Genomic DNA, 142,462 nt, shown 5'->3' with positions numbered 1-142,462 from the left:
AAGGGGCCTCAAGTTCACTTACTGTATCAAGTGTAGCGGGGAGGTCACGGCGGAGCGCCAAGACTTTCTCTGCAAAGTAGCTCGCAAAAGCCTCACAGCCGATGTCCAATTCCCTCACATTTTGCCTGCCCTGTGGCAGAGTTGTCAATGACCGAATCGTACTAAATAATTGCGCCGGGCGTGAGCTAGCAGATGCAATCCTGGCCGCAAAGAACTCCCTCTTTGCGGCCTTGACTGCCATCTCATAGGCCTTCATAAACATCCTATAAAATGCTCTTGACGCCTCGTCGTGAGCGCGACGCCACCGTCTCTCTAGTCGTCTCAGTTCTCGCTTCAGCTGGCACAACTCCTGGGTATACCAGGGCGCCCACCTCTCACGAGTCCTGAGAGGACGCCTGGGAGCAATCTCGTCAATGGCTGCGGAGAGCCGGTCATGCCAGTCCTCCACGAGCTCATCCAACGAGCTGCCAGGGGGCTTCGGTTCCCGCAACGCCATCTGAAGCCGCACAGGGTCCATTTGGCCTTGCGGGCGAGCAAAAATCCGCTCGCCGCCTAAGCGGGGTCAGGGTGGAACATTCAGATGAGCCTTCAGGGCCTGGTGGTCCGACCATGGTACCACCATCGCAGTAATCCGGTCCACCATTACTCCCGCAGCGAAGATCAGATCGAGCGTATGACCGGCCTGATGCGTGGGGTCCATGATAACCTGAGAGAGTCCCATTGCCACCTGGGACGACACCAGGTCTGCAGCCCGGCTGGAGGCCGCGTCCTCGGCATGGACGTTGAAATCACCCACGACCAGCAGCCACGGGTGCTCCAACGCGCAGCCTGATACGGCCTCCAGCAGGGACAACAGGCTATTGGCCAGTGCGCTACGCAGTCGGTACACCACCCAAATTGCCAAACTCTCCTCGGTCTCCAGCATCGCCCCGACACACTCAATGCCCGCAATCTCCACGGCCGGGAGCGCCCTGAAGGAGAAAGCCTCCCGAATGAAAATAGCCACTCCTCCCCCCCGCCCCTTCATCCGTGATTGGTGAAGGACCGAGAAACCAGGTGGAGCAAGCTGGGCCAGGGCTACGGTTTCCCCCTCCCTGACCCAGGTCTCGGTCACACATGCCAGGTCAGCTTGTTGATCCATCACAAATTCCCGAAGGACCGCAGCTTTGTTGTTAATCGACCTGGCATTGCACAACACCAATGACGGAGAGGGGTTCTCCATCGCAGCCCCACTGCCAGTCACCCTTGGGATGGGTCTCAGGCTGGAAGGGTGCCGAGCCATTCTATTTCTCCGCAACCTTCCCTTCAAATACTGCCTAGACCCACCGCTATACTTACCCTGCCCCAAGAGCACCGGAATCACATGACCAGGTATTTCCAACACTGGGCGATCTCCGCAATGCTTCAGATCGCCCATGGCTTACAACTGGGCAGATAAACCAGGCTAAAATACACTTCCACTACTTCAGCAATAACTAACCCCTAACTACTCCTCTGCTAGCAGATACTACAGTTGTCATTCCAGGAGTTCTTCATCCACCACCAGGAGGCTGGCAACTATAAAGCTATTGCTTGTATCTGGTAGATGGTTGCTTTGCTTTATAAATGCTTTAAAAGCAGGCACAGCAGACTATTCTTATAATACAAAATAGGCCAAAAAATCATGTTGATATGATATACGTCCAATATCTGACCTCCTTTTCTGCTTGACGGTTCCTGGGTAGTTAGATGTTGAACTGCACAATCTGTTTCCTTGAAACCTGTCGCAAACTGGGAACCTTTTCCTAATTTGTCCTGCTCTTTAGATTGGAGATGGGGTTCATCTCTCCTTCAGCCAGCAAGTTGAAGCTGTTATTTACTAGCCAGCAAGTTGTAGCTATGCATTATTTCTACAACATGCACACTTCCTATGTCTAATGTCTATATCACCCAGACTACAGTGGTATCATAAGTAAGTGCTGGAATAAGCCACTTTTATGGAATCAAGGAATTGGTTTAGTGGTTGAATTTTGCTAATGGGGTAGCCTGCTTCTGATGACTGGAGTCTTGCTTTGGCAAAAGAAGCATGTTTCCACCAGGGTCTCGTGCCAGAAGCAGGGAATTGTGGATCCAACACTAGGATCTAAAGATAAATTCTACCCCTGTGTTTGTGTTTCTCATCCCAATCTTCTAGGGGAGAGATAAAAGCATGATTAGGTCTAGGAGCCAGCGCCAGTCAAGAAAGAGAATGGAGGATGATGATGGTTAAAAAGATCATGGTGTTTCTCACACCAGCTATATACATTCTACATTCTTCATGAAAGATGCCTACTTTCTCTTCCTGAGTTTGCTAATCTAGAGTATTCCTTGCAATAGCCAATATTCAATATAATGTAGATTGTAAGTAACAATTTATAATTCTGGCTGCCAGTGTTTAGAAATGGTGTCCACGAGCTTTGGTTTTGAAGTGTTTTCTTCTTCTTCTTCTTCGTCTTCCATAGTTATAAGGTTCCTTTCCTACTGCTTAAAGATTAGCATTCAAACATCACAGTGCTAATTCGCAACAGAGCACATGGCATCTTTGAAATATTGTGTTGCCAGGCAATACAGAGGGTATGAACAGACCCAAATGGGCTGAAATAGCCCATTATAATGTGCAGCCTTTCCCGCCATTTGCAGTGTTGATGTAAAACCACCATTAGCTAGCATACATTTGAATTGAAAATGTTTCCATATCACATTAACCAAAATCACAAAAATGTTTACAGATTGCTTAAGAGAGGCTCAAAGTTCTTTTCAATATCACCCTCAGACATCAGAGAACCCCAAGACTGAGCACAGATCATGTTTTCACTTAAGTAAACTAATAGGGGATGGATCTGGAAAGAAATGATGCTCCATTCTTAATTTCTTTGAAACAGTGGGCTTTTTTTTGTTCTAAGAACTTACAATGAATGTGTTAAGTGAGAAGAGCAGGATCAGGGCAGCAAGCTGTGCCTTGACCTATGTGCATTCATTGCAGTTTATGCATAGAATTGATACATGCCCAGCTTTGTCCATGGGATTTGGATCACTGACTTTTCAGGATTTGCAGTCACGTGGTGAGAACCCCACGTGTGTGCACTTGTGCACACATAGATTCTGTGCATGTGTTCTAATGAACTTGTATAGATCTAATATGAAATTTGCAGTAATAGCTGTGGTCCCACCCACATGCATTCATTATGCACACTTTGCTGTATAGTAGACTACAGAGAAAGAAGAAGAGTAAGAAATCATTTCTGACTCAAGACTGGCAGCTAAGAAGAGAAGTTTTATAAATAAGTTATATTGGCTTTTCCAACATGTTTCATGCTGTCCTCACAGTTAGATGCCATGTCGGTAGTTAATTTCACCCACAGCTGTGACTTGTTTCATCTGGACGCAACATTTTTAGACACCTATGAAGCCTATGTAATGTTATGGTTACTCCTGAATTTATAACCATGCTTACTCAGAAATAACTCCTCTTGATTTCAATGAGATCTACTTCCAAGTGAGTATTATTAGGACATGTGCCTAAGTTCCACATTTCTGATTCCTGGACTGTCGTTTTGTAAAGCATTGTATCTCTGAAGAGACTTAAAAGCACCAAAGTGTGCTCTCATTACAGCTGTCTTGAAATTATTATTTTTAAAATACATAGAGAGAGGCTTTAATCCACATGTAATTTCCATGGAAGGAAAGGATTTATGTGTAGCCTGACCTCCTCACCTGAATCTTTCTCCTGCAGCCCAAAAATACCCTGAATTTAAGGCTGCTTTTGGGGAACAGAACACCCAGGAAGAGAGGGGGAGGATCATAGGTCTGCACTGCAGAGAATCAGCAAAAATCCTTTCCATCCATGGAAATCCTCTATTGAACCTAAGCCAAAGTGCTACCAATATGACATGAATCACATCACCGGGAATAATAACATCAATACATATATTTGGTCACATACTGTAACCACACACATACAGACTAATAATTGAGGCCTTAGTTGGTTACAGTGCCACATGAATGCACAGTTTCCATTCCATGCAGACAGATTTCTGCGGAGAGAGTTGGCTTAAATACAGATGCTGGAATCTACACCATGCCCTGTCATTGCAGAGCAAATGCAAATATAATGTGTTTATGATGTGGAATAAAGATTGATGGAATACAAAAAACCCTGCTTAGCAAAATAAGAATAGCATTGGCCACCTTTTTTTGCATATTTGTCTTTCAGGAGTTGGCCAGTTGCAACAGAGGACAGACCAAGTAATTCTGGAAGGTACAGATTGTCATGAAGGGATACAAAGGTGCACAGTAACATTTTTACTTCAGCACAATTATAGATAAAGAGGCTAGGTCCTCCTTTGAATTTGCTTATCAGTGCTCTGTTCTTCATTCTCATCTCTAAAAACAATCAAATCTCTCAAAATCATGCTGGTGACATTGGCAGGGCTCATTGGAGGCAGGGACAGCACCTTATTGGTCCCAGATTACCAGTTGTTGAAGAACAATACTGCAGCTCTGTTAAGATAAGACTGAGACGCTCTTAGTCAATGATGCAGTGATTTAGGGATTAGGGATTGAACATAATTGGATGAGATTGCGCTCCCCCCCCCCAAAAAAAAATACTGGCTGCGGTCACACAGAGCATTAGGCATGCTAGAGAGACGGAAGATAGGCGGATTTTCCGGGCGTGATCTCACCGCCACATCTGGGAAGCGTAGAGCTCCCGTGGCTCACCCGAGGCTTCACTCCAAAGATGTGCTGTAAAAAACTAGTACCTCCGAGATACTAGTTTCCGGAAACTGCGGGGCATGGACGGGCATCTGATCGTGTTTCCGGTGGTAGTTCCGGCGCCCGCCCATGTCCCCTCGCAAAAAGGTTTTTTTCCCCCAAGTCTCCACAGATGCGCACAAGCACCCAGCGGAGCATGCGCACACTTTAGTTTTTTAAAAACCCACAACCCCGTTTGCCCCATGGCCCCGCTTCTTTGCAGCGCCACAGGATTGTCCTGTGATCGGCACCTCCCCCCTAACCATGGGACCTCCACGGGATGTCTGCTTGCACAACCGCGTGTTATTTTGCCCCGGGGCAAACAGCCACACTCCCCCCCCCGCATTTTCCGGCTCATATGACCGGGGCCAATGTAGCTTGGAAGCTTCGGTGAGTGAGGATGCCAGTCAGCCCGACTACGGCCCCAGGGTGGAAGGTTTGGAATACAGGGCAGAAATGTGCAGGTATAAACTATCCCCAGCCAATGAGCAGAAAACCCCAAGGACACCAGTGGGAAAGGTGTAGCTGGGAAGCAGTGCCATGGGGAGAGGTTGGCTGGCCATCATAGTTGCCATTGGAAAGGATGGAATTCCCCTGGGGCTATGTGGGTTGTGGGAATGGCAGGGATGCATCCAGAAGTTGGGCACAGCCTTGAAAGAGCTAGGCAGGAGGAGCTTGTAATGGATGAAATGTGGAGGGAACCAGCAAACTGACTGAGAGCCAGGCAAGTAGGAACTTCCCCCAAAGCATGTGATCAGAGCTCCTGAATAAAAATTAAAGCTTACACAATCCCTGCCTGGGAGGTTTTGTTTGGGAGGGAGGGACAACTGACCAAGTCCGAGCCTGCTGCACATACCCCTGTTCCGGGGCCCTTGGGTTCCCATCATCCCACTTAAAAGTAGGTTCACAGTTGAGGGTGCTGTTGGATCCCTGCATGCCTTTGGGAAGGGCCCAGGTCTCCTTTGTGAATGCAGCACATTTAGTATACCAGTTCCAGCCCTTTCTTGAGGAGGGTGCTTTGGTCATGCATGGGCAAACAATATGGCCCTGGGGGATTCTGCCCTCCTGTAAATGAGGTTGTTTTCTTCTTAGCTGGGCAAAAGCAGTCACAAGCTGTGATTACCAGATGGCTACTGCAGAGGTACAAAGCTCCTCAGCATGATTATGTGCTTGAGAAGAATTTTGCCAAAGAACACCAAGGCAATAAGTAATTGAATGAGTTAACAGAAAATGTGTACACCTGGTATGTTTGCGGCAAAGTTCTTAGTATGGTTACTTCTGAATGCATGTTGAAAGACAAGTGGTTTATGTGTTTCACCATCTTTTAAAGCTGAATAGCTCATTTAAAAAAATGTTCATCCTTCCCCTCCCCATTTCTTTATCATGCTTGAAGAACTAGCATGGTGTAAAACATAAAACCTTTATAGCTGGGATATAATGTTAAGTTTTATGTTTGCTTATACTCATCATTTTTAGTCAACAATAAATTGCTATGTATGATGTACCAATTTAAAAAAAACCTGCCTTTTTCTCCCTAGATATCCTCAGTTAGTAGTACCACAATTTAACATTTATATAGGATAGGCACTATGCTGAAGATATAATGTGCTGGCTAGGATAGAGTACATCTTATGTTAGCTGTTTCAATATGCATTATGTGGAAGAGTGAATCCAAAGTAAACAAAAGAATGTGAGAAAATCAAAACTGCAGGAAAAAAACAAGAAGTCAATAGGATTGATCAATTATGCTGTGGTACATTTCCCAGTGCTTGAATAAATCTCTTGCCATGATAAATGACAGCAAATTGTTCCCTCAGTGTATTTCTTTTCTTCCAAGGGTGGTATTAGGTCTCTCTAAAGCACAATTATTGGGAAAGGTTGGTAGTAACTCAGCAGACCTGAAATTGGAGCCAGGGTTTAGATCCAGAATCTCTTTTCAATGCCATGGCTTTGACTCAGAATCTGTGAAGTGAAAGATGAATGCTTTTACATTGGTTGCACATGCTAAAGAAAAACAGATTCGAGTTGAATCTTTCCCAGATACCATCATTTCAGTTCTAGAAGGGGATACTGGAATGTACATCAGTGTTGGGGTCTTGGGATGAGCTGATTCACCCAGCTCCATCTAGATCATAAATCATTCTTGTTTACTCAGCTTTTCGTGCCCGCAATCTTCTATCAAATGTTGTGGAACTTTGAGGAACACAACTCAGGAAATAAAGAGAAAATGCTCCTTTCTATAGAAGCTTTAAAGAAACACAAGTCCAAATTTCCCTTAGATGCATGGAAATAGTTTCTAGTTTTTTGGGATCCAGGGGTTGAATTGTATGCAGTTAAGAATGTTTAATTCTCAGTGAGTTCACAAAGCATCTGGCACAAACAGGGCTTTTTGTGCCTTAAGCAGCTCATTCTTTGGTACCCCCCCCCTCCAGCCATTACCTGGGCACACATGGAACTTGGCAGGTAAGAAGCCACCACCTTTGCTGGTAGCCAGATGGTATGAAACCAGTAGTTGCTTGCTTTTCCTTCCTCCCTCCCTTGGTGGTGGGGCCAGGAATGGGGTGGGTTGGGAGTGGTGGAAGACAGGCTGGGCAAATAGGCCCTGGCCCCCAGCACTGCTGCTGACCAGATGGCACATTTGGTGGCAACACTGGGGATGGTAGTACTGTCTGGGTATCACCATCTGTCCCTTGCTCCAGCTTCTCTGGACCCATCCAGGACCTGCCCTGTGGCTCTTTTAGCATCTCCATCCTAGCACCCTAGGTAATTCCTTAGGCCCACCTAGTGGATGGTCCTGCCCTGGGCACAAATGACCGCAAAGTAGGGTTGCCAAGTCCGGACTTACCTGCTGGCGGGGGACTTTGGCTTTGCTCCCGGCACGTGCGCGCGCCGCATGCACATCACAGGGAAGTGATGTCATGACACCGGGCACGCTGGGGGCTGTGCCCCGCCCCCAGCGTGCCCGGCGTCATGACGTCACTTCCCTGTGACGTGCACGCGGGGGTGGGGTTTCCCCCGGGGCCCAATTCCACGGGGGTGGAAATCGGGCCTCCAAAGCGGGGGGAAATCCGCCCCCCAGGGGGATTTGGCAGCCCTACCGCAAAGGCAATTGGAACTGGGTAACAATGTGTGTGAAATTGTGTTGCTACAAAAGCTGCTCTAAGTCATAAATCCACTGGGTAGGAATTGTGTCGCTTTCTTGTTGAATATAATCCTTGTTGTACCTTTAACATTTTTAAAAGATTGGCAACAGTAGAAGCAATACCATTACAGCATTTGCATTTCACTTTGGGGAATAGCAATTACTTTAGCATCAGACATGTTGTTGATGCATTGTAGATTATGTAGACAAAACTCAAAGATGCTTAGTACATTGAACCACACCTTTAGCTGCTACATGTACTACTGGGATGGTTTATCCTAGCTTTAAAGGTGAGATTTTGGGGTAAGATGAATAGTCTCTTTTAAGATTTTTCTGTGCCTTTCATCATTTGTGGACTCTGATGTTAGCATCGTGATTTTACAAAATGTAGAAAAATGGTATAATAATAAATATCCATCAAGGGGCTTTATTGTTGCTGTATTGGTGCTGTTTCCATCAGCATAATGGAACTTCCCTGCTTCATCCTCCCATTGCAGCCCACTGATCTCCATAAAATGATGTTCTGGGAGATAGGGGACTCTGAGGAGGGAAATAGGTAGTTATTGCCAATCTAGGGGCAAACAATGTGTTACGGTGCCCACAGGTCCAACCTGTGGACACTGAAGCCATTTTAGAGATTTATTCAGCCATTTAAAAATGCCACGAGGTCAGATCCTGATCAAGCCCATGGTGCAGTTTCCCTCCCCATGCACCTTTTCAAATGCTGAAACATGATCACCTAATCCTGCTGTGGGCCCAGGCCCTTACGGCATTCTTAAATGGCCAAATCCATCTGTAAAATGGTGTCAGAATCCATGGGTCAGACCCATGAATGCCGTAACATCTCGTTTGTCCCTAAGTCTGTATCCAGCCCATGAACTGTAACTATGAAATGTCTGCAGAAGATGTCTTTCATGACCAGTTTTATAACTCAGTCATATTTTGGGGCTACGGTATATGAAAATGGAGAGTAAAATAGCAGGTTCAGTTAGGCAGGCATTGTTTTCTCTCAGCAAGAAGCTGCCTTAGCTTTGGGAATACAGCAGACTTGGGAGCTTTATCACAGATATGGATGTTGGTTTTCTGGGCTGTGCGTAGCTTAAACTGCTTGCAGTTTCTTCTTCCAGTTTCTTCCTCCTAGTGGCATAGGGAACATGGTACCGACTGGCTGGTGTTCAAGGCTCCTGGTTTGAGCTTTATGGTGCTTGACACTTCATAATACATGAATCTTCTAGAAAGTAATTTGAAGACATCAGTAGAATTTAAAAGGAGGCAAAATCCTAGACTGTGTTTGCACATGAAGCTAAGGTAACTCTTGTGCTTCTTTTGTGTCATATTGTATGGATGTGTAAATGTAGGGTGATCGTTTTGAAACTGAATATGCATATTGTATTTCAATTAGAAATGCACAAAACACACAAACATGGTTAAAGGGCATGTGTGAAAACAACCCTACTGTACATCTGTGCTACAAATGGAAAAGTAAATTATGTAGGTGTTGCCAGTATGCTGAAGGCACTAAGGTTCTTTGACTTGTGTGGCTAGCCAATAAACCACGCAGTGAAAACAATCATCCAGACAGTAAAGGGTAATAAAAATAGTATGTATTCGAATAAGGAACATCCTACAGCTTAATTCAGCCTGGGTGTTCAACGAGCAAATGCAGTAAGCAAACTTATATACTCTTCTTGCTCCTCACTTTACATCATCACTGACATCATATAGACATGCTCAGTTCAGTTTTCTTTGTCTGGTCAGTCATCAGTCACATATTTGGCACACAGGATGGTAGCTGGCTGAATTTCCCACTCCTACAAACACAGGTACAGGTCATTATTTCTAATTTATAGCTTTGTTTACTCCTTTGGCACTCCTCCCAGACTCCTGTTACCTCTGACTGAACTTCTCAGACTGGATTCATTCTTAGTACTACATTCTGTCAGTTCAGTTACAAAATCTGATTTTATACAGACATTTATATATGCATACATGTTATAAAAACACCTTTGCTGGCATTTTGTGACTTTTCTCTATTTCTATTGAAAGATACATGGATACATTGAATTTCTAGAAAAATGCAGTATTACAGCATTGTTTCTTCAATTAAACTCATATATATGTATATGTAGTGTGTGTGTGTGTGTGTGTATATGTATGTATGTATATGTATGTATGTATATGTATTTATACATTATTATTCATTTTGGTTTTTCAGAATAGTTTCTGGTCATTTATGAAGCTGCTTGTGTTAATATCAAAGCTTATAATTTGTAAAACACATAGTTCAGTTCAGCCTGTAGGAGACACTGTCCTTCAATACAAATTCTGTACCTCTAATTGATTTCTCTAATTGGTGCCAAGAGTCATGATAGAATACCCACCTGCACCTTTTAATTGGCAGATGTGCATGATTTAATTACTTTTGGTTCTTGGCTGAACTCAATAGCTGGTTCCTCCCTGAAACTTCAAAAGACACACTTCAGAACACTTCTTCTCATTAGCCTTTTCAACTTAGTTTCTTTCTATTTTATCGTGATTTATGTTTTTATGTCCACATACACCTGGCACATGTCTTGACCATTTTCAAACTCTTTTTCATTAGCTCTTTAACTTTGGCTTTAAGCACAATTCTTAAAACATTTCTCTTCAGGCAAGCATCCCTATTTGTTTTAAACTAACAGAACTTAGAATTGTTGAAGCTTTTTACAAACATCTTATACATTAACTTGTCTTAAACATAACATGAAGTCTTAAAAACCAAACAGTTATATTAAGAGAAAGGATTTCTCTCTGTTACAATACATAATAACTGTTCAAAATGTTTTCCTTCTTTAAAATAATATCATATATAGATATTCCTTCTATAAAATCTTTTCCTTTTTAAAATAATATCATATATAGATATTCAATCCAAGCATCTAATACACTGAATATGTTCTGTGTCTTTCATTTAACCATAAGCTCTCATTCAGAGCTGCTTTCCACAAAACAAAAACTGCTACCAGGTCAATTTGACTGAAATTGGTAGAGATTTCAACAAGGGAGGATCACACCTCCCTATTCCTTTTGAAGTTCTAAACTTTTTATAACTACAAATCTAGGACTCTCGACAGGTCTTCAAAGTTGGCTAAATTAATGGGCAAAAACACCTGCATTAATTCCCATCAAAAGGTTACATCACAAACACTCCTTTTCTTCCATTAAAAAAAAAGCTAAAAACATGTCAGTTAAAAATGATTGAAATCATTTGGTGTTATACAACACTGGTTAGTGTTCTAAAACAGGATGTTAATTCTCCAGGAGAAACCCAAAGAATTTTATCCCAAAGGTTTATATAAGACAGCAATAATCAATTAAAAAAACATTTGAGCCTGGGCATACTCTACATAGGAATGGAGGCAGAAGTAGGAAGGATAAAAAGGCAGAAAAAATTGTGATGAAAGCAGGGGGAGCAGGTAGCCTTGGAGAACAAGGGAGGTGATGTGATTGGACCCTTTGGAGGAGGAAGAAATGGTGATGGTAGTGACAACAAAGCCTTCAGGAAGCACAAAGCAGTGGTGGGGAGACTGTTGGGAAAGAGAAACAGAAATCGGGTAATATTATGGTTCCTAGCCATATAACAGTTTTGGTATGTAGCTCTTAGGGAACTTGGCTACCACTGACTGTCAGTCTGATACTACATATATGTCTACTTGCTCTTTGTGGGAGTACATTTCCAAGATTCCATAGAATTCAGTGGAAGTTGAGCAGAACATGGTAAACATAATAAAGAAAATTTAATAGCTGTCAGAATTGTAAGGATCACCAGTGATCTGTAAGGATAGTTGTAAGGATTACCAGTGATCTGTAAGGATCACTGGTGATCATAGTTTAGTATGTTCATTTTGTCTGGTACTAGTTATATTTTTACACTGATTGGTTTAATCACATTACCCCAAAACTTCTTCTTTGATCCACAAGTGTTTAACCCATTGAAAACAGAGTTGGTCAACTACAGTCAAATACTGGTCAAGAGTCTGTAAAATCTTATTTTTATTAGACCAACAACAGAACGGTTCATTAGTCACTGACAGGTTTAATACTTGTCCAATAAAAAAAATTAGTCAATCGTTATGAAGCAATGAAATTGTTTTTCTTAAAAGTATAATCAATTATAACGTTTAACTGCAAAGTTTTCTGCAAAGGTAATTTACTTGATGGATAATTAGTACCTTTGTATTTTGTTCTGAGTACCAGAGTCAGCCTAAAATTACAACTTTAAAATGCAATAAAACAGAAAAGGGAAGGAAAGCAGCTATTAAAACCAAAAGCTGGCTTTTTAAAGCATTTGTGCTAAGTAGGCATCCAGCCAACTCAGCTGGCTGATGCCTGGTGTTAGAGCAGGGTGCTGTTAGGAGATGTCTGCTGTGCTGCTGGATCAGCCACTGACGGTTGCAAGACAAGAATACAAATAGCCCACACTCTGCTGTTTCTGTCAGTGACACCATAATGAATGACCTGCTGGGTGGCATCTTTTCTAATGAACATTGGGCAATATTTAACTGCAGTGGCAGCCCTACACTGGGACTTGCTAAACAGCAGTGACCTAAAGTTTCTGATTGCTTTTAAATTGTCTGGGAATTGATACATCCCTGAACACGTGCCCCTTGGTTTATCAAGCTCAGTGTTGTCTATTCTGACAGGGAGCAGCTCTCCAGAGTCACAGGAGGTCTTTCACATCACCTGCTAACTTGGAACCTTCTATGTGCAAAGGAGATGCCCTACCACTGAGCTATGGCCTCTCCCTTAAATTCCCAGAGTAACAAGAGGAACATACATTAAATTGGGCTGAATCCTTACTGTGGCTATGTGTTTCCACTGACCATTTGTACAAACCTTTTTTTCAATATAGACTTGTGAAGCTGTCTCATACCTACCAGACCCCAGATTTATTTAATGCATTATTTCATACTCTCTAAGTTCTCAAGCCAAAAAAGATCTTGAGGTCCTTTGAATGGAGATGCCAGGGGTTGAACCTAAGACCTTTTGATTGCCACCTCTGGGCCACTTACCTTCCCTGAACACACAAGGAAGTATACAACATCCTCTGTTTTCCTAGTTAAACACACGCGTGACTTTGTGCTTTGATTTCAGCACAACTTTTGAGGGGAAATCCTGGGTTTGAAACCTGTAACACTATTTCCCTTGTGCTTCTCTTCAGTGGAGGCTTTTCTCTGCTTCAGCTTTCAGTTCTTCAGCCACTAGCACTTCCGTGTATGTAAAGGCTCCCTGAAAAATAATGATCTTGCATACCCAAAGGTACTAGCAGCAAAGGAAGTGAGGTATGCAGTGGTGGAAAGCCTCCACACTGGCTGGCGGCAGCATAAAGGGAATTATGTCATAGGATCCAAGCATGGGTTCTCACCTGCCCAAGTAACACAGAGGAAAACTAAACCAAGAAAAGGCATAGCTTTAATATCTTGTATTTCTAGATAATTTTCAAATGTGGTTTCTAATTTTGTTTCTGTGCAGCTGTGTTTATAGAATCTTTTGACCCTAAGTGAAAATTTCAGGCTTCTGCCCCGTCATTTAGTGGAGCTGAAAGAAAGAAACCCATCTGGAGCAATGCATTGTAGACTTAGTTGTGAGCCCCTGTGTTGTCCCAGAATGAAGACACATTTATTCTAGGAGATTTGATCAAATGTGACAGCAGTAATTCCCAATTCCAATTAAGACAAAACCATCACACACTCCACTGCATGTTTTTTACTACTCCAAACAGAACCCACTCCATTAATTTCTGAATTATAAAAGCAGAAAATACTCTCTAAGTTCTTAACTGTTCAATTAAGAGTTTATATGTGAAACATTGACGGCAAGGATCTTGTTTTGGAAATGTGCTGTAAGTTATATATCAGGAAACACTCTAAATTATTAAAATTGTTAAACAAAATAAACATTGAAAGGTTGTTTTTGTTCCTTGATATGAGAATATCAGTTTTAATTTGAAACCATGTTCTGCTTTTGAAGCAAGCCCTTTGATACTGGTCTCCAATACTTTGAGAGTAATCACTAAAATAATTATTTCTACATAAATGTGGTTAGGACTGAGGGATATAGAATCTTGAGATACACTCAGATTTTAGCAAGCTACAGCAGCAGAGTTCCATCTCGGTTCAGTTTGTCTTCCTCTCCTTGCCAGGTACATAACGCCCGGGTGGAGCTGGAGGCACAAGCCCCCTTGGGTGTGAGTTAAAGGGCTTTTGATCTTTGGACTGCAGTGTGAGACCTGTTTTAGGCAGCCTTATCAAAGAGGATGAGCCCATGATCTTTTTTTCTTCCCTCCCTCCTTTACTGTATTGTGTTTCAGTATTCAAGTTTCAAGTTCAAGTTTATTTAGGTTTAATAGCCCATTGGCCATACACCATAAATATTTTAAGAGTTTAAAAAGAAAATTGTCACATCTACAATGCAGTTTTGGCAGAGGCTGCTCAAAAGTAGTCTTAATCTTGAAGAATCGAAAATAGTTGAATACAGCAGCCATTTTCTGAGGAATCTCTCTCGCTGTTGTATGTTTTGGGCAACAGAAGATGATGTGAGATGATGAATTAAGTTCTGTCAAGGGGCAGTCATAATAGCACTGGTTCTTGGTATTCTGAGAAGACGACCCTTCATATGAGCTGTGGGAAACACATTACAGACTGCCTTAGTTTCAGAACTGACAGTATGTTAAAGTAAAGAAGCGGGTCGAATTTGGTAGAATATTTTATTCCCAGATGAAGTGGGGAGCATTTTCATCTGGCATCCTTTTGAAGAGTGTCCCAGTCATGCTTGATCAGTTTCTCTGTAAGTGATGCTTGCCTTCTTTCAGTTAGATTCTTTGGCTTCCATAAGCCCAACTGGTTTATTTTCATGTCCACAGCTTCATTCCATTTTGACCAACAGTGCTCATGCACTGCCAATATGGTGAAGACTGGAAGATCTTCAGAGTTTTGCAGTTGATATTTGAAGCTGACTATAACCTTCCAAATCAGCGTTGAAATTTTTGGAAGACCCAGTTCAAGTTGTACAACTGCAGAGGTGATGCATGGTGGTAGAGTCAATATTTTATGAAAAGGTTTGCTGGAGTTTGTCGTCGTTCTATTGGAGCATATAGTATGCGTAGTATCACTAAAGTCTTGTATGTTTTCAAGAGTACTGGCACATATTGAGCTCCTTGAACATAAAAGAACTTCTTTAGGCTAGTAGGGCTAAGTTGACTTTCTGTGTGAGATACTGAATGTGCTTGGACCATAATAAATTTGACAGGAATACAATTCTGAGATATCTAAATTCGTCGACTTGCTGCAATTTGTATGCACCAATTTTCCACTTTCTGTTTGTTTGCTGTGTTGACTTTGTGTTTCAGTGTTTTTGCGAGCTGCATATCAGTACCATAAATAAGAAACAAACCATAATTTATTAAAGTACCCAAATACTGCTGTAGTGATCACATTAAATCAAACTGTATAAGAGGACTGCTGTTGCTCAACCCCAGCAAAGTAGCAAGTTGTTCTTCTGGAGTGACCAGCCATGGAAAAAAGTGAACGTGCCATTACAAGCTTATATTCAGCCCCTTCTGGGCAGTGTGGTTGTCAGTGTAGCAAATCACTTCAGCTGACCCATGTTGAGGTAATTGCCATGATGCTTGTTTCAGACACCACTGAGGGGGCTGTTTTTGTGTTATTGCTTTCAGGATCTGACTTCTCCTAAAATGAGTTGTGAAGCTTATTTACTAGCATGAAATGTGCTGGAGAGCCCATAAGAGATTCCCTAGAACAAATCAATTTTATTACCTTGAACCAGGGGTCATTTCGTAGAAAAAGAGCTAGGGGAATTCATTAGCATAACTCATTAGCATATGCCACACCCCCTGACATCAGTGCCCGGCGGTGGACCTGCAATGCGAGGAAGCCCCGCCAAGGCCCTCCCTGGCCCCAGGCAGGCAGGGGTGGGGAGAGGCGGGGAGGAAGCAACTTATCCTCCCTCTTCTACTGCCTCCTCCTGGCTGAATGAGGGCTGGAAGCGGGGCGGCCAGAAGCAGGGGGCGGGGCTTCATTGTGTGCCCCACCCCCCTGCACCTCACCCGGGGGAACTGTGTTCCCCCGCGTTCCCCCCCGAAATGACCTCTGCCTTGAACTGATTTGAGGGTCACATGGCCACTTGGGAGTTTCATTTTCAGTCTGGATGTTAAAAAAAATGCTCTTTTAAATGGAAGAACTACCATATTAACTTTATTGGAGAGAAGCTAGTGGTAGCCAGAGATGTCGTATGCTGGGAAGTTTACTCAGCCATTGCTACTAATTAGCATCTGAGGGGGAAGAGACTGAACATACTGGATACTGTTTTCCAGTCAGCAACTATGTGCCTGACACTGCTGACCTAGTAGTTAGGCCCCATGCCTCTGCTGCCTTTCATAATTAGATACAAGAGTCATTTCTGCTATTCAAATAATTAATTGGGTCACTAGTTATGAGTGATGTCTATGACTGCTTTTTTAAAAAAGATTACTTTTACCAAGAGTTTTAAATTGGCTTCCATGATTTGTTGTTTTTTCTTCTCATGTGTGTATTCTTGTACTGCTACTTAGGAATTCTGGTGATAGGAGAACATGCGGTGCTTCTTTCCTTACGCATGTACATTGTATGTCACTACAATGGCCTATTCCATGCTCTACATTTACCAACATGGATTCCCTTATGGAAGACTAGGAGGAAGCTGCAGCAGCTCTAATGGCTTTACAATTACACTAACAGAAATTTCAAATCATTTTTAGCAATCAAGACAGTTTCATTGATGTAAGGGGCTAAATAATCAGATGCTGAGGATGTGATAGCAGTGGCCCCTGGCATCTACTGTCTAGTATGATTAATGCCAAGGACACAGATGCCAATCTAGCACATAAATTCCAAATACATCTCAGTTCAAACTGTAAATGGCTCAGTAATTTTGAGGCACTGGAGAATGACTGACAGCAGAGTATAAGACAGCTTCGGGGGGGGGCGTGCACAATTACATGTCTTCTTCACACTCAGTTGTCCTTCAGTGCTGGCCATACGATATTTTCCATCAGGTTGCCCCAGTGGCTCCCTTTGACTGTGTTCTGCTGCCGCCTTTGCAGTAGCAAACAAGAGATTAAACGAACAGGAGCTCTGCATGTGCAGAGTTATGTCTGTGTGCCTCTAAGTGAGATTATCTTTTATTGTTCATTGGCTATCTATTTAATGTTACAGAAATATATAAGAATTTCAGAAGCAGTATCCAGGGGTGCATGAAGTAGAAAATTTAAGCATTTATAAGTCCCATTGATTTCTATTAGAACACATTATATATTTGGCTATTGAAATCAGTGAGACTTCAAAAGTGTTTAACTTGTGGCTGGGCTGTGTCCTAAAACTGCACATAAAAAGAGTTGCACTAATACTGAACTATTGTTGTAAGCTGACAGCATCCTTAAGGGTATAATAACTAAATATTAACTTATAAAATTAAGTATGTGGAACATACTGTAGGAGACATAAAAATACATTACTAGCCTGTTTCATTGCCCCAGTAATCTTAAATAGCATATCATGCAGAATGTGAGCAAGAAAATACCACCATACCTGGACAGCTTATTTATCAATGGGATAAAAAGAATTACTTGGTTTAAATTTGATTTAGACCTGTTGAAGTCATTGAGGCTATGTGCTCTGAGGGCATAGACAGAGTCCTCTCAGTTTGAGTGGAAGTGACTAAGGCCCCTATGACGAACCCCTGTATCTCCCCAACTGTGTGACAGATTTTTCCCGCTAGATCTTCAGTTCCCCAGAGCCTAAGTTGCCCTACAGTATTGTGTATATATTCTTTGTCATAAAAGACTTGACTGTCCCACCCTGTTTGAGATTTTTAGTTTATGCTTTTCCTCAGCTCAGAAACTCTACTGAAAATACAGGAGCTGTCCAGTTTTTGTAAACCCTTCAGAAATGGCACTTGAGGCAAATTAACTTTCAGAAACTCAGGTCCCTGCCACACGGGACGGCTGGAACGCGGCTGAGCAGAGCCGCACCAAACTTGACACTCCGCGGCGGGATCCCACGGATCAGATGCCGGGGAGGGATCCCACGGATCAGATGCCGGGGAGAATGCGACGGTGTGAAGGGGAGCCTGGCAAACTGCGCATGCGCACACATGCACAGTTCGGCCAGGAGCCGGGGATGCGCCGGCGCAATGACGCGCCGGCGATCCCACGGCCGCACTTGCCGCGGCCCATCCGAAAGAACCACCTAGGGAGGTGGTTCTTTTTTGCTGCGCTGTATGGGCGGGATGGGACGGATCGGAGACGGAAGCACGATGTTCCCCAGATGTTGCTGTGGGATCGCGCCCATTTGCTCCGGCCCTGATCCGTCCTTCTCCCGGCCCAAACGGCTCGTATGAACAGGACCAGAATAAAGGTTTTATTAAACAAGCAGGGAATATATGTATAAATGAACTAGTCAAGGTTTTGAGATTGCTGAGGTAAAAACTTTCTAATATTTACAGAGTTAAGTTCATAGGACATTCAAGACAGTGTATTTGTAGTTTTGTTTCAAGGGTTTCTATTTCTTTCTTTGAGAGGTACTTTGTTTAGCATATTTTAGCACAATGCAGTTCTTATTGATGTTTCTAGATTTCTCCATTCAGATGTTACAGGTTTTCCTTTAGATAATACAGCTTTTCATTAACTCCTGAGGTGTCTAAGCAACTCTTCTTCATGACAGACCAGAGTTCTCTTCCCAACCCATTTTATGTATTTATTTATTTATTTGATTTATACCCTGCCCTTCCCAAATGGGCTCAGGGCGGCTATTTTATTGGCAGGACGTTATTATCCTTGACCCTAAGAAGCCAGGCATTTTTCCAACTTTGCCAGGTTAGGCAGCTGGCCCCTTACCTGTCTCGCCCTGCTTTAGCCATGGTAATCCATTCAATGGTCACCTCCATGCTGGATTAATGTAATTCGCTCTATATGGGCCTGCCCTTGTGCCTGACTTGGAAGCTCCAACTGATCCAAAATGCAGCCACACAGGTCCTTACTGGGACCCCTTGGACAGCACACATTCAATTAGTGCTGCGCGAGCTGCGCTGGCTTCCATTGGAGCACTAGATCAGGTTCAAGGTTCTGGTATTGTCCTTTAAGGCCCTTAGCGGTCAGGGACCTACATATCTTTGAGACCACCTCTCCCAGTATGCCCATGGAAGAGCGCTACTCTCAGGAAATAAAAAACTTTCTGGTGGAAGTTTGTCAGTCCTGGCCCCTGCTTGGTGAAATGCTCTACTGGAAGACATCCGTGCCCTGCGGCACCAGGCCTTCTGTTGAGGACAGCGACAGGGCTTCTTTGGCACCTTTATTTAATTTCTCCATCTTTCGAAACCCTCCCCCCAGGCAGGCAGGGGGAGTGAGATTTCTTTTCCGGCATCTTATATACTGTATGTAATGTGTTTTTATTTACTGGAAATTGCCAGATTATTTTAATTTAGTTTTAAATTGAGATTTGTGTATTATTCTGTTGTAAGCCACCCTGAGCCCATTCCAGGGAAGGGCAGCCTAGTAAGTCTAATTCAGGGGTGGCCAAACTGCAGCTCAGGAACCACATGCGGCTCTTTCACACAGTCTAATTTAATGTTTGTAAAAAGCAAATTTGCATATTTTTTCAATAAAAACATGTGTGTAATATTTGTTCATGTCTTGCGGCTCTCAAACATCTGATGTTTATTCTGTGTGGCTGTTACATTAAGCAAGTTTGGCCACCTCTAGTCTAATAAATAAATAACTCCTTTTACTGTTTGGCCTGTCTGGGAATTTTTTCTACCTTCCCAGACCTTCTGCCAAATCCTTCTCCAGTATCCTTGTCTGTATAAGGTTCTGTAGCTTTGCTTACTGAGAATCTAAGTTCTCCCTCAGAGCAGTGTTAATATATTTAGACATTGGAGTTTTTCTTCTTCTTAATGTAGAAGTACTTTTCTGACAATTGCCAAATATCTCTTCCCTCAGAAGCGCTATGATCATTTCAAACTGTGCTGCTTCCCCACCAGCACCCTTTTTTCCATCCTCAGCTGACACCCTTCTGAGTCCACTAAAGTCAACTTTGTTTAGAAAAGCACTATAAGGTTGCCACCTAATATTAAAAATTAGTCCAAATGAAAGCTACAGGGTGAACTCTACCATTAGGCAAAACTGTTTCAGGCTGCTGAGGTGATTTTTTTTTAAGTACAGCAGACTCCCAGGTGCCTCACCTGTTGCCAGTCTCCTGTCCTGCCCACTGCCTTCACTGTTGCCTCTGCTGTCTTCATCTGGGAGCTGCCGCAGCTAACACACTTCCCGCATTCTCTCCTAGTCCTCTATAAAAAAAACAACAGTACTGTGGTGACATGTAGTAGGTTAACTGTGTTTTGACTGGATTCTGAGGCAGCCTGTGCAAGGAGCACCCTGGCCATCTTTTGGAGAGAGAAGGAAGACAAGAAAGCAAAGGGAAAAGACTGGCAGCAAGTAGAGTGAGAAACGAAACTGGGGGCAGGGCAAATAAAGAAATAACAAATTCAGGATATAGCTATAGAAAACTTATGTTAAATCTTTCAGTTGGATCCCATATTGGGATGCTATGTTAAGGAGGCATCCTATTAGAATCTGAGCAACATGTTGTTTTGTAAAGAGAGCAAGCCAACCTTATTTTGTGCTTGAGCAAGATGTTTTCTGCACAATCGGGTCTCCCCGCTCCTGCATTTGTATTCCTCCGCCTCTTTCGGTCATTACCGCAGTGGTATTTTCATTCTGAGGTGCAAAAATGAAGTTTGTCCTCTCTTGCTGTGCAGCATCAGACTTCCCTGTTTCCAGGAATTCCCTAGCTGTGCCACAAAAGGGAGCAAACTGCGTTTTTGCTCCTTGGACTGAAAAATACCTCTGCAGAAACTAAAGAAGCCATGGAGGAATACAGATGCAGGAGTGAGGAGACCCATTTGTGCGAAAAACATCCAGTTTGAACAGTGATCTTTAAATGGGGCCATATGCTTCCCCACCTCCTGGGGGCTATCTAGAAATTTTGGAGAACTTTTGAAGGCAACCACTTACTAATATCCAACAATATAAATGAGCTGGTTTATGGTCATCAGGCATAAGGGTCTCATAAAACGTATGCCTAAGACCTGTATATTATATGCATATATCATAAATGCAACTTGATAAAAGTTTTTTCATTCTGGCTAAGGGAGGGAACATTGGATAATAATATTGCATCCTCAGAAAGATGAGGTAGATTACAGGTTAAGAACCACTGAGTTAGAACTCCCTTCCACTGTAATAGGCTACTTATCTTTTTATGTTACTGGCTATTTTATGTATCACAAAAGAAAATCATTTGTGGTGGTATATTAACTCTTTTGTATGTACACACATGTGGAATGTTTTTGACCACAAATGAAGAGTTGGATAATCTCCAGATTGACAGTGGATAAATTAGAACTAATATTGCTTTTCTTCAATTCCCAGTAGGTTCAGAAAAGAAATATTGCTCTACAAAGGATCTATAATGGACAAAGAAGGCAATGGCTTCTTACTAATTATTCTACTAATTGTAAGTAAAAAGGACAAACTAGCCACCAAAAGCACTGCTAAGTGCACCATAAGACTTAACTGAAAGGTTGAGATGTGTATTCATGTACAATTTATTAATGATATTCTGATACTACATCAAGGGATTGGGGCTCTTATACACATGCACACTGGGGCTTTTATATACATATTTGTTTGTTTGTTTACAAAATCTATATCCCACCTTTCTGTACTTACAAGGACTGCCAAGATGGCTAACAATTTAAAACATACATGATAAAATAATTATAAAACCATTAAAATAAACCCCCTTCCCAAACATACCTTGTTAGAACAACTTCTAAAAGAGCTAAAAAAACAGAGTTAAAATATGTACAAAACATAAAATATTGGTTAGGAAGGAGGGATCATTGAGGGAAAACCAAGTGAAACAAAGAAGTCATCACCCACTGTTGGAAGATGGCAACATAAGGGAACAGACAAAACTCCCTGAGGAAAGAATTCCCAAGCTTTGGTGCCATGACCGAGACAGCCCTTTCCTGGGTTGCCATCCGCCTAATATCAGAAGGCAGAAGCACCCAAGGCAAGGTTAGTTGTTCAGGGTCATAAGTGAATAGGTGGGCCTTCAGGTATGTTGGTCCTAAACCATATAGGGCTTTGAAGGTCAAGACCAGCATCTTGAATTTTTCCTAGAAAGTTTTTTGGAGCCAGTGTAGATGAGCCAAGACTGGAGTGATGTGGTCAGTTGTGTGCACTTCTGGAACTCACAGTTGGATACCCTCAGATGTAGCATCTAAAAATTTCTTATGAAATGAAGAAATCAAACATCTTTTGAATTTTTTAAATTTTGGTCTGAACATTTGTTACTGTGGACACTATTTAAAAGTCTTCAACAATGTCTAGGTTAACCACGCACCAACTTTATGATATTTGAATACAGTGAAGATTGATTAAGTAATGATTGGGTGATTTATGTTTACCAGCATTTGGAAAATCAGAATTTTTATAGCCGCATGTCTGCTGTTTTGTTGTGGTAAAATACTATAAACCACAATTTGATGTTTTTCAGTTGCCTGTTGCTGAAACTAACTGATCCTATTTTAAATGGAATGATGATCTTTTTTAAAAAAACAACCAGAATTATATGAATTTTGGAGGATTCAGCTTACTATGCAGCACTTATAATAGTGTCGCATTTGTAGATATAACTTTGTCCATTTTAAAATATTGACCATCATTCTTGTAGGCTAATAATTGTTTCTCAACAAGTTTCTGCTGACTTTTCCACATGTGTTGGGACTACACAGGTTTTGAAAACTACTTTATTTGTCAATTGCATTTGGAGGGGGAATTTTTGTAAGCATAGTTGACAATGATTGATGACAGAGCTGGGTTACACATTGTAGATGTCTCTGAAATGGGTATGTTTGTGGGCAGTTTTCCATACCCTTCCAGCAGTAGTCATTAACATCACTCATTGCATGAATGTTGACACCATGTTGTGAATTTGCCTTTTGGTTTTTGTCATCTGGAGTCTTGGCTACAGAAATTGTGAATTTTCTGGTTCCTTTTTTGCTGTTCAGTTATGGGTTATTTGAAAGTGTCTAATAACAGTCAAAATTAAGTGAAAATTGCTTCTAATTAGACTACATTTAACACCATTTAGGTATCAAAAAGGTCATCAGTCAAAGACATCTACTATTTTATTCTGTATTAATGTACTTCTTATAGCATTTGCGTAATGCGTGATGGCTTGGTGGTCGTATGTAAGACGTCATTTACTTGTACTTTTAGGAGTGACATCATATGTACGGCTGCTAAACTGCCACATGGGACATCAGTTATTCAGTTCTCTTCTGAAGGATTATTACTGGCCCCTTTTTACCACATGACAACTTGATTACAAAGCTGTGAATTACTAATTTCTCTTGAATAAAAATACTGATTTCTTTTGAATAAAAATACTTTATTTTCTTTGTGTATGGTATTCCACTTTCCTACATCTGGTAAAAGCAACCTGGTCCTTCTTTTTAAAAATATTGCCCTGGGTAATGGTTGTTTTGACAATATATTGTGAAAGTGAATGTAATGCTCAGTGTTAGCCAGGATCCCAAAGAATGGTGTAAGTAGGTCCAAACCTTTAAGGCACCTTTGGGCTGGTAGTTCTCAAATAGTGCCTCCCCCGACTCATGGCATACTGAGCTGAGGAGGAAAGCAGTTTGCAGTGTGGCATGGGGGGGGATTTGTCCAACGTTTTCTTTCAGTGTCAAAAACAACAAAGGCCATACCCCTGCTCTTAGGTGCCTCTAAAGTAGCTCTTTGGTTCCTGGACAATAATAACAGTAGGTTATTTGCATCCTGATCTAAGTGAATACGATTTTTAAAAAATCTCTTCTAGCCAAAATGTTCTTGTTAATTGCAACTATTCATGTAATTTTGCAATATTTATTACTTTTCTTACACTAATGCCATATGCTTGTTGTGCGTAATATAGAAAATATACTGAACAAATGATTGCATTCATTTCTAGAGCTGGGGATGCAGCCCTCTGTATTTAGCTTACCACTCAGTTTCTTCATGATGTAGCTGAGGAACTTCACATTCAGTCCAGTCTTCACTAATTCCACTGAATATTTAGAAAACAAATTGTCATTTGGTAATAGTGTGGAAAAGTGAATACAGAAGATGTTAGGATGCACGTTTTGAGCAAGCTCTTTCTTGCCGTAGCCCAAGCAAATGCCGGGAGGCATGGGGTTTCAATCCGACAGGTGGGGCCTGGTGATCTCCCAGAATTACAACTGATTTCCTGACTACAGAGATCAGTTCCCCTGGAGGGAGTGGCTGCTTTGGAGGGTGGACTCTATAGAATTATACCCCACTGAGGTCTCTCCCATCCCCAAACCTCACCCTCCCCAAGCCCCACCCTCCCCAGGCTCCACCCCCAAATCTCCAGGAATTTCCCAAACCAGAATTGGCAACTCTAGATCTCAAACTGTCAATAAAGAATAATGAAAAAGCCATAATAAAGGGTGCCATGTATCTCAACTCATTCTAGTAAAACAAATTATCAAAATGGATGAAACCTGGGATATATTGACCTGCATATGTTTCCGTGGACTTTGAATCTATTTCACGAAGGAATTAGATGTAAGACTTGAACTGCAAATCAATGAATTTGATTTTGTTTCACTGTTTAACCCATGAATACATAAGGATAAGACATAACGGCATAAGAAAGGGATTCTTGTGGGGGGATAGAGGTTGTTATTTAAGTCTGCAGATGTTCATGTTTCCTTTTTGTACAACATCTGTTTAAATCATCAAATACGTTTGTAAAACTGCAGAGGCAAGGCAAATGGCTTTTAAAAGAGAGAGATAATCTTACTTCCAGAACCCCTCACAAGAGGCTAAACCCACGATTTAGCCAAGACTAATGTAGCAAAAGGGAAATGTTTTAACAGAGTCACCTGCTCGTGTTCTCAGGGTAAAGAGCAATAGTGATGAGTGCCCAGAGTCAAAAAGTAAACATTAAAATGAACAGATATTTCAGAGTTTGCCTTTAAAGCACATTTGTGATTACAACCTTGGACCACTGCCATTGGGGAAGCACATCAATTTTTATAAACATTTTAAACTAAAAATTCAGAAGAGAAGAAGCAGATCCATGGATATGTTGCTTTGCATGTGTAGATCTGCTTCTTCAGGACGTTTGGTACAAACAGGTCAGCAGCGAATGACTGTGCTGCTAAATGAAGATGTGCTGCAAAACTCATGTTGCTAGCCTCAAGGTGGGGCCTGAAGTTCTCCTGGAATTACAACTTATCTCTAGACTAAAGAAATCAGCTCCCCTGGGGAAAAAATGGTATCTTTGGAGGGTAGACTCTATGGCATTACATCCCTACTGAGTTCCCTCCCAGGCTCTGCCTCCAGCAATTTCCCAACCCTGAGTTTGCCGCTGTATGCAAAACTCTGGTATGGTCACAGTATCCTGCTAGGGTTACAAACTTCAGCGTAGGCCCTCAGGTTCTCCCAGAATTACAGCTGATCTCCAGACATAGCTACCTTGGAGGAAATAGCAGCTTCGGTGGGTGGGCTCTGTGGCATCACATCCTCACTGAGCTACCTATATGCCCCAAACTCTACTCTCCCCAGATACCACTCCCAAATATCTAGGGATCTGCCAAGCAACCCTATGGCCTGCTCCTTGCAATGGAGAAAGCAGCACAACATCCTAGTAATAGCACAATATTTCATAACATATACCAGTGAAAAATATAAAAATGCAGCACTAACACATAACAGTAGCAATTCAAATAGTATTCTGTCCTATAGCACCGTATTATTGGAAGGTTTTATTGTGATTTTAAATGTTCTATTTATTGTATGTTGTATTATATTTTGCACTTGGCTTTGCCGCATGTGAGCCGCCCTGAGCCTTTGGGAGGGCAGGATATAAATCAAACTAATAAATAATAAATAATAGCAACCAGTGTGGGATAGTTGGTTAAACCATTGGACTAGGATCTGGGAGACCCAGGTTCAAATTGCCACTCTGCCGTGGAAGCCTACTGGGTGGCCTTGGGCCAGTCACACGCTCTTAACCAGTGCTCCCTCTAAACTGTGGAGTCTTGTGAGCAAAAAATCTACTGTGTGAGCTACTGGAATTAAAGTTGTGAATAAGTGATTTGGCCACTGCATAAATTAGTTTGCTCCAGAGCCATCCTTCCTGAGTGAAGACAAAAATGTGCAAGCCGGAGGCTAAAAAACTGTGAGCTAGCTCACACTAACTCAGCTTAGAGGGAACACTGCTCTTAACCTAATTTATGTCACAGGGTTGTTATGAGGAGGAAAATAGAGAAGAATGATGTCAACTGCTTTGGGTCCTCATTGGGGAGAAAGGCAGGGTATTAATTAAGTAAATACATACATAGGCCTTGTTCATACGAGCCCATTTGGGACGGGAGCGGGACGGAACAGGGGCGGAGCAAACGGACGCGATCCCACCTCAACATCTGGGGAGCGTGCCGTCTCCGTCCCTGATCCGGCCCAAATGGCGATACCCCGCTGCAAAAACGAACCACCTATCTAGGTGGTTGCAGCCGTCTGGAGCGCCCCAAGCCGGCCGTGGGATCGGCGGCGCGTCCTTGTGCCGCCGCATCCCAGCCCCCGGCCGTACTGCGCATGCTCGGGCATGCGCAGTTCAGCAGCCTCCCCCTCCCATCGGGCTCGTCCTCCCCGGCGTGTGCTCTTGCCGGGGAGAAGAGGCGCTGCGGCCAGGGGATCCGTGGGATCCCGCCGCAGCGTCTCAACGATGGAGCGGCTCTATTAGCCGCGCTTTTGCCTCGTGGTTTCCCTGCCGTGTGGCAGGGGCCATAAATAAGATAACAAACAGTAGCTCAGACTATGCTACTTGCTTGCTGGTCTTAGGGAATTAGAGTTTCAAAAGTGTAGGTTTCCTGGTTTCCATTCTAGAACTTTTAGCACGCACACACCAAAAGCTGGAATACAGCCAATGAGGCAGACCCTCACATTTGCTGCTGGCCTAGTTTATTTATTTATGCTATTTATGGTCCACCTTTCTCACAGAGACTAAAGGTAGACTACATAATGTAAGTACAGTCAATAGGATTAGGAGACTTCTAATGAAGTAAAAGGACTAGGACTGCAGGGGAAAAAACAAGGCATAAATCTTAAACATGAATGCAGTGAGACCAAGATAAAAAAACATATAGCGACAGATAATGTATCCACAGTCCTGTTCTATCTATCAATACATCTTCCTGGATCATTCTCTTACAATGCAGCTGTATTCCTTTATAAAAATGCCCTCCTGAACAGTTCTGTATTTCAGAGTTTACGGAAAGCCAGAAGTTTGGGAGCTTTCCTGACCTTTTTTGTGAAAACTCAGGAGGGCTTGGCACTCCTGCTGCCTGAACTCTTAATTAATGCAGTCCTCAGTTGGTGGACCACATCCGGTCCACTGTGGCTGCTAACTAGCCCACAGAGACACTGCCTCTTCTACACTTTCGCTCTGTTCCCAGTGACTATTTCGAGTGTTCCTGTGTATTCACAGTATAGTAAGAAAACAAGGTGGTTGGGCCTACAGCAGGTGCACTGTGGTGGTGAGGACCAATGAGGTGTCAAATCCCAGGGACAGGACTTGCCCACTCTGTAGTTTACATGAGTCACAGTGCCCTGATGAACAATAGCACTTCTGAAGTACAACACACGTTGTGCAGCTATATTACAAGAACAGAAACAAAAAATTCAGTTCCCACAATAGGTTGCCAATGTCACTAAGTCTCAGAGTTTAAATCCCTGCTGAGTAACACACTTATATACACTGTCATGTGGAGTTCCATTCTGGCACTGTTCCCTCACCATCCCGATATGGAAACTGACAGTTTAGCTAGCACAGTCATTGTTGCTGAGGGAATACCTAAAGATGACAATAAAACAAGGCAGAGATCTAGGAAATCCTTTCCCCCCCACCCTACTGGCACACTCAAGGTGGGTTTTTATTTTCTTTTTTCTTTCAAGCTGCAGCTCAACAGGAAAAAAAAAATCTGTTCACAGATGCCCTCACATTATGAGTTTATGGCTAGAAGTTCACACAGAGTTACTACTGATCAGCTTCCCTCCAACCATAGAGGTCTAGCCCAGAGTTCCCACGCAGGTTGTTCTGATATGAGTGGATATTGAAGCCATGGCCCCTGATGGATGGTTACCATAGGGAAGCACAAGAGATGCTCCTGTGGGTAATCAAAGTCAGCAACCCTTGGCAATGTCTTTTTTAATCTTGTACAGACCAATCCCTTCACAACAGGTTCCTTTAGAACAGTCAAAATACATTTTGCTAGCAGAAACACAAACACACACACACACACATACAAACCCAATTACATTTCCATAGCAACACTGTGCATATGTGTGGATAAAAAGGTCTTTGAAGTAAGAACGATGGGTATCTGTGACTCTCATGTGTTTGAGTCTGTTCTCCTGCTTTTCCTGACAGACATTAACAAGTTTTCCTCTTTGCACAGAGAATGGCTCCAAGTCTTTCTTCTGCTGTCAATGATACTGACCCCACACTAGAACCTATAGCAACTGAAAATCCAGCAATCCGCCAGAAGATAGTTGATTCCCAGTTCAAATGCTACGAGAGGATGAACAGAGAGCTGCCTTATGCACAAAAAGGTAAAAGTAGAACAAAAGACTTTGAAATAACTTTGGGATTCATCAAGGTTACAGGAAGAAATTAGAATTAATGTAAAGGCAGAAATCACAAGGGAAATTCTGCACTAAGGTTTTGCAATGGTTTTCCTTACAGCAGTCTTGTGAGCAAAAAAAAAGTATAAATCTGACAACCTTGCTGGATACATTTGCAGTAAACAGTTACAGTCTTCTAACTCCACTGAGTTCAAGGGGTTTAGGAGGGTGTAACTGTCTAGGATTGCACAGTTGGTGAGGCCAACATTTTTCATTATGGATTTGTCTGCTAATAAATGATCCTGAAACTTTTCCCAGGTGTTTGGTTGAACTGTGCCTTCTCTTTTGCCTACTGCATTTGAAGGATTTTTAAAAATTTCTGCTTGCACAATAAACAGTGTTTATTATTGAATTAAAGCTTCAGTGCTGCAGTTTGTAGGCTGATTAGCTGCTTTTAATGGTTTCTAACTCCTGCTCTAATGTGTTTTTATGCTACTGGTTTTGTGTGGCTTTTATTGTTTAACAGCATACTATAGGACACAGGTATTTTAAACAGACAAAACTTGTGGAAACTACATGTGATTATTTTTCAAACGCTCCTATATAAAAAGTTATTATGAGGGATAAAGGAGGAACTACGCACAAGAGCTCTTAAAAAACACGGCCTTTGGGCAGTATACTGTCAAATATCCCAGAAGGTGGCTTTCAGTCCTCCTATAAATCTTGTGCTTCCATCACTGCACTGAAATTCCTATCAAAACCTGAAATGGTCCCTTTGCCATAAGGGAGATTTAGTCTGAGAGCCAGCAGCAATCTCGTGGAAATTTAAAGGTTAACCATTTTCATTCCAGCATAAATCTTTGGGGACCACAGTCTACTTCATCAGGAGCTCTAGTCCATGAAAGCTTATGCTGCGATAAAAATGTGATGGCTTTAAGGTGTCGCAAGACTCCTGTATTATTCCATCTATTGGCCTCCCCTGCTGAACTTTCCATCTTCGAATGGCCCATCAGGTGAAGACCAGTGTGAGGTAACTCACAGTTTTTAGCCTCCAGCTCACATTTTTTTCTTAGCTCAGGAAGGATGGCTCCAGAGCAAACTAATTTATGCAGTAGCCAAATCGCTCGCTCACAACTTTAGTGCCAGTAGCTCACAAAGTAGAATTTTTGCTCACAAGACTCCACAGCTTGGAGGGAGCATTGGTGAAGACCCATAGTCTGGTCTATGGCTGAGTGGCTCCAGTTTTTGTGACTACCATACCAAACTGCCGTGTCATCTGTCTTATTTATAGCTTTGTTTTAATCTGTTCTAACTATTTATTGTGGAAGATTTATTATGAATTGTTTTAATTCGTATTATGAAATGTTTTAACTTCCGTTGTCATCTGCTCTGTGCCTGCTCGCAGGGAGGGCAGAATATAAGCCTAAATAAATAAATGTGTTCCTCTGTGACAGACTACCATGGCTATCCTTTCAGAACTTGCCATTCTAAAGTACTTTTTTGTTGAATAGGTTTTAATAAAGAATGAATTCTTTGTATCTGAAAGTCATTGTTTCGTTCCATACATCCTGTCACGGCTCAGGTGGGGTGTCACCTGACGCTGCCACCACTCTGTATTTAGGATCACTTGAGAAGGCCCAGAGCACCCTCCCAAGACCTTCAGACTTCTAGCCGAAATGAGCGTGAGGACCAGGCAGAGTGAACAATGAAAATGGTTTATTTTATTGGAGGTCAAACAAACAAGGTGCAGGAATAAAAACAGTAAGTGGGTGAAAAGAAAAGAAATCAAATGCCCTAACGCATCTAAATATACTGTTCCTAGCTCACTATCTCAAGTGGCCTTAGACTACTCACCCTTCCCTCAGGATGAGGGTTTCTTCCCCACAGCAGCCTCTCTTATGGCTCTGTTCCCTGGGAGGAAAAACAGCTTTTCCTCTTGTATCAGTTCTTATATACCCCAGACCTCTTCTTCCTATTGGTCAAGATCAGCACCAAAACTTCCCAAGGCCTTCTGGGGTTTGTAGGCCCAGCCTCCCCTACTGTTAGCCAGGCTCCCTGGGCCTGGTAGGCCTCTGATGGCACATCCCAGATCATGACACATCCTTTCTGTGTTCAGTTCAAAGGACTGTTTCTTACCTTTAAGGCCCTGGGCCTGGCTTGGGGCCAGGATTCCTGAAGGACTGCCTGCTCCTGTACTGGCCAGCTAGACAGTTAGGGCTGCCAAGTCCCCCCGGGGGGCGGGGAAACCCCCGCCCCAGAGGCCCGTTCCCCGCCGCCGGCATATTGGGCCCCGGGGGGGAACCCCACCTAGGCGTGCGCGTCACCAGGAAATGATGTTATGACGCTGGGCATGCCGGCGGGTTGGGCCACAACCATCTGAGGGGGAAACTCTATGTTTCCCCCTTGGATGGTTGTGGCCCCACCCCCAGCATGCCTGGTGTCATAACGTCACTTCCTGGTGATGTGCGTGCGGCGCGCGCGCATAGGATGCCAGGCAGGAGTCCCCCACTCCCGACGATTTTCGACTTGGCAACCCAATAGACAGTTAAGATTCTCTTCCCATAGCCAGAAGACATGTTGACGTCCTAAACTATGTCAACTTTAAGAGGCCCCATGGCATTAACAACAACAACAAAATAGTAGTTTAGTAATTTTAATATTTAGTAATTTTAATATTTTTTATTTAGAGCCTCCCCAAACTAACACATGTTTATATGTCATGTAGTGCATGTAGACAATAATTTGACCATAGAGGAAGGCCTTGGTCCTTTTTAATATGGTTCAAGGTTATCAACCTAGAGATATTGAATTGTTGGTCCTGTTTTATTGGTTCAAGGCTCTTCACCTAGAGATATTGAATTGTTATATGTTATATGATTCAGGATTTCTTAGTTCAAATATTCACAACTTCAAGGGTGGAATGGGCCTATGTTTTTAAATTAGAGTTTTAGTATACTTTGGCTGTGTCCAGACAAGCAGCTAATCCTCACATGACCAGACATCCCCGGGGGAATCGCCTTACCGTGCGCTGTGGATTGTCTAGACAGCACCCACTGAAGGAGGCACACACGGTGGGTTTTTTTTTAAAAAAAACTTTTTGCGCATGCACATGGGCGTGATATTGCGGCCTTGTTTATCCACGCATGCGCAAAATCAAGATTTTTTTTTTAATGGCACCCATTCGGGATGGTCTGACCATCCCGAAAGGGCATCATTTTTTATTTGCTCGCTGGAACGATCAGACGGGGGCAAGTCCACGATTGGCCCGTTGGAACTGAAAACTCCAGATTTTAACTAGTACCTTTTTAGTACGGCACCAAAGCATGGCAAAACAGGATGCTCATGGAAGACGGACATTTCCAAGATGTTGATGTCTAGACATTACATTTAAATCCATGAGGCACTCGTGCCTCGCGCGGATCTAAAGAGCCATCTGAACGCACCCTTTGTAATAAATACATATATTTTGTTTCATTTATTTCTTATAATTTTCTCTCACCAAACCTTTGGGTACCCAACAACAATGCCATAGATTCCACCCTCCAAAGCAGCCATTTTCTCCAGGGAACTAATTCTGTTGTCTGGAGATTTTAATTCCAGGAAATCTCCAAACCCCACCTGGAGGATGGCAACGCTAGGTAATGGGGGGAAAGGGGAAAAATAATGCATGTGGAGTTGCTCATGTCTGTCTTGTTTTACATTGGGTCCTCAGCTACTGTGCATGCGGTGTTAGCATACCAATGATATGTAGCACAGCTGGGTACTGCTGTGGTGTGCTAAGAATGTACACATAGCAGATGATGGCCCACTTAACAAGGAGCTGAATAGTACAAGGATATACAGGAGAGTTCTTGCTTACCCACCTTATTTTTCAATCAGTCCTGGGAGGATTTCATTGGGGGAAAGGAGACAGAAAAAAATGAGTTTGATTATTTTATTGCAGCAGCCAATAATTTGGAATTACAAATAACAGTTTCAAATATGTGTGCAGAATAACACTGCAGAGCAACAAAATTAGTTTACTGTTTGCCATAAAGCAAGAATAATGGGCTGGTCCTGTTGATTTTCCTGGGGGGAGGAAATACGTTGTGTTGGAAAACACAGTGGGGGGGTTTCTCTCCATTTCACTGAATGGCCAAACATGATAGAATTAAACAAAAACCTGTATACCCTACACTGCTGAGTTTCAGAAATGCAGTCTGGTTCTCCTGCTTATCTCTGTCATTGATTGCACAAAGTGATTCTTTCAGCTTATACACATGCAGCCAAATCCTGGAAGAAAACAGTCAGAAAGAAAAATGATTTTGCCAGGGGAGGGTGTAATTGGATACCAGACAGAAATGCTGCCATGATTTGTTAATAATGGGACCAAGTATTTTACCTCATCCATCTTTATAAGGGAGGGGGAAATATATACATCCCACTTGGATCACAAGTGAAACAAAATGGACTTGGAATGTTTTCCAGTTTCCATTTTTAGCCAAGCATATCTTCTCACTTGTCAACACCCAGCACAAAGTTTCCATAGTCATTGTCATCTTTTAAAATCTTCCTGTGTCTGTAAATCTGATTACTATGCTTCTTTAAGAAATGTTTGCCATCCTTTTGGGGCAGAAGAAGAGCACTGAAAGGTCACTTCAGAGGGTTTTTTTTAGTTTTATTCTCTATTATATAAGTATGCAGTACAACAGCACAACCCCCCCCTCCCTAACCCCAGCACGCAAACAAACACACTGGAAATTACAGAAGTAAAGAACAAACAAAGGATATAACACTGAAAAGACAGTCGCTTCGTTTTCTATTCCTTTTTATCTTATTTAGTGTATTTTAAAAAACAAAGCGCCTAGGCCCACATGCCCAGCTGCACAGTTTTTTCTTCACTGCACAAATATGTGTCATTCTATATGAAAGAATAAACTCCAGCTCACTTCAAGTCTGGCTATCAAAACCAATGAGTGTTTCCTCCCAGATGACTATACAAAGGATAGCGAGTTCCTTAGGGTATGATCTAAAACACCCTTAAGAATTCATATGTGGCGAAATCCAAAGTCATAGTATTCACCAAAAGGGAAAAGGGGAAAATCTTCAAATGGGACGTAGCAGGTCCACCTATGGAACAGGTCAATCGAATTAAATATCTGGGAATCCACGATGAAGCATCTCTCACATGGAGAATACACTTGGATCTAGCAAGGAGCACAGCCTTGAGAGTAGGGAGGACAATTGTAAAAAACTTCATCAGGAAGTGAATGTGCCCCCTCGGCCTTAAAGGTATTTAATGCTAAGGTTCTAAACAAATTCCTGTATGATGTGGAAATTTGGATTCAGGCTGCTTCTGAAAAAATGGATTCCATCCAGTATGACTTTTTTCAGTGCTTATCGACTACTCCTAAACAATGTTCCCTCTAAGCTGTGGAGTCTGGTGAGCAAAAAATCTACTTTGTGAGCTATGGGCATTAAAGTTGTGAGCCAGCGCTTTGGCTTCTGCATTCATTAGTTTGCTCTGGAGCCACCCTTCCTGAGCGAACACAAAAATCTGTGAGCCGGAGGCTAAAAAACTGTGAGCTAGCTCACACCAACTCAGCTTAGAGGGAACACTGCAAATGTTCCTCAGGCATAGCACTGAGAGAGGAACTAGACAAATTATCAATGGAAGTTAGGGCTTGGATTAGCGCATTTCTCATCAAAGTAAAGTAAAGTAAAGGTTTTAAGGATACTTGGGCGTATCCAGGCAGATAAACATTATAGCCAATGGGATCAACTATTGGAAAAGAAATAAAATGCCTAGAAATAACAAATGATATATGATTAAGAATACAGAAACTAAAGACAATATAAGGAAGTTGGATGTTACAATACATCTATTAGGGCGCACAGGGTATGTTCAACACTCCATTTGGGAATTGCCCTCCCAATGTAACTGTTGAAATATTTTTACCAGTTGACAATCCCAAAACTAGGAAGAGCTTTTACTCTGGCAAGAATGAACGTTCTTCCCTTGGTGGTTTTGAAGGGCAGATATAATAAGAGTATCGCACTCTAATAGAACATGCAAATGCTCTTATAATAAAATCAAAACCATCAAACGTATGATTATCGAGTGCCCTATATTAAATGGGTTGAGGGCTAATTTAGTCACCCCTTTACTTAAAGATACAGAATTGCTAAATGTGCAAGCCCAGGTGGCTTGGTTTACTATTGGATACAAATGATTGTGTCACCCTCTCAGTGGCAAAATTCATAGGTGCAATAACCAAATATAAAAAAAATAATACTAAGTACAGTCTTTTAAAATATTTTGGGTCCTAATTTCTGCTTAAGGTGATAGCTGTATGAGCAGTACTAGACAGACAGACAGACAGATAATTTTGTAGACCTAGGCTTGCTGCATACAGCTGTTTCCAGTAACAGAAAGGTGTAAAGTAAAGGTAAAGGTTCCCTTGCTCGAAAGCCAGTCGAATCCGACTCTAGGGTTGCGGTGCTCATCTCCGTTTCAAAGCCGAAGAGCCAGCGCTGTCCGAAGACGTTTCCGTGGTCATGTGGCCGGCATTACTAAACACCAAGGCGCACGGAATGCTGTTACCTTCCCACCAAAGTGGTACCTATTTATCTACTTGCAATTTCTTGCTTTCGAACTGCTAGGTTGGCAGGAGCTGGAACTAGAGACAGGAGCTCAGTCCATCATGTGGCACCCGGGTCTTGAACTGCTGAACTACTGACCTTCCACAGCCTGCAGTTCAGCGTCTTAACCACTTGAGCCACCGCAGAAAGGTGTAGCAACTCCCAAAAACTAGGGCATAAAAGTGTTCCTGATTGCATTTGGGTGTGTAACTAAGGCATCTAAAGTCATATTCTCACATTCCTTTTTTTAAAAATATGGTAGAGTCACCATGAGGTGACTTGTACTAATTTTTTTCAGGACATGGGGGGGTTTCCTCCTTAATGTTTCTAACATGTTGAGATTTAGAAAAAAGATCTTAGACCTTGTGCAGTACACTTATGAGAAATTGTCACCTCATAAAAGTTGTTATAACAACCAGGGTAAAAAAATCGAAGAGAAGAACAAAAAAGGAAGAACAAGAGATCTTTTCCACAGGGGCCAAGAAATCAGGGGGAAATTTAAAACGATGTTAGGCATACTGAAAGATCGACACAGAAATATATTCACCAAACAGGACAAAATAAAGAAAAGAAGGGAACAATGTACTGAAGCGCTTTACAGAAGAGATGAAAAGATGACCGATTCCTTCCAAGAATAATCTTTTGAAGAAGAATGTGCAATTTTAGAAAGTGAAGTGAAAGCTGCACTCAAAGCAATTGGAAGAAACAGATCACCAAGAGTCGATGGGATAGCAATGGAGCTCTTCCAAAACACAGAAATGGAGTCCATCAAAATCTTAACAAGAATATGCTAACAGATATGGAAAACAAAACAATGGCCAACAGTATTCACCATTAGTATATATGGGTGCAACAGCTGGACAATGAAGAAAACTGAGAGGAAGAAAATTGATTTATTTGAAATGTGGCAATGAAGGACAGTTGTGTGGATACCATGGATCACCAGAAAGACAAATAAATGGGTTATATATCCAATCAAGCATGAGCTCTCCCTAGAAGCTATAGTGATGAAACTGAGGCTATTGTACTTTGACCACATTATGAGAAGGCAAAACTCACTGGAAAAGGAAGTAATGCTAACAAAAGTTGAAGGCAGCAGGAGCAGAGGAAGACCCAACGTGAGATGGATTGACTCAGTTAAGGAAGCCATGGTCCTCAGTCTGCAAGACCTGAGCAAGGCTGTTAATGACAGGATGTTTTGGCTGCTAATGATAGGACATTGCCATAAGTTGGAAGCAAGTTGACTGCACTAAACAAACACACATTTTGTACTAACTTTATGACAAAATGTGTGGCTGTTCTTTTCTCCCACATGTGGCTACCCAGTCCTTGTCCCCGTGCAGATGACTCATTCCAAGAGTGGATTCTTAGCAGTGATGGGATCAGCCTTCCATGAACAACCACCAATATTTTTCCATCTCCATGCCCAAGAGCAGGATTATGACCGTGGTGTGAATTTAGTCAAACCTTAAGCCACATTCAGTTTTTAGTTTGGGGCTATTATATAATGTAATTTCCAATTTAAAAATAGCAGAAGTGTTAATAATTTCTGTAAATGTGAATGTAAAGCACAGCCATTGCTGGTTCTCAAATTCTGGAACTTCTCTCCCCTGGGAGATTTGTCTGTTCCCTTCTGTTGCCTTCTTCTGCCGGGGGGTGAAGACTTTTTTATTATGTTTGGTGATCCCTCCTTTGTGAACAATGTTTTAATTTTTTTTAATGTCTTTGTGTGTATTTTAGCTCTGTTTTTAATTGTTTTAATATGTAGTTTTTGTGATGGTTGATTTTTTAAAAATTTAAATGTGATTTTTTTTATTATGTGTGTTTTAATTTGTTAGTCACCTTTGTGGCCCCTGGGAGGGCAGAGATATAAGTTTTGTAAATAAATACATTAGTGCAGCTGTCAACAGATTTAAAAAAATATGTCTTCTAAATGCGGTATTTCATTAGGTAAACCAACGAGAGGGATCATTTTTAATATAAAAGAACAAGGTAAGTCCCGCTATCCTCTCAAAACAAACCCCAGTAAAGTCTTGTACTTTTTGAATTTTCTAGGTCTGTTCTGTAACCGTACGTGGGATGGATGGCTCTGTTGGGATGACACACCTGCTGGAGAAGAAGCTGAGCAAAACTGCCCGGATTATTTTCCAGACTTTGATCCGACTGGTAGAGTATTTCTTCCCCCCCTAAATAGTCAGCGAATGTATTTAGAGTTTGAAAACGAAGGCAAAAATCACATATTTAAAAATAAAAGTTTTGCTATAACTTTTCAAGGGGCTTAAACCAATCTTACTTATTTATAGCATTTCTGAATCGCCTCTCCACCAACTAGACCCCCAAGAGGAATGCTTCTCTTAATAGCCTGTTGTCGCTCGACTTTATCCATGTGCTCCCTGAAGCCAAAGTAATAAAAATGGCAGGTTTTTAAATGTCTGCCTTCTTTTATAATCATTCCATTTTTAGACGTAGCAGCTGGTTCCATCCTGTGAAATGAATCTTGTTATTCCCAGGGTCTTCCTCTTGTATTTCATGCTTCGAGACAGCTTTACAAAGTTCCTGGAAGAACAGTAGCAAAAAAACAAGCATGCTTTATTAAGCCACAGAGGCTTTCTGCCCCTTATTGCTTCGTGCATTATTCATCAAAGTGCACGTATTATCTAAACAGATTGACAGATTGCAACCTTCAAAAAGATCATTGAAAATTGTGTGTGTATGTTGTGTGCAAAAAGAAATAAATCAGTAAACAGACAAAGTGGTCGACCAGATCTACCCTCATGTAGTTTAACTGCACAAAAGTTTTTGCATGTTATTTTAGTGCAGCTTCTGACTGGTTGAAACCGCAGTGTCTCTGGAGTCTCCCATGTTGTGAGTGTTATCAATACATGTGCACAAATTAAAATTAAACATTAGCTTAAAATTAAACATTAGCTTAACAGCTTGGGGGCTGGTAGGAATACAATAAGCCAGTGCAAAGTAAATCAAGGCTGTTGTACCTTTAATGGTTGCACAGAGCAAAGAATTTTGGCAACAAGTCAGAGGGACACTGAACCCACTGAAATCTACAAGATTCTGAAAGGTACATCCTTTTACCAAGTGGGAAAATTGTATTGCAAGCATTTTTCTGTTGCTGGGGACTACTTCAAACATTACACATTTATGTCCCAGGTATAATTATCATGAAGGAAATTGCTGTTCCTTGTATGATTTGTTTATCCATTTGTATCTCACCTTTATCCTCAACTGGGAACACACACACACAAATAAAATAAGAGGACAGCAATAAAAAAAACAACAGGAGAAAGAAGGGAGAAGGGCTTCTAATTGTGCTGGAGATTCCCCCCCCCCCCGTGCACACCTGCGGATCTTCCTGCTGGCTTTAGGCTATGACCCTCAAGCTATGTACTTGCACAAGAGAGAGACAAACACTCAGCCTGGATGTTCCGACCTGGCAACCATCTTTCCACAATTCCCCTTCCTTCTCATTTGCTTTGCCACATTTACGTGCTGTGGGGATCCATCATGAATCAGAGCATCACATTCCATATATACAATAATCAGAGCTTCACACATATGAAAGAGATGTATTCATTCCATATGACACGCAGAAATGGTGTGTGCAGTTTTCCACACCAAAATGCCATTTGTAAGAAATGCACAGTGTATGAAACAGCCCTGACCTGAAAAGGTGTGCAATTTTGTTGGAAACTGGTTGATAGGCAGAATAGTGCTGTTCAGGCATGCTTTCCCTCCATCCATCCATTTTGAAAGCAGCAGTGAACATTTTTGGTGATTGGAAAATGTAGTCCAGCGCTTGTGTCTGTCATCTTTCCTTTGTCCCATGTGATGCAGAGATGGAGTGGAAAACTGGAATGTAGAGATGTTTTAAAGATGTAACCGTATCAAAGCCTGAATATGAAGTGTACTTCTACCATAGACAGTTGCAGAAATGCTAACAGTTACAGTAGGATGTCATTGATGGAATGCTCTGTGTCACTGCCCGTAGGGATGGGGACCATCACTTAGGGTGAGGGAAAACTTTGCTCATGGAGTTCGATGGCTCAGCTGGGAACTGAGCTTCAAGGAGCCCAAGCACACCAGAATCACACACATTAGCTAGAAATAGCTAGTAAAAAAATAGCATCAGAACTTTCGTTAAAATATAATTCAAACTTGTTTGCATCGTGTCAGTTTTTCAGCTGCCAAAAATGGATCAATCAGTCTGGGTGTCCCAGATTAATTACAGATCCTAATCCATACAAGAAGGACACAGCAGATACTGACAGTCTCACAGTTTTTATGGCTCCAGACCTGAAAAATTGAATTATTGACATCACTGTGTCTTCCCTGAGACCTTAGGGAAGACCCTTCTGCAGGGTCTTCTCCAAAGACCAATTTACTCCCATTTTGGACAGCCAGTTAAAAACCAAATCCAACCTTAAAATCCATTCTAAAAATGAGTTTTCCATTATTCTTACAGAGTGACATTATTTGGCATTATCATCAAATGCCTACACGATATCTTGCATACACCTTCTTCTAGAAGTACCAAACGAGCTTTTAACAAAGTATGTCATTCAGGTTTGTTCTTTCTTTAAAAAAAATGCATTGTCAAGGTTTTCTTTCACTTTCTATTTTTTCATATTGTGGAGTCTGCATACTGGAGTCAAGGTACTTAACAATTATCAATAGTCATCACATTTCCCTCCATGCCCACCCATTCTTCTGCTTCCCTGAATCTTCTCCGCTTGGCGCTGTTCCCTTACCTCTCTGACCTGCTCATTAGCTTTCATTTCAACTGGAGTGCCTTCTCTGCAGGTCAGTTTATCAGGTTTCACTGGCGCACATCTCAGCTGCTGGGCATGTCAGTGTGAAGCGAGAAATGGACTTCACAGGTGACTGATCATCACTGTGAGGTTTAATCAGAAATGGAGAATCGGAAAACCTGGTAGTGACTGCAAGCCAGCTCCTGCTAATAGATGTGGCTGCCACTTGATGGTGGCTGCAAAACTGTGTAATGTACTACATTGTCTGGGCTAAACAGATGTTAGGCACTGATATGCCGACAATTGTCTTCAGTTCTGATTTGTTCCTGCTAAATGAAACGATCTAGGTTCTCAGATTGGTGTTTTCCTGTTTTGTGTCACTAAAAACATAATCAGTGCTCTAGGCAAGGCTTGCAAAGACAATCTGTTAGTAGATCCGGAGGCATTTTTACATATAGGTAGAGGGTAGTATACTGAGGAACTGAAATGTGAAAGAACAGGAGATTAGAGCATAGACTTGGATGTCTTCTGGACCACTTCCCAGTGCAGGAGGCCTTGGTTTCTTTGTCATGAAAGACAATGAAATCAAAGCCATGACTTAAGCATTATGAGAGGCTCCTTTAACAGAACTTTTCTAATGGTGTGCGCACAACCCATCAGGTTTTAGATTCTTGGCTTTAGAAACAGTATAATATTTTCCATTCAGACCTATAGTCATAGAACAGACTCACTTGAGAAGAGAGGCATTTTGGGTTCACATTGTTAAATCCGGGTCCCTTGAGGCCTTAATTACAGGCTAGATCTATCATCATTTGTGTAGGCTAACTGGAGCAATAACATTGTGTCCTCATTTATATTGAGTACGGTTAGAACATGTTCCTTTAAGTCGGTCATTTGAAGCTGTTCTCTAAGGCAAGCAGCTGTGTCTTGTTAATTCTTGTATACAGCCTGCCTATGTCGCTTCTCTTCTTCATGCTACATTCCACATTACTGGTCAACACAGAAAAGGTGTTATTAATCAGTCCTTACCTTGACTCATATTTGATACGGACTTTTATCTTGAGTATTATCATAGGAAAAAGTTGTCTTTGTAGCATATGACAATTTGTGTAGAGTTTTACAGTGCAAAGTTGTTTTTCAGGGCCGGTGTAAATTTTGTGTTGCCAAAATGAGACCAAAGGCTTAGACTTGTTTTTGTACGACAGAATACAATCATAGTTGGAAAAAACAACCTGTTTTTGTGTCTTAGTTATTTCTGTCTACTTCTATGCTTTTAGGATAAAGGAACTGAATGACTTTATAGCTGCTTGGTATTAGATTAATTAGATTCTTTTGTAATATCATTATATTGATAGTTCAGATTGTTAGAAAGTACTACTATGACCTCTGCAGCTATTATCTGTACCTTCATAAGTTACCATGAGGATACAGGGTCTTTTAGTTTAGGAATGTTTTGACAGGGTCTATATATAATATGAAGAAAATAATGTGAGAATATTGAAACAAGTGTGTAACTGTCATTCTTGTCATTCTTCTGTCTGTTGTGTTTTATTATTTATATATGCTTAATTGTAGGAAGATCATTGTTTTTACCATTTGTTATTTTGCATTGCTTGTAATATCAGTCAATAGCACACCAAGCATTTAAAAATACCCCTTGGCAATTTTACTCCTTTGTCACCTATCTTTATTATTCCAAGGTGTTATGTTATTTAGAACTACACATTCCAGATTCAGTTTGTTGTTGTTTTGTGTCCATTAGGTCTTGGCTATGCCTCTGTCTTGTCTTTTAGGACTTTCCTTCTTTTTAACTATAACTGTGCCAGGAAACCACCAGGTCTCAGTGTTCTACTGCTAAATATAAGATCAATGAATGGGGAAACTGCTGTTCAGGATTTAATCCTTGCTAAATTGACTACCCTGGTACATGTCTGAATCTGGCTGAATGAGGATGGAGGAGTGGGAGACTCCATTTGCCAGGTTTCTCACTACAACAGCAGCCAAGACACACTTGCCAGGGAAGGTGGTTTACCTTCTGTATCAGGATACTTTCTACCTACTGCTATTACTTCTTGGATCCATCTCTGTTGCTTGACAAGCAGATCATGGCTGGAGCCAGGAGTGAAAAACGTCCTTCTTAGGTTGGTTTTTTTTCATCTGCTTTTCCTGTAAAAGTCAGCCTTGGCCAGAATCCTACATACCTTTGAACCACTTGGCTTGATTACTGTAATTTGCTCTGAAGAAGATCCAGAAACTTCATTTGGTGTACAAGGGTTCTAGAGAGCCACTATAATAGTTAGAGTGTTGGACTAGGATTTGGCTGACCCAGGTTTGAATCCCAGTTCTGCCATGGAAGCTGTCAGGGGTGCTATTGGGCCAGACATTCTCAGCCTAGCCTATTTGATAAGGTTGTAGTTATGAAGATAAAATTGAGGAGGTGAGAACAATGTAAACTGGTTTGGGTCACCACTGGAGAAAAGTGGGGGTTAAATAATCTAAATAAGAGAAAAACATAACTTAGGAGAAGGGTGCCTGAGGTACTGTCTCCACCCACAAGAGCTTTTCTGTGGTGTCAGGTGAGCTGCTGGTGTCCAGTTCTACTTATTCACTGTAACAGAGGAGCCACATAGGACAGGACCTTCTGAGGATAATCCATTTTAGTGTTAGCAGTGGTTTTTTTTGTGACAGTACTGATACATTTATAGATTTCTATTTCATTAGTGTATTACTGCATTTCACTCTTAAAGAGGGGAACAGCCAGTAAGTAGCAGTCTGAGGACCATAGTGGGTGCATAGAGGTGGTACAAGAGGAGTCAGCTTTTAATTCTTTCTGTTTTATATACCCATAATATGGTCAAAGGTTACATGACTTTGGGGGGGGGGCACTCTAGGATTTACTAAAAGCTCTATGATTTAACCATAGAGCTTTTGCAAATCTTAGAGTGCCTGCCCTGGTGTTACGATGTCACACCTGGTTTTCTTTGGAAGTTATGTCACTCACTGGGATCATGCTGGTACACCTGTCCCCACCCCCGAATGTTCCTGGGGCTATAGACTGTGATCTGGCAACCATATCTACAATCCTAGAGCATCCCTTAAAACTGTCTTAGAACATCCATTCTAGTTAGAACATCCATTCTTTTCATGCAGTGCAGCCATTAAGGAAGAGACTGAAAGGGAAACTCTGGCTTGGGAAGTTCCTGAAGATTTTGGGGCAGTGCCTGGTGAGGGTGGAGTCGGAGGAGTGGAGGGAGCTCACTGAAGATGTGGTGCGATAGGGTCTGCACTCGACGCTGTAATTTCCTCCAGCAGCAGTGATCTTTGTAGTCTGGAGATCTTTTGGAATTCTGGGAGAACTCTGGATCTCACCTTGAGGTTGGGAAGTAGAAGTATTTCACCCTTTCCTCTCATTCCATTTGCTTCATGAAAATCACCTCCACCAAGTGGCTGTTTTTAGTGGCTGCACCATGCCTGTAGAACATCCTCTCAGGAGAGGTCAGGGAGACTTCTGCCCTTCTGGCAAGTCTGTCAAACAAAACTATCCCACAGTGCTTTCAGAGCAGCCTTCTGGGGAAAGGCAAGATGTGCACAGGGTGTTTGTTTTTAATGCTACTTTATGTTTTAATGATTTGAATTATGTACTTTTATATGGTTTTGTTGTGTTTCATTATATCATTACCTTCCATGGGTCCTGACTTGGCCAGGAGAGAGGCAAAATTTATAGATATTTTAAATAAATAGCTGTTTAGTGCCTTGACTTGAGTTGCAGCCACGCTTGCAGCCTTTCGCCCCCTCTCGGTTTTTCAAGCAGACCCCCCCCCCACTTATTAGCCCTTTTAAAAAGTAAAGGTTCCCTTGCTTGAAAGCCAGTCGAGTCCGACTCTAGGGTTGCGGTGCTCATCTCCGTTTCAAAGCCGAAGAGCCAGCGCTGTCCGAAGACATTTCTGTGGTCATGTGGCCGGCATGACTAAACACCAAGGCGCACGGAACGCTGTTACCTTCCCACCGAAGTGGTAGCTATTTATCTACTTGCAATTTCTTGCTTTCGAACTGCTAGGTTGGCAGGAGCTGGAACTAGAGACGGGAGCTCACTCCATCATGCAGCACACTCGGGTCTCGAACTGCTGAACTACTGACCTTCCACAGCCTGCAGTTCAGCGTTTTAACAACTTGAGCCACCGCAGCTCCTTTTAAATGTCTGTCAAAAGGGCTAATAAGAGCAAGGGGATGATTTTGAGTTGCAAAACCTCCTTCCCTCCTCATGATGCCCCAGTGGAGCAGTGTGGTGCTATAATTTGCCTTCAGAGAACTAAGGGGATCCATGATTTCCATCAGGTCTAGTTTGGCACACAGTCCACATCTTTCATTGCCTAGTCTGGGCTTAGAACCATAGCTTGGTTTTCCATGGAGGGTGGTGGAATGAAACAATCCCTCTGACACACACACACTGGGACAAATCTACCATCTTGTTGGTGATTAAATCTCCAAAAGCTATCTTCCAGCTACTTACTTATTAAAGCCCTACAGAACGGAGGGTTGTCAGTGTAAATGTCCTCTGATTAATGATTCTCGCTCATTGCCAATGAGTCAGTCTTGCTGAATAGAGTCTTGGGAAAAGAGACATACTGTTTGGATTTCATGATTCCTGCCACAATGATCCTCCAGCCCTGAATCACAGGATTCAGCTAAGCAGCTGAAGCAGTATACCTCTCCAGCTACTGTTGTTAATATTATGATTTCTTGGATATCAATGGAACGACATGTAAATTTTTCAGTACATTGTGTTCTATAGCAGAGTCAACTTTAATCTCTGTATAAGAGCTCTGATGCTTTCCAGCTTTAGATGATATCTGGCAGCAGATGCAATGGAGAAGATAGTAAGACAGCAGTCTAAGGTTATCTGCAGGTTCAATTGATGGGGAGCTAAGATAATATGTTCTTTTCTTTCTGATGTTGCTTGTGCACGTACTACAGTTGAACAGTGTAATTTTTCTGAAATTTAGTTTTTCCATGACAGTTTTATTTTGAACTGCTGAAGTGTACTTATTCCATGGGTTTCTATATAAAGTGAGTTCCTGATCATAGAGAGAAAAAACATGCCATCAGCTGCTGGCTCAGCATGATCACTTGCTTTTTTTCTTAAGGTGGGTGGAAAGGAGCAAAACACTTAAGAAAAATTAACATTAAAAACGTAAAACATTCAAGATGTTTACTTATTCATTTTCTATAGGCTGGAAAACTGGGTTAAAACAAATGAAATAAATTTCAATGGGGATAAATGTAAACTTCTGCATTTAGGTAGGAAAAATCAAATGCATAATTATAGGTTGGGGGTGACTTGTCTTGGCAGTAGTATGTGCAAAAAGGATCTAGGGGTCTTAGTAGACCACACACTGAACATGAGACAGCAGTGTGATGCGGTTGTTAAAAAAGCAAATGCGATTTTGGGCTGTATCAACAGAAGTATAGTGTACAGATCACGTGAAGTGATGGTACCACTTTATTCTGCTCTGGATAGACCTCACCTAGAGTATTGTGTTCAGTTTTGGGCACCACGATTTAAGAAAGGTATAGACAAGCTGGAATGTGTCCAGAGGAGGGCAACGAAGATGGTGAGGGGTCTGGACACCAAGTCCTATGAGGAAAGGTAGAAGGAGTTGGGTATGTTTAGCCTGGAGAGGAGACGACTGAGAGGTGATATGATAACCATCTTCAAGTACTTGAAGGGCTATCATGTATAGAGGATGGTACGGAGTTGTTTTCTGTTGCCCCAGAAGGTTGGACTAGAACTAACAGGTTGAAATTAAATCAGAAGAGTTTTCTGCTAAACATTAGGAAAAACTTCCTGGCAGTTAGAGCAGTTCCTCAGTGGAACAGGCTTCCTTGGGAGGTGGTGGGCTCTCCTTTGGAGGTTTTCAAACAGAGGCTTGATGGCCATCTGACAGCACTGCTGATTCTGTGAACTTAGGCAGATCATGAGAGGGAGGGCAGGAAGGGTTGCCTCAGTGCTTAGTTCTTGTGGTCCTTTCTTGTGGAGGGGGAGATATTTGTGAATTTCCGGCAGAGGGTTGGACTAGATGACCCTGGAGGAACCTTCCAACTCTATGATTCTATTATTTGAAAAAAAAATGTATGCTGCCTCTTCAGGAACCTGCCCAAGGCAGTTTACAGAATAAAGGGGTTAATAATGCTGTCCTAAGGAGAGTTAGGGACCCTTTCAAGTTCAATGGATGTAGGAGGGGGTACCTTGGGTTAAGATGCAGTGTAAATTCCTCTAAAGATATACGCGCTTGGGATGATGATGATGATGACGACGACGACGACGATGATGATGATATATCACTGCCAGATTATCAGTGTGTGAATCTGTAACATAGCATATTATTAATTCACATTGAAATGTGTGAGATCTGTAAGATGAGTAAAGTTATAAAGGATAGTGGGATTAGAACAGTGGTGCCCATTTTTTTCTTTCCCAACACATCATTTCTCCAAAGCAAAGAGCCAGTTCTGGATTTACCTTCCTTGAGTTCTGAGATGATCAGGAAATAAAAATCTAAAATCTAAAATATTAAAAATAGCTGTTCTCAAATCAGATACCCAGAGCCTGGAAACATTATTTGGTTTCTGTCAATAAATTTAAAAATTTTCATAAATAAATGAATAAATAAGACAAAGTATGTTGTAACCACTGTAATGAGTCCTGAGCAGGTGTGAATTAGAGGCCAGAAGAGCCAAGTAGATTGAAGTCATAGCATTCCAAATGAATGAAAGTATGGACTGGAAAAAGCCAGATTGTTTCATTTGTGAGGACAGAGTGAAGAAAAATAATGACAAAGCAATAGGTGGTGAAAACCAGGGAGGATTGTGAGGCACTCCAAAGGGATCTGTTGAGGATGGGCGAGTAGGCATCAACGTGGCAAATGGGGTTCAATGTGGCCAAGTGCAAGGTGATGCACATCAGAGCCAAAAATCCTAACTATAAATACACATTGATGGAGTCTGAACTGGCAGAGACTGACCAAGAGAGAGATCTTGGAACTGTAGTAGATAACTCTCTGAAAATTTGGAGACAGTGTGTGGCTGCAATAAAGAAGGCCAATGCTATGCTGGGGATTATTAGGAAGGGAACTGAAAACAGATCGGCCAATATAATAATGCCTCTATATAAATCAATGGTGCCACCTCATTTGGAATACTTATACGGTTCTGGTCACCACACCTCAAAAAGGATATTATAGCATTGGGAAAAGTGCAGAAAAGGGCAACTAGAATGATAAAAGGGTTGGAACACTTTCCCTATGAAGAAATGTTAAAGTACTTGGGGCTCTTTAGCTTGGAGAAATGACGGCTGAGGGGTGACATGATCAAGGTTTATAAGATTATGCATGGTATAAAGCAGGTAGAGAAAGAAGTACTTTTCTCCCTTTCTCACAATATAATAACTTGTGGGCACTCCATGAAATTGCTGAGTGGTCAGGTTAGAATGGATAAAAAGAAGTACTTCTTCACCCGAAGAATGATTAACACATGGAATTCACTGCCACAGGAGATGGTGGTGGCTACAAGCATGGACAGCTTCAAGAGGGAAGTAGATAAATATATGGAGCAGAGGTCCATCAGTAGCTATTAGCCACAAGGTATGGATAGGGACTCTGGGGCAGGTGATGCTCTGTATTCTTGGTGCTTGGGGGGGTCAACAGTGGGAGGGCTTCTAGTGTCCTGGCCCCACTGGTGGACCTCCTGATGGCACCTGGTATTTTTGGACTGGATGGGCCTTTGGCCTGATGCAACATTGGCTTCTCTTATGTTCTTATGTTCTTGCCCTCCTTCACCTTCCTCAGTGGAATGTAAAGTGACACGCAGAATGGCTGTTTCTGCTGCTGCTAGGTTTGCCAACTTCCAGGTTGAGCTGGAGTTCTCCTGGAATTACAACTTATCTCCAGAGTCTGGAAATCAGTTCTCCTGGAGAAAATAGCAGCTTTGAAGGACAGGCTCTGTGGTGTACCATAGAGCTTAGGAAAACAGAAATCTTTGCCCAGGCACTGCCCCCAAATCTCCAGGAATTTCCCACATCAAAATTGGCAACCCTAACTGCTGCAGCTGTGATGGGTGTGGCTCCAAGTTGATGGTGGCAATGGCTGGCCAGTCAATGGTTGGATGGATGATCTCTCTCCCCCCACCTTTGCCTTCCAGTGTGTTGGTGCTCCCTGGGAAATGTAGTCCCTATTCCTTCCTGAAATACAGCAATCTGCTGAAAATTACCTTAAAATGGATGTTTTCTCTCAAAAATACAGTTATGTACAAAATACATGTTCATGCTTTCCGTGAGCAGCCAGTCCTCTGAGCAACGCCCTTTTATCCTATATGACATGATAATGCAAGACTGCTGATAAATGCCTGCTCTAGGAATGTTTCTTTTTTAAAAAAACATTTTATTGGTGGAATATTATAACAAGATCAACATTAAAACAATATTTTCAACCCATATCCCTTTCTTTAACCCCCATCCCCTCTTCTGGCTTCCCGCAGTGGTCCCACCCCCTCCCCTTACTTCTCCTCTTCTTCTTCTTCTTCTTCTTTTTTATAACTCTTCTAAAAAGAAGAGGCTTTATTTTTTTTTTTCTAGAAAGAGGAAGGTATATAGTGGGATAAAGAAAAAGAGGTGGGTGATATATCATTAGTATGTTAATCTTTTAGTAATAATACATATATCTTCTTTTGGCTTCTTCTGTGAGCTGGCAGTCGTCTTTCATCTTAACCTGCAAATAAAGAAAAACTGTTAATGAATTAGTAGTGTCCTTTTGGTTTTTTGTTAGTAGAGTCTTTTCATGCGCAATCCGAACAAGTTCATGGTCTGGGCGGCCTCCCTTTCACTTCTCTCAAGTTGTATGATGGACCCTTTCCTGCTCCTTTATCTTCCGGGGTCCTGACTTCTCCCTCCGAACCGCTGTCTTTATCACTGTCCAAATCTTCCCATTCAGCGAGTGCTGCCTCCTCCGTGCTGGTGTGCCTCTTCAAAAAGTCTCGAGCTTTGAAAATGGAGTCAATCTTCTCTCTTTTATCCTTAAATTTGAAAGTCAGCCCTTCTGGAATCAACCAGCGATAGCTAATTTGATGTTTCTGCAAGAATAAGGTCAGTCCTTTGTATGCTTTCCTTTTCATTCGAATTTCAAATGGGACATCTTTCAAGATTCTAATTGTCTGCTCTTCGATCTTCATAGGCGTTGATGAAGATGCCTTTAATATTTGATCCCGAACTTTCTGCTTTGTAAACTGGACCACCACTTCTGCCGGCAGGTTATTTAACCTTGTAAAGTTGGAATAGGATCTGTAGACCAGATCCATTTCCTCGCTTATTTTTTCCGCTTCCCAGCCGGTGAGTGTTGCCAAAGCTTCCGCTAAAATACTTCGGAGATCTTCTTTTTCCAATTCTTTTACGCCCTGGAATCGGAGAGTCAAATTTGATTTTTCCATTTGAAGCATCAATAATTTTTTATCTTGCATATCTTGACGTTTTTCTATTTTATCCACCTTCTTCTTGACTTTTTGAGTTTCTGCTGTTGAGTCCAGGCATTTTTGCGCAATTTCCTCCATTTTCTTAGCTGTATCATTTAACTGGACCTGCTGGTTATTGAGAACACTTTCCATATTTGTCAGCGTTTGGTTGATCTGCTGCATTTGCTCCAGCAGAGGGCGCAGAAGATAACTCTCCAGTTGATTGACAGCTGGCTCTGGGAGGCGGGAGCCGGCGCCGGAAATCGCTTCTCCGCTTTATCACCCGGTGACGACCGGCGGCTCTGCTAGTCCCCATACGGGGCACTGCTGCGGCTAGGGCCATTGGGGCTGGGGGCGAGCCTCGATTTCTGACCATTCGGCCGGGAAAGAGGCACCACCCCTATGCGCCCCGGATCAGAACCCCTTCCTGGGGCTCCTTAGGGTCTCCGCTTGTGCAGATCCCCCCTCGGCCGCGTGTGGGCGAGACGACTTCGGGAGCGTCCCGAAGATGCATCCACCATTCGCGGAGTCCAGACCGGAAGCCCCTTACTTCTCCTCTTCTAATTCTCTCATCTTTACACATCAACAATTAAGATCGATTAGTAACCTTTTCTTTAACATATTTCTTATCTCTATCGAATATTTCGGAGTCCATCAATTATTTTTAATAATTATCAAAACAAAATAGATTATTCTTCACATCCCAATCTTTCTCCAGATATTCTTTAAAGTCCATCCAATCCGCCATAAACTCCTCTGGATCTTCAATTTCCTTGTCAATTTATCCATTTCAACTATAAAAAGTAACTTTTTGATCCATTCCCAGATTTTAGGCACTCTTTCTTGTTTCCAAGATTGAGCAAAAGTCATTCTGGCTGCTGTGCTCAAATACCACATCAGAGTTCTCTTGGTCATATTCACTTCTTCCATTTTAAGTCCCAACAGTAGTGCTTCTGGCTCTTTCTTAAAATTACACTTTAAAATTTTTTGCATCTCACTATGTATATCTGTCCAATATTTATTTGCTTTATCACAAGTCCACCATGCTCTGGGAATGTTTCAATGAGCATACAGAAGACTCGTGAGAATAAAGTAGCAGTCTCTGTGCATATATCGCATGCATTATGTATTAATTTCCAATTACATATTATGATTTTAATTTCCTAAATTCCATTATGCAGAGATATTTCTTTATAACTACAAGTAGATTTTATCTCCCTATATTGTGGGAGAGATTGACTACAATCCAAATTTGGCTGCAGCACTTTCCTGGAAATAAGACCCATTGACTAAAATGAGGTTATTGATGAGGTTCAAACATTTTGCCATGAGTTGCACTGTTATCCTGGCACAAAACAGCTATGGGGACGTGTTATTTGCCCCATTGGGGGCGCTTTACATATATCCTATCAGTACACATACAGTTCTCCCATAGGGCAAATAAAATTCCCTGGGTCCTTTTTGGGTCCGGGAAATAACAAGGGGGAAAGCTGAAGCCCCTCCTTCCTTCCAGTTTGAATCAGGGCCAGGGATACTTGGGAACTTACTTCCCAGAATGTGCTGTTGATCTGTGAGAGGGTCAGAGTTGGGTCAGGGAAACCCGAAAGCGATTGTGGCAAAATGTATTGTCTGTTTGGGGCCTGAGCAGATCTGTGTAGAATTGCACCCATTGTTTTTGCGTTCCCTCTCTCAGTTCCCAGTTTCTGTCATAAAAATATGTGGCATGCCATGAGCTGTGGTTACAGACAGTAACACCACTAGATTCAAAAATAAGTAATTGGTGGGTAGGTAGGAATGGATACTGCCTGCAGCCCAGTCATGGGAGCAGCTGCACCAATGCAGTAATTCATAGAAGCAGGCTGAGGTCACCCTCTTCTCCTAGGAAAAACTTGATGGCAATGGAAAAGCCAGACTGACCAGCTGTCGGCAAGGTACCACCCTCTCTCCAGCTTGCTAGCCAAGTCCTGCTCCAGTTAACAGTTGGCTTGAGATTTCACAAGCAAGGAAGACAACATGGTCCCTGTCATCAGCTAACCAAAAGCCACTGGGTAGCCATGACCAACCTATCCTGCTATCTTTACAGATGACATTATTCCAATCCCAGAGGCTCAGAAAGTATAGCGGTCCAAACAGAATGGTACCAGGATGTAGTTTTTAGCATTTATCCAGATGAGCATTTGTGTGATCCAGATGAGCATTCTGTGGGTGCAGTCTGGGTTTCCCTCCTTCTGTGGTGGTCTAAATTGCCCCCCAAAATTCAAAGGCATTTCAGGATGCCACTTGAGAGGGAAGATGGGAGATTCACACACTGCAGAAGGAGGTCCTTGTGCCCATGGAAACAGGTATCTGGATCCAGCTTATCATAATGTATTTGGCCGTGTTTTGTTATTTTACTCCAGCTAAGTGAAGATGAGTGCTGTGGTATTTGATTGCCTGTTTTCGCTGAGATAATGAATGAGAGTGAAATGCCATCTATAATTAATTAGATGTTTAAAAACTAAGTATATAAACTTAGCCCTCTAAATGAATTACGCCCTTTGCCTTTTTAAATTCACAGAGACAGCCTCGAAGACCTGTGATGAGAATGGAAACTGGTACCGGCATCCTGAAAACAACCGAACTTGGTCTGATTACACACGGTGCAATTCCTTCACAAATGAAAAACGGAAGGTAGGCTATTAAAATATCGGTGTGACTCTGGCTGCTGCTCAGATTTTACACATTTTCTAGGTATTGTTATCAGGGAGGTGGCAGCTTCTCCCTCTCCCTTCTCCCCTTCCACCAGTATTTCAGATCCCATGTGAATTTACCTCAAGAGCACCTATGGCAAAACTCATGCATTCTAAACAACAAATGGCTATACTTTAAAAACTGAATGAGTTTATCTGGTAAGTGGACATGCCAAAGATACAAATCTCTTTGCTTCAGAAGAGAGAGAGTGGGGGCTTTTACTGATATTACTAGGTAGAAAAGAGACAGAAATCAGATCCCCCCCATGTAGCAGTAATTGGAGCTGCAGGGCGGCCATTTTCCTCCAGTGAGTACTACACTATGAGTGAGGGGAAACAGAGGGTGTCTTACGCAGAGAAGGAGACATGGAGACTTCCACCTCAGCCCTGAACAGGTACGCAGCTTCTGAGTGGGTAGAAATGATTTTAAAAGACTCAGTTTTCCCACAATTCAGATATTGTTTTAATGTGCAGCTGTATACATACAATGGGAATTGGTTTTGCACTATTAGGCATATGAGGCTCCATGAGGATGAATGTTGTTTCTTAAAAATAAACGAAAGAGAAAAAGGGATAAACAGAAATAGAAGCTCGCTTTCTTTGTCATCCTTCCTCTCTCCTTCCTTCCCTCTTTCTTCCTCTGTCATTTTCCCTTCTCTTTTTCATTCTTCACTTCCAGTTAGAAAAAAGGGTATCAGTGATACAGTAGAAGTAACTGAACCAAAAAAACCCTGTATGACCTCTGATTTAATGTTTGCTGACACTGTTGGACAATGTTTTGTCTTAGGATCCTGTAAGGTCTGGCTTCAGTGGGTTGCTGACAGGACCAAAGATTTTAGCCATGTAATTCTGCACAAGTTAAAGGGTTGCCAACTCTGGCGTAGGAAGATCCTGAAGATTTAGGGACAGTACCTTCTGAGTTTGGAAGGGAAGCAAGCTCAGCAAGGATGTGATGCCATAATGCACAGATAGAGAATAGGAGGGACTTGGCTTGACAGCAGCACATGTGAAAGGGATCTAGGTGTTCTGGTTGATCACAAGCTAAACATGAGCCTACAGTGTGATGTGACTGCGATGAAAGCTAATGCAATCTTAGGATGCATTAACAGAAGCATTGTGTCCAGATCACGGGAGGTGGTAGTTCCGGTCTATTCTGCTGTGGTCAGGCTTCACTTGGAGTACTGTGTCCAGTTTTAGGCACCACATTTTAGGAAGGATGTTGACAAGCTGGAGCATGTCCAGAAGAGGGCAACCAGGATGGTGAGAGGGCTGGAATCCAAGTCTTATGAGGAAAGGCTGAAAGAGTTGGGTATGTTTAGCCTGGGAAAGAGAAGGCTTAGAGGGGACATGATTGCAGTCTTCAAGTATTTGAAGGGCTGTCATGTAGAAGATGGAGCGGATCTATTCTCTCTTGCTCCAGATTGCAAGACTAGATCTAATGGGTGGAAATTACAAGGGAGTCGATACTGGCTAAATATCAGGAGAAACTTCCTAACTGTAAGAGTGGTAGATCAGTGGAACAGACTGCCTCGGGAGGTGGTGGATGCTCCTTTGCTGGATGTTTTCAAGCGGAGGCTGGACGACCATCTTTCGGGTATGTTGTAGGGCTATCTTTCAGCTATGCTCCTGCAGAGTGCAGGGGATTGGACTAGATGACCTGCAAGGTCCCTTCCAACTCTAATATTCTATGATTCTATGATAAAGTCCACTCTGCCATTTCCTCCAGGGGAACTGATCTCTGTAGTCTGGAGATGAGGTATATTTTCTGGATGCTGCACAAGTGAACCCCATAATTAGTAAGCACTCGCCACTTACATTGGCTACAGATCTCTGATGCGCAAAGCCTGCATGGGTGCTTTATGTGGGTTGTAGCCCAATTTAAATAAAGTCACATGGGTAAGATCTCTTGCCTCACTAGCATTTTGTTTTAATCAGGCCTTAAAAGAAATCTGGGATACCTAGAAGAAGTGAGGGTTGCTGTTACAGCAGTAGTCTCTCTGGTGTCTCTCAGACCAACAGAAGCGTTCCTAAAAGGGATCTCCTTGCATAGTATATGTGTACTCATCCTGTCGGGTAGTCCGGCTGCAGACTCAAGCTGTGACGGCTTGTGCTGCACCCACAGTAGCACCCAGTACATGGGATAGAGATAGCCAGGACTGACTGCATTGAAGATCACTGCTGACCACTCCTCCTGCCTCTTTTCCTTACTTGTATGTTCCAACAGAGTGGCCCAGCCTATACAGAAAATGCATCAACATTTGGAGAAAGCAACTTAGTCCATACATGTTTGCAGAAACCTTTTCTTTATTTGTTCTTACAGCTGCCCATTCCATCATAGTTTGGCCAATACAAGTGACCTTTGCGGCTTCTGTTGCACTGCTGCAAATGTCACTTAGCAGTAGATCGTGTCAGAGTAGTGGGCTTTGTTCCCCATTAAAGGATGTGACCTGAAGTAGCTTTGCTGCAAGTAATCAAGCTATGTACATCCCGTTATCGGAGATGGGGAATATTCAGACAAGAAACAAATTTAGTCAAGGAAAAGAGGAGCTTGCTGGCATTTGCCAGCTGGTGCTTCTATTTAAAGGGTTAGGAGAGCATTCTTGCTGAAGCTCCGTAGCGGGGAGCCTGAACCCCTAGCAAATAACCCTTAGCAGCCAAAAAAGAGCATTTTGAAAAGCTTTGAAATGGCACAGCTGCTAAACACAAGTGGAGCCAAATTTCTGTGTTCTAAATAGTAATTGGGTCGCCAATTATAAGTGGCATCTGTGTTTGTGTGTGGTTGTTTTTTAAAGGTAATTTTAATCAAGAGTTCTAAACTGGCTTCTGTGGTTTGTTTGTTTGCTTTTTCCCTTGGCACATGTGCATTCTTGTACTGCCACTTGGGTATTCCGGTGAGAGAACACAATATGTTGCCTGGCAACAGTGTGATGCTTCTTTCCTTCTATGTACGTTGTGTGTCACTACAATGGCCACTCCTGGGCTCTACATTTACCAAAATGAATTTCTTCATGGATGAGAAGGAGGTAGCTGCAGCAGCTCTAATGGCTGTACAATTACATTCATAGAAATTTCAAGCTATTTGTAGCAATCAGGACAGTTCCATTGGTATAGGGGACTAAATAATCAGCTGCTGAGAATGTGACAGCAGTGGCCCCCAGCATCTGCTGTCTAGTGTGATGAATGCACAGAAGCACAAAAACACATCCTATTTGGAATTGCAAATGGATTAATAATTTTGAGGCACAGGGGTATAACTCAAAATAAAAATGCCTGTTCAGAGCAGATGAAATTTGTAATAAATGCTTATTATTTCAAACTTGGCTGCACCACTGTTCATGATGGGGAGAGGCTATGGCTCAGGGGTAGAGTATCTGCTTGGCATGCAGAAGGTCACAGGTTCAATCCCCAGCATCTCCACTTAAAAGGATAAGATAACAGGGTGATGTGAAAGACCTCAGCCTCTGAGGCACCCTGCAGAGCCACTGCCAGTCAGAGTAGACAATACTGGCCCTGAGAGACCAGTGCTCTAGTTAAGTATAAGACAGCTTTGTGTCTTCCAGTGGCTTTTAATGTTTCCACTAAACCTGTGACTTCCTTCTGCAAGAACAAATAATAATTTCAAAGTCATTCAAGTGAACATCTGTGCAGGTTTCATTGATCCAGATAGCCAGTGGAGGGAAGCATGCCACCTATTAAGCATTAGAACAAAGTTTGAGGTCAATGGCACCTTTAAGACCAACAAAGTTTTATTCAGGGTATAAGCTTTTGTGTGCAAGCACACTTCTTGTACATGAAAGCTCACACCTTGAATAAAACTTTGCTGGTCTGAAAGGTGCTATTGACCTCAAACTTTGTTCTGCTGCTTCAGACCAACATGGCTACCCACCTGAACCTATTAAGCATGCCATTCATGGGCAGAAGTATGAATGCTATTTATCTTAAATGCAGAGGATAAAAGGCATAAATAATACTCAGCAGAGCATGGGTGTTGTTTGCATAGGTTCCAGGCATCTAAAAACAACTGCTGCTCATCGGGGGGGGGGGGAGCTTCATATACATCAAGATCTCTTTCTTTGAAAAGGAGTATTTGCCTTCTTCCTTTCATTTCTTCTGTGGTTTATTTGTTTTCTTTTAGCAAAAGAGTTTCAGATGTTTTCTTCCAACACCCACATGGTTACATAAAGAGTGAGCTGAATAATTAGGAATTTGCACGATGCTAATTGAGCTAGATTTATGTTATGAATCATTCAGTGCCAAACTACATGTAATGGTCACGGAGCCCTTCATTTAAGTACAGGTCTGTTCCAATGACATATAAATTTAAGTGGGCACATGATGAAAAGAAGTGAACCCACACAGGAGGAAAAGAAGTGAGCCCTCACTGTGGCCATGGTTTACCTCTACACAATCTGTCCTCCACTCACCCGGTATTTTTCTCCTCAGAAAGCTCTAGAAACAAGTTTGGCTAGGAGCATATCATGTGGGAGAAGAAGGTACAGTGAAGTATGTGGTTGGAACTGGGAGGGTCCAACTCTCCTCACCTGCCTCTCCCCTCCACTTGCTCTAAAAATTGTACTTCCACCCCAGTTATTGTTTAGCTTTTTAAATACTTATACAGGAGTGGTCTTAGTCATGCTGGGGGGCATCATCTGTGACCCCAGGGAGGGGAAAAAAGAAGAAAAACAGTATGTTCTGATCATTGCTACTTGTACCTGTCCTATCCAGAGGGCAGGCTGCCTGCTCACAGTGACAGCCACTTGCGCCCACCCTGTCCGGGACTCAGGCAGCTGGCTCAGCAGCAGCCACATGTGCCTGTTTCATTTGGGATTCCAGCAACTAGCTTCCAGCAATGGGTCTCACCCGCCTCACCCAAGATGAGGGTCATCACTTGCTTGGCCCTGTCAGGTGGGCCCCAGTGGGCCATGGCAGTGATTCTGGTCTTCTGGCCAAGACCCTATAATCACTAAGAGCACCACTGTAACTATAACCTGCCTTTGCCTTGCAGATGAAGGCATCTTACCTTTTCAAGATTAAAAGCATGCTAAAAGTAAACCCTTTGCTCTCCAAGAAATGCCAAGAAATAAAGACCATTAAAAAAGGCAGCTTAAAGCCCATCCAAAAAAGGCCTAAAGTCTAAATATGATTCTCCCTGCAGCCCCTCACAGAGTTTGTTCCACAAGGTGGGGACTACTATAAAGAAGGACCGTGCTCCAGTAGATACCAAGTTGTCTATCTTGGTGGTGGAAAGTAACGTCAGTTCACAGCTGACTTATGGCAACCCCGTAGGGTTTTTGAGGCAAGAGATGTTTAGAGGTGATTTGCCATTGCCTGCCTCCGCGTCACGACCCTGGTGCTGCTTGGAGGTCTCCCGTCCAAATACTAGCTGACCCTGCTTAGCTATGAGTTCTGATGAGATTGGGCTATCCTGGGCTATCCAGATCAAGTAGCAATTAAAAGATGGCATATTAGGGCAGACTTAGCTTTAAACAAATGAGCTTCTCCCATCATGCTCACTGAAGTGGCATGTGGTAAATTTCTGAAGTGGTGTAACTGACCATACTGCTTCCAGTGTGGAATCATATTTCCAAATGCTTCCTTGCATGGAGCTTGGAGGGAATGCAGATGACACAAAGTTGTTCAGGGTGGAGAGAACCAGGGAGGATCTGTCAAGAATGGCGAGTGGGTGTCAACGTGGCAAATGGGATTCAATGTGGCCAAGTGCAAGGTGATGCACATCAGAGCCAAAAATCCTAATGATAAATACACATTGATAGGGTCCGAACTGGCGAAGACTGACCAAGAGAGAGATCTTGGAGTCAATGAAACTCAATGAAAATGTCGAGACAGTGTGCGACTGCAATAAAAAAAGGCCAATGCTATGCTGGGGATTATTAGGAAGGGAACTGAAAACAAAAAAGCCAGTATCATAATGCCCCTGTATAAATCAATGGTGCAACCTCATTTGGAGTACTGGGTACAGTTCTGGTTACCACACCTCAAAAAGGATATTATAGCATTGGGAAAAGTGCAGAAAAGGGCAACTAGAATGATAAAAGGGTTGGAACACTTTCCCTATGAAGAAATGTTAAAGCACTTGGGGTTCTTTAGCTTGGAGAAATGACGGCTGAGGGGTGACATAATTGAGGTTTATAAGATTATGCATGGGATAGAGCAGGTAGAGAAAGAAGTACTTTTCTCCCTTTTTCACAATACAATAACTTGTGGGCATTCAAGGAAATTGCTGAGCAGTCAGGTTAGCATGGATAAAAGTACTTCTTCATCCAAAGAGTGATTAACACATGGAATTCACTGCCACAGGAGGTGGTGGCAGCTACAAGCATGGATGGCTTCAAGAGGGAATTAGATAAGCATATGGAGCAGAAGTCCATCAGTGGCTATTAGCCACAAGGTATAGATAGAAACTCTCAGGCTGGGGCAAGTGAGGCTCTGTATTCTTGGTGCTTGGGGGGGGGGAAACAGTGGGAGGGCTTCTAGTGTCCTGGCCCCACTGGTGGACCTCCTGATGGCACCTGGTATTTTTGGCCACTGTGTGACAGAGTGTTGGACTAGATGGGCCATTGACCAGATCCAATATTGGCTTCTCTTATGTTTTTATGTTCATAACCCCACCTGAATCAGAGGATGCATCCAGACACTTTGGTGGGACCTTCATCTTCATCCAGTGCAGATACCCACGTGTTCTGCACAAAGATCTGCCTTGGTAGCTCAGGCAAGGTTATATTTACCTATTTCTGAAAAACCCCTGAATGTCTTGTGTTCTTTTTTTTAATTTCAGATGATAATGATACTGTATTATATGGCTATAGTAGGACATGCATTATCTATAACTTCCCTACTGATTTCCTTGGGGATTTTCTTCTACTTCAAGTAAGTGTTTTCTTCAAGCTTCTGATTTCTTCAGTGACTTGATTAAGATATCCATGGTTATGCTCAATAGTTTTCTCTGCACTGATCCCTGCCATGCAGTAATATATTAATTAGCTAAGATCCTGTGTGAAGTGGCCTAAAATAACCCTATCCAAGTGCCATTTGACTTATGCTGTGACTGGTTTTGCAATCTGTTTTATAAATCCTAATCATTTGCTCATTTACAGCCTGCCTTTCTTGTTGAAACTCAAGGCTGGTTACAAAATATAAGGAATGCAATTAAAAAGCCTAAAACATCCAATAAACAATGCAAACAAAAACCAGCTTGATATGACATACCATAAACAATGCAGAAAATGGAAATACAAAAGCTAAACACAATGCAATAAGAGCAGGATTATACATAAAATAAACAAAGGAATATACTACCATTCCCTTAAAAAAGCGCCTTCCTGAACTGTTTCATCCTACCGCAGTGCTAATCCCTACATGAAAATGCCCTTTTGAACAGTTCTGTATTACAGAAACTGCATGATGATAGAAGTGTGGTAGTCTTCCTGACCTTCTCATGCAAGCTATTCCACAAGGTGGAAGCTGCAACAGAGAATGCACATGTACAGGCAGCTGTCAATCTTATTCATTTGCAAGGTGGCACCTTCAAAAGGCTTTGCTCTGATAAGTGAAGCTGTTGTGGCAGAGCAGAGCAGGAGAGGTGGGCATGAAGATACGTGGATTCAAAGCCATGAAGGGCTTTGCAAGTGACAACCCATACCTTGAAACGAAACTAGTAACTGATTGGCAACCAACGAAGTGTCTGCAGAATGTTTGCAAGGTGTATACTCTGCCCAGCTCCCAATAGTAAACAAGCTTGAACATTTGAGTTGCCATCAAAGGCACATCCATGTAGAGTGCATTCAATAGTCTAGCCTCAAGGTTGCTGTGGCATGGATCCATCTGCACTCTCTTCTGCCAGAGAAACATCTCTCTGTGCTTCCAGTTCACAGTACTTTATGCATTCGTGAAGGAACAGAATCCCCTTGTGCAAAGTTGATTCTTATGCTGGACATTTTGTTTGTTTATTTACTTCATTTGTTTACTCATTTATAAATTGGATGTATGAAAAGGGTCAGTTTTAAGAAAAAAACACTTTATGTTATGTTGCATGGGGTTTTCACATCCTTCCACGTTAGGTTAAGAACGACACCGCTTGTACTGACACGGTGGCTATCCTGGCTTGCCGTGTGGCTTTGTCTGCAAAGCAAGCATGGAAGCATTGGGTCTCCACACACTAGATACTGAATCAGAACAACCAGAGTTAAGGAGGAACCATGCCTGTAGTCCTGAGAATATGCAGCACCAAGACAATTATATAATGCTACAAAAATTGTGATTAGTTCTAGTAGAAAATTGGCTCCAAAATGTGGAAATCATGAAAAATATGCCATTTACTTGATAATTTGGGCCATAATTAAACAGGAAGCAGTCTCTTGCTGTACCATCCAAGGAGGAATCAAAACCATGCATAATGTGGATCCAAGTATCCTCCTGACATCTAAGGAAGTTCCAGGTCAAGGTTCTTCAACTCTGCTGATTACCCATTCTTACCACATTGTATCATTTTCATTCCAATGTTCCAAGGGACATGCCCTCACAGAATAGTAATTCCGCAGTTCATCATTTGTATTCGTTTTAGGAGCTGCGGTGGCTCAAGTGGTTAAGACGCTGAACTGCAGGCTGTGGAAGGTCAGTAGTTCAGCAGTTCAAGACCCGGGTACCGCAAGACGGGGTGAGCTCCTGTCTCTAGTTCCAGCTCCTGCCAACCTAGCAGTTCGAAAGCAAGAAATTGCAAGTAGATAAATAGGTACCACTTCGGTGGGAAGGTAACAGCGTTCCGTGCGCCTTGGTGTTTAGTCATGCCGGCCACATGACCACGGAAACGTCTTCGGACAGCGCTGGCTCTTCGGCTTTGAAACGGAGATGAGCACCGCAACCCTAGAGTCGGATTCGACTGGCTTTCGAGCAAGGGAACCTTTACCTTTACCTTTACATTCTCACTTACTGTCGAGTAATTTTTGGGCCCATTATGTCCAAGTTTCAGAATGTGGACTATGAGGTCTTTACAATGTGATGTGGAAAACATGCAGTTTTAAACAGGTGTAAAAAAACAAAGACAAAAGAAGCAACCCTTTGTTAGCTCCCAGGGCTTCAGTGCCAGCCATGTGTTTTGCAGCTGCCTGTTGCCAGTTCGCATTCTTCAAAGACCATTGCCAGCATGTGCTTGTAACAGAGTGACATCAGAATCAAAACATTAATTTACAATTTGTGGTGCTTCATTTTCAGGAGCCTCAGCTGTCAGAGGATAACACTGCACAAGAATTTGTTTTTTTCTTACGTTCTCAACTCTGTGTTTACACTCGCCTACCTCATCGCTGTCGTGTCTGAACCAGGCCTGGTAAAAAAAGATCCAGTAAGTACTGCACTGTTTCCCCTGGCTTTATTGAAGGGAGGAGCTGTTGTGGATGGAACAGTTGGAACTGGAATTAGACAGCTAAGGCAACACATTTCTTTCGGCTAAAAAAAACTCCATACAAAATATTAGATCGTAGGAGAGTATTTGGAGCAGAACTATACATTAGGAAAGGTGGGTTGGATCCAGCTAGCCTTTCCATATGTGAAAAAGGAAGAGGAGGTGTCCCCTTTGACAACCAAAAAGGAGCGTAGAACCTTCATGCAGAAAAGCCATGTGTGGCTGAGGCTGTGATAAAGAGGGGAGTTGGGTGAGATTGAGCAAACAGCCATCTGGATCCCACTCAATGTGCCATCCCAAACAGCAGTCCCAAGTCAGGTTCGCGCCTTTTCTACTGTTGGCACTACTGACTGCTGAGCTGACATTAGATATAATAAACATACAAAATTTATTAAGGTGTACACATTTTAAAAAGCTTAAAACTCATTTAAAATATTCACAATCAGACCTAAAAAACTTCTCAACATTCATACATAGATGGGTTAGTGCTGTGCAACTGAACCAAACGCGTTTCGGCCCCAAAGGGCCTTCCTCAGTGGTCACAATCCAAAATACAAAGTTGACATACAGTCCAAAAAATATTTACATAAGATGTTAAATATATATGCAGTATAAGTCCAGATGTTATGTCCTTATATATTTATATGTATATTGTTGTTCTATAGGATAGGCCTCAGGTATGGCCAATTAAAGTCCACTAATAATTCCAAATCTGGTAGCATAAACTTGCGTGAGTTGACTTTTTTCCCCAAACCCCCCCCCCTTTTTTTCTTCTCCCCTTTTTTTCTTCCTCCCTCCTTTCTTTTTGTTCGTGTCACTACTGACTGCTGTCCATCTGCTGTGGATTCCACAACAGTGTTCTGACTGCCCCAGGTAACAGAGTTGCTTTCTCACACAGCTCCAGCTACTTTGTCGGCGATAGTATCCTTCAGGGGTCGTTTCGTAGAAAAAGAGCTAGGGGAACTCATTAACATAACTCATTAACATATGCCACACCCCCTGACATCACCGGAAGTGTGTCATAAGGCCACACACCCCACCCCCAACGGTCCCGGCTGCCACTGCCGGCATTGCAGCTCCACTGCCGAGCCCCATGAGTGGCCCAGCAGTGGACCTGCAAGGCCTGCAGGAGTGCAAGGAAGCCCCGCGAAGGCCCTCCCTGGCCCCAGGCAGGCAGGGGTGGGGAGAGGCAGGGAGGAAGCAATTTACCTTCCCTCTTCTCCTGCCTCCTCCTGGCTGAATGAGGGCCGGAAGCAGGGCAGCCGGAAGCAGGGGGCGGGGCTTCATCGTGTGCCCCCCGTACCTCACCTGGGGGAACTGTGAGCCCCCGCGATCTTCCCCAAAATGACCTCTGGTATCCTTGCACTTGCTGTCTGAGAGATGACACCAAGCTGCCAACTGAAGAACTGGCAGCTTCTCCTCCACACTATCTGGGCCTTTTGTAGAGTACTCACTTGCTGTTGCAGTTTGCAGTTCAAGTTCAGTTATTTTGAGTTATGACCTGAGTGAGGCTGGCTAAATTAGGGGGTGTCCTTCGTAAATTCCTCTTAGAAGACATTCAGAGCTCAGTGACTTATGCTGTGGCAAAATTTTGTTGCTTAGCTATTAGGAAACGTAAACTTATTTTAGCTGAAAAAATTGTATGATTCTTTTATTAACACTGTTTTACTTTACTAATGTTATTAACTCTCTCCTGTTAATGTTTTTATATTATTCCCATGTTATTACTGTTTTAATCCCTTTTACACCAGAATTGTACTGTTTTACTGGCTCCTGCCACAATAAATTAGATTGAAATTGAAATTGACTGTTCCATCTGGCTGAACACCCCTCAACACCTTTATGAACTGTGTTTACGTACCTGAAAATTGTTAGCATGTGCCACCCTTCTGTTTTTTCTTTACTTAGACTAAATATATCCTGTTGCTTGGGCCTCTCTTTGTATAATTTGTTTTCCAAAATCTTAGTCTCTTTTCTGAATAGTTTCTGACTCACCAGCATTCCCATTGCATTGCAGTGTCCAGAATTTAAGAGTATTCTAAAGGAGATCATACAAGGGCTTTAAACATGGTAAATGCTAGCAACATCTTGGAAATGGTGCTGATAAGTAATGTCATAATAGATAGATTGATCTGGGAGATGAGAATTTGGATTCTGAAACAGATTTAAAGAACTCTCTAATCCTTGCTTAACTTGGTGGCTGAATACTATAAGTGGCCAGTTTGTCAGCCTTGTTAAGAATACAAAGGGCGAAGACTTCCGGGGGCGGGACCAAGGGTAATGGCTGCCTAAGCCTTTGGCTCCGCCGAACCCGACCTCCTTTCAACCCCAAAAAACACGATCTACAGTGACGAAACATCATAAAATATATGGAGAAAGACGCCGCAAAACACAAACAATCCTCAGTGAAAAAGTTAAAGAAAGACAAAAACAGATCAGAATCTCCCTCAAATAATACAAAACCGGGCCCGGCAGATCGGCTCCCTGACAAAATGGCGACTGCCATCTCTGAGGCGGACAAAATCACGCCAATAACAACGGCTGATTTGAAAGAAGCCTTATCAACCATGGAACAATCCTTTTTCTCACATGTCAATACTATGTTTAAACCGCTATATGAACGTCTGGAAACCAATGAAAAAAGTATCAAAGAAACCCAGCAATCTGCGGAACTGGCGATACAAAATAGCATATCTAATCTTACAAACATAAGGCAAATGCAGCAAGCTGAGGAAATCCTGGCAGAAAAAACTATGAAGCTGGACTTAACGATACGTCAGAACAATTTAAAATTGAGAGGACTAGGAGAAGACGTGGAAAAAACAGGCGATCTAGCGTTCCACCTCTCTACATGGCTGGCACAAGTGGTCGGCACAGAGGGAGATCAATCTCCTATGATAACAAAAGCTTACCGTCTAGGTCCAACAACGCTGCTGAAAACGAGACCTTCTAGGGACATTATGATAACCCTCATGGACAGCAGATTTCGAAGAAAGATTCTGTCACATGCACGGAGAAACGGCCATATAGAATATCATAACCAGAAAATAGAAGTTTACCCGGACCTTCCCCGTGAGGCTCTACAGAAGCGGAGAGAGCTAAAACAGATTACAAGCAGCCTACGTGAAGCGGACTTTAAATATACTTGGATAACTCCGCTTGTGCTACAGTTCACATTTCGAGGGAAATCGCATAAAATATCTGATAAGGAAGAAGGAGCAAAACTGTTAGATCGTCTGAACATCGGCCCTACCATGGATTTCGCTAATCAAACGAATAAAAGACGGCACTCCATTACTTCGCCCTCAACATCTGATGCAGATGACACCGAGAACTAAATTTTTTGCAGCAAGAACTCTCATGATTGATATTGCAGCCAGATGATACCACTGAACATCACAATATTGAATCCTCAAATACTCCTTAGTCTAAGTATTGTCTTGTTTTTGCACTAAACAAGATCTAGTAATATGTTATAGGCAGTTATCTTTCATTGTTATTAAATGTTTCTCTTATAAGGTGACATGGTTTTGACTATGCAGAGGTACTGTAAAATGAAAGGAAAATCTCTGAGAAGAATTATCCTGTAACTTTTTGGTACGCAGACGTGTTATGAAACTCACATAGAAGTTATTCACACATGATATTTTGCAATGTTGCTGTTTTTAAAATGTTAATGAATTATCTTTAAATAGGGGTTGGGGGGGAGGGGGAGGGGGGATCTTGATTGTTATTGTAAAGTTTTCTCGTGTTGTAGTCTTTACTCTGGAAAACTTGCTGGGGTTTAAGAGGGAGAACAAGGAGTACCCCAGCCTTCCACCCACACTCTTAGAAGGGTGGAAGCCCAGAGAGAGGCTACTTTTAGAGAATTTACACTTTCTGTACACCTATCGTAGCTTAAAACAGGGTATTTTAAATTGCACTCTCACACCTGGAGTCAGGAACTTACTCAAGAAATATTAACACAACTAACAAATAGGCGATCTTGTAAAATAATCACTAACCACTAACACACCTTGAAATATAAAAAATTCATAATATTAATATAAATATTATATACACTCATCAAATCTTAATTGTACAGTTTATTATCTTGACGTACCCAATCTTAAACCATTTGATTAAATCTTTCTTATATCAATACATTACGGACATTAGCTTTTGGACATCAATTGTACTTTGGTATTTGTAGCATATATAGTATTTTTGACTGAACTTATTCAACCTTAATCAAATTATAAGCTATTTGGATCAATTGGAAATAATCAATTTTACTAATTTTTATCATACCATAATTAATTGAAATACTGAGCTGACTATTTTAAATTCACTAAGTAATTACTTATTTTTGATTTCTCTTCTACTCCAAAAGAAATACTTTCTACAAATAGAGCTTTTGTATTGCTCTTTCATCTTCCTTCAGAAGTCTAATACAGATTCCATTCCACGGCCCGCTTTAAGAACCTACTTTTGACGTGTAATACTGCAGGTAAGAGATCCATCTTGCACTGAATCATCAAAACATGGCCAATTACATCAAAATCATCTCAAACAATGTTAAGGGCTTAAACCACCCAATCAAAAGACGTAGGGTCCTCTCTACCCTGATGAAACAAAAACCTGATGTCATTCTTTTACAGGAAACACACCTTAAAAAATCAGAAAACATAGTCTTTAAGACCCCAAAACTTCCAATACAGATTCTAGCGCCAGGTAGTTCGAATTCAAGAGGCGTAGCGATCTTACTTTCAAAGAATCTACGCTTTACACTAGATCAATCTTTAGTTGACCCAAATGGTAGATACCTGTTCATAAAGGGGAATCTTGAAAACAGAAAGATGACCATTGCCACAATCTATGTACCCAATGAGGGTCAACTGCAATTTATAGAAACCACACTAGCTTTGTTAAACAATTTTGCGGAAGGAGACACTGTGTTAGGAGGTGATTTTAACTACATTATCGATAGATATCTTGATAAATCTCGCCACGCCCCTTCTCAAAATATTCCAAGAATCAGGTACACGAAACTTGATACCATAATAAAAACCAATGATCTCACGGATGTCTGGAGGCTAAAACATCCTGGCGAAAGGGACTACACCTTTTTCTCTGCAAGACATAAGGTACACACCAGAATAGATCTGATTCTGCTATCCACATCTTTGCTTAGGCAAGTAGAAAACACAACAATAGAACCCCATAGATGGTCAGATCATGACTGGCTCTCATGCACTATAAAATCATATGAAGAACAACACATACACAGACAATGGTTCTTAAATGTATCTTTATTAGATAACCAATTATTCACGGAACACATAGAGAATGATATTAAAAACTATCTGAAGAATAATGTAACGCAGGATGTCTCTCCATGTGTTATCTGGGATGCCCTGAAACCAGTGCTTCGCGGCTCCATAATCTCGAAAGCTTCTCACCTTAAAAGACAGAGAGAACAATTAGAATTGGACACCTTAACCAGTATTAAAACACTAGACCAACAACATAAAAGAACGGGATCCTCTCTCATTCTTAAAAAAATAGAGTCAGAACGGAAAAAATTAGAACTATTAGAGACCTCCAAAATCAAAAAAAGACTGCTCTTTACAAAGCAAAAATATTGGATAAAATCCCCGCGTAGCCTAAAATTATTAGCACACAGAGTGAAAGAGCAGGCAAAAACTAAATATATTCCAGCAATCAAAAATGCAAGGGGTGAAATAGAAACTCAAACATCAAAGATCTTAAAGAGATTTCAGGAATATTATTCTGAACTTTATTCACAAGCCGCTATAGACCAAGACGCTTTCAAAGCTGAATTTAGAAAATTCCCAATCCACACGACATTATCAAATGAGGATAAAAATTTTCTGGATGCCCCCATAACAGAACAAGAAGTAGTGGACACAATCAAAACACTTAAGACCGGCAAGACACCAGGCCCTGATGGATTCCCCTCAGAATTCTATAAAAAATTTCGGCCTCTCATAATAAAACAAATGACTTTAGCGTTTAACCATATCCTTGACACAGGTTCTATCCCCACTTCTTGGGACCAAGCAATAACAGTACTTATACCTAAAAAAGGCAAAGACCTGTTACAAACCAAATCATATAGGCCGATATCACTTCTCAACCAGGACCAAAAAATATTCACTTCAATATTAGCCAAGAGGATCAATACTTTCATATCAAAATACATACACAATGATCAAGTTGGGTTTATACCCAATAGGGATTTATCAGATAACACCCTGAGAACACTACAGTTAACGCAACACTGCCTTAAATCTAAAAACCCAGTAGCCTTTCTCACTCTTGACATTGAGAAGGCCTTTGATACAGTTTCCTTTAATTATCTCTACACCGTTCTCCAAGATATGGATTTTGGACTTAAATTTATTAATGCCGTCCAAAATTTATACAAAAAGTCTACCACTAAACTACGGATAAATGGCACACTCACAGACCCCATAAGATTGGGAAAGGGAACCAGACAAGGCTGTCCCCTCTCACCTCTCTTATTCGCCATCGCGATTGAACCTTTGGCAAATGCTATACGAAACGAATCCTCCATAAAAGGGGTTTCACCTAAACATACAGAACATAAATTGTCTCTTTTTGCAGATGACATGTTGCTGTACCTGACTGATCCCATAAACTCTTTACCAACCCTAAAGTCCTTATTAAATTCTTTCAAACTGTTATCTGGCCTTTCAATAAATGACTCAAAATCTCAGATCATCCCTTTCAATCTATCAGTCGAGACTAAAGAAATCCTAACGAAAACGTATAAATTTAAATGGGTCACAGACTCTTATCGATACTTGGGAATAGAAATTCTGGTAAATCTTGACAAATTATCATCTTATAACTACCATAAAACGTATAAATCAATCCAATCAGACATCCTTAATTGGGAAAAGCTGAATCTATCTTGGATAGATAGGTTTCACCTAATTAAGGCTTTCATTCTACCTAAATTTTTATTTCTATTCAGGACCTTACCTATCATCATTCCGAAAAAAGACCTGAATGTCTGGCAAACAACACTGAGTCAGTTCCTATGGAACAAGAAAAAACCCCGTATTGGGTATCAAATCTTACGTAGGCCCAAAATCAGGGGAGGCTTTGGTCTTCCGGACCTTTCTACATACTATAAAGCCATATTAGTTGCAAATGTCATCAGAATACAACGAACAAATAATCTCCCCTCTTGGATTCAATTAACGGCAGACCTGTTGGATGTCCCAAATATGGATGTATTGGTCTGGGGAAGACCCACGAAAATAACCATCAAACTCAAGCAAAATAAATTTATATACCCTTCTATCCAGTTCTGGAACAGAATAAAACACAAGCTTCTCCCACCAACTTCCAGGTACTCCACGTTAACTTCGCAAGCGTGGTTTAAGGATACTCTTCCGCATGAACTACAATTGCAATGGAAAAAAGCTGACCTCTCTAGATACAGTGATATAATGACCACAGAAGGCCTCTACTCCAAACTAACTCTTGAAGTCAAACTCAAAAGCAAAATCCCATGGTATACTTACCTTCAAATCCAACACGCAATAACTAACCTCAAGATAAAACAGACCTTAGCACAACCCCTTACTAAGTTAGAATTCATTATTAAGCAATTCAATACTCAAAACAGAGGAATGATATCGAAAATTTATAGTCTATTATTACTAGAATCTGAATCTTCATTTCTTTCATATCAGCGACCCTGGCAAAATGATTGCGCAACAATACTAAATGAAGCACAATGGACTAAGATTTGGAAATCTAGTATTTCTGATTCCAGATCTTACTCATTGGACTTACACAGACTTAAAATTAACACGCGATGGTACTTAACACCTTACTTACTATCACGAATGTCCACGAATTACTCACCACTATGCTGGAAAGGATGCAACGTCACCGGGACCTTCGCACATTGCTGGTGGCAATGCATTAGAATAAAATCCTTTTGGAATGATGTCCTGCAGAAAATAAAACAAATTCTTGACATTGAACTACCATATACTCCTGAGAATTTGATGTTGGACATCTGGCCGGATGACATTGATCAACATCATCATAAAAGTATACTTAAAACAATGCTTTATGCAGCAAGAACTTCAATAGCCTCGTATTGGAAAAATGCACACCCACCCACCATACAGACATGGTTCCAGAAACTCTGGGACCAGTATATAATGGAAAGTATCACCGGAAAATGTGCCACTGCAAAAACAGGATTACACGACATGAGCTTCAGTGCAAAGTGGTTCCCAATCCTCACCTTTTTAGAAAAAGAACAATTCATATCTCCCCCATGGAATGATTATATTAAATGGTTCTGAAGGTCGTAAAAAGGCAAGTTAAATCAGTCAGTTCAAATCGTTCTTTCGCAATATTCAAAACTGAGTATGTCAATTAAGCAAGACACTAATGTATATTGGCATACTACTTCGAGTCACTTCTACCTTCAACCTCTTCTGACTACTCCAAAGTACACTCATATCATCAGAAAGATTTATACTAATTGTAAACTGTTTGATTTTAGTTGATACTTACCTTGTTTCTAGTTATTGTGGTAATACATTTGCTACTCTTTATGCTTTGTATCACATTGTCTAAAATGAAGTTATTTATGCTTACTATATTATATGTATATCATCTTCAACTTCAATAAAAAATTTAAATTAAAAAAAAAAAAAGAATACAAAGGGCAGCCTGCAGACAAAGGGCAGACAGCAGACAAAGGGCAGACAGCAGAGGCTTTCGTTTCCTATTACCTGACCACGACAACTCTCATCCAGTTTACAATTATTAATCTCTCAGTTTTTATCCTTCTTAATCCTTCCTGCTTCTAGAATTTCTTGAGCCTGCATGGGCGGGGAGGGCGGGGTATAAATCTAATAAAATAAACTTTGTCCAAGTTATCCTTCAAGAGCATCTTCTCTCCTTTGGGGATGCTTACCAAGAAGCATATAGTTTCCTAATCTTTTGTGCAGTGCAGTTTAATTTCATTGCATGCAGTGGCGTGATGATTAGATAGATTCGGACTCTAATAATAATACCTACTAATGATATAGTACTTTCATGGTTCATCCTGTACTCTTTACAATGAACTGCTTTTAATGGCAGTTTATGATGATCCTGTAAGGTAGGTCATTGTTATTATCCCCATGTTTTGAATGGGGTGGGGGGCTAAGAAAGAGTGCATTTTCTAAGCCTGCCATGTGGATTCAACGCAAAGTGTTGTACTCACAGTGCTGTCCTCTTCGGGGGGGGGGGTTATTTTTGCATTTGTGTGTGTGTGCTCGCCCATACCTGGAAGTCATGGCAACCTCTGGCGACTCCTACTGGGGCACTGAGGACATTCAGAGAAGTGACTTGATAGCCTGCCTCTGGCCTCCCAGCCCTGGTATTCTCTGGCGGTCTCCCATCCAAATACTTGTTCACAGTACCATCCTAAGCAGAATAGTACACTTCTATGTCCAGTGAAGTCAATGAACTTAGAAGGATGTAACTCTGCTTGGAATAGCACTGTTAATTGCTTTCAGTGATCCAATTCTGCTTGGCTTCTATTTGTAGCTAAAATAATATTAGTAGTGGCATCTGTTCTTCAGGACAACTGATTGGCCTCTGTGTGAGACAGGATGCTGGACTGATAACAGCATGTCTGATGTTATTTTCTTAAGTAACAATTTAATTGATTTTTAATGTTCCTTTATAATTCATGCTATGCCAATTTTATGAGACAGCTGCCCCAGACTCAGATGATAGAAAGGCAAAAGGATATCTCATTGATACAAATCTCCCAACTGCCCTATAGCTTGGAAATGCAACCAAATAATATATATACCACCTTGCATAACGAAATGACCATCATTAATGTGTTAATTATCTAAGTAATAAGAAATGTGGCCTATAATGTACAGGGGAAAGAGTTCTGGACATTTCAATCACGGTTTTATCTTTGTGATCTTTGTAATGGCACACACCTAGTGGTGTTAATATGAGTACCACACTGTTCTGATCACGCTGCACTATATTAATCACATTAAAGTGGAAATCATATTAAAGCAAATCACTGATCCACTCATGCATTTTATTATTACACGGAATAGCACGGGGGACCAATTTGTTACTAAAAGTTAGTCATAACTGAATGACTAATGTTGTACATTCTTGCAGACCCAATGATAAACCCTTGAACTCCATAAAAACTACTGCTAACAAAATGTGTCTCATTACATTCCACATCGCATTTTCTCCAAATGAAATAATTCTTGTATCTTTGTCATTTGCAAAAGTTTTTCCAATGACTGATTAAATGTCCACCAAAATGACAGATCGTGAGTCATGGGGTTGCCAGTTCCAGCCTGGGAATGTTCTGGAGATTTGGGGACAGTGCCTGGGGACAGCAGAACTGGGGGAAGGAGAAGGAGGGGAGATGAGAGGATTTATACCCCACCCTTCACTCAGACTCTCAGAGTAGCTTACAGTCACCTTCCTTTACTCTCCACACAACAGACACCCTGTGAGGTAGGTGGGGCTGAGAGAGCTCTGAGAGAACTGCTGTTGGGAGAACAGCTCTGAGAGAACTGTGGCTTGCACAGCAGCTGCATGTGGAAGAGGGGGGAATCAAACCCGGTTCTCCCAGATTAGAGTCTGCTCTCCTAACCACCACACCAAACTGGCTCTCTGATCCCCTATAACAAGGTTATTCTAAGGATAAATGTGGCATACATCTCATCATATAATCCTGAGTTCCTTGAGTAAGACTCAATCTTGAATATGCTTACTAAATTTGATCCAACAAGTACTTGAAAAGGAGGGGGAAACATTGGCCTCTATCTTCACCACAATTCTTTGTTTATTTACTTCACTTATATCTGGCCTTTCTCCCCAATGGTGACCCGAAGACAGAATAATCCAAGTGCACTGGAAATGTATTTCAAAATAAATATTCGAAACATAGTAATTTAAGAGTCATTTCTTGACTAGACCACACATCTACCTAGTCCAGTACATGGTTTCCCACAGTAACCAACCAGATATCCCCACAAAGTCCACAACCAGAGCTAGAAAACAGTAGACCTTCCCCATAGTGTTCCTCCCAGAAACTGATACTGGTGACATAGTCTCTGAACATGGATGTTTCATTTAGTTGTCTTGGTTGATAGCCACTTATCACAGATTCATTGAATCACAGAGTTGGAAGGGGCCATACAGGCCATCTAGTCCAACCACCTGCTCAATGCAAGATCGGCCTAGTGCAGAGGTGTCAAAATCATTTGTTACAAGGGCTGGATCTGACATAACTTATCATTTTGTTGGGCCAGGCCATGTGTGCATTAAAATGTAACACAGAGATATAAACATTGTAAAGATTATTTCAGATGCCAAATGGCAATAGCAGACATGATTGGATTAGGTGTGATATACAGAGAGGTGGAGATATCAGCATTGGTGTGATATACAGAGGCATGAAGATATCAGCATTAGTAATGAGACAGGAAACCTAGGTCTCAATTTGGTACAGGAGGATTCAGTCCAGGAGGATGCAAAGAATAAATGGAAATAAGTCTGAAGAAGTGAGCAGTGACTCACAAAAGCACATACCCTACCACAATTTTGTTAGTGTTTAAAGGTGCTACTGGACTCTTACTCTTTCTACCACTACTAGAAACCACAACATTAAAAAACTAGTGGGGGGACATTTTAACTTTCCAGGGCATTCAGTTGCTGACCTAAGAGTAGCAGTTCTCTTACAAAGGAATTTCAAAGGGAGATTATAAAAAAGGACTGCTGAATTGCAACTGATTATGAAGCTCAATACAATGCAAACTCCTGGACTGAACTGAGACCTAGGTTTCTTCTCTCATTACCAATGCCTGTGATTGTCTTTTGGCATCTGAAATCACTTCATTCTCCAAGATATAAGGACAGATGGACTCACATTCCAGCTGTATCTGAGGAAGGGAGCAGTGATTCATGAAAGCTCATGCCCCACCACAAATGTAATTAGTCATTAAGATGCTGCTGGAATCTAGCTCCCTTTCACTAATAAGGTATGCAAACTGTGCTGTCAGGTTTCTCCTCCCCCATCTGTTAGAAATGGAATGGGGGAATCTCTCCAAGTGCCATTGAATGGACTCTCTCTCTCTCTCTCTCTCTCTCTCTCTCTCTCTCTCTCTCTCTCTCTCTCTCTCTCTCATACCTGGAATAAAACGTTTTTGGGTTCTAAACATAATACTCTCCCCCCATACCTGGAATGAAACAGTTTTTTGGTCTTAAACACAGGACTCCACCCCCCATACGTGGACTAAACCATTTTTGGATCTAAAGACAGGACCCTTCCCCCCATACCTGGAATAAACATTTCTTGGTCTAAACACAGGTCTCTCTCTCTCTCTCTTCTCTCTCTCTCTCTCTCTCTCTTTGGCATGCTCCCACTGGCTGGCTGGTTCCCTCCCCGTCTCTCTCTGAAGAAAAAGTGTGCTTATACCTGCAATAAAACATTGCTGGTCTTCTGAAAAGTCCCACGAGACATCATTCCCCCCCCCCCATGTCTCTTTGCCACGGAAGTTCATTGAGTGACCTTAGATCAGTTACACTTTCTCAGTCTCTTATCTCACAGGGTTGTTATGAGGATAAAGTGGAGGAGAGGAGAATGATGTAAACTCCTTTGGGTCCCCATTGTGGAGCGTGAATGAAATTATAAATATAGCTGAATTTGGGGGCAGATAAAAAGCAGGTTGGTGATGGGATGGGAAGGATAAAAGGAAGGAGGGAAATGTTGCCAGGAGGAGGCAAAGAGGAAATGAAGTGTGGAACGGAATACAGGGTAAAATGAGCTGCCCCCCACAAGTGCTTGAGGGTTTCTTACTGTGCAAACTGGGCTCAGCCTAGTGGTCACCTCTGCCCAACTGGATTATAGTTTTCACAGGGAGAGACTACCAGGGGAAGGGAAGGAAAGCTGAAGATGAGAGCAGTGGATGGGAAGAAAGAAGCAGGGGGGGGAAAGGGAGAGACTATGGGGGCTTTCAAGGAAGGAAGAGAAGAAATGGGGGGGAGGGGGAAAATAAGATGCTGGTTCCATGCAAAGCTGGCCATGATAAGGACAAAAATGGTAGGGACCTAACAGAAGCAGAAGAGATTAGGAAAAGATGGCAAGAATACACAGAAGAACTATACAAGAAAGACCTCGATGTCCTTGACAACCATGACGGTATAATCACTGACCTCGAGCCAGACATCCTGGAATGTGAAGTTAAATGGGCCTTAGAAAGCATTACTAACAACAAAGCTAGTGGAGGTGATGGTATTCCAGCTGAACTATTCAAAGTCTTAAAAGATGATGCTGTTAAAGTGCTGCACTCAATTTGCCAGCAAATTTGAAAACGCAACAGTGGCCACAGGATTGGAAAAGGTCAGTATACATTCCAATCCCAAAGAAGGGCAATGCCAAGGAATGTTCAAACTGTTGCACAATTGCACTCATATCACACGCTAGCAAGGTCATGCTCAAGGTCCTACAAGCTAGGCTTCAACAGTACGTGGATAGAGAACTGCCAGAACTACAAGCTGGGTTTCGAAGAGGTAGAGGAACTAGAGATCAAATTGCCAACATTCGCTGGATTATGGAGAAAGCAAGAGAGTACCAGAAAAACATCTTCTTCTGCTTCATTGATTATGCTAAAGCCTTTGACTGTGTGGATCACAACAAACTATGGCAGGTCCTTAAAGAGATGGGAGTAGCAGACCACCTCACATGTCTCTTGAGAAACCTGTATAAGGGCCAAGAAGCGACAGTTAGAACCGGATATGGAACAACTGATTGGTTCAGCATAGGAAAAGGAGTACGACAAGGATGTATATTGTCACCTTGCTTATTTAATATATATGCAGAGTACATCATGCGAAATGCTGGCCTGGATGAATCACAAGCGGGAATTAAGATTGCTGGGGAAAAGATCAACAACCTCAGATATGCAGACGATACCACTCTAATGGCAGAAAGTGAAGAGGACCTAAAGAGCCTCTTGCTCAGGGTAAAAGAGGAGAGCGCAAAAGTGGGCTTGAAGCTCAACATCAAAAAAACTAAGATCATGGCATCCGGCCCCATCACTCCTTGGCAAATAGAAGGGGAAGTCGTGGAAGTAGTGACAGACTTCACGTTCCTGGGATCCCAGATCACCGCAGACTGTGACTGCAGCCATGAAATTAAAAGACGCCTGCTCCTTGGGAGGAAAGCGATGGCGAACCTAAACAGCATGATAAAAAGTAGAGACATCACCCTGCCAACAAAAATACGCATGGTCCAAGCAATGGTATTCCCAGTAGTCATGTATGGCTGTGAGAGTTGGACTATAAGGAAGGCCGAGTGCCGAAGAATAGATTCTTTTGAACTATGGTGCTGGAGGAGACTCTTGAGAGTCCCTTGGACTGCAAGAAGATCAAATCAGTCAATCCTAAAAGAAATCAACCCTGACTGTTCCCTGGAAGGCCAGATAATGAAACTGAAGCTCAAATACTTTGGCCACCAAATGAGAAGGGAGCACTCACTGGAAAAGACCCTGATGCTGGGAAAGATTGAAGGTCAAAGAAGACGGGGACGGCAAAGGATGAGATGGTTAGACAGTGTCATAGATGCAACGAACATGAAATTGAGCAAACTTCAGAGGACGGCGGAAAACAGGAGGCCCTGGCAAGATCTTGTCCATGGGGTTGTGAAGTGTTGGACTTGACTGTGTGACTGAACAACAGCAAGAGTTGATTTAATTCTACACTTCTTTTCTCTCATTCTTGAGAGGGCCTATCCTCTCATTCCATGTCTGCTGAACTCCAGTGAACTTTCTCAACAATGTTATTGTAATTTATTTTAGGAGAACAGCAATTTGATATTCGAGTTCTTCAAGGATGCTCCAAGCCTCTTGGAAAGCTTTTTGGTTCTCCCTTTCAACTTCATTTAGACTAATACCTAATTTTTAAAAAACATCCTTCCCCTTTTGCATTCAAATGTGACCAAACTGGACATCCTGGACACCAGTTAGGGTTAAGGCCCTGTTTTCCTCTTGGCATTTTGTTTTGCCACTGTGCCTCTTACGACAAAATTGGGGGGGGGGGATGTATGATAACATCCGTATCAGCCCTTTGACTACCTAGTTGTCTCGACTGTCAAAGATCAGCTGTCAGCTGTGTAGACCTTGTTTTCCACTATTCTGTAGTCTTGCTCTACTTGTACATTCCTGATAATATTGCTGGCAGCAGCACTGCCCGAACAGACAAAATACCTTGGGAGGGGGATATTTCAATGGATTTTTAAAAAGCAAATTTAATAGTCAGTGTTTGGATGAGATGTCAGTTGTCAGTTTTTTAACTGCAACTGGATATAGTGAATAGTTCCAAATCTGAAAATAGGTACTGTCATATCAACAGCTATAATATGTTCTGACACAAAATGATTTAAAGTTTCACTGCTTAGTCAAGTGGTATTTTGGTAAAGGTCTGTTTCTTATTTATTCCAGGCTATGGACAGTTGGAATTTAAGCATGCTGTCAGAGAACAATGATCTAATAACCAGAGCAAGTTTAGTAATCCAAATTCAATGCAAGCCTGTTCGGGGCAGAATTTTATTGTCTGAGAAGAATGTCCTACTGTCTTCTTCAGTCTGAATTCAGATGATAAATGTAATAAACTGTGGGTCATTTGCTGTACTAACAGACAGCTAGACAAATTTTCAACTGTATATGACCCTGAAGCACCCTTGATTTTTCAGATGATGTGACCAGAACTGTGGATAGTGCTCAAAGTTATTCACTGAAGTGTCACACGGGATATGTTTATGTGTGCTGTATACTTCAGCATACATCAGAAAAGTGCACTTAGAAATTGAAATCTAATGTAAAAGATATACATTGCTTTCCTATAGTTTGAGTTGTATAGCATCAAGATGGAATTGTGAAGTAGACAAGTGAATTTAATAAAGTTGTTTTCAGAGTACTGCATGCTGGAACTGTGAACTTGGGTTGGTTGTGATTATATGGCTCTGGGGTGACCAAAATGTCTTCTGGCTATAACTGTTCCCACTCTGGTCCTCCAAAACCTTCTACAAATACCTGTCTCCAAACAATTCACTTAAAATATCACTATCCCATTTCCCATGAGGACTGATATTGTATAAAAGCACTGCCAGTCTATTCCACTGTCCTGGCTCAGTGTCTTAATTTTCCTCACGACAGCACTGCCTATTACAAACTCACTCATCCACTTCACTTGAAAAAGAAGGGTCTGCCATTACCATACATAGTCTGGTTTGCTCCTGTCTTTGAATTTGGCACCCAGTTTATTTGCATTGATCTTCTAGATTTCCCACTGCAGTACTAAACGGACACCATTCTAAGGTCTATAAATCCTATTCAACAAAAGTTCTACTTCTCCCTTTTTGCCGCTGCTTTTCCAATATTTATATTTGTCTAATTAATTGGTACTTCTTCAGTAGTGGTGACTGGCATTCCTAAACTTAATCCTTAATTATCACTTCTTGTTCCCTTGGGAGAAGGCGTCTTAATTTCATTTGCACCTAAGTGTGCAAACAGCCACAGTTAAGCACTTTTAAGTCCCATGGATCTCAGTCAGAGAGTTATACATACTTCTAAAATCTACCATTGTAGTGCTTAATTTTTGGCTCCTTCCTCTCATGTGATTTAGCTGCTATTTTTCAAATACGGTTTTTAGACATATTTGTTGAAGGTTTGATACCAATATAACACTGTTGCATTTGTTTTTGTAACACGTGCGATATGATGGTATAATCTCCATAACCAATGTTCTTTTTGTCTTTATATTGTCATCGCATTAAGCTCCAATTCACACACTTGAGAACCAGCCAGCAGCGGTTCACTGGATTATTGTAGCGACAGCAATCAGAAGCAAAAGCTACAAACATTTGTGGATAAAATCCTTTCCAGTTCTCTCAGCACTCACACCAAATACTGCCTATTCATTTATACTCCAAAAGTGCTTGAATTCTTATGAAGAACAAGTAAGTTACTGTGATTTCCTTCAATGTGACTTTCCTGTTTCTCTTTACTGGGAGAAGAAGCAACTCCCTACTGAAAGATAGGTGACTTGATGAAGTCCTATGCAGAGTTAACTCTTCTAAACCCATTGATTTTAATGACCTTAGACCAGGGTAAATCTGCATAGGATTGCACTGGGAGTAAATGAATCATGGCAGTATCGGGTGGCAGCATTGGGAAGGAGGTTGTCTGTTGATGCCTGCAGTTACTTCTCTTGAAGCTGCTTTGGCTGTTACCTGGAGGCTTCTGGTCATAAAATGGCTGGCGTGCAGGCTGTTTTGTGAACTTGGGTTTAGGATACCTAAAAATGGACTAGGAAATCTATTGCATTGAAGATTAGAATGAAATTAGCTTTAAACCACTTCTATATAAATGAAAATCCTATAAATCTTTGTAAGTGAAGTTTTGTTTACTCTGTCCTGAATAAGATTTCTTTAATACAATTCATCTTGATATATGGCGAAGCCTGAACACTTCATTCTAACGTTATCTAATATATTTTTCAATTGATGAGATACTGCTTAAAGCACTAACCTGGCTCATCCGTCATGCCTTGTCTTGTAGCTTTTCCCAAACCTATTGTCCATCAAGAGAGTAAGCTTCTCAAAAAGCCATAAATTGAAGTGGATGAGTGAGAATTAACTTCGAAGATGGCTGCAGAATTTAAATCAGAAAGCTACAAACAGTTATTGCTGCATGTGATAGGGAGTATAGAAATATAGATAAGTATGGGAAGTATTTTTTTATTTATTTAGTTCCATTTGTAGCCTGCTCTCCCTGAAACCAGCCCAGAGTGGGTACCAATATCTTATAAATATACATTTTAAAACCTTCTAAATACAATATATAATTACTTAATCCATAAAAACAGTAAAATTTATACGACAATTTCTGTAAAAATCAAGATAGCATAAAAGTCATATGGAGTAATATACAGAATGACTGAGAAGAAGAAGAAGAGAAGAGATTGGATTTATACCCCGCCCTTCACTTGGAGTCTCAGAGTGGCTTACAAACTGCTTTCTCTTCCCTTCCCCGCAACAGACACCCTGTGAGGTAGGTGGGGCTGAGAGAGCTCTTTCCAGAACTGTCCGTGAGAGAACAGTTCTGACAGAACTATGGCTTGCCCAAGGTCATACAGCAGCTGTAAGTGGAGGAGTGGAGAATCAAACCTGGTTTTCCCAGATTAGAGTCCATGTACTTAACCATTACACCAAACTGGGAAGAAGGGGGGATAGCAGAGGGGAGGGGAAATAGGGGGAGGTCAAACTCTAGCTATATTGGCTAGGGGCCTGGTATTGCCCTCAACCATAGGTCCAGTGGACAACTCTGTTTTGCAGACTCTGAGCAATTGTACCAGATCCCACAGGGCCCTGCTCTCTCCTGGATGAGTGTTCCACCAGGCTCCCTGGTCAAGAACAACTAGACTTTTATGGGCCAAGAACCACCAGCAGATTTTGATCACTCGAACATAACGCTCTACGGGGGACATACCAGGACAGGCAGTCCTGAAGGTTTGCTTCAAAGCCCCCCTGATTTTTAAGGGCTTTGAAGGTCAGCACCAGAACCTTGAACTTGATCCGGTCCTCAATCTGGAGCCAGTGCAGCTGATAAACCACCAGTTGGTTATGCACTCTAAAGAGTGTTCCTGTCAACACCCTTGCACTGCATTCTGGACCGGTTGTATTTTCTGGATCAATCTCAAGGGAAGCCCTCCATTGAGCAAGTTAAAGTAATCCAGACTGGAGGTGACTGTTGCATGGATCACTGTGGCAAGGTCAGAAGGTGACAAGTACAGGTTAACCTGGCAAAGGTGGGAAAATGCCAGTTTAACCACCTTTGTGACTGGGGCCTCCATTGAAAGGGAGGCATCCAGGATCACTCCCGAGCTTTTAACAGATGGTCCCACTGTTAATGACACCCCATCAAGAGAGGGGAAGTTGGCAAGCCCCCCCAGCCCTCCCTCCCAGCCACAGGACCTCCATCTTCACTGGATTTAGTTTCAGCCTGCTCTGTTTTAACCAACCAACCACAGCCTCCAAACCTGTGGCCAGATGTGGCCACTCATCAACAGATATGATTCCGCACCAGCGGGGCAAGGGGGGTGAATAAAAATGTTGAATAATATTGGGGAGAGGATAGCCCCCTGGGGGACTCCATATACCTGTGGGTATCATGGTGAAACCCTCTCCCCTAGCGCCACCCTCTGTCCCTGACCTTGGAGAAGCGGTAGACCACTATAAGGCTGTTCCCGGATCCCCATGTTGGCATTATGGAATTAAGACATCCCAGAAGCCTACAGTGGTTTGCGTAGTAATTCTGCCCAAAAAGGCTATCCTGTTGAATTTGCCACAGAAAGGCACAGATTAGCTCTTGACACTATTGTGTGCCACTAGCCAAAATGACGTGGACATGTATAGATGTTACGCAGAGCAGGTTCATAGTGATTTTAGCTGATCAAATAGATAAGAACCTTCAAGATGATCCTGCTATAGTGTAGGTGGCTTTGAGTTTGTAGGTGAAAGTGCTCCAGCTACCACATAGAGTGTCTGAATAGAGAACACATTACCTTTGAAGAAGGGAAATACTGACATTTTGGTATAACAAGATCACCTGCTCTGGTTATTTCATGTATTATAAACAATCACAGGTATATCTTATTGGCAACCTGGAACACTTTCCCTATGAAGAAAGGTTAAAGCGCTTGGGACTCTTTACCTTGGAGAAACGACGGCTGAGGGGTGACATGATCGAGGTTTATAAGATTATGCATGGGATAGAGCAGGTTGAGAAAAAAGTACTTTTCTCCCTTTCTCACAATACAAGCACTCGTGGGCACTCCATGAAATCGCTGAGCGGTCGGGTTAGAACAGATAAAAGGAAGTACTTCTTCACCCAAAGAGTGATTAACACATGGAATTCACTGCCACAGGAGGTGGCGGCAGCTACAAGCATGGACAGCTTCAAGAGGGAACTGGATAAACATATGGAGGAGAGGTTCATCAATGACTATTAGCCACAAGGTATAGATAGGAACTCTCAGTCTGAGGCAGGTGATGCTCTGTATTCTTGGTGCTTGGGGGGGGGCAACAGTGGGAGGGCTTCTAGTGTCTTGGCCCCACTGATGGACCTCCTGATGGCACCTAGTATTTTTGGCCACTGTGTGACACAGTGTTGGACTAGATGGGCCATTGGCCTGATCCAACATTGGCTTCTCTTATGTTCTTATGTTCTTAATCAATCTAACAGTGAAGGAGATATGATGTAGTGATTAAGAGTGTTAGATTTGGATCTGTGAGACCAAGGTCTCAATCCCTCCACTGTCATGAAGGTCAATGGTAGCCTTGGGCCAATCACTCTCTGTCGCCCTCACCACAGTTGTCCCAGGGTTAATGTGAGCATAAAATCGAGGAAGTAGACCTATCTATGAACTCCCTGGAGAAGTGTGGTATAAAAATGTACTAAATAAATGGAATAGCAACCAGGAGGATTTATGTTGTAGAATCAACATGTTTAAAAAGGTCAGCCAACACAGCGGTGATCTACGTTTTGGGGCCTCTTACAGCAGTTACAATCAAGAGTATCCCTTGTAATATGTAATTTGACCCCAGTGCTGTTTTATAACCACAAAACACATGACCAGCTAACAGCTGATGCCAACATAGCCTGTCTCTCCAATACAGGGTCTCTATAGTTTGACTGACACCCCCACCCACAATGAGTCCATCCACAAATGAAGCAAATGTAATTCTAGACAATCTACAAAATGCATGTCTGTGAGTAACAAATAAATCTGTAGAGCTGAACTTCACTCTTCCAACTATGCCTGGCTGCCAGTCAAATGTAAGAATTTGCAGTGGCGAGTTCCCAGAAGATGCTTATTGACAGCTTTTAGAGACAGGCATGCTTTAGTTAAGTGAAATCCTGCCATGACTTCAGAGTAATGTGTGCCACACAGATGTGTGATGTCAATCACATCAGTGTTCATCTGGCCATAAGATCAGTAAGAACAAAGAATGGGGGAGGGGGTTGCAGTATAATCCTAAACAGTTAAACCCTTCTAAGCCAACTGAAGTCAGTTGTCTTAGAAAAGTGTAACTCTATTTAGGATTGAACTACTGGGAATGGACACCAGCTAAGAAAACTATATTCAGCACATCAAGAAAGACACAGCATAGAATATGCTAACCCATACTTTAGAAAAGCCATCTAAGGATAACTTCAGTATAACATGAAAATGCTTTCTAAAAACTAAGACACTTCTTTCTTCTTGCTTGCCTGCTCTTCCTGCTTAGTCTTTACTTAATTTGTTATAGAAAAGAGTCTGAGGTATTCCTGCAGGCACAGCTTCAGGCTAGAAACATTCATCCTGCCTTATTCCAAGTGGTGCAATAGCTGGTTGTGGATGCTCAGTGGTGAAGGAAATATAATGCCATCATTATCCCATATAAGCCAGGTCAAGTATTGGTACTAGAAACCAATTGGAGGGCTAAGCACTGGTTAGTGCCAGTCTGTCTGCAGAAGTTGTGAATTGTAAGTTTTTGTATCATGATATCAAGTATTCAAATTTTTCACATAACATGATCTTGAAATGATCCTTACATTAGCTGTATAAGGTACATCAGTATCATTGAGGCTGAGAGAATTATTCACTTCTGGAGAGTTGACAACAGAAACAAGGTTTGAAGCAGGAAGTCCCTAATTCATCAGTCCCTAAGCCTGTTGACTGCAATTATCTTAAAAGGGTATAACTCTGCTTAGGTTGGTGCTATTAGTCTCTGCTGTTAAGCTGTACCAGCTGTAGCTTGTATCTGAGGGGAAATGGCTCACTTCTCTGTACAAAAGGATATGCCCTAAAGTAATGATAACTTCCACAAGTTGCATAGACTGTCATTTTGTCATTACTTTGCAAAACAGCTCATAGAAAAATAATTATTAAAAAATTAACAGGACTCTCTTCCAGAATTTGTATTTCATACCCAACTGTTAAGTAGATGTATAGACAGAAACTGAGTTGAAGTTACTTTTTGCTGCAGAGGTATGAGTCTATATTGGCAAAGGAGAATTTGTAAAACAAAGTGATTATATATGCACGGGGAAATACATATACCAAAGAAGTCCTTCAGAGAGTAATCCATTTCTTTAATAAATGCTTATCTTTTGTAGCTAGGCTATGAGGTGCAAGAAATGCTCATTACCTTGCCTGAAACCACTTGCTATAAAGAAGAGAATGCTGTTTTTTTCCTATGTGTGCCAAGGGACATTCTAGACCTTTGTGAATGGTCAGGCTCTCATAAGCACGATGGACTCAAAGGGATGGAGGGACCCTTTAAATACTGTATTGGAGACTCTGAATAGGGGAAGGGCATTCTGAAAATGGGAGAGAGCCAGCATAGGGTAGTGTTCAGATTGTCAGACTAGATTCTCGGAAGCCCGGGTTCAAATTCCCACTTTGCCATGGATGCTTACTGGTTGACCATAGAGGAACCTGCCTGTAGCTTAAAACTGGTTAACATGACACTAAAGCTGCAGTCCTAAAAACGCTTTCTTGTTTTGCCCTGTTGAATAAAATGGGACTAACTTCTGAATAGACCTGCTTAGGATTCTCCCTGTGACTAGGGGGCACATGATCCAGCAACCTCGCTGAAGCTAAACAGTCTGGATTGAGTCTGTGCCTGGTTAGGAGACCTCATGGGAACCTCATGCCAGCAGAAAGGCAGGATAGAAATGTAATAAATTATAGTCAGGGGTCATTTCCTGCAGGAGCGCCCAGGAGCGGAGCTCCAGCAGTAAAGAGCCCAAGGGGCGGGCACACGCAACAAGCCCCACCCCCTGCTCCCAGCAGCCCTCAGTCAGAGCAAGAAGCAGCCAGGTAAGTTGCAGAGGGCCCCCCCCCCGGCCCCCAGTCTAAAACAGTCCAGTGGCACCTTTAAGACCAAGTTTTATTCAGGTACAAGCTCTCCCTCTTCTGCAAGGACAGATCTGCACGTCCCCCTCCCCCAATAGCTAGCAATCCAAAACAGCCCAGTGGAGCATGAGCGGTGGGTGTTGCCTTCTGACACACTTCCGGTGATGCCGGGGGTGTGGCATATGCAAATACGTTATGCTAATGAGTTATGCTAATGAGCTCCTGCACCTCTTTGTCTACGAAATTACCCCTGATTATAGTTCTTAATATAAAACAACAACTGTTGTGTTTAGCTTGAATTATCAGTAAGTTTTCAAAAAAGAATCTTCTGCATCTTTGGAAATTCAGTCTGGAAACCTATATATGTCTATAATTACATAAGGAATGACCAAGAAAAAGCAGGCTACTGTGACCTTCTGGAGGAGTCAGCTAATTCTTTTCCAGGATTTAGCTGGGCTTGGAGTCTACTTATTTAAACATCAGTCTGGAAAAGAGTGTTCTGAAGTGTGAGTTTCCGATAGCAGCTTTTGGAATCTTGGCTCTTTGAAGCTAAAGCCTTGTGATTTAAGAGGAACATTTACTCAATAAGTCTGATTTATTAGTCCCTCATAGTCACTGAGAAATGTGGACAACCTCCAACGAATATGAGGGAGGTAAAATCCTTTGTATCTGACCAATAGTGTTTTTGCTTGCTTACTTACCCAAGGTATGCAGTACATTGTCTGCCTAGTTCTTGTCCATATATATTTTAATTCTTTTCCATTTGTCTGACAGGTAAGCTGCAAAGTGCTCCAGTTTTTTCACCAGTACATGCTGGGCTGTAACTATTTCTGGATGCTCTGTGAAGGCATTTATCTTCATACACTCATCGTAGTGGCGGTGTTTGCTGAAGAGCAGCGTTTGCATTGGTATTACCTCTTGGGCTGGGGTATGTGGCTTTTTTCCCATTCTGTATAAATTACAAACTGTTACTTTCTTCTAGTGCCGTCACACTAGAAGTAGTCCACATGAGCTTGGAACACTCACAGAAAAGCACAGCAAGGTCCCTTTCCTGAGTTATGAGCTCTCATCCTAACCCTGGAAACATAATGCTTAGTGCTTCTAAAGCCCATTTCCTAAAGGTTCACAGCATGTCACATGGATCAGTAGTTATGACAGCACTCCGGTAAGGTTGACCAATGTTGGCCTCATATTTAGGCTTGCTAACTTCCAGGCATGTCCTGGGGTTCTCCTGGAATTGCACCTGAGCTCCAGACTTCAGAGATCAGTTCGCCTGGGGGAAAAGGCAAAGGCTGGGCTGTATGGCATAGGGTTGCCAAGTCCATCTTCCACCCCCAGCGGGGGACTTTGGGGGCGTTCCTGGAAGGGGTTGGGCATCCCCAACATGATGACGTCTCGTTGGGGACGTCTGCCACCCCCCCCACCCACCCGGCCGTGCGCCGGATCTCCAGAAACAGCAGTTCCCTGAACTTAAAGTAGCCGGCAGCTGGTGTTTCCCCTTTAAGAGAAGCTGCATTTCCCTTTTAACAATGAAGCTGGCTTTTCCCTGCAAGCTTGCGGAGTTCACGCTTGGGATAAAACACGGGTTGCACACCCTTAAAGGGAGAGAGATGGGTGGCTGTGGGTGTTGGGGGTGGGGCTTCCCCCGCCGGCCATCTGGCCGACGGCGGGTAGAACCCCCCCAAAAAAACGGGGGACCCCTGGCAAACCGGGGGGGTTGGCAACCCTAGTATGGCATCCCATCCCAGCTGAATTCCCTACCCTCCCAAACCTCCACTCTCCGCAGGTACCATCCCCAAATACCTTGGTATTTCTCAAGACAGAGCTGGCAACCCTACTGTGATATTAGTTGGGTTGGGGGGGGTTTGAGGGTTAACAGAATATGTAAGGCTCTCCAATTATATATTTTGGTCTGTACTGTTTGATCTAATAGCACAATTCAGATTTGGGGGGGGAGGAACCAACAAGAGAATGAATGTAAAGGTGGAATATTCTTAGCATAACATAAAGAATGGCATATTTCCTAGCACTATATGCATGCAATGCCAAGTTGTCCTGTGTTCCTCTCATTTTCTCCCTTCACTGTTCTTCTGACCTAAAAAGAGCCATAGGGAACTGCTATTCGCCCCACTGGGGCAAACATACCAGCACCATACAGTATGCCTATAGGTTTGCCTATAGGGCAAAGAATAGCTCCACAGGGAGGGCCATTTCAGGTTGGGAAAATGGCACAGGGAGGGAATGTTTTTTTTCTGCAGTATGGTCTCAGTCCGAATTGTATAGATGCTACTTACAAAGGAAACACAAGCCTCTCATCTAATTCAGCCCTCAGTAAATGAGCTGGATTGCCATGTACAGGCAAAGGGAGAGGGAGACATTTTATTTATGTTTAGATTGGGACCAATATACGTAACTTCACACCTGGAGCTTGCGACTGGCTTAATCTTGTTTGAGGCACACGGTTATAATATGTACCAGCCCCATGAATTTTACATGAATCTGTACCCATGGGTATGCTAACAGGGAGATGAACTGAATGAAATATCTGAATTTTATTAAGCAGAACCGTTAAAAATGGAAAGCTGTACCCTGCCATCCTTCCACTTTAAACAAACTCTTGCCCTTTTTTGTCACACTGACAGATTTGCACATTGCAATTGTTCAGTAAATGTAAAACTGCTCATGTGAAGCAAGAAAGGAAGAGTCACCCATGTTATCTAAGGCTGAAATTAGAATTCATGGAGAGCGAAGGGCTAGAAGTGAAGCAGTGTCTTGTTTTTATTCAAAAAATATGAATGCAGGTTGTTTCTATAATATTTTCAAATGTTGTTCCTATATCATCAGCACTAAAGATAGGTTAAAAACAGTAACATGTCAGAATGTTGACATTTTATTTCAAAATATGTCCAAAAACTTCGTCTAAAACCTGCATAACGCAGGGCCAAACAAGAGGTTACAGTGGCCATGAGTCCCACACATGACTGCCAACACCTTTTTAGAGAAGAATTTTGGCCATTTAGAAATGCCACAGAGTCCAGTCCTGAGGGGGGAGGCCAGAGCACAGAGGGAGCAGGGGGTCTTGTTTTCTCCCTACTCCTTTTCAAGTGCTGAAACAGCTGTTACGGCGCAGTTACCTCTAGTTTGGCCCTCAACTCCTGTGTTGTCAGTCAAAAAACCAGTACTGGTTTTACAGTGTTTAAACTGGTCTAGCTGAAAATGAAAGGGTAAAAAGCTGTGTAAATCGTGAGTTTTTGCAACTAAGTTGCAATCATTTTCTCTTTACTATTCTCCAACTGGCCCTGTTGTTGCCATTCCCAAGTCTGATAAATTAATTTTCAGTTGTGGCTAGGGCAGAGGTCACATAGATCTTATTGCCTTGATCTGAAGAATTAAGCCCCTTTTCATGCAACGTTGCAAGGATTCTCTATAGGTAGGAGTAGCAGCCTTGCTATGTTAAGCTCAACCCCCCACTTATTACATGCCTTCACCTTGAAGATGTCTGTAAAGATTCTGTTTGCATATGTTGTACACACAATAGGGCTTTTGTTCCATTAATGAGAAACTTGCTTTTTCAGGATTCCATAGCAGGTCTCATTTTGATTGGACCATATCAGTTTGTAAATATTATAGCCCTTGTAGTTGCTTTGAGATGCAGCACTTCCAGCAGCCTTTTCAGCCTGCAATCCTATGCACTCTTGTTAGAAAGTAAATCCCATTAAGTGCAACAGGACTTACATCTCAGTAATCTGCTTTGGACTGCACAGTCTGTCACTGACCATGGTATGGGTCGGGAGCCCACTTTTGTTTTTCCTTACCAAAAAGAATTATCGCCACAGCAGTCTATAGTGTGCAACTCCTGCACTTTCAAATGCTTGGATCTGTCATTCTTTTGTAAATCGTATGGGGTATTCTTATGCTGTTTAACAGGTTCTTTTCCAACTAACATGGAATGAATTCTTAAATGATATGAAATCTGATGTCTGTAATTAATCCTTCCAGGCTTTCCTTTAGTGCCAGCATCAATCCATGCTGTGGCAAGAGCAAAATACTTCAATGATAAGTAAGCAGCAGGTCTTTCAAAATATTTTATATTGAGAATTTAAAAAAACAACCAGTTTTACTTATTTTATATATATATTTTTAATTCCAGCTGCTGGATGAGTGTTGACACTCAGTTGCTGTATGTCGTTCATGGGCCAGTGATGGCAGCTTTATTGGTAAGAATATCAGGTGTATATGTCTTGAGTTCTGCTTCATATATAATGCAATCCTGTGTATGTTTACTCAGAAACAAATGCTGTTGTATTCAGGGGAGCCTGCTGTTAGGAAATGGTGCACATGATGGGAGTGCTCAACTTCTTCTAATTACAAAATATATGATTTGAGTCATATTTGCTCTATTCTGTGGGTCTGCCCATGTTTACACGGTGAGGCTGTTAGTGTAAGTGCTTTCCCACATGCAATTTTACAAGTACGGCTGAGAAATCCACAAGCTCTACCTATCCCTTAGGACCTACCCTCTCCCTCCCACACACAAAGAGACAGGATGGCATTGAATCCTAGTGATATATTTTCTACATGCCATGGTTTCTATTAAAGGATGGGATTTTGGATGACGCTTCCATTCAAGATCCATTCCAGTCTGGCTTTCGCCCGAGTCATGGGAGGAAGACGGCTCTGGTCGCCCTCACAGAGAACCTCCAGAGGCATCTGGATCGAGGCAGATCAGCAGTGCTATTGCTGTTGGACCTGTCAGCTGCATTTAACATGGTCAACCATCAGCTACTGGCCCACCGCCTCGCCAACATTGGAATCCAGGGGCCTGCCTTGCAATGTCTCGTCTCCATCCTCCAAGGCCAGGGACAAAGGGTGACGCTGGGGGAACAGCTTTCCCAAAGGCACCCACTTGATTGTGGAGTGCCTCAGGGGGCGGTGCTGTCCCCATTGTTATTTAACATCTATATGCGCCCCCTTGCCCAGATTGCATGGAGACACAGGTTGGGATGTCATCAGTATGCTGATGACACCCAGCTCTATCTGTTGTTGGGCATCCGGTCCAACTCCAAACCAGAAGATCTTGACCAGGCATTACAAGTCGTGGCTGGTTGGCTTAGGCTGAGTTGACTGAAATTTAATCCAACGAAGACAGAGGTTTTGTGCCTGAGTCAGGGCGGACCAGGGGTAGGGATCCCACTCCCAACATTCGATGGGGCTTCGCTGGTGCCAGCGCGAGAGGTTAGGAGTTTGGGAGTGCTCCTGGATACCTCCTTAACAATGGAGGCCCAAGTAGCAGCCACTGCCAAGTCGGCCTTTTATCATCTTCGGCTGATTAGGCAGTTGGTTCCCTTCCTTGAATGCAACAACTTGGCAATGGTGATCCATGCGATGGTCACCTTGAGGTTGGACTACTGTAATGCTCTCTACATGGGGCTGCCTTTATTGCAAATTTGGAAACTACAGCTGGTGCAAAATGCTGCAGCCAGGTTGTTGATGGGCCTCCCAATACGGGAGCACATTCAGCCTGCACTGAAGGCATTGCGCTGGCTACCGATAGCATATCAAATTCACTTTAATGCCCTTTATGGTCAGGGACCTACATAGCCGAAGGACCGCCTTTCCCCACATGTCCCCCAGAGAGCACTGCGATCAGGGTCTCAACACCAACTCACCCTTCCCGGACCAAAGGATGCCTGGCTAGCTTCAGCCAGGGCTTTCTCAGTGGTGACTCCTCTCTGGTGGAATGAGCTCCTGGAGGAGATCAGGGCCCTGTGGGACCTTATGCAGTTCCACAGGGCCTGTAAGATGGAGCTGTTCCACCAGGCGTTAAATTAGGAGCCACCCTGGGAGAATGCCCTGTCCCCTGCAAGACGGAGTTGTCCCCTGAAATCTTTGAGGCAGCCTGAGCCACCCACATAATATTAGATCGAGATCGACCACCAGGATGGCATGGAAGTTTTTGTGGATCCACAAGGCTTAAGCTGACACTAAATATTATGAAAATACAAAATTTATTCAGGTGTACACATTTTAAAACTTAGATTCATTAAAAATATACCATTCAGACATAAAAAACTTCTCAACATTCCTACATAGATGGGTTAGTGCTGTGCAACTGAAACAAACGTGTTTCGGCCCCTCAAAGGGCCTTCCTCAGTGGTCACAATTCCAATTACAAATTTGACATACATTCAAAAAAGTTTTTTACATAAGATGTTAAATACATATACAGTATAAGGCCAGATGTTGTTTCCTAAATACTGATTGCAAACAGAAAAAGAGGGAAAAGGGAAGCAAAGAAAAATTCATTATAGTTTCCCTTATATACATTATTGTTAATTGAAAAATGCTATATGCTAAACATAAAAATTACCTTCTGTATTTGTTTATTATTATTCTATAAGATGGGCCTCCAGTCTAGCCAATTAAAGTCTACCAATAATTCTAAATATGAAAGGGAATGAAATAATTCCGTAAAGTTATATGTTTCAAAAAGAAATTCATTTTTTATATAAAAATATTTTTTCAATATTGGCCTACTAACCTGGTAGCACAAATTTGCGTGAGTTGAATATATGTCACTCCATCCTGTACAAATTCTGGTATAAGCTCCTATACTGGCCACCATATATAGCATTACTAGGGTGATGCAATCACCAATTACTGTACATGTCAGTCAGGAGAGATGCAACATAGAAGGAGGGGCAGAAGGAAGGGTAACCATGGAGTAAAGATGAGAGAGGGATTTTGTACTGGCAATTATTTCAAGTATTTCTAAACAGCCCATACAGAATTTTTGCAAAGAACAAGTCCAGATAATTATAAACAGCATGTACAGTAATTCATCAGTGCGATGAAATTCTGAGACGCTGATTATATTTAGCCTGTTTTGGAGGCCACCTCTTCTTGCACCCTTTCAGTGCAAACAGTCACTGTCTGAACACAATATATATGCTGTTTAGTGACAGTGCTGGAAAAAATGGCTTTAAAAACAGCTACAAATCAGCAGGGCTGACATGCCGCATTCTAATATAAATTACACTGCTAAAAAATACAAGACCCAACGCATGCTGCCAGTGCATATACAATCCCACACAATCCTATACATAGGAACAGAATTATCTGTGAGAACACTATCCTGAGGATAGGAAGAACAAATGTTTTCTTTCCTCCCCCTGACATCTTGTTACATATCTGTAGGCAGTTACCATATGCCATTTCCCATTCCCCTTAGGTTGATCATGCACATCATCTTCATTCTTTCCTCATACATATTGCCTTCCATTTCTTGTATTATTGTATCTTGATAAATCTTTATCTTCTAATTAATAAGCCTCATGAGGTGCCTTTTGGCAGCTGATTCATTATTTTCGGATATGTGTCGTTAATAGTACCGGGCTCCTGGTGATTCCAGATGGCTGGGAGGCACAGATGGTAGCAAGGAGATTTTTCATGCTTCCCAGTATGCCAGTAATTGTCTCATTGAAATGAAACACCTTCTAATTCAGTGCAAATTATATCAATTATGTGATATTATATAAATACAATGCAAAGAAAAAGCTTCATTCATTTCAGCTGCCAGCATGTCCCATGGAACAGAACAGGTTGTTTAGTTCTGACAAGCTACTGTCATGAACAGATTTAAATGAAGTGATTGATAGTCGCCAGTGCTTCTTAAGGCAACAGCCTACTTTACCATATGCACCCTCACATCGTAATCAACCAGCTATTCTCTCTAGTGACACAGCACTTTCAGACTAATCCAGTGTTTCATGTGGCCACCAACAATGTTCACATGAATAATTGGAACATACAAAGTTCTCTTTTCATGTGTGGAACCAGACTGCACTTCGGAGCAGTTTACATCAAAATTAGTGGTGAAGCCCTTGCAGGTGGGGGAGCCTTATGTGCATATTGGGGCCACAACACCCACAGGGCTCAGAGCCCAAGGCTCCAGTTGTAAGCATCCCAAAAAGTCAGCCCCAGTCAGCCTTATCAGTAAAAACTGTTAGGATGGTTCTGAATCTGTCATGTTAAAATAAACTCAAACTTTAGGAAGGGAGGATGAGGGAGGGCACATACTTTACAAGTAAGTCCAACCAGTGGTGACTTCAGTCAAAGGTTCTCTGATAGCAGATATGGAAAAGACCTTTCTCTCCTGAAACCCTGGAGAACCATTTCCAGTCAGAGTAGACAATGATAAGCTTGGTGGACTCAACGTCAGGGAATTGCATATGCTCAGATTGCTTATTAGTTATTCAGTGTCTATTTCTTTTACTAACTCTCTAGAGTAACTTGAAAGCAGGCACTGTGTGGCCCTTATTTATTTACTTAAAACATTTTAAACCGAATTTAATGGAATTTACTGTCAACTGAATGTGCTACGAGGACTACAAACTTGCATCCTAATCTCTTTAGGTAGTGCGCTGCCAAGTGAGTGACCCTGATGGGAGTACCAGCTGCTGCATCTGTGCTCCAACTGTTCCTATTTATTAGGGATAACCCTGGTTTTGTGGAACCTATCCCTGTCTCTCTTTTTTATCCCCATTTTCAACCTTTGAGAATTCCTTGCTAAATTTTTGGTGTGAGTTTCTAGAGTTGCTAAGCTTCAGGGTTCAACTCCCTTTCCATGGTACCTAGAAGTTAATTTTTGAATGGAGGTGGGGGGGGTTCTCTAATGCACACACATGGAAAGACACATGAACATTAACAGTGTATGCAGAGCACAGCCTGCCATTGCACATATCTGAAAAACAGTGCAGGCATAGATTAAGGCTTGGATCCTGTGAACGCATTCCATATGCACTTTGCTCAACTGCGGTGCACTCTGCTTCCTCTGCCACTTGTATATCCATTTGCACAGGATCAATAGTTTTCAGTGAGCTCTTGCACAAACGGAAGCAGAGCAAGCAAGCTGTGCCTAAATCAATAGAAAGTCTATCAGACAAAGAAGCGCCTTGAGCAATGTGTCATGTGGAGGGAGCTTAGGCAGGAAGCCTTTATATGAGCATAAGGGTATTGAAAGCATGTCCCTGTTTTCCTCTTTTGGAGGAAATGTCATAACCTCTCAGTAAGTAGTGCCACGATGGCATAATAGCATGGTTTGGTGATGCTACACTAGGAATAATCACTGTTACCAGATACTGCTGGGGAGCAGCATTAAAGCTGTTGAGCAGCTTACCTTGAATCCTAAACTCATTTTATGCTCATGCATTCCTTCCTGTCAGTATTTGACAGGAACATTTTACAGTTGGATTGCAACCGGCAGATTTAGCTAGCACTGGCTTTTGAAGCAGCTGCCTCAGTCTCTTCAAGCCAATCTGAATCTTTACCAGAGCTTTGCACACATACCTGCAGGGCTATTTTTGGGCAGGAACGCACAGGAACAGAGTTCCGGCTGGCTCCCAAGTTGGCCACGCCCAGCAGGAACTCATTAGCATAATAACAGGCCACACCCAACAGCAGAAACTCATTAGGATTGGCTACATTAGGGGTGTGTGGCCTAACATGCAAAGGGGTTCCTGCTACAAAAAAAGCCCTGGGTTTTGACAACGAACAAGGTAAACAGAATAACAAGCAAAAGGTGGGTGTGGCTGGATAACCACATTTCTGGTAACGTGTGGGTGCGTCCTAATGTGCTAATGAGCTGTGCTGTCAGGGGTGTGGCCCAATATGCTAATGAGTTCCTGCTGTTGCGTGTGGCCTATTATGCTAATGAGTTCCTACTGGACTTTTTCTACAAAAAGAGCCCATGCCTGTAAGACTAGGGTATGAGTCAGTATCATGAAACTTTAAAAATGTAATGACCTGGAGCCTGACCTTTGCCTGCCTGCAGACACAGTCACATCCTTTGGATATAAAAACAAATACCTTGGTGATAAGTACAATGGAAATGCAAAAAAAGGTAGCCTCAATCTGTTTGGGGGAAATGAATTTAGATTTCGGCTGCCGGATGGAGGCGTAATACTTTGGGTGAGGGAGACCTAATCTGTTTAGAATATTATTTGGTTGTTCTGTTCAGGTTTAAATGAATCATTCTGTTCACGCAGAATGAAAACTACACTTGATCATTTTCAATGTAATGAAGAAGAAGAAGAGAAGAGGAGATTGGATTTATACCCCGCCCTTCACTTGGAGTCTCAGAGCGGCTTACAAACTCCTTTCCCTTCCCCTCCCCACAACAGACACCCTGTGAGGTGGGTGGGACTGAGAGAACTCTGACACAAACTGCTCTTTTTCAAGGACAGCTGTGCCAGAGCTTGTGACTGACCCAAGGTCACATCAGCAGGTGCAAGTGAAGGAGTGGGGAATCAAACCCGGTTCTCCCAGATTAAAGTACGCGCACTTAACCACTACACCAAACTGGCTCTGGTTTGTAATGGTTTGTAAAAGTAAGCTGCTGTGCATAAGATCATAATTTTATCATCTGCATGGGAACTCCTTGCAAGCTCCTCCTCATCCTCTCCAGAATTGCAGCTGGCTCAAGATTTATTGCAGCAGCCTAATCCCCCCCCCCCCCGGGGTTTTCAATTTCCAACACTGGCGGGAATTGTGCAAACTATTAAATAGGTCCCAGTATTGAGCTGTGGACTTCAGTCACTCTAAGAAAGAAAAGCATCATATTTCTAAAAGAAACTCAAACTACTTTGTTAAAAATGTATCACGATTACTGATTTGACTGTCTGGCTTGCTCTTTAACATACTGCCATTCAAAAAATGTACTGGCTACCAATTCAACAGACATTAAAGGAGAGACAATAGTGTTTAAGCAGAAAGGAGTCCTGTTGTTTCTCAGTAATAGTGTGTCAGGCGTTGCCTCCAAAAATGTTAAGTGGGGCTCAAGCCAACATAGTAATTGCGCTCACAAAACTAGGGAAGATAAAGTAGTGATTCTGAGAAGCACTCTTTAAAAAAATATTTTAAAATATTTTTAGATCAGGGGGAACAAGGTAGCAAAGACTGGTTCAGATCCCACCAGTGGTGGTGGTTGGGAAAGGCAGGGAGATACAGGTGACGTGGAGATAAGGTAGCCTTATAAAGGTACTCATCTTCATAATGTGGCATTTTTGCTTGCCACCTTCCCCATGCCTTCTGTTACAGAGAAGATTGTGGTGTGAGTTTCAGAAACCCAAGTTGATATAGTATTAGAAAGTTAGACTAGGGTCGTGGTCACACGGATGTTTAGTGCGGGACTCGCAGCTGATTTCTCCCGCAGTAAAGTTTCCTGTCTACATTCTTTCCCGGACTCGCAGCTGATTTCTCCCACAGTAAAGTTTCCTGTCTACATAGGCAAACCCGCTTCCCGGTCCGAAGCCGGCAGACTCCCGCGGTTTCTGATCTTTTATCCGCGTTTTTTTGACACCTGTTGGAACAGGTGTTTTCTGACATCTCGCGCTTTGTATCCGCGGTTTTGGTATCTGGACAGCAATCCGCCGTGACCGCGCTACCCTCCCCCCGTTGGTTTTTTTTTGGTGTGTTTCTGGTTTTAGCTATGCGCTTGTGCAAACAGGCGCTAGCTTTTATTTTGGTCTTTTAGATCCCACCGAGGCCGCCGTCTGCGCCCAGCTGTCAAACAAGAAAAAAACCCCGCTGAGCACAGGCAGAGCCGGGAACTTTGTTGGGAGGGAGCGAGCAAGTTCAAAGCCGCTCCCGGGTGTGTGCGCCGGCTGGCTGGCCAGCTAGCCAGCCAGAGCTGCTCTCGCTCGCTCTCCCAACTCGTTCTACCCACACCGCCTCCCCACCCGGGCCGGTCCCTTCTCCGCATGGCGGCGGCTGCACATACACAGACCCACTCCCTCGCCTGCTGCTTCTCCCTCGCTTATCAGTGCAAGGCACCGCGGGAGAGAAAAGGAGGCGGGCTGGGAAGGGAAGCCGCCGCCGCCGCCGCCGGGCAGGGGAGGAAGCCCGGGCAGTGCCTCTTGCCCGAAGGGGAGTGAAAATTTAGGCGACAGGGTTCATGCCTCCTAAACCTCTTGCCCACTCCGAGGAGGGTCTGGCACTCCCGGCTCCTGTGCTTGGGTTGGGGGGGGTGTTTGCCGCCAGCGGGTAGAAGAAAGGACAGCAAAGGTCTTTTTATTAGTTTGTATGTACGCCCGAGCGCATGGGAAGACGAGCGCATGCCCAGATTTAAAACAAACAAACAAACAAAAAAAAAACCGCCTGTGTGAACAGTACTTTGCGCGAGGGAAGCGGAAGACAGAGGGACCGTCTGACCACCTCCTAGCGATATAAAATGTCGCGGATATGTCGCGGATATGTCTCGGATATAAGAATTGCGGGAAAACTAGCGCAGTAAGAGGTCCGTGTGACCAGACCCTAGGACCTGGAAGACACAGGTTCAAATCCCGTCTGCCATGAAGCTCAGTGGGTGATCTTGGGCCAGTCGCTCTCTCACTCATTTAGCCTAACCTACTTTACAGGATTGTTACTTTGAAGATAAAATGAAGGAGGAGAGAATGCTGTTGTTAAACTTCTTTGGGTTACCATTGCAGAAAGGTGGAATGTAATGTAATGTATGTAAATAATGTAAATAAATTATGTGTGTAAATAATGTAATGTAAATAAATAAAATGCAAGCACAAAATATAAATTCTGTGGTGGGGGGAAGGTTAGGTCCAAGTGACGCAGCAGACAGTGTCAATATGGTGTCTTCATTTTTCCCCTCTGCAAACTTCTTTACAGATTCCTGAGGTCAGAGATCCATGCTGAATGCCATGAATATCATGTAATGATTGTATGTGCCATAAAAAATGTTCAATGGAATTTCAACAGATCTTATTTTTAAGCCATTTTATATTGAAAACTGACAGTATATTCCTGTATTTAAAGTTTCATAAGTTTGATTGTTTCTAGTAAATTAGAAAAATAAGGAAGCCTGTATAATAATGTTTCTGTTCTTGCAGGTCAATTTTTTCTTTCTGCTTAACATTGTCCGAGTTCTTGTCACAAAGCTGAGAGACACGCATCGGGCTGAGTCCAACATGTACATGAAGGCTGTCCGAGCCACTTTAATCCTCGTGCCCTTGTTAGGGATTCAGTTTGTCATTATTCCTTGGAGACCAGAAAACAGACTTGCTGGAGAAGTCTATGATTACGTCATGCACATATTGATGCATTACCAGGTAAGAGTTTAAAACATTAACTAAGAGTTTTGGATGATGTATTTGCTGGTAGATTTCATCTGGCAAAGGCATTTTTTCCCAGGAAACACAGCTGAGTTCAGCTAATGGATTAGTGCCACTGAAGTCAATGAGCACAAGTCAGCTTTACACCACCTTAATTGATTTTGTGGACTGGTATTTTCTAGATAAGTGATCCAACCTTAAAATATCTGTAGCAGCTTGCCAGTACTTGAGATGCAATTTTATATGAATACTAAGTTGGGAATAAGCCTTATTTAAATCAGAGGAATTTATTTCTGAGTAAACAAAGATAGGGTTATCCTTTCATGGCTGGGTCTCAAAAATCAGGGAATCTCACATTGGATTGTACCAGTATAGACTGCTTGAGGACAAGGGTGTGCTTTACTTGCTCCCCCCCCCCCCCAAAAAAAATCCTTTGCAAGATCCTATGCAATAAAAGCCAGCTAGAAGGAGAGAATTGTTTGGCAGAACTGTTTTCCGTGGCAAATCATGATTTTCCTGCCTAATCAATTATTTAAGGATGGTTGTGAGATAAGCAACGCAATCCTAGACAGAGTTACACCCTTCTAAACCAGTGCGTTTAGAAGGGCATAATTCAGTTTAGGATTGCACTGTGAAATGCCACTCTAAACGTCCTGGAGGAAAGATGGGATACAAATAAAATGTATTTTTAATCTGAGATTAGTCTGAGTAGTGCAGACATGGAGGGCAGGAAACGGGGGGCTGGGAAGAAATTTTTTATCAGTGGTAGAAATCAATGGAAAAAATGCATACTGGGGAGATTCTGAAGTTTTGTGCTGGGCAGATTCTGGAGTTTTCCATGCCTCTGAAGAATCTCTCCACTAACACGTATGGTGTCCCTCAGCTTGCAGGGGGATGGAGATGTCTTCAACAAAAAGCAGTGAGCACCACTGAGCACTCTCTGCCAACCTAGGGCTCGCCAAGCAGTTATGTGGAGGCCGGTGGTACATCGTTTCATGAGACAGCACTGGCCTCCCTAGAATCCTTCATTTGGTAAACTTATGCACCCTCTGTGTGAGAGGCAAATAAAGAGGCCCACTGCCATGCCCTGGAAGATCTTGGGACATTGCATCAGTCTCCTCTTGGTTCCATCATGCACGAAGTACATGGACCTGATGGACACAAGGACTCCAAGGATAAGAAAGGAAACCTTCTCTTTGCCCTACCTTTCCTGTAATTTTCTCAGGTGTCAATATTTGTAATTAATTATTACAATATCAATGTGTGTTGTAGTACTATACTGGCTTATCTGTTGGTATACCCCATTTTATAAGAACTAGGGCCCTACTTCTTGCAAGTGTGAATAATATAGATTAAAGATTTTGCAAAATACCCCATTTTATAGCTATATGAACACAGCAATTCAGGAGGATCCCCCCCCCCCGAAATGGTTTACATCTTTTTGTGTTAATCCATTTTGAGTATATTGAACAGAAATGCTCTGCTTTTGTGTCAAAAGTACTTGGTATCCCAGTGCACTCCACAGTTAATAGGAAGATGGAAGGTGCTGAACCAGAGGCTGCATGTTTCCATTTGAAACACTATAATAGCATTTTCTCCACAGAGTGGTATTCTCAGCTGGAAAATAACACAATAAAGCATCCCCTGCCAGGTCTCTCAGACGGAAAGTGAACCTGAACAATAGGAGCCAGTTCAGCTCTAACTGTCCCACTCTCTTGACAAGATTGTCCTTAACATATCACACTTTTCAGTCGAAGCAGCAATGATCCTTGTCTTGCTGGTTTCTCAGCTTCATAAGTGCTTCGCTATTATGAGATTGTTTGGGCATAACGAATGGATGCAGATGTCATATCTGATAAACTGAGCAGTTTAAAAATGAAAGGCAAAAATAAAGCAGACTTTCATGTTCTTTTCCAACACGACAGTATTCTAAAAGGGTTTCTAGAACTGAAGAGCTACCTGTCTATTTCCAATTCAAATACTTAGCTTCACTGTACTTGGTTCCCTTACAACATAGTTAGTTTCCCGCACTTTTTCAGCTCCCTGTGGATCTCTCTAGCTGCTTATTTGTTCAGTCATTTTGTGCTTTCCCCCCATCATTGTATTGTTCAGTCTCCTCCTTTACTTCTGTCAGCCATTATCCATTAGGTAAAGAATGTTCTCCTCCAGAGCTGCTGGCTGGCCACTGTCTGGAAAAAAGATGCTGAGCTAGCTAGACCACTGGTCTAATCCAGCAGGGCTCTTCTTATATTCTTAAGAATATGTGAGAGAAAATATGCATGCGGAGCAATCTTTCATACATCCTGTACCAGATAGGGTACTCTGAGGGAGAAGCAGAAATCTCTGGATGTTTCAGCCCAGTTTAAAAAGAATCATGTTGAAAAGCATATTTACCTTTTAAAAAGCCCGTAAAATGAGCAAATCCATAGATTAATCTGAATGTGTAAAATGGTTCTGCAACCTCATAGCTGGTGAGAGCAAGGTAAGGCGAAAATGACATCTCGCCACATGAGTGAAATGCCTCAGCAGCCAGAACTAGATACTTAATTTGAGTAATTTGCAAATGGAAAAATCACCATACAACTATCTGCATTCTGGTAATGCATAGTCTAGTTATTGATAGTGAAGAGGAATATAAATTCCAGTCTACAGAACATAATGGGTGATCAAGTCGAAAAATGATTTAAAAGAAACAAGCACAAAGCAGAGCATTTTACAGTAATAAAAATATTTCAATACCCCAGACAGATGTAACTACTACTGTTACTACTATTAGAACTCAAGTGCTAATAATAATAATAATAATAATAAGTGCCTTGACCAATCGTCAGTATGAACTTATTTGCTACAAACTGATTGTTTCTTTATCAAGAAAGAGAAATAGAATAATAAGTAATATCAGCAGTGAATTCTTTTTGATGATTTAAATAAGACAAGCAAGAGCCAAGCTGACAACTTAGAACAGCAATAATAATATTTAGTATTTATACAGTGCTTTTGACCACAACCTCCTAAGAAAAGCCACCATTAGTAGTCCATGTTGCTGATATTCAGCCCAAAGTCTTGCAGTGAGCCAACCGCCAAGCCAGCCTTCCTAGAGCAATGCCCACAGCCTTAGCCACTACAATATACTCAATCTGAACAGCTTATCATATGAGAGTTGGAATAACCCAGACATTGTAAGAATAACTTACACATATTAAGTTAAGCAAGTCAAATTTAGGTAGATGAACCACACAGTTGTAGAAGTCATGATGTGGTGCGAGTTTGCCAGCACAAAACACAAAGGACTTCTGGCCCTGAGGTAAGAGTATGTATTTCTTTGTAGTCCTTTTCAACTGCCTTTCCACCCAGATATCCTCACAGTCTCTCACAACTGGGTTTGCGCTTGCCCTGAAGGAGTTGGTATGTCACTTGGGAATGCTATTACATCCTGGCCCATGACTGGAAGCTCAGGTTTCTTCCATAGCGTGTAATGCCTTTATCAGCCTCCACTAATGCACCACTTGTTGTCCCTCCTGATAATCTGGCTCAGGTGATCCATCTTTCAGTTAGGATCACCTTCCCTGTCCCTGCTTTTGGTATTCCCATCTTCAGAGGTGAGGTGGGTGTGGCAACCAGAAGCAGGAATTTTTCAATGGTGACACCTCATTTGTAGAATGGGCAGCCCCTTGAGTCTTGCCTGACCTCCATCTTATTCTCCTTTAGGTGCTGAGCCAAAACAGTTTCCCCCAGGCTTTTAACTGAGAGGGCCCAACCTTCTGTCATTGCTTTATGGTCTACTTCTAGCCTGCAGACTATATTATGAAGGTCATTTATTCTGTTGACATTTTATACCTTGGCTGGATTTTATGTCCAAACAGAGTTTTATGGATAGATTTTTATGGCTATTTGTTAATTAATGTTTAATCTCATTTTTTATTTTATTGGGTTTTTGTGAGTAACCTTGAGCACGTCTCTGGGAAGGTGATGTATAAATTTTCTAAATAAATAAATTGAGGCATAAAACAATTTCATTATAAAACAAACAAATTTAAAATACAACAAGTTCAGGGGTGAATCTATAGACATCAACCCTCCTCTGGTCCCATTGAAAGGCATTCCAGAAAAAGAAAAACCATTAAAAGTCAAACTGGTCTCTGAAGAGGCAGTATATAGATTTTATAAATAAATAATTTAGTTTTCAAGTCAAGGTGCCAACCTCACTTCTTTAGGAAGCCGTTTTCACAGTTTGGGGCAAGTGACCAAAAAATCCTGCATGACACAATTGATCCTTGAGGTAGCCCATATGACAGTGACCAAGATGTCAAACAGAAGTCCCCCAGTACCTGCCCTGCATGAAGGAACAAAATCAAAATAACTCTTATCCTCCAAAGTCCATCCCAGTTAGGAGGTCTAGCAGGATACTATGGACAAGGGCTATATAGTGGTCCAAGAGGACCATCAATTGAGTGGTGTAGGTTATCCATCCTGGTGATCAAGGCAACTTCCATGCTATGACCAGGTGTGAATCCAGATTGAACCCAGGATCTAGATCCTTCAGTCCAAGAATATCTGAAGTTGTCTAGCTACAACTGTCTCCAAATTTGTATCTTCTTTCTTTGTTATGTCTGAAACCAGTTGTAGAATTGAATAGGAGAAATAAAGTTGGCAGAGAGGAGTTCCCATCTTGAATCAAAAAGTAGACAGAAAGTGACGGGAGCAATGAACTTTCCAGTCCCCCCACAATAGGCAACAAATATGCCAGAAATGTGGTGCATGCAAGATGTGAACATGTAAAGTACAATTATGTACAAATCCATGTTATTTAAGACAGTTCCAAGTATCAGGGTGTTGTCATGTGAAGAAGTCACATTATTTTTTCCATCACTGTAGATATAACTGGAGCAGCAAGAGAGAAGCCACAATGGACTTGTTGCTGACAACACAGCAGCAATGCACAAATAGGCCTCTAACAAATGCTGCAAAATTGAGAGATACCGAGAACTTTTAAACCAATAGATTATATGAGCTGCTCTCACACAGTTATGTTGAAATTACACTTTGATAGAGTTTCTTGAATCCTTCTGTTGAAATATCTAGGTAACTTCATGAAATGGAAACAGATCCTAGAATTAATTTTCTAGAAATGTAGGAGGTTCTCTGTTGGAGCAACTGCAACTTTACCTCTAGCATAACATGAGAATAGATTATAGTTCAGGAATCGGAGAGGGGCAGTAGATCAGTGGTAGAGTATCAGTGTCACACACAGAAGGTTGCAGGTTCAGTCCCCAACATCTCCATTTAAAATGTTCATGTAGTAGTGGGTGAGATGCAAGCCCTTGTCCTGAGACCTTGGGGATGCACTGCCAAAGTAGACAGTATTGGCCTTAGTAGGCCAATGGTTTGTCTCAGAATAAGGCAGTTTTATGTCACATGAAAGTGTTGCGAATGGATAAGCAAGCCCTGAGAATTGGGCACTGACCATTCCACACCAGGCTAGCTGACATTTCCATTCTTCCACACAAACTTTCTCAATAGGAATAGCAATGGACACACTCTGTACTAGTATAATTACCTACTAAGCAAGCACAATAGTGCCAGGTTCAAACAGCCCACTGTTTTCACATCCAAGGTCTATCCCATTTCACCTTATTTTAAAGCCAGCGATAAACAGAGACATCTTCTCACTCCGTTCCCCTGTTCAGGCAATGGCAGCCCTCTTTATTGTGCTGACAACCTTTTTATTACCCCATTTATTGCTGTTACTTTCTGTCTTGTAGAAATAACAACTATGTCTCACTTTTCACACCAGACTTTTATTCTTACCTCAGACAGCAACTTCTACAGAATTGTTAACTAAAATCTAATTTCAAGGCCATCTGAACAAACTCATTGACTTCAAGCCATGTTCTCCCATTACACTCTTGGGGGAAAAAACTATATGTCTATAAAACTCCAAATAAGAACTGAATTTAGAAGAGTGGAGGTTGTCTATGATCAAAATGCCTTTATTAGTGGTAGAGAGGCACAGATTAAAAAAATACCTTTCTTCAAGTATTAGAAAAGAGTTTAAGACACCCTTGTAAGTCCATACCACCAGTGTGGTTGCCATGGCAACCATGTGTGTTCCTCTGCAGGCTTACATGTAAATTAGGACTGAACCTGAGTCTTGTCATGAATATGCACACAGCTGAACCTTGGTACACTGCATGTCATTCAGAGTTAGGGCAATGCTTTGTGGGAATCGCTGCCAACACATTTTGAATTTGCTTTCAGAGACATTGATTGGTTACATAATATGTTCAAAGCTGATTGGCAATACGACATCACTATTTCCCATTTAAAAGCAGAAAAATAGTGATAAAGCAGTTCTCAGTAAGGGCTGTGAGCAACAAAGAATAAGAGGAGATTTTGTTATTTTGTATACTTCTATATACCTTTCTACCACACTAGGTATCCAAGGCCTCCCACAAAGATAAAAATCCAGTCATAAACATTTCATATCATAAATACCATTTAAACGTGTCCAGACACAATATCTATCCAAAGGCCTTCTGGAATAAAATTTAGTTTTTGGCAATTTCCACACAAGGCCTGTAGAGACAGTGCAAACATCACCTTCTTTAGGAAGGAGCTCCAGAGCTTGGTGCCATCTGCTGAGAGGCCCCTGTCATGAGTCACCATGAGTCTCACTTCAGACAAGGTAGGTGTCTACAGGAAGGCCCCACCTTTTGATCTCAAACATTAGGCAGGTTGATATGGGAGAAAGCAATTCTTCAAGTAGTTTGGGGGTGTGTTCAGCCTATGGTAAGTACTTATGCTCAAATGGTTTAGCTTGCTAAGTTTACAGAGGAAGTAATAGACCTTGACAGGGCCAGATGGGCCTGCTTGTGAACGATTTAGCTGCCTCCACAGTTGCTCTCATGCCAGTCCAGATAGGCTATGCACCTAGGCTTGCCAAGAACCCCCACCCCAGAGGCCCGTTCCCCACTGCCAGCGGATCGGGCCCCAGGGGGAACCCCATCCTGATGTGCGCGTCACCCAGAAGTGACGTGACAACACCGGGCACGCTGGGGGCGGGGCCACGGTCATCCGAGGGAAAACTCTATGGTTTTCCCTCAGATGGTTGTGGTCCCGCCCCAGCATGCCCGGTGGTGTCATGTCACTTCCAGGTGACGTGGATGCGCGCTCCAGCCGCCCTCCAGCCACCAGCGGGGAGTCCTCGCTCCGATGAAATTTTGACTTGGCAACCCTATATGCACCTCAGATGTCCACACCTCAAATATGCACTTTTACTTTAAAAAATTAAAAAGAAAAAGAGACTATTTTATGAGAATGACATATTGGACCTTTCTGTGGATAGCTAACCATTAGAAATTAGGGTTGCCAGCATCCAGGTGGGGCCTGGGGATCTCCCACTTTTACAATTGATCTCCAGCTGACAGAGATCAGCTCCGCTGGAGAAAATGGCTGCTTTGAAGGGTGGACATTATACTATGCTGAGGCCTTCCTCCCCAAACCCTACCCTCTCCTGTCTCCACTCCCAAAGTCTCCAGGTATTTTCCAGCCCAGACCTGGCAACCCTATTAGAAATGAATCTTAGACTCAGTCACAATCTGCAAGCTATATTTGGAAACCAATAATATTAATAGGTTCTGTAAAAACAGTTTCTCTCTTGGTTTGAAAATTGTATCTTCCTGAACTGACATAAGAGCAAAAATCATGCAGAGAGCAATTTGGTTTTCTAAAGGCAAGTGAAAATAGCTTTCATTTGAAGATGATATAATTGCCTATCTAGGCTGGTGAATCTTAGCAGATGGTCAGAAGTGATTTTGCCCTCGTTAATCTTCCTCACTTCACAGAATGTGAAGAAGATACCAAAAGGAGTGGCTGTAAATGACATTATTCGAAAGGCACTGTAATTTATTTTCGATCCCTCAGACACTGTTTTCCAGTGCCATGACATCACTAGAAAAATAAACTGGGGATGTGCCATTGCTGTTCTTATGTCTAAAACATGCTTGATTCTGTCATTCAAATTATCTGTGCACTTAGAATTACTGCAAGAATTAATCAGTCCCAGGGGTCATTTGGGGGGGACGCGGGGGGACGCCATCCCCCCGGGTGAGGTGCGGGAGGGTGGGGCCTGGAGCTCCCTGCTGGTGCCCGCTGGAGGTCGCCGCCGGCTATGGGGAGGACACACTTCCGGTGATGTCAGGGGGTGTGGCATATGCTAATGAGTTATGCTAATGAGTCCCCCTAGCTCTTTTTCTACGAAATGACCCCTGATCAGTCCACTGCTCTCCTCCAAAGAAAACTAATCTTCTGGGCCACATCTACCCAGGCAACACTATAGCAAACTGCAATAATGTCAGCAATAGCATTCAACAGGTCATCCTCCAGACTGATATATGCTATCACCTGCCAGTAATACCCTTCTGCTATCTACACAGATAGGGTTGCCAACTCCAGGCTGGGAAATATCGGGGGGGGGTGTGAAATTTTGGGAGGGCAGGGTTTAGAGAGTGGAAGGACCTCAGCAGGATATAATGCCAGAGAGCCCAATCCTCCAAAGCAGACATTTTCTCCAAGGTCTCTGGAGATCAGTTGTAATTCTGAGAGCTCTCCAGGCCCCACCTGGAGGTTGGCAGCCCTAAATATAGGTCCTTAAATAAAATAATAAATGGACGCATATCTGGCTTTTAAAATAGCAGTATTAAGAGCCAGTTCACACAATAGATATCCTTGTGGCTTCCATGAGAACCTGATAATTTCATGTAAAGAGAGTGCTATGCCTCCCAGAAATGTGAGGACTGTATTCCAGTCATGACTGCAGCATGCTTGAAGAATGGGCTTGCACTTCCCATGGTATTTTCACAAACTGAAATGGTCCCAGGCATAGCACTGAACTGGCCTTCTGAAATCAGCAGGAGAAATCAGCAGGAGAACAGCAGGAGAACATTTCAGTCTTCCAGGATACTCCGCTGCTAACCTCAGAGTCATCATACTTCAGAAAGGGCGCTCTAGTGTGAAATTGCTGAACAGGAATATATCCGGGGGGGGGTTAAATTATTTTCATTTTCAACAATTAACAAATAAGTAAGAGAGAATAAACATGAGCATGTCTTGATAAAGTAATACAGTACTTGACAAAGTAGTACAACAATTTAGCAGAATGTATAACTTCAAAATATAACGTAAATAAGAAAAAATGTAAAAACAAACCTTATAAACCTTTTACACAATCAGTTCTAGTGTCATAACTTCTAATAGTATTTCCAAGAGAAAAGTTATACCATTAAAATCCATAACTCAAATCAAATTAACCAACTTGTTTTCAAAAAATTATAATATTGATGTCTCTGAGAAGGTCTGTAGTCTTCAAGTATGTCATCCAGTTTCTCCAGCACTGGATACCATCTTTCTAAATATTCAGAGGAACCAGAAGAAGAGTCATAACTTGTTAAACAATCTGATATTTTATCCATTAATAAATGGTTCCAAATTCTAAAATACCATTGTCTAATAGGTGGAAGATCACTGCTCTTCCAACATGCTACTATCGTCGTTTTAGATCAGGAAATTTATTTGATTTGATTTGAATGTAATCAGGACGTCTGGTTTCTTTTCACTACAGATGTTAAATTAGCGTTGTTTAGCTAGAAATATGGAACAAACACAATGACTGCTTTTATTAAATGGCTCCCTCTGGTCTTAAAACAAGAATAAATTCTGTGTGATACCTTTTATTAGGACTAACCAAACAGATGCAAAGAATTGCGCAGGTTTTTGAGGTCCCCAGAGGTCTTAATCAGGCTGGATGTTTTTAAAAAGAGAGAGCAGCAGAACAGCAGGTTTGTCGGGCCATGATTTTATGGTCTGATGTTGCAGGCATTTTCAGTGAAATGCAAGCAGGCAACTGCCTTCCTTCTATTGCTGAGGCAATCAGTTGCAGCATGGTCTCTGGGACTACGGGGCTCTACTCTGTGGGATTCTGTTCTTACTTCGTACACTGTTGTACTCTGCTTAATTTCACAGATCATGGCATTGGGAGGTCTTTCATATTGTTTCCTTGTGGTGTGTGGGGGTGTGTGTGAGAGAGAGAACATGTATTTTATCAAGTGAGAAATGTATGCCGCAATAAATCTGTGGCATTTATGGTATTGTTCCTCTCCTCTCCTTAACGCCAATGTACCTTTCATTTCCCTTTAACAATGGCATCCAAGTGGTAGTTTGTCCTCAGACACCTCTACATTTTTTAGTTGGTATAGAGGATATGCCCATCTCATGTCAACTAGAAAGGTGGTGAGAAAGCTAGTATTACTGGGGTGGAGGGATCAGCACTGAAAACTGTCACTGTAAAATAGTCAGTTTTAGCTATCACAGTCTACAATACACAATTATGTTTGCATTATGTTATGACTGCATTACACTTGTGTCATTTCTTTGTACCATAAACACAAAAAGTAGGACAGTCACAGGAACAATCTAAATCCATTTCTTTTTCCTTAGGGTTTACTTGTGGCAACCATTTTCTGTTTCTTCAATGGAGAGGTAAGCATAGAAAATAATTTCATTCATTCTAATGCGCACAACTTTAACATAAATTTATGACAATTGACAATATCACTGCTCACTCCTGAATAACAGCACTGTGTACACAGATCCCAGGGTCACAAACATGATGCAAAAGTCATGCCTGTGTGCAACAGCCTCTTCTTACATTTGCAGAGGGAGCAATTTGCTTATGGTTCCTCTTGCTGGATCAGGTGCCATTCATTCATTCATTCATTCTTAAATTTCTTTCCTGAACCTACACCAAAAGGTACCTGAAGTAGTTGCTACCATCCATGACCTTTTAAAATAAGAAGTAATATTCATAGTTAAAAATAACAACATGGGCAAAATTCCAAAGAACTACTTTAGACATGTACAAGAGCCCTGTGCAGACATTTAAATACCTACATGTTGAATATATACAGCGGGAGTAAGATCATGCCCACTAGCTTCATCCCCCCAGCCTCCATACAAGCAAAGGAGAGTCCAAGGTGTTTGCAAATGTACACATGGATGGTATATATGTTCAGCTGAGAATATGGATTTCTGTAGGGTAAAAAGGTCAAGGTAAAGGTTTCCCTTGCTCGAAAGCCAGTTGAATCCGACTCTAGGGGATGGTGCTCATCTCCGTTTCCAAGCTGAAGAGCCAGCACTGTCCAAAGATGTTTCCATGGTCACGTGGCTGGCATGACTAAACGCCAAGGTGCATGGAACGCTGTTACCTTCCCACTGAAATGCTACCTATTTATCTACTTTCAATTTCTTGCTTTCGAACTGCTATGTTGGCAGGAGCCGGGGCCAGAGACAGGAACTCACTCTGTCACATGGGTCTCGAACTGTCGAACTACATACCTTCCAGTCTGCAGCTCAGCATCTTAACCTCTGAGCCACTGCGGACCATTTCTGTACGGTACTCAGCAGTATAAAAGAATCTGTGCACAAATACTAGTGTTCGCATAAGGGCTCTGCTCAGACCTTTTACTGAATATTTGGCGGTCAAAGCATTAAGTGTATTTCTCATTCCAGTTACATGAGTTTAGCCTACAGGTACGTGAAGCTCTGAATAGGACTATGATCTTGGGGACACTTGGTGAGGTTAGACTTTTTTGCCCTTGGGGCAGCAAACAAAAACCATACCATATGATTGTGCTACACCACAAATGGTTTTTTTAAAGTTTAGTTTCAAAAATAGCTTAAACCCTCCCCCCCCCCTCGTGCCATGGGCAGGTGGCTTTTTGAGAGTCACAAAGCCCAATGCTTCGTTGTGTGTGAACACTAACCCAAAACAATACTAAACAGAAGAAGAAAATATGTCTTTGTTCTGACCTGCAGATTTGCAGGCATGTGCTGTGAGACCACAACATGCAAACTCATAATCCTAAATATTTGGAAAAGCAATATGGCCTAACACACATATAATATGTCATTTTGTTCACACATCCAGTAATAAGCACTGACCGGTTTCCAAATTTAGCCATTTTGAAGAGGTCAGTGGAAAATAAATCCCTTTGGATAACTGTTCTCTCACACACCCATCATGTTATATGCCTTCTTGGCTTTTCACTCCTATTCTTCTGTAATGATATACTAAGTGTGGTGCAAGGACTTGTCAAGCACCAATTTACTACCTACTAGAAGCCCTACTTGAGAGGCACTTGAGAAAAAGCATTGTGATCCTGTAAGAGGAGTTAACTAGAACAACCTCCTGAAATAAAAGAAAGGGGCTGTTAAAGAAAAGTAAACCAGGTTTTATCTCTATGCAAAATAATACAGACATTCTGTAAAATGTAAAACTGTTATGTGCATATACATACACATTTTAACAGTTTGTCCAGAACAGTGACATTTATTGCCTCATTAGAGAAAGAGAAGATGAGGTCTAAGTCTAGCTTTCCTGGTGCCACTAGATTGGTGTGTGGGGGAGGTTTTGGACTTTCTCAGACATGAAGCTAAGGTTTTACACAAATTAGTAGTGGGGCAAATGAATAATAACACCATTAATAACTAAACATTTAGAACATTTGCAGTTTGTAGGACATGAGAAAGAGAGAGATTTTAATAGGTTGCAGTGACTTTAGATTCTCTTGATGTTTAACGATACCTGACAATTCAATCATAAAAACTGTTTCCTGGGAATAAGGCCTGTCAAATATATGAAAGTAGAATTCTGTGCAGAACTGTTTTGTATTCATGTCTCAAAGCCTCAGTCCAGAAGCTGACAAGAGTTTGCATTGATGTAAACTAGTTTTCAAATGTCAGACACAATGGGAACCCTGATTGTAGCCTGACTCTACTAAAGTTAGTTGGAGTTGGGTCTCATCTCTCCAGTACAGCTTGACTCTGCTGAAAGGTAACCAGTTTAGGATAGTCCAGGGGGGGGAATAGTGATTAGTGAATCATTGAGCTGCCAGTTGCAAGAACTTTCTGACGAAGAGTTGCCTGGCCTGAAGGGCAGATTTAACCCTCTTTTTTTTGTTCAGGGCATAAAACCTAAGAGGATGGTAAAAAACTAAACCTGAATTTGCTCATTGACATTCTAATAATGAAGTTGTTTACTGTACAAGCTTAGCAGAAAAAAAGATGCTTTAATTACAGATGCTTACCAATTAATCAGAATGCAAGTTAAGAAGTACAAATTACTGTTTGAGATGCTATTTTTTCCATTACATGTTTTTTAGAAAACCAAAGCCCTAATTTCCAGATCATAGCGATGCATTAATTCATTATTTTCCACAGATGTTTTTAAAATAAATATGCATCAGAAAAGCATTCAGGGACTTAAACTTAATAGATTTGGCTTGCGGACCTCTATGTTTCCATTGACTGCTCAAATTTGGAATTGTCAAGTCACTTATTTGCTTATTAAAAATGTAATTTTTGTGAGTGAAAAGCAGTAAACTGTAGGCTGTAGTCTACAAACAAGCCAAAATTAATTTTAGACTTCATTGATTCTAAGCCTACAGTTTAATCTTACCCCCCCCCCATGGCAAAAGTCCCCTTTTTCAATGAGGCTAAGTTTCCATTCAGTGGGGAACTCAACAGTGTTTCAATGGGATTATACACAAAATACAGACTGAGCATGCTGATTGCTCTCTAAGAGCCATAGAATTTAGCTGAAGTTACAAAAGTAAAACAGAGAAGGGGAAGATTAGCCTTATTGATAGTTTATAGTATTCTAGTGGGTATAGCCCTCCAGCCTCAAGGATCCTCTCCAAGATCCACCTGCAGTATACAGGCTAAACTGAAAAAAGCAAAAATCACCCTGTTTCTACACTGAATTGCTCATGTTTGAGGGTACAACAACAGCTTCTATTCACTTAGCCCTGACTCCCAATAACCTGTTCTATAGGGCAAGGTGAGCAGGAAATTTCCCCAAACCCCTGAGGTCACCTATGCTGCTCTTAAATAACAGGGAGAAGGGATGTGTCCTAACTGTTTATCCCCTGTAATTTCTTACAAGATGCCAATTTATGTATGTAGGAATTAATGATCCCTGTAACACTCTCACCATGCAAAATGTTTTGTAGCTGTTACCTCCTTCATGCCCACAGTCTTGTAAAGTAAGTTAGGTAAAGCTGAAATGAAGATTTGTCGAGAGCCAGATAATGAGTGTCATAGTTCAGTGCAGCTCTTCAGGGGTTTTTTGAGTTTAAAGAATAATCCAGAATACATGGGTACCTACAGACATGATAAAGAACCTAAATGATTACAGCCTCTGTGTACAGCATTCTCTCACCCAAAGAAAACTGGTGCTGAAAAGGCAACCCCAAGCCTCCCACATCTGCACAACTTTTATATCCTCTTAGATATCTGAAGGATCAAAAGGATTCAAGTATTTGCCCATTTTCAGAAAACGGATTACTTTAGGCTGACATCATAAGAACAGGGCCACGTGTGAATACGGATGTCCTCATTCATCAGGCCACTGGGACAGCCACCTTAAGTTAGAAATCAGAAGGGGAGAGGGCAGCTGCTACTTCTTCAGGGGACTGGATGTTGCCCTTGGGGTGGGGGGAGACACAACAGCCCCAAAGCTACTGGCTCAGCTCAACCAAGGTGGAATTGGCCCTGCAGCCTCCCTTAAAGCACAGAGAGGAGACTCTCGCGTGAGGGGTGCTCCGGGGGGGGGGGGGGGTTGGGAGGCCCACTGCTTCCACCACAAACGAGGGAGGGTGTAGTGAACACCTTTTAGGGTTCCCAACTCCAGCCTGTGAAATTCCTGGATATTGGGGGGCAGCAGCTCCTGTGGAGGAAGAAATCCAGGAAGGGACTTCATCCGGACTCTATGGTATACCACAGAGTTTGTCCTGTCTAGGCTACCACTTCCTCCAGGGGGCCTGACCAATCGTAACCCTGGGGGGTCTCCAGGCCCCAGCTGGAGGTTGGCAACCCATCACTACCTCTCCTCACAGAACTGGGGGGATGAGACAGAGAAAGGACGACACCCGAGCGGGGCGGGAGAGGGGCCGGCACTGGCTCACCTGCCGCCTGACAGGGGAAGGGAAAAAGGCGGGGGAAAGGGCTGATGAGAGGGGGGGAGAAACGCAGTGCTGCCCGCCGCCCAAACTGATTCTACCTTTTATAAGTTAAAAGCAGTTTTCTAAGAAATTTCTAAGAAATTACATTAATTTCCCCCCAATTAAATTAATTTTCTCCCAATAGCCAAATATTACAGTGATGTCAATCTAGTAATAGTTTTATACTTTAAAAGCTGAAGATACAACAGTCCTGTTTTTCATAATAGCCTGTTCTCTTTTTCACTGGCACTGCTGGGTGCTGAGATTGATATTCCGTGTCCAGAGGTCAAGGTCAGGGTCCAGGAACCACAGAATTCACAGTGCAGCTTTGCTCACTGTGTGGCATTTGGAAAGCCTCTGTATTTCAAATCTGGTTCCACTCATTTTTGTGGAATCTGTTCCTGGGAAAAGCATACATCTTCCTAAGTAATTTGGCTTGATTCATATTTTCAGAGAGCATCGTTCTAGAAAATTGTCTTAAGGCAAATGGAGTTTGACACCTTCTATTTTTTTTAATTTGGTAAACCTAGAAAGGAGTTATTATTTTCCACCACCATGCCATTTGCTCTTGCAAGTGCACAAGGAAGGGAAAAGAGCAAACAATACATTATTAGCCTAAAAGGAAGGAAAGAGGGTATGACAGTGGAGCCAGTCCTGTGATTAGGTGGAGTGAGGTTGCTGCTTCAAGGAGTCAAATTGTCAGACATTTAATTTATTATGGCTTGAACTGAAGAGTGAAAGGATTTTGGTTTTGCTACCTCCTTTGTCCCATTGAATGCCCTTGACATCCCTTGCCCCAAGCCATTGGTGATGGTCCAGGAATGGCATGGGAACAAGTAGGACTGCAGTTTATGACCACCAAAGTTGGAGAGATAATCCCACACAGTTTTGTGTGAACTCTGGCATGAGCTAATGCAAGGTGAGCAATTTTGTTCTCCTGCTGCACATTCCCCACCCACCACCCACCCCTTTTCTTGAGAGTCCAGAGGATCATCTGGTATAAGTTGCTTTGGAGAACCAGGGAGTTCTCTAGTTTTCTCCACCAAAATTTTTCTTGGCGCTCCAGACATGCCTCAGATCCAGCACAATCCATTAGTTAAAGCCACAGTCTGATCTTCAGCATTCAGTTTCTTCCAAATTGTCTAGTGAGCTATTGCCAGGTGCATACAGATCAAAGTGATATTTCTTGGGGGGGAGAACTATTCTGTGGCACAGAAGAGGGCTTAGCTGTAAGGTAATGGAAGTTCAGTTGCTCACTGATTTATTGCTTATTACTGGGCTATTCACATTAAGGGAAAAGAAAATGAAATCCATCCAGTGTAAATTATTTCAAAAACAGTCCCATGTTCCACATCTTCCTTTGGAGTGCATTGCACAGGCTGTTTGTTTCACAAGTCTTCAGTACTACAAGAGCTTGGCTTATAACACCAAGAACACTACGGTCTGGGTCTCAAAATCGGCTGACCCTCCCTGGCCCGAGGGAGGCCAAGCTAGCTATTACCAGGGCCGAAGCCTTTTCAGTGGCGGTCCCTACCTGGTGGAACGAGCTCCCGGAGGAGATCAGGGCCCTGCGGGACCTTTTGCAGTTCCGCAGGGCCTGCAAGATGGAGCTCTTCCGCCAGGAATTTAATTAGGGGCCGCTGCTACTGCAGGCCATTACTGCAGAGCTCTGATCTGTGGTTTTAACATCCAACTGATTATGAGCAGAAACATCGTGGAACATCTGGGCAGTGGAAATTTACTCTGCCATCTAGGTTAATTTTTAACTGCTGCCAGCACTTTGTATTTATATTGTTTTTATTTGTGTGGTTAAATATTTGTGTAATTTTAATGTATTTATGTTTTTATGGAAGCCGCCCTGAGCCCGCTTTATGGGGAGGGTGGGATATAAATTTGATAATAAAATAAATAAATAAATTTAGTGAAAAGTGACCCAAAAACTTGGATGTCTTAATCAACAGAAAAATATGGTGTCGTTTTTGTTCATCTCTCTATGATGTTTTATTCCCACCACGCTTCAGAAGGAATTTAAGAACATAAGAGACGCCAATGTTGGATCAGGCCAAAGGCCCATCCAGTCCAACACTCTGTCACACAGTGGCCAAAAATACCAGGTGCCATCAGGAGGTCCACCAGTGGGGACAGGACATTAAAAGCCCTCCCACTGTTGACCCCCCCCAAGCATCACTTGCCCCAGAGTCCCTATCTATACCTTGTGGCTAATAGCCACTGATGGACCTCTGCTCCATACGCTTATCTAATTCCCTTTTAAAGTCGTCCATGCTTGTAGCCGCCACCACTTCCTGTGGCAGTGAATTCCATGTGTTTATCACTCTTTGGGTGAAGAAGTACTTCCTTTTATCTGTTCTAACCCGACCGCTTAGCAATTTCATTGAGTGCCCACAAGTTCTTGTATTGTGAGAAGGGGAGAAAAGTACCTCTTTCTCTACCTGCTCTATCCCGTGCATAATCTTATAAACCTCAATCATGTCACCCCTCAGTCGTCGTTTCTCCAAGCTAAAGAGCCCTAAGCGCCTTAACCTTTCCTCATAGGGAAAGTGTTCCAACCCTTTTATCATTCGAGTTGCCCTTTTCTGCACTTTTTCCAAAGCTATAATATCCTTTTTAAGGTGTGGTGACCAGAACTGCACACAGTATTCCAAATGAGGTTGCACCATTGATTTATATAGTTTATAGTGGTACAGTAAGCTGAGAAATCCCCAGTTCTCAAGCTGGCCATAGACAATTTGTTTCAGCTTCAACCCTTGAAATTATAGGCAAAATAATACCAATCTATGTTATGGACTAGTTATAAGAGTCCTTTTCTGCATCTGAATACCTCTGTGTTTGTTAGCAAGTATACAGAAGGACTCTCACACAGATATTTACTTCCACATGCTTTTTCACTGGTGAAGCAAAAGTGCCATGTGAGTAGGATCTTGATTCTGTCTTGTAATCTCTACAAGCGTAATGGAAAATGCTCTCTCCAAGCTGTGGAGTCTTGTGAGCAAACATTCTACTTTGTGAGCTACTTGCTTTAAAGCTGTGAGCAAGCGATTTGGCCACTGCATACATTAGTTTGCTCTGGAGCCATCCTTCCTGAGCTAAGAAAAAATGTGTGAGCTGGAGGCTAAAAATAACTCAGTTTAGAGTGAACAGTGGGGGGAGGGGGGAAGTGGCCTTCTTAAGGTCACCCAGAGAGGTCATGACTGAATTAAATTTCAAGTGGGTACTTCCTGAATTGTAGCAATCACATACTGTTTGCATGGCTGATAAAATGAAATGTCTCTAACTTCCCTATCAAAGATAGGTATGAATGTGACACAGAAGGTGTGCATGTACACCTACAGAAACAAAATATTTCAAAGCTACAAGGTATAAAATCAATGAAACACCCCCCCCCCCCGATTTAGATTTTTTTAACTTGGCCCACAGTGTGGGAACTTGGCATGACATTAACAGTTATAAACTTTCTAAATGAAGAGATTATTCACGGATTTTCAAAATAAATAAACAAAATGTCACGCTTTTTGTTTTAAAATCTTTAAAATCCAAAGATGAAACACTTAAAACAGATGACATTTACAAGCCATTTGCTATTCATGTCTGTCTCCACCATGTGTGTAAAGTGTCGTCAAGTCATAGCCAACCTGTGGGCAACCCCATAAGTTTTTCATTAAGTAGTCTGCCATTGCCTACCTCTACAGAGTCTTCCTTGTGGTCTCCCATCCAAGTACCGACACTGCTTAGCTTTTGAGATCTGATGAGATCGGGCTCATTCCACATCCCTCCCCCTCTCCACTACTTCATTTCACTATTTTATTATCAAGGGACAGAATCTAAATATATTGTCCAACAATAAATTATTTAGAGTGTGAACAATTACCTAACACTGTTAATGTTGCATCTACACAAAAAAGTCTTCAGATCAGTTAAAAAGGTAAAGGTAAAGGTTCCCTTGCTCGAAAGCCAGTCGAGTCTAACTCTAGGGTTGCGGTGCTCATCAGTTAGCAAAGAATAAAAACACAGAATGCTTCTTAACTTTTTAAAATACCATCAGTTTGAAAGCATTTATACTAACATAGAGAGCTTCATTATCTCACTTCAGTTTCCTTCTCCAGTGACCGAAACCCTTATTTGTACAAGTACATTCTGTTACATAGTGCCTGCAGTAGACATCCAGCTATCTACAGTATTAGATGTTTGCCTAACTGCTTTTCAGAACTATAGTAGTTTACATTAGAATAATATTTCCCTATGTACTCAGCTAACATCCACAACATTTTACAATGTGATTTATTTAGAGTCTGTGCAGTCTCTCTACTGAATAAATTTTGCTCAGAACAAATTATCTAGTATTGTTTTGATGGGTCTTGTTTTTACTATAGAGGCAGAGCATTAAAATAAATGGATTTTTGACAGACATTGACTGCATCATTACATTGCAAAAATGAATCTTCACCATCAACTCTGTTCATGAAAAGCTACTTATTTAATCCTGTGAAAACATTCAGTGTGTATTCATGGAATACTGTCGATACAATGTATTAAACCTGTTTGGATTCTAGCATCACTATTCCAGATGTGTTTAGGAAGGAGAACAGGCATATACAGGACACTTTAGCCCTGCACATTCTACAGTTCTTACATATCTTACATATCTACAGTTCTTACATATCTACAGTTCTTACATATCTATTGTAAGAAAGAACTATCACACGTTCACTTTACAAATGGAACCAGGGGCTGTTACATGGATAAATGTGGAGTTTGAATCATGCATTGAGCTGTACATGCACTGAACATAACATGAGAACTACCCAATGGATGTATAAGTAAAATTCAAGTGTACAGTGTACATGCATTCATGGTAATTTGTGAACAGGGCTTTTGTCTGAATTTGTCCAGACTAGCCCCAAACCTCTCTTAACACTAGTCTTAAATCCAGTTTATTTCACTCACAGGTCCAAGGAGCTTTGAAAAGGCAATGGATGCAGTATAAAACCCAATGGGGTCAAAGACGCCGAGAACATTGCTCTACGCGATCTACCTCCTACACAGCAACATCTATCACAGAGGTCCCCATTTACCTGTATCCCCATGACTCCAACAGTGAACAGTTTAATGGAAAGTATATAGATGACTCTGAACTTGTTGCATTAAAATCTGGAGAGACATCAACCTAGCTTACAGAAAGGGGATACGGTTTTCTGTTTGTGCAGAAACCGGGAGGAGAAGACTTCAAGGCCATTGCAAGAGCAGGCTCTGTTAAATGACAAGATGCGTCATATGTAAACTACAGAAACTCTGCTTTCTGCTGGTGACAACTTCAAGAGAGTCTGAGAGGGAAGAAAGACAGGAATAGAGAGAGAGGTGTTCACTGGATGCAGTTGCCATGGAGGAAGGACCAAGGCTGAGCTACTCAGTGGGAAGAATGGAATTTCCCCAGTTCCAGAACGCAGCCAATATGCGGACTGAGGATGCTACAGTAATAAAAATGTCTATAAGATGTCGCATGAAAATCTGGGAACTATCACTGTTTCTGTAAATGGATTTTTTGTTGTCTCAACTAAGCTAAACACAAGAAAGAAGTGGTCAGCAGCTATTGCATAAGATATTTTTACAGTAGACTTCTGATCCATAAACATGAGTCACTTGTTAGTGTCTTGGGAAAACATTGCATTTGAATAGCTCCAGTGCTTTCTTAAGGGTTTTTGCACTTAGGGCAAAACAATTTTTAAAATATCATTCCATTTTATTTAAATCCTCACTATCTCAAGAGGATGTTTTACAGTATTAATATGATGTCAAGCACAGGACAGAACTGAAGGCAAACTATTTATTGTGTCAAAAGTGCTCAAGAATAGATGAAGCATATGAGAAATATGGTGTGCAGTTGGACAATCTAATGTGGGGACCCAAGAGACTTTGTTCAGAACGATAAATAAGAGTTGCTTGATAATAACCATTGATAGGGAAATGGTCAGCCATATTTTTCATTGCAGCAATCAGATATAGGGAACAACTTTTCGCTGTGAATAAACTGTGAAATGTACTTGGGAAATAGTTTTCTTTTTAAATCTTACCGTTGGTATTTCTCTAGTTCCAATCATGCAAGCTTTCTTTTACCAATAAAGTTGTCGTCCTTCTGTTTAAAGAGTCCAAAGTTCCATGGTGTAGTTAAACCTTTAGACCCAATTCATAAGCTACTGTATAAATTATGCAACTGGTATAAAAGCTACTTCAGTGTGACTGCTCTGGATACAAGAACTGCCTAGCTGGGGCAGATGCCAGGGTTCACACCATTCCAGTGTTACTCTTCTGGGCACAGAGAAGGTTTATCATGCCCATGTGGTCCCTTCAAACAAACCTTACGGGAATAGTGTACAGCAGAGAAATATGGCCCCTGTGCTGCTGCATGCAATGTATCATGCCTAAATCTAGTACCGCAACTGGAAGAAATCAAAGAAGTTGTACATCGACATTTTGTGCTATTGTTACATACTATCATTCCCTGCCAGCTATTATTTTATGGTTGCAAATGGTACATGGAACTTCCACAATAAAGATTTCCCCCTCAGAGCTGCAGATATATTTATTTATGCATAGAGATTGGCTCCTTCCATTGGAATTCAGGTGTACTCAAGAAATCTATGTGTACTCACTTTGTTAGAAACAGCGTATCTTTGTAAGATATAAAACGTGGTGCCAGTACATTTCTTGTCATGGGTTGATGTACAACAAAGTTAGATTTTCACTAATGCATTTACCCATGTGAAAAATGCACTTCAGTTTTCATACTTTATGAGACAAATACCTTAAGTTCCATCTTAGCTATGTTTTGTTTTTGGAAATATGTAGAAAAGTAGATAGTTCCATCCACTTGTCTGCATGTTTGGGCACCATATGATCTACTTAAATCTGGAAGTACCCAAGAGACATTTGTCCCCAAAAGCAGGGACAGGGCTGCATTGCTTCCAGGTATTTGATTTAGAGATCTATTATTGGGCATGTGTTAGAGCAGAATGTCCAATTTTGCCCAATTTGCAGGCTAATTTAAAGGTGGGTTCTCTTCACCAAATGGTGTTGTCAAAGATTATTTCAAGGGTCTGAGCATTTTGATCATGGTCCTTCCTGAAATTTCATGCTGAATAAATTGAGATATTAATTGAACTAATCAGGTTGTAAAACATGTAAGGGGGTCTTGGGCTTGCATATGAACCTACCCTGCAGAGAATGCATCAGATGATCCTGTAAATCTACCTGTCACGGCAGGGCCTGGGGGCGTGATGCAAGCAAGCAAAGTCCAAGAGCAGTCCGAAGTCAAGCCGAGTAAGACAAGCAGCAAAGTTCAAACAGGTTTAAATCAGAATCCAAAGCCAGGGTCAGCCATACCAGAGTTCAATGTCCATAAATCCAAACAATGCCAGAGGAGTCAGAGACGAGAGCAGGGTCAATGAAGCTGATGGTCAAAAGCCGAGGATCAAGACGACAAGAGTTCTGGAGCAGAGATACACGGAGTCAGGTCCTGACAAACGACATTTGCCAGCACAAAGGCCTGCCAGGAACAGGCTTGAAAATATACAGTGCTGGCTAATTAACTCATTAGCTGGCAGGGAGGGAGGTCATGGTTCAGTCAATACTCAGGGCTAAGAGATCATCTGGCACGCATGCGTGCATTCTGTCGTCGTTCTCTCAGCTGCTGTCTCCGTAGATTCCGGAGCCTGATTACAGGTGGCAGTGAGTCTGATGATGAATCACTGTGATGCAGCAGAGACTGATCCTGTGCAGCTGTTTCCTGGGAGGCTCTATCCTCCTCGCCACTTAGGGAGCTTTCTGCTACAGGAGCCAGTCTTTGCCTATAAGTCTCTGCTGCAGTACTGTCCTCAGGAGCCTGTAATTCCACATGCTCCTGGCTGGCAGGTGCCTCCTCAGGGTCATCAGCAGAGGCAGGCATGACACTACCCAATCTTATTCTCCACAAGCTTTGAGAATACTGTAAATTTAAATTTGTACCATGCCCTAAACTACTGCAAGAGGGCATTTGTTAAATGATGCCTTTTCCTCATTTCATGAAAAAGGGAGAATGGAGCTCCCGGCCTCCCGGCAAAGCCACTGTAGGTCCAGGGGCTGTTTTGCTGCCCTGGAAGAAGCCGGGGCTGCAACAGCACCCATGAGACGCTGCAGTGATGGACATTGCTGACTATAACAACTTTGAAATTAAGACAATTTGGGAGGAGAGTTAAATTGGCCCCGGCCTCTCATTGGTTAGGCATCGAGCCTTTTTGGCCGTTCCTTGCTTTCTGATTGTTGTGCGAAAGTATTGTAAAAAAAGAAAAGAAAAAAGATAGTGGGATAAAGATGCCCCTCCCAGTGGTGCTTCTATGTTAGATTTATAGAACAGGGAGACCTCAGTATTTTTACAAGTGCCACCCTTAAAGTGCCATTCGTGCTGAAATTTACAATGTTAGTCACAACTAGAGAAATAAGTTAGGGCTACAACCTGCCTGCAGTGAGCTAGATGGAAAGCAGGACAGCTGTGGAGGCATCTGGCAGTGAAATTAAAGAGGCTAACAGTGACTGAATATATTGCTTACAAGCTCCAGGGCAACAGGAAGGACATGAGTGGATGGAACTTGGATGGAACTTTCAAAGAGAGCAATGTGCCTTGAACCTCTGTCCCTGGAACAGCTGAAGGTATTGGGGTTTACCGTTTGGAAGCCTTCACTCTGGGGTTGAGGATTCCTTTCCAAGAAAAAAGGTCACATAGTGCTCCTAACCTGAAATCAGTTCGGGGGATGGAGCACATAATTGGGAAAATTGACAAGGAGTGTAAGGAAAGTAGGGTACTTTGCCTGTTCCACGCCTCACTGGTTAACAATTTGACGTTTTTCCCCTGTTTGGCGAGGGTTGCCTCATTCACTACCTGTCATGCCCATACCAAGGAGTTATGTTCTGTTAGTTACACTTCGTTGATCAGGCCATGCTAGTGGTGCGCTGTTGTGGGCAGGGGGCAGAATTGGCAAGATGGGACGTTAAGTTGGCCTTCCGTCTCCTCCCTGTCCACCCAGCTGATTTGAGCTGTTGGGCTTTGCTTTCAAGGGCAAATTTACATGGACCCTTCCCATGGGGTGCTCAGTATCCTGTGCTGATTTCGGGAGGTTCGGTTCCTTTTTGGAATGGGCCTTGCGTTACAGGACAGCTCTATGCAGCACTGCCCACTATCTTGGTAACTTTCTGTTGGCAGGAAGGAAAGGTAGGGGCCATGCAAATTTTACTGAGCTAGGAGTTCCACTTGCTTAAGAAAAAGCTGAAGGCCCTACTCTAATGCTAACTTTTAGTGGGGATAGTGATAGACACAGTATGGCAGCTATGTAAATTACCAGCTGACATATTGACTGCACTGTGGATGTTATTGACATGGCCATGGAGAAGGAGAAAATTACCCTGCTGGAGTCATTGCAGCTGGTTGGCCACCTCAACTTTGCATACAAAGTTGTGGAAAACGGCTGAGCATTTGTTAGGAAACAGTATGGGCTCATGATGGGCTTGCACCTACCGTGCCATAGGACTAGGGTCACCAGGGGTATAAGAGATGACCCCTTTGTATGGAAAGAAATTTTGGATTCAAGAAGGGCAGCTTCTGTACAGGGAAGACACTTGAAGGCTGGTCAGGAGAGTTTTTCTGAAATGGAATTATGCCCATGCAGGCCTTACACCAGTATTTAGCTATGCAGGCTGCGGGCAAAGGCTACAAGATGCTATGAGAGATACATGCAGGATTGCAAAGTTTAATGTATATATTTAAGTTATTAAGTTCTTTTTCAGGTGCTACACCCTGATGTTGAAAGCAATGGCAGACCTTGCAATGATAAGAGCAAGGTGGCCTGGAGTGCAGATAGTCTGGTTGGCTATTCTGCTTTGCCACGAACGGCAAGGCCCTGGTATTGCAGGCGAAGGCCAACCTTGCGATGATAAGAGCAAGAGAGCCTGGAGTGCTGATAGTTGGGTCAGCTATTCTGCCCCGCCAGATGAGAAAGGCCATGGGGGGTGGTCTAGGGCAATTTTTGCTGCACCCTAGCATATGGGTTGAGCTCCAGGACCTGTATAGGCCTGATGGGGTGCACTATCTGACAAGGGCAACGGGTTCTTTTTGTAGGACTTGCGGCAAGGGATTAGCTCAGCCTTGGCCTTTTAGTGGGAGCAAAGACCAAAGCAGACGCTTGGTCTTGGCTGTGGCAGGTTGGTGCGGGCAAGAAACCGGAACCGGTGAGCACTTATGGCATTTTCCCCATTAGGGAACAGGGGGTCATCAGGAACTGCCTTCGGATTTTCGGGTCCAGGGTGGGGAATCGTGCTCACCTCCTCTGGGAACCTCCTAGGGTATGCTCCTCTCTGCAAGTTGTCAGGCTTCAGGGGTAGGCGCTCCTAGGTGGCGACCAGTTTGCTGGGCTGCCAGTCGCGAGCCAGACTGATGGCTCAAGACCGGAGCTGGGTGACCCGCCCAAGAAAAGGGCAAGGAGGTTGGTCAAGTGAATGACACCTGCCTTGCCTGTTCCGTGCTCACTTACCTGGTCCCTTGCCACAATGTTATGTTAAATAGTTAATAAAGTGGCCCTTGTTTACTTCCAAACTGTTGTCTGTCTCGTTATTCCGACTGGGGGGGGGGGGCAAATATAGAGCACTACTCAGTGAATATTAAACTGTTTTAGATTTCCGTAAGAGATACTTAAGCATATGGGTGCAACTCTGGAATTGTTGAAATCAATGGGATTGAATAATGCTTGATTTTGGCTGGAGTATAGCCATGGACTAAATTGTGTCAGATGTCACAGTCATTCTCTTGTGAGTTATCACCTAAACATACATACTAATTGCATGTTGGACAGTCTGCTTGCTAGATCTGTTTACATTCATTCCTGCCTTCGTGCCAAGATTATTGGACAGTAAGGTTGCCAGCCTCCAGGTGGTTGAAAGAAAACAAACAACTGTGATGTATTGTGCCCCCCCCCCCAAAAAAGGAATCTTCACAGACTTGTAATTTCTTTTTCCAATATTCAGTTTACTGGAAGCAATTCAAATGCCATCAACACAGCGACCCATGCATATAACATCTTGTTTCATGTATAAGTGGGTAGCGCTGAAACACCTATATCTTATTACAAAAATAAAATTTCTATTATTAGTATTAGCAAAAAAGTAATGCAAATGGATTAATTGTCAAATGGATTAAAATTGTAAGTACATTATATAACAGCCAAGTTATCTATACAGCCTTGTGTTTCTTTTTTGCTAATACTAATAATAGAAATTTTATTTTTGCTAGTATTCTGCACAAATCGCGAAGGATATCATTTTCAAGAAACAGGCAAACTTTACATGGAATTTTATATTTCAGAATGTTTTGATGCTTCTTGAGCTTTATCCTAGGGTTTATATAATTTCTAAGCATAAATAAAATGGACTAGTGAAACAGAACTGTAAAAATGGGGTAATATTTTAAATCTCCACAGATCTCATAGACTCCGTGAACAATATTGTACAGATAAATAAAGCAAGTATTTTATAGATTCTTTATGCATTATGTAGAGTTCTCATAGAATCATAGAGTTGGACTAGATGACCCTAGAAGTCCTTTCCAACTTCATGATTCTATGAGAACTGTACCTAATGCATAAGGAATCTATAAAAATACTCGCTTTATTTATCTGTACAATATTGTTCACAGAGTCTATGAGATCTGTGGAGGTTTAAAATAGCACCTTATTTTACAAGAAAAATAATGTTTGGCTTTGCATAAAGGTCACTCTACTTTTTGAGCTTTGATTGTGTAAGAAAAGATGCTTCTGAATGTGGATGCAGCCACATCTTCAGTGCTGGATGCATTCTTGTAGACTATAATGTTAAGATCAAATACCTCATCTTACATACAGTTCTGATCTAGTACCAAAGCATCCTATTGACAATGTGCAAAATAAATAGCAATTGAAAAAAGAGCAGGCCTGTATAGAGGCTATTTCATAGACAGTCAAGAGTGCTGTGGGCAGATGACTGCTTTGGAAGGAATTCATAAGAGTTCAGGAGGATCTGAAAGTGTATTTCATAATTAGGAAGTCTGGTTTCAATGCCACCGGTACAGGTAAAGTCTATTGTCTATGGATATGTGTGTGTGTGTGTGTGTGTGTGTGTGTGTGTGTATAAAACAGGTGTCCTGACTAACTTATCAATGCCCAGTTCAAACCCCTGGACCTAGGAACATGAAATTTGGGGAGTGCATTCCTTCCATAATGTCAGCACCCACTAAGAAGGTATTTTTAGAAATTCGACCCCTAAGGGGGTGAAAAGGGCTAAAATGTGTTTTCTCAAAGGGGTAAAGCTTTGCTGTGTACCTGGCAAGCTGCTGCCTGCTTGCACCCCCCTCTCCCTGATTGGTCAGATGTGGAGCTCAGCATTCTGAGGTAAAAACAAGTTATGGGAGAATGCAGACAGTTTAAGACAGTTGGTATTCAGGGAAGTTCTGTCTTCTGTGTAATAACATCAGTGACTTCTGAATGGGGTTTCTAAGAAAAGTTGATATAGCAATACAGTTCATGAATGTTCATGGGGAGATGGTGCAGGACCTTTCTAGGAGCCATTTCAATACGTGGCTACCTCATGAACCTGAAGAGGTGTCCAACACCCTTCCCTCAGCCCAACTCCACCTCTCACCTCTTACTGTCCCCAAGAAGGCTCCTGGCAAACATCGTGCCAGATACACCGATGCTAAAAGGAGGAAGCAACTTAGGGATGCGGCAAAGAAATATGTGCATAGGACTCCTGTCGTCCATGCAGATGCACCCCTGTGCAGCGTATCAAAACAAAGCAACATGGACCAAGTGCTGCAGGACTATAAGCTCATCATTTGGGATGAGAGCATCATGGTGCACAAGGGCTGTTTTGAGGCACTGAGCATAACCATCAAAGATATCCAGGGCAACAATGGAGTGATGGGGGAGTCACCGTGCTGCTGGCTAGAGACGTCTGACAGACCCTACCAGTAGTGCAAAAGGGAACTCAAGCTGACAAGGTTAACATGTCTGTCAAGGTGTCGTACCTGTGGCCACTCATCAGGAAACTAAGTTATGGGAGAATGCAGACAGTTTAAGACAGTTGGTATTCAGGGAAGTTCTGTCTTCTGTGTAATAACATCAGTGACTTCTGAATGGGGTTTCTAAGAAAAGTTGATATAGCAATACAGTTCATGAATGTTCATGGGGAGATGGTGCAGGACCTTTCTAGGAGCCATTTCAATACGTGGCTACCTCATGAACCTGAAGAGGTGTCCAACACCCTTCCCTCAGTCCAACTCCACCTCTCACCTCTTACTGTCCCCAAGAAGGCTCCTGGCAAACATCGTGCCAGATACACCGATGCTAAAAGGAGGAAGCAACTTAGGGATGCGGCAAAGAAATATGTGCATAGGACTCCTGTCGTCCATGCAGATGCACCCCTGTGCAGCGTATCAAAACAAAGCAACATGGACCAAGTGCTGCAGGACTATAAGCTCATCATTTGGGATGAGAGCATCATGGTGCACAAGGGCTGTTTTGAGGCACTGAGCATAACCATCAAAGATATCCAGGGCAACGATGGAGTGATGGGGGAGTCACCGTGCTGCTGGCTAGAGACTTCTGACAGACCCTACCAGTAGTGCAAAGGGGGACTCAAGCTGACGAGGTTAACATGTCTGTCAGGAAACTCTCACTAAGGATGAACATGAGGGTCCACTTGAGACGCGATGTGTTCTCTAGGGAATTCTCTGAACTCCTATTAAAAATAGGGGACGAAGAGTATCCCCAGACCAGCAGAAAAGTGACCATCCCTGCAGGCCTGGCATCAGTAGTGAGAACCCCTACCAGACATAAAAGCCAAGATATACCCTGATATCACCACTACCACGGAGAAATCCATGGACTACCTGTGCGAGTGTGCCATTCTGACCCCAACAACGACAAGGCTGCCACCGTTAACAAAACTCTACTTAACTCTTTCGAAAGAGCGGGAATGAAGTACTGATATGTGGACTCAGTAGTGCAAATGGATGACAATCTCCAGTACCCCATGGAGTTCCTCAACACCCTCAACCGTCCTGGCTTCCCAGCCCACAAGCTTCTTTTCAAAGTGGGGGCTCCAGTTATGCTGCTGTGTTGCCCTGCAAGGAGCTAAAAACGTTCTTATGGGCTTATGAGCCATAACTAATAGTTGGACTGTGCAATAAGTGTGCCAGAGTAATGGACTGTAGAGTGACCACAAGTTGATGCCAACTGCCTGAACTGTGAACATGTGCTGAGACGAGGGAAGCCGCCTCCTGAGACGATGTGCCAGACCAAGGATGGCTCTACGGGTTACCTGCCACCTCACCTGCAATGCAGCAGAGATGAGCCAAGCACCCTGGCCACAGACAGCGCATAAACACCAGTACAAGCATGCTGTAGAGGGATGTCATGCCATGTGAGAAGACCTGAGAATCTATGCAGAGACTCCATAGACAGAAACCTCTGCTAGCAGGCAGGCACACCTTCCCCACCACCACTTTCACCAGATACTGCACATATGCTGCCCAGGATGACAAAAGATCTCTTTGCATAAAGGAATTAGCCACTGACTCATTGTACCTGCCAAGCCCCTCAGCCAGAGCAATCATCGAACCATCAGCATTAATGACCCTGACTACTGATGCTACTGTCCTCTAAAGGTGCCATTGTCTGTAGTAATGAATTCAATATTGTCCAACCATTAAGCCCCACCACCCTCATGCAACTAGTTTTTGCCAAGCAACTTCCTGGGGACTAGGAACATGACAGGGAAAGTGGCCAGTGTAGCCCACCCCCCGAGTCCAGATAGTGTATAAAAGAGCAGGACAAGCCATGCTCTCTGTCTTTCTCTGTCTGTCTCTCTGTCTGTCTGTCTCTGTCTCTGTCTCTCTCTCTCTGTCTCTCTCTCTGTCTCTCTCTCTCTCTCTCTCTCTCTCTCTCTCTCTCTCTCTCTCTCTCACTTCCTCTATACCTGACCCCATCCTATCTCGCAGGCTCTACGTTTAAGCGCTGCCTAAAGCCCCTCCACGTGTTCTGCCAGTTTAGAATATGACCCCTTTCCCTTATAGTCTCCCTCTCTCTTTTCGCTGTAAATCGCTTCACCTCTTCAGGACAGGTACATATTACCCATCAATGATTGGTCTGCTAATGTGAATGTTGCTATCCCTTTCTATCTAAGTTTCCTAGGTCTGAGTAATTGCATGTATGATTGTGTTTTCATTGTGTGCTTGTGAATATTCCTCAGTAAAGAATCAATTTCTTTAAAGACTTGGTTTCTGTGTTTATTTGTGGGCTACTGGAAAAGGCGGGACTTCTGTATACATTGGCTATTGCTCCCTTATTTGCCAATTGCCATACTGATAATCATAATTCCCCACATTTATTAATAACAAAATACAATTCGGCTAACAGCTGTGCAACCTCAACCCACCCAAACTCTGCAATGGCATCAAACTCCGAGTGAAGGCCCTCCACAGGAACGTCATCAAGGCCACATTGCTCATCAGCAGTGTTCAGGGGAAGTTGGTGTTTATACCACACATACCATTCATACCATCAGATAACCCCTTCAGGTACAGGAGGCTGTGGTTTCCCCTCAAAGTCTGCTTTGCTATGACTATCAACAAGTCCCAGGGGCAAACACCAAAGGTGGCAGGAATTGACTGCTTCTCATATGGGCAGTTCTACGTGGCCTGTTCCAGAGTGAGCTCACCCAGCAGCCTGGTGATTCTAGCACCTGAAGACACAACCACCAATGTGGTTTACAAAGAGGTCCTTCAGTAGAGAGGAAAATAAGTTGTACATATTTATCACTTCATTTTTTACACTATAATCTTCTCCTTTGTAATTCCTTCAACAAATGTTATACTTTGAAATTCACTTCATCCATTTTCTCCACCGACACACTTCACACTATTCAAACACCTTTGTGAAGCTCTATCTACTGATGGATGGCCACCTGGGCATGGCCCCAGGACATCTTGATGAGGCGTTACAGGCTGTGGCTGGATGGTTACAACAGAGCTGACTGAGTCACAGGGGATTGGGTCAGGGGATCAGGTTCCCAACCTTCAGTGGGGCTCCATTGGTGCCTACATTGAGTGTGAAGAGTTTGGGGGTGTTCCTGGATGCCTCCCTCTCCATGGAGGCCCAGGTCACCACCACTGCCAGTGATCCATGCAATGGTCACTTCCAGACTGGATTATTGTAACTCTCTCTACATGGGGCTGCCCTTGATTCTGCTCTGGAAGCTGCAGCTAGGGCAGAATGCTGCAGCGAGGGTGTTGACAGTGATGCCTGTGCAGGCTCGTATCCACTCGGTGCTGCGTGAACTGCACTGGCTGCCTATTGAATTCTGGATCCATTTCAAGGTGCTGGTGCTTACCTTTAAAGCCCTATACAGCCAAGGGCCAGCGTAATTAGACCACCTCTCCCCATATGAGCCCCGGAGGGCACTGAGGTCCACAAATCAACATCTGTTAGTGGTCCCCAGCCCAAGGGATGTCTGACTAGCCTTGACTAGGGCCAGGGCTTTCTGCCTGGTGGAATGAGCTCCTGTATGAGATCAGGGCCCTGTGGGACTTATTGTAGTTCTGAAGGGCCTGCAAGATGGAGCTCTTCCACCGGGCATTTGATTGAGGCAGCAGACATCCCCTTCCTCCCCCAGCTTCTCTGGCCAATTGTCCACCAGTGGCCTGATCTTGATTGGTCATCTGATCACCTCTTTGTTTACATGGTATTTTATGATATTTTATGTGTAAATTGTTATTTTAATACTATTTTAATTGTATTATTGCTGTACACCATCCTGAGCCCGTTTGGGGAGAGCGGTATATAAATGTAATTAATTAAATAAATCAATAAATCAATAAAAGCTCAGATACTATGCTATTATATTACAAGACCTATTCAAAAAACCAAAAAGCCCATCCTAAACCACACACAAAAAATTATCTCTAGAAGTATTATAACTGGATTTACAGTAGTTAAATACCATAGCGAAGCATGGGTTTCGAGCAAATATTGATATAGACACACACACATTATTACAAATATTAGCATTAAAGTGATCTAGCCAAAGGGTATGATCAAATAAAAACATTTCTCTTTCTAGATACAGTTCTAGCCTGTATTTTCTTAACTGCTAAAGCAAAAAGTGAAACTCTATAAGAAACAAATGGATCAGTGTCTGAGAGAAGAAAAAAGAGTTTCTCTGAATCTGAAGAAAAGATTAAATTCATTAAAAGCTCTGTAATGCCACTGAACTGAACCTTGTCTCATAGGCTATCCGAAAAGATGCTGATGAAAATGATACATCACCTTTCTCTCTCCTATAACATGTGAGATGACTTAGCCCATGTCAAGAGATTGTCATATGAGGTAGGCACTCCCAGCAGCAGTCAATGATGTGACAGAGAAATGTGCAGCAAGATGCTGTTATGGTGTCAGCTGGGACCCTACATATTAGGGGAGGGTTAGAAAGAGTTTGACACAAGTGCACAATTTTCAGCAGCAACCCCGTATCACTCATAACCTATGGTTCTGAGCATAGTGAAAAGTATGTTAAATGCTAGTTGAATGTATCATGTCTTCTAATGGACCCAACATTTCTGGTAAGGCAGTCTTTAATAGAGTTGTGCTTCAGATTCCTTCTCCACAGGCACTCTACACAGATCAAAACCTTATGTCATGTACCAGTAAAAAGAATAAATGGATTGACCTGAGTCCTCAGTCTCTCTCTTGAATAGAGGCATGCTGTACGTGGCCTGTATCAAAAACCTTCAGTAGAAAATCTTTCCCTTCTGCTTGACCCATGTGAAATTCTTGCACTAATAATTAAAAACAGTACAACACAACAAGAGGGAATGACACATTATGAGTCATTGATGCAAGCTCAATTTTTTTGCAGCATTTCCATGGCAAACTGTTCTTTCACAGCCCAGAGTTGTCTTTATTTGTTTGTTCATTTGCTGGCAAGTCACAGTGGATTTATTGTGACCTCATAGGGTTATCATAGCAGGAAACACTCAGAGGTGGGTTGCCATTGCCTGTCTTTGCATGGAGGTCTCCCATCCAAATACTAACCAGAGCTGACGCTGCTTAGCTTCCAAGAATGGACAAGAGCAGGCGAGCCTGAGCTATCCAGGTCAGGGTCTAGGGTTATTTAGGTGCAACTAATTTGTTGGACTGGGCTGACTAGAAACCTGTATTTTGTAGACTTGTGTGGCTCTTCCATTATTAATTACAGTAATTATGAAAATAGGGTGCTTCATAATTATCAGAATTAATATGAAAATGAAACAAATTCCCTGTCCAAACAGCCTATAACAACAACAAACCCCCATGATTTTCTTTCATCCTGTTCTGTTTCTTTTGTTAGTCTGTCTCTCTTACTGTTTCATTGGTTTCACTTCTACAAGACAGCCAGGCTTTTCCTAATAAAGGCACAGAGAGTGCACAGTTTTCCTCAGGGAAAGGGTGGAAATAGAGGCTCTGGGTTTTCTTGTGTGAGATAGTCCAATCCTGAAGAATATAATGCGGGACTTTGCCTTCCTTTCTTCTTCCAGTGCTTTTCCTTCTCTGCTGAATTCCCCTTGCAGTCTACACTCCCCCATTTGCGTAATGCTCTCCAAATGTTATCCCTGGTATAAGCAAATCTACCTCAAGATCCTGCTTTTGCCAGCTGGCTTGCCCAGATGCCATGCCCTCCTTGTGCCACCAAATGCCTCTTCCTGATGCTACTGTTCTTCAAACTAAGTGGTTGCAGGGCCAAAGTCACTCTTGCTGTTTGTGTTACTGTTTGGAATTTTTCCTATCAATTCTCCCAAAGTTTTTTATGTTAAACCTGGGCACAGATCATTGCTTCAAAAAGGGGGACAGTTTTGTCCTATCTGTTGGAAATTTGGCAGTATGGATATCATGTGAGAGTACTGCAGTCCCCCAAAGTGTTGTCCAAGTTGGATAGAAAACCCATGTTAGTGCAGACTCGCAAAATTGTGTGTGTCTTCCATTGAAACCAATGGAATAGAAATAGAAATAAAACTAAATGATAATGAAACAAAACTATAGGAAACGACCCAGTAATTAATTAAAAAAATAAATTCACATGTACAAGTCTAATATCTTGAGAAAGCTGCATTGTTCTTGGGTAACTTTCATAAATTAAATAAGCTTTTCATAATAACTATCTTTTCTGTATTCATGTTGCAAATGTCTGTGAAAATTATTTGATTTACTTATTTGTTTTCTTCATTGCTTTCTAAGGGGACCCAAAGTGGCTTACATCTTTTTCTTCTCAATTTTATCCTCACTACAAGACTGTGAGGCAGGTTAGGCTGAGAGCGTGTGACAGGCCCAAGATCATTCAGCAAGCTTCCATGGCAGAGTGGCGATTCGAACCCGGGTCTCCCTGATCCTAGTACACAACATAACACTGGTGGACAGTATTTCTTGCTGGAAATAATGGAAGCATAAACGAATCAATGTAAAAAATTAATGATGACAAAACGAGTGAAATTGTTGAAAACAAAACATTTTTACGTTGGTGCCTTGCAAAATAGATTACATATCAAGCTGACAAATAGTGATATGAGAAAAAGAGGCAATAAATACTTTGACATTTTAGTTTCAGAGGGTAGCTGTGTTGGTCTGCAATAGAACAGCTAGATTCGAGTCCAGTAGGACCTTAGAGACCAATAGGGTTTTCAGGGTATGACCTTTTGAGAGTCAAAGCTCATACTCTGAAAAACTTACTCAACCGGACTTGAATCTAGCTGTTTGACATTTTAATGTAGGTTTAGGTGAAGGTCAGTTGTAGTATTTTGGAGGGAGGACCATTATGTAGTCTCAGACATTATATATAAATGTTAATAAGCTGTTCTTGCTAACATTTGAGGGTAAAATGGAGAGTGATGTAAGCTGCTTTAGGTCCCCATGGTGGGGAAAAGGAGAATATAAATGAAGTAAATAAATAATAAATATAGCTAAAGAATGGAGGCAGATAAAAGTTGGTTGATGTGTGGAAAGAAGAGAAGAAAGGTGAGGATATGGGGGCTGCCAGGAAGAGAGAAAAGGAAATGCTGTGGAGAGGAGGATACAGGTGAAAGTGAGGGGCACACTGCAAGTCCTTGCGGGTTCCCCATTTTGCATTCGGGCCCAGCCTGGCAGCCAGCATTGCACAACTGGGCATTAGGAGGGAATGCTGAAAACAGAAGGTTAGATAAAAATAAGTTGGCTGAAGGGGGAGGGCTGGAAAAGAGGAGAAACTGTGGGCATTTTCAGGAGAGTGAAATAGGAAATAGTGGGGGGATAGAATGCCCCCTACTAGGCCTTGTGGGTCCTCCACTTGTGCATCCTAAAACCCAGAGAGCTCCTTTCTCCATCCCTGCCTTACATAATGGTATTCCAATAGTCAATATATATATATTAATGGTAGACCAGGATTAGAGCTAGAGGAGAAGTTAGCATTCAAAGCCCCACCTTCCAATTTCTATCCTTAGTTGGAAGATGCAAATTATTTACTGTGGTTTAGCCTTTCTTTCCAGAGCTTCCACCAATCACTACTTTTTATGGCCTATTTCTACTCTTGTCAATGTTTTCTTGAATATTTAAAGAGCCAGTGCTAAGGTTGTATCTTTCATTTTAAAAGACAAATCACATGACACAACAAAAAACAGAGTTCTACTTGCGGTAATAATTGTAGTATACATTAATGAGAGATGGCATATTTTGATAGGACAAGATTAATTAGACTTTATTGGGGGGTGGGGAACAGTCCTCAAAGCTTTTAAAGATAAATTATAATGTTTAACCTGTACCAGACCTGTTTTATTTTTTTTAACTACTTTTCTATTAGTGGTTAAATTCTTGCTCTTTTGAGCATTAAAAATTCAAATGCATAAAATATAGATGAACAAGCTGGATATTTGAAGGCTGCTAGCAATACTTCAAAGGAGGACGATAATCACATGAAAGAAAAAATATATTTTCAAGGTTTTACGTTTGCTAAGTGAACGTCAGTGTTTAATGCTTGTTAAATATGCTTAATTTTTGATAAATACCTATTGTACATATGGCTCAGCCATTCATAAGCCAAGAGTATTATGACATGAACTTCACACAGAAATAATAGGCACAGTAATTGGGTGTCTCAGAGCTCCAAATGAATTGTCGCTAATGTCAAGATTATAAATGAAAAGGATTTGATAACTGTATTACAAGTCAATCTGCATGAAAACATTTGCACTGGGGAAAAATAATAAATGTCCAATGTTGATTGCTGAGTGGCTAGCAATCAAGATGACTAAAATCATGAACTATAAAACAATTATTTTGATTACATAATTTGAGTTGTATTTGTTTGTTAACTGTTCCACTTTTTATCCAATCAAAATGTCAACTGCTTTGTACAATGCCTCATTGCATTAAAGACTGCAGTCCAATAATTTTATTTAACTGCCCTGACCTGGATAGCCCAGGCAAGCCTGGTCTTGTCACATCTTGGAAGCTAAGCAGGGCTGACCCTGGCAAGTATTTGGATGGCAGACCTCCAAGGAATACCAGAACTGGGAGGCAGAAGCAGGCTATCAAGCCACCTCTGAGCATCTTCCATGCCCCAGTAGGAGTCGCCAGAGGTCCATGACTTCCAGCCAATGGGCACACACACGCACACACAATGCAAATTTTTTAAAAAAATTAACTGATTTCTGTCTTCAACAATTAATTGAATTACATATAAATACCAACTACAATAAACAGTAAGCAACATGATCATGTATTATGCCTACGCTTTTGAACACATGAAGTTGCCTTCTATTGAGGTATACCTTTGGGCTAGCATGTTAGAAGCTGTCCAGCAGAGGTTTTTTCACATCATCTTCTTAACTGGATTTGAGTTTCCCCTTGACAATGAATTTCACTGGTTGACCTTAGGCCAGGACAATCCCTTTCAGTTTAACCTACCTTTGATGAAGAAACTATGAAATAACTCCATCTATATACACTACTGTCAGGGAAGGAAGGTGGAATACAAGCAAGGAATGAAATATCAGTGAACAGTGTCAAAAGCAGGTTCATCACCATATCAATGGTGAGAACAAGCCCTGTTTATCTTCTAATGGAGAGCTCAGGGCTACCATGGAGACTAAGGAATCCAGTCTAATTAACAGGACCACAAATCCAGTAGTACCATAGATCAAGGGCCAAACAAGACAGTAATGGGTCCTCAGCCCACCTCAGGGGCATACCACCATCTTGTAGGAATAAGTTCCCAATGGGGAACTCCTTTTGACAGCACCATGGGGATGCAAATCTGGTTGGGACCATAATGGTGTTTGGGAGGTGGAGCTCTTGTCTCCCTTTCGTACCATTTTTCCATTCTTAAATGGTGCCAAGGGGCATTATTTGCTTATATGCCCCCAGCCCTGGTGCCATTTTGGGTCAGAAAAATGATGTAGGGAAGGCAGAAGTCCCTCCATGCATGGTGGTCCTAATGAGAATCATGCCCCACCATGGCACTGTTAAAGGGAGTGCCCAGTTATTAAGATAAAACTATCAAAAGATAACAGTGGTTGTTAAACTGTCACACAATATAAATATATCTTACAGGTAGTTAGAACCACTAGCAGCAGCAATAAGACATGATGCAAGCATATCTGGAATCACATTAGGACCGCAGTCATTTAAATTAAATATGTTCGCTGACGACATGCTCCTATTCATATCCAAACCTATGTCGTCTCTCAAGAGTCTTCAAGATCATCTCCAAATTTTTGAACAAGTTTCTGATCTCCAAGTGAATAAATCAAAATCCTGTATTTTACCAATTAATTTACCACAATCTGATGAACAAGAAATCCGCAAATTTTACAGCTACTGTTGGTCGGAAAAACCTTTACCATATCTGGGCATTCTAATCCCAAACAATCTCAAAGTTGTAGTAAAGTCAATGATTTAAGAAAATTTCAAGAAATACAAACTACACTCCACAAATGAAACAAACAAAATCACACGTTCCTGGACAGATTCCATTTAATTAAAACATTTCTGTTTCCTAAACCACTTTACCTTTTTAGGACCATACCTACTCATCTGAATCCATCTCCATCTCTACTACGTAAATGGCAAGCAGCTTTTAATTCCTTCTTATGGCAATACAAAAAACACAATAAGTTTTAAAATGCTTAGATGTAATAGAAACAAAGGCACCCTGATATCGCCATCTATTACGAGACTATGATGTTATCCACTATACTCAAGCTGTTACAGAATGGAGACCAAGCTGCTTGGGTAAAGCCACTATATCCACTGATATACCCCAAAACCATCCAAGAGATCATCTGGAACGACTCACTAGCAAGACCTAAAGAGATCCGCTCTAATATTTTTCTTACTTCTCTCCTACGGATGTGGGATAGTCTCAGATTCAAACTGCTTCCAAGAACATCTAAACAATCAACCTTTTTAATACAAATATGGTTCCCTCCGGGAAATGACATTAAAATAGCCAGATACTGGAGAAAGGCTGACATGACTCAGATATCTGATAGCACATCATCAACAGGCTTATACTCAAAACAATTATTAGAAAGAAAGTTGGGGCAAACCATCCCGTGGTTCTTCTATTTACAACTCAAACGTGTTACTAGTCCTATACTGCGGGTGACCAATTCACAGATGCCTACTGCATTTGAAAACAAAAATTCTATGTCTAAAGGACTAATATCAAAAATCCATGATATTTTAATTGGATTGAATAAATCTCAAGAAACATCATTAAGAAATAAATGGCAATCTGACTGCAATTCTACAATCTCAGAAGAAACATGGAAGCGAATATAGTCTTCCAAGCAGACCACATCTCCATCTATCACCATAAAACTACAGTCATACAAAATCCTTACACATTGGTATATGACACCACAAAAAATAGCTTTAACCTGATCAACACACTTGTCACTTTGCTGGAAAAAATGTGGTCAAACGGGAACTTATGACCACTGTTGATGGTAATGTCTGGTAATACAAAAATTTTGGCAGTGAAGTCCTTTTCCACATTAAGTCCATCACAGGCTATGAAATACCATTAGTACCGGAAATCATTTTTCTCAATATTTGGCAAGACCCATCAGTTCCATGTATTCAATGGGACTTAATACTGAGCCTCATAGTTGCAGCAAGAACATGTATAGCATCAAGGTGGAAATCACATCTAGCACCCACAATAGAAAATTGGATCTCAAAAATCTGGGACACCTTCATCATGGAAAAAATTACGGCTACCTTAAGACAAGTTGACTTCTTCCCACAACAATCCAACCTCCTACTGAAATGGTCTCCATTTATAGAATACATAACTGCATCTGACATCCAACCAAATAATCCGATATATCTTCAATTAATATATACTTAATGCACTAACTTTGACCATTATGAGCCCTGACTGTGTTGCACCAAAGGCATCATGATTGTTTACCTGATCATTTAGCAATATAAAATAATATATTGGAATGTATTTGTTTTTATTTATTTATTTTAAGGGTACACAAGTTATTAAGCAATATTCACCTCTTATGAGCAGTGTTGACACTATCTCCATAATAAGAACATATTTATTGTTATTCTGCCAATACTATTTGTGTAATATATTAACACTCAGACTCAAGTTTGTAAAACATTGCGACTTTTATTGGTATTTCTGTATCTCTGTATTCCTTTTGAAGTATCAATAAACAGTAAAAATTAAAAGGAGTTCTCCAGCTGGACCTTACTCCTACAAAATGGCAATGAGTCTCTGGAGCAGCCTCAGGGATGCTGTACTATCTAGGTCAGCCCACAGAGACCCTCAAATGGTCTTCTGGAGTAGATCTTTCCAGTATGGGGAGAATAACAAGAGCGGATGGCAACCACGATGGATTTAAAATAATTAATTCTATAACATGGCAGCATAAGAAGAGACCTTCTAGATCAGACCAAAGATCCATTTAGTCAAGCATTGTGCATGTGGTGTGATTTCAAGAAGCCTATAAATGATGTGAAGGCCAAAGTTCTCACTCACTCCCCTTCCCTCTGTAACAGGAATTCAAAGACCTATTATCTTTAAATGTGTAGATTCTGTTATCATTACAAAGAGACGATGATAGACTTATTCTGCAAGTGATGGTGGGAAGTGCCATTGAGTTGCAGCTGACTTATGGCTACCCTGTAGTACAATAAAAAGAGGTGTTTAACTCTTGCTGTGGGGAGAGGCAGCTGTATGGTTTGTCCCTCTGTTGTAGCCTGGCCCATTTTACTAGGTTGGTGTCCATTATCAGTTCAAACATTGTGCTGATCTGCCAAATACATATCGCTGTTACCGGCTTGCAGAAGAAGCATTTCAGTCCTGCTTATTTGGGGCAGCAGAGAGGGGCAGTACTACACACTTGTTTCCTTAGACAGTATTAATCTCATCCCCTATAAACACATACCTGCCTGGTGCATCGCTGGGCCCTAAGCTACCCTAATTTTTGAATCTTAAGTGTCACAGGTTGGTATAATACCCAATGATGATGACAATTCTAGATGCACAGTCTGTAGCAACAAAATAAACCCATAGCTCAGCAGCATTTTAAGGACTAAACAAGACCTATCATAAGCTTTCAGTAGTTCAGTTCATCAGATGTATCACCAATAGCAGCATTTTAAGGACTAAACAAGACCTAACATAAGCTTTCAGTAGTTCAGTTCACAGATGAATGAGGTGTACATCCATCATGCCAGTTTATATACACAACAGAAAGGGGTGATGTTACAAAGAGATGCCAGTTCAAAACAAGACCCAACCCATAGAAAGATAATTTCATTCAAAGTGGGTGTAAGACACTCCCAACAGTTTTGAGATAGGAAAAAACATAAAACGTAGTGCAGGGTGAAATGAGATGAGCAGATATGGTAGGATGTCACAGAGGTATAGCTGAAGAAATTAATGTCTATAAAGGATGATTGCCAAGATAGGGTACATATGACTCCTCGCCAAAGAGGGACTGCAAAGACCATTTTGTGGCTTGAAGATGAGAGATGGAAAAACCTATCTGAATCTGCACATAAGAGCCATCTTCATACTAAACCTTTTCCAGCACATAAGGACTTGATAAATATACATGCAAAGAGCACAAAATTAGTGTTTATTGTACTTCTTTATGACAAATGTTTTCCGAAGCACATCTCCATTCTCTTTGTTAAATTGCATCCATCCCCTTATTGTCAAAACCTATTCAGTGAAATGAGAAATAGAAGCAACATAGACAGTCTGTGCTGTTGTGGCAACAGCACAGTATATAATAATCAGGAGGAAAAAAGCAAGCAGCAGAACTGCAAAACTGTATACTCCAGCAAATATTCTGTCTTCCAAAAAATAAATTTCTCAAACTTGCAATTGCAAAGAAGAGACAAATCATTACTAATTTCATTTTTGCATGACATTTTGGGGACCCAGAATTCATTTAACTGCTGTGGTAGGGAATGGATTCTTTGTTTAAGTGGATAAAGCCTTTGGCAGCTTTACCATCAAGCTATCACCAATTAACACTATGTCAAAGTCTGCTAACAGTTCTTTCTCCTCTATTATATACATTTTCTACAGTATCAACACAAAACATCAGAAGTCAGGAACTACAATTCTTTTTGGAGCCCCAGCACCAATGGGGAGACAAAGAGGGCCCCAAGGCAGGGGGTTCCTTATTCCCTCACAATGACTCCATTCCTAACCCCATGTTCAAATAAAACACAGACAGACCGCTGGCTGGGGTTGTGGGAAACCTTGGGATGACAGGTCGCCAGATCTCACAAGGGCATCCACCCTAGAGTGGTCTGCCCTGCCACCTGAATGTGAGGATAATCCCGAGCAGTGCCCCCTGGGCTGGGCGTTCCTCTTGACCCTCACACCAGTATCCCTTAAGGGGATCCCCATACTTGGGAAAATGGGCATACAGGCCAGCTTTCCTGAGAATGGATCCAGCCCTATGCTGATACCACCAAAAGAGCCAGGCATCCTGTTGTCTGACTCCCGCCAACACTCTTACAGCTGCAGTCAAGCCTGTAGGCCAGCCCTAATACCATGCTGCCAGATTTCCATCCCCCAGTGAGACAAGTGAACCCCATCAGGCTGAAACAGGGCTTCAAGTCAGAGTGAAATGTCAGGATGGCGAATCCAGTGGCCCCCCCATGGCCTCCACAGTCTTGCCCAGCCTCTTGGTCACCTTCCACCTAGCCACTTCGACCCGGCCAGGATCACATGTCCCATGCCAGGAGTGGCACTGCAGCCAACCAGACAAGAAAATGGTCATACCTGGGAGTTCCTCCCTCAATGTCTGCAGGTCTGCCTTGGCATGGTGTGCCCCCTCAATGACAGGGTGGGCCCTCAAGTCATTCTCACCAAGTTGTACCACTAGTACACTGGGATGCTGACGATTCCACGAATGGCACCGCACTGTGGGTAGGAGGGTGTCCCATTTCATACCTCACTCACCCAGCCAAGTGACTCACACCTTATTCTGCAGGCCAAGGTCCCTGCCCCAACCTGACGAGGCCACATAGGTGCTTGCTTAATGAACAGTGCTGTGTCCACAGTTCCAGACTGGCCGGCACTGCTCCCCTGAAATTGAATGAGCCAATGGTAAACATCAGGTACCAGCTGTGGGAGACTGTAAGTCCGGTAGGCCTCAGAACACCATCTCCCAATGGCCCGGACACTTGTAGGCCACAGGCCCAGCCCGGTGGCCAACAGAGGGAGTTTAAGGAGTGTATCTGTTGTATACCAAGCGAGACTGCACACACGGTCGAGCTCACATGTGGCCGCCTGAGCTTTGCTTCCGACAACAATAGAAACAGAGGATCCTAGGACTCGCCAATCGGCCAGTCTGGATCCTAAAGGGAACCAGTGAGTGAAAGTAGTATTGTGTGTAGCCTATCACGTGAGTGGGTGGGTGTGTTGGGTGTGGTTTGAACGAGAATATAAGCAGGCCATGTGTCCCGTTGGTTATCTCAAGTTCTCCATTTAACTAATAAAGTATGAGCTGAAATCACTACGATATGCCTCAGTCTCAGTACTTTATAGTATCACTCCCCCTTCTCCCTTTCTTCGGCAGCCCTTTGCCTTCCCCTTTCCCTAATGCTGCTCCTGAGGTTCAGTGGATCTTGAGAATTCAGTGGAATTCACTGGGGGTAGCTTGAGGGGAAATTTGCAGAAATCATAAGCTCTTCTACAACCAGGGCAAGAGCTGTAGGGGGGGGGGTCTGCCAATTTCCTGTTCTGTCTGCAGCCCTCCTGTGGCACACGCTGTTCCTTAGGATTTCCTCACCCTCAGAAATCGCTTTTTCAGGGCCTCAAGGGGCTTTGGAGGGAGGTCTGTAGGGCAGAATAATTCAAGGCTCATAGGATTCAACCTCTTCTTGGTTTCAAGGCAAACCTCTACTTGGTTTCAAGGCAAACCTCTATTTGGTTTCACTATTTGAAAATGGGACCCTTGCTGTGTTGTTAGTATCTTAAAAGAGAGGGGGGGGAACATGGGTTTTAATAGCATGCATATTTCCCCTTTTAAAAAGCTAAAAATAGGGGGGCTGGTTTTGAATGCAAACCAGAGTGGAGGTGAAAGGGTTAAACCCTCTTCCATTCCCCACACAGCCTGGAAACAAACTGAGGCTGCCTATGAGCCTGTGATGTGTATGTTAGGGATGAAATGATATACATGATTGTCATCTCATTGGTTTAACAAAAGAAGTCACAGAAATAGGGAATGACTAGTTGTCACATTCACATCATGACAAAATGAGAGGTGCCCAAGAATAGAGAGACATTTCCCTTTGAACCACTCTCAAATCCGCCCAGCTTCAATTTGTAAGAAAGTCAAAACAACATGGGAACTGTGTGCTTCCTGTTACCTTTCAGTTCTGTGATCCACCTGGCTTTGTTACATCTTGTGAAAAACACTATTTCCAAAATATATTCTGTGCAAGTTGTCCCTTGTATCTTCCTGCTCTATAAACACACCAGACCCCCCTCATTAATCCTTGCAGAATAATTGCCACTCTTAGGTTCCATACAGGAAGCTAAACATAACCCCCACTTTGCTTACAAGCATTCATTGAAAAGATGCAAATGGCTATCTAATCACACTAGCCCACCCAGACTGTGCATCAGATCCCTTACTTGTATGTCAAACGCTGCATGCCAAAGCAGGTTACTACCATGTGTGAACCGTCCTGGGGATCTGGTGCTCCACATGCAACTCCCTTGGCTGGACGGCAGCAGATATATCCAAAAATGTCTCCTTTTTGGATCAGAACCCCATGAGGAGGACCAAGCAGATGACTGAGGCTCTCAGATCTGAAAATGCTCATGTCCTGTTAGGTAGTCTGGAAATTATCTTTATCACATTTCCCATCATCCTCTAACCATGAATAGGTGACTGTCATCACCATGGATGGAAAGATGTCTCTGTACAGCAG

General features: G+C 42.2%; 1 protein-coding gene across 1 annotated transcript; it reads left to right on the top strand.

Moving 5' to 3' along the window:
• Positions 1-21,474: 21,474 nt before the first annotated feature.
• On the top strand, positions 21,475-118,365 carry CALCR (calcitonin receptor). Its single transcript, XM_015420206.1, has 12 exons — positions 21,475-21,519; positions 28,541-28,694; positions 37,383-37,493; positions 52,146-52,258; positions 59,114-59,205; positions 61,546-61,672; positions 85,505-85,658; positions 88,730-88,790; positions 88,881-88,947; positions 97,630-97,848; positions 108,346-108,387; positions 117,872-118,365. The coding sequence occupies exons 1-12, from the start codon at positions 21,475-21,477 to the stop codon at positions 118,091-118,093; spliced, it is 1,407 nt and encodes a 468-aa protein (XP_015275692.1). The 3' UTR covers positions 118,094-118,365.
• The last annotated feature ends 24,097 nt before the right edge of the window (positions 118,366-142,462 follow it).

Source organism: Gekko japonicus, unplaced genomic scaffold (genome assembly GCF_001447785.1).
Source record: "Gekko japonicus isolate JY-2015 unplaced genomic scaffold, Gekko_japonicus_V1.1 scaffold154, whole genome shotgun sequence".
Lineage (NCBI taxonomy): Eukaryota > Metazoa > Chordata > Lepidosauria > Squamata > Gekkonidae > Gekko > Gekko japonicus.
This window is presented reverse-complemented; position numbering and strand designations above follow the sequence as displayed.

What these genes read in the sequence shown, in the direction of transcription:
- CALCR (XM_015420206.1), top strand. Translation starts at nt 21,475, where the DNA reads ATGGACAAAGAAGGCAATGGCTTCTTACTAATTATTCTACTAATT. An exon ending in GTATTACCTCTTGGGCTGGG is followed by an intron (nt 85,659 to 88,729) that starts GTATGTGGCTTT and finishes TAATCCTTCCAG; the next exon opens with GCTTTCCTTTAGTGCCAGCA. An exon ending in GCAAAATACTTCAATGATAA is followed by an intron (nt 88,791 to 88,880) that starts GTAAGCAGCAGG and finishes TTTTAATTCCAG; the next exon opens with CTGCTGGATGAGTGTTGACA.